Source organism: Cavia porcellus, unplaced genomic scaffold (assembly GCF_034190915.1).
Source record: "Cavia porcellus strain 051 isolate PalLab524CR breed Dunkin Hartley unplaced genomic scaffold, mCavPor4.1 scaffold_8, whole genome shotgun sequence".
In the NCBI taxonomy this organism is placed as follows: domain Eukaryota; kingdom Metazoa; phylum Chordata; class Mammalia; order Rodentia; family Caviidae; genus Cavia; species Cavia porcellus.
In genome coordinates, this window is record NW_026947491.1 from 64,432,990 (window position 1) to 64,554,412 (window position 121,423).

The following is a 121,423-nucleotide window of genomic DNA, read 5'->3' on the forward strand; positions in this document are numbered from 1 at the left end:
TGTTTGTGTCCCTACTTCTTCTTTTATGTTCTTAATTCTTAGGTTATAGATCCTCTTATCATCTTCTAGTCTTTTTATTATTGCTGTTTGTTTTCTTGTTATTTTTAAGAAGTTTTTCATTTCATGCTCCCATATTACAAGTCTGCCCTCCAGTTCAGATAATCTATCCTTAGTTTCTTTCAAGCTGTTATACCAGCTTTCGATAGAGTTTTTAGTTTCCTGGTAATCTCTTTGAACCTGCTTCACGTATTCTATGTTTTCTCTATTTTCTCCATCAAACAATTCTCCGTTTTTTTCTGTTCTTCCATTCCATCATCTGGTTTTTCTTGGGCAGTACTTAGCATTTCTCTAACTATTCTCTTATATTTTGCTTTATTTTGTTAAATACTTCATTTTTAAACTCATCTATGAGGCTGTGGAGATAGCGCTTTATGTCTATTGGTGCCGTGTCTGATATTGCATGTTTTCTGTCTTCTTTTGTGTTTCCCTTTCCTGGATCAGTGTTCTCAGGATTGGGGATTGAGGACCCTTTCTTGTTGCTTCCTCCTCTCATACTTTTTGTTCCTTCCATACAAGTGAATGTAGGAGGCCCAATTTTTTTTCTCTTTTTCGGTTACAGTTTGAATTGCACTGGCTAGGTGTTCCCACCCACTGCAGTGTACTAGGGAAACACAGACCTAGGCAGCCTCTGCTGGGCCCACCGCTCCAGGTCAACCTACCTAAGGCTTCACTGCTAGGGTACACCTCCAGGTGTTGGGACCTGGTTTGGGCTATCCTACTGGGTCTTAGTCAGACGCATCATGCAGACCAGGCACTCCCCACCAATCCTGCTTGAGAGGGGAATATGTGACTGAAGTCTCTGCAGCACCCTGTTCTGGCAAGTCTGCCCAGTCCCAGTATGTCCTTTGCTAGAGCCTCCTACTCTATGGAAGGGTCCCCGTTCCACTCACTCACCACAAGTCGATGTAGGGCTCCCTGCTAGTCCTGCTCTCAACTCCATTCGCAGATTCCCACTCTCAGAGCTTTTGCGTGTCTCTCTCCCTGCCCTGCAGATTTGGATGCAGCAGCGGCAGCAGGAAATTCAAATCGTGGCTTCCAGTGGCACAGGTTCTAGCTTCCGTGCTGAGATTTCATCTGTTCCTGTTACAGCACCAGGATTGGATTTCCAGTTGGTTTCTCTTAGCTTAGTTCATTCCTGGGTCAGCAGGGTGTATCTCCCCTTACTTAGGAATCCTCGTACTCCACCATTCCTAGATTTTAAGTGGGGTATCTCAGAAAGCCTCCATCGCTGCTGCTATCTGTCCGCCATGTTCTTCTGACTCAATGCAGTCAGTTTGAACTGAAGTAGCGGAGCTGGATCAAAAGGAAGAAAGGTAGTGGGACTTCTTGGATTTGATAGGATAGGATCACAGTAGTTGGCTGTAAATGCAAGCTATTCTTCAAGGAATGAGTGACTAAGTGTCATCATGGTGGCTATTCTTACCATGGGCCCAGGGAACAAAGGTGTATTCTCCTGAGTTCCAGACTCCTTTGCACAGTACCTGGAAGAGTGCCTGGAAGGGTCCAAGAGACATCACCACTCTTCATCACCTACTCTATTGGGTCTGGAAGGTGGGACCACCATCCCAGTGAGTCTGAAAAGTGGGGTATGAAATAAGAGGATTTTTTTTTTTGTCTTTTTGAAACAGGGTCTCACTATGCAGTTCAGGATGGCCTTGAGCTCATTTTTGTATCCCAGGCTGGTCTCAAACTTGCAATGAACTTCTTGCCTCAGGCTGCCAGGTGCTGGGATTATAAGTGTGCACCAACACTCCCAGTTGTAAAGGATTATTCTTGAGCCCTAAAGTGTACTGACATTTGCCTAGCTGTATCCCTCCACCCTTGATTTTTTTTATGGAAAAATTAAAGCAATATTTCATAACAAAATAATAGAATAAATAATACATGACATATTCTTATCTTTAAAGTAGTTACTTAGAGTACAAGTTATGGCCATAAAAAAACTGATGGATTTGACCTTGTTTGAAATCTTTCATCTCTCTTACTTTCCAGTATCTCCATTTTAATCACACTGTCTTCTGCATCATTTCCCCCATAATTTTTTATGAGGCACTGAGGGAAAAGAGGTCTCTATCTTCTCCTATTTCTGACTGGAAATGGCCGTAGATCCTACCTACAGAAGATTATGTGTTTTCCAGCTATCTTGGGAGTACATGGTTCACTGGTTGAGTTGAAAAGAAAAAGTGTTAGAAGACAATGAGAAAAGAATTAGTGACCACTGAGCTACTATTTGATAGGAGAAAAAAATTGAATGATTAGCCCAAATATGAGGAGCATTTCTGATCAGAATTTCATACCTGTTGTGGAAGAAAACATACGTCAGAGAGGGAAGTTAGGTAAATTATCAAGAACCTAAAAGCCACGGCCTTGGCAAGATCTCACTTAGTTATCTGTAGAGGCACTGGAATCTTGTTTTTTGAAGAGAAATCTCAATTCTTCCAGAGGCTCATAGGATTAGCTTTTCTCTTTTGGGTGACCTTTTTCTTCAGACAGCTCATGTGGGTTTGCCTTTGGCATAGAAAGATGAATCCAGTTATAAGTCTCTGCCACCTTTACTGCAATGGGAGTGGCCAGGTTCACTGAAAAAGGGCCCTTCCATTTTGGTTCTAACTGGTCTGCAGGAGGCCCTTCTTTCCAAGTTTTTATGAACACTTGGCCTCTAGGGAATTACTAGGTGGTCCCCCTGGGTTGGAAACAGACAGGACTCTGTTCCCATACATTTGGGTAGCTTATTGTATTTGGCCTACATTAATAAGATGTAAATCTCATGATCTCTGGGTCTGCTACCATATCAGAAGATAAAAGTGGACTCTCCTATAGTGTCTCAAATGGGCTCAATTTAGCCTGGTTTTGGGTAAGCATAACATTAAAAAAAATTCTATCATTTGAAAAGGCTCCAGTACCAGACTGATACAAACTTGTAAAGAACAGATGATTGTAGTTATTTTTTAAAATATATTATTTAAATTGGGAGACTTACTAATCTATTTTAGGAATCAAGGACAAATTTAAAATTTATTTTATAATGGTAAAAATTATAGTACAATATCAAAAATATAGATAATTCTCTTCCAAATTTTGGCAAATAAACTCCATTAATGCATCAAAGAAAAAGAAAAGCTGGCCATTTGCAGACTGGGGTAGAGAGAACAAGGCCACAACAAGAAGCAAGCCAAGTCTGGGGACCAGTGACATGTGTGGGCCACCACTGGACTAGGAATAGGCAGACTCCAGCCACTTCCAGTGCACGGGATGGCAAACAAGAAGTACAATCCCCTCTCCTCTGGTAAGTGATCGGGCTTACTAACAGGGGGGATCTCCTTCTGAGGGTTACAGCCATTGTTGACTCCCTGTGGTCTTGTTTTAAAGTCCTATATAATTTCCATTGTTTTGTCAGACTGCGTTTTGTTATACTAAGATGCTAAAAATTAAAATAATTGATTAAAAGATAATTAACAAAAATCGTTACTTAAAAATATAGTTATTAGTAATATTGTCATTCTGTACTGAGCTCATTACCCTAGTAACCAAGCACCAACCACATAGTTATAAATTAACTGACCACTTCGTTCTGCTGTTCTGTAATGCGTCATCCCCCTTCCCCTTAGTGACCTGTGTGCTATGTCAACTTTTGTTCCCCTTGTAAGAGACAAATGATGCTGTGTCAACCATTGTTCCCTTTATGAGAGACAAATGTTCCTGAAATTGGCAGACCAAGGGCTATGAATTGACTAACCACCCACTGTGAAATGCCTCTTACCTCAAGCAAAGGGGAACAAGGCCCACCTTATTTCTGTTTCTCATCACTATGAACTTAATGATCAATGAGCTAATCATAAATGAGCTATAAAAATCAGTCAAAACTCTAACTCAGTTGCACAGCTTTGCAAATTCCATCTGCACTGTATCACTGGGCCAGCTAAAATAAAAGCGCTTCTTTTAAAAAGACGTCTTGCCCCATTTGTCATGTTGGGGTCTTGCCCTGTTTTTCATCATGGGGCCCTGTTTTTCTGAGTAGAGTACAACACGTTTTATTCTCTTTGCTTTGTTTGAGTATGTTAAATCTGATGGCAAGAGCAACTCTTTCAAGGATAGCAAGATATACTATCGCAGCAATTTTGGATTGCTATTGGTTTATTTTGAAGTCCTTTATTGCATTCATTGTTCTGGTTTTATTGTTTCTATTCTGTTCTGTTTGATTTTTACTATGTTGGAAGGTATCTGCAGCTATTTTGAAGATGCCACGGCGCATTATGGTAACTATTGTTGATTTTGTAATGTTTTGAAGTCCTGTACCTCTTACACTGGTTTGTTTTGATGTATCCTCTTTAACACACACACACACACACACAAAACTATGTTCAAGAAAGGTTTATTTCAGGAATGCAGTGTTTGAACCTCTGGAAATATACTATCATAAGTCATTCCTATAAAAATTAAAACAGAAATACTCTATGATACAAAAATGATGAAAGTTTATGTGAATAAATTAGTATCCATTCTAAAATTTTATTTATTTTTATTTTTAAAGTTTTTTCCTTTTAAAAAATTTGTTTGCATTAGATTTTATTGGTACATCTAAGTTATTCATAATGATCACAGTCATCATAAAGAATGTGTACCTGTACATAATATAACTAGTTTTTCCCCTCCCTTTTCCCTATCCTCTCTTCAATTCCTCCTCCCCTCCCCATTTACAAACCATTGTTTCCTTATTTTCCTTCTTTTCTCATTTCTAACACTTTAAATAAATCAAAATAGAGCAGGAAAAGTACCTACATATAAAAGGACAAATGTATCTAAAAACAGTAGCAAGTAATATTATAAAAGGCAAGCCAAATAAATTAAAATCAGAAACTAAGTATAGAATCACACTAGCATCATATTTATTTAACATTGTCTTAGAAACTTCAAAAGATACAATTTGACAAGTGAAATAATTGATACAAAAACTTAGAAAAGTTAGATGATCTCTTTCTGCTGATGATGTATACTAATAAAATACTAGTAAAATAGATAAAGCAAATTGTAAGATGATTGTATCATGAAATAAAATACTAAATTAAATAGATTTTTCAATTTTATGACAGCAAGCTGCTATGAATATAAAATGAGAAAAATCTGTTACTCATAATATTGAAAAAACTGTAAAATAAATAGCGATAAATTGATCAAATATATGAAAAGAACTTTGTAAAATTCCTAACACTACATAGCAACAAAAACAACAAAACACACTTTACATTCCCAGAATAAATTTCACTAAATCCACTTAATCATGATGTACCAGTCTTTTTACATATTACTCAGTTTAATTTACCATTTAAAAAACTCATTTTTTCCTAGTGTTTTGAGGTATATCAATGTACAAAGGTTTTAAAAATTTTTATTAGTACATGTTTCCAGTATATAATGATTACATTCATTGAGAATAAATGTATACATACATAACACATCCCAACTCTTTTTCCCCCTTGACCTCTATCTGTTCTGTTTCCTAGCATCAAATTTAGTTATTTTATAAGCCTTTATCAAGTTGATTATCATAAACACAAATTAATGGCCAGACTAACAGTCAAAGGACAAATAAAACACATAAGATAGCTACACTAAATCAGCATATACTTTTAGATACTTTGGACATACTATATTTTAGTAACTCTATTCTCTTTTTTTCCCTATTATCTGTCTTTGATTTTGCACTTTATTTACCTATTGGGTTTCTCATGTAAGAGAAACTATCTGATATTTAAGCTCCTGTGTCTGATTAACCTCACCTAAATTTATGGTTTCAAAGTGCATGCATTTTCCTACAGAACACTAAAGCAAATCCATCTTTATGGAAGTTAATACTGTATTGTGTATAAATACCACATTTCCTTTATGCATTCATCAGTTGATGGATATATAGGCTGCTTCCACTATTTAGCTATTATGAACTATGTGGCTATAAATGTGGGTATGATTTTATCACTGTAATCTGATGTCTTTATCTCTTTTGGGAAGACATCTAGCAGGTGAAATGCTGAGTCAAGTAGAATTTTATTTTTCATTTTTAGATGAATCTCTATATTGACTTGCACAGTGGATATACCAGTTTACACTCAACCAACACAGAAAAGGGTTACAACTTCAGCTGAAGTCTCTCCAGCATTTGTTATTGTTGATTTCTTGATGGTAGTCAGTCTTTCTGGAGTGACATGAAGTCTTAGTGTGTTTTATTTGCATTTCTTGCATGACCAGAAATGCTGAACATTTCCACATGTAGCATTTATTGGCCAATTGTACTTCTTCATCAAGAAGTGTCATTTCATTTCAGATGCTCAATTATTCGGTCTTTAAATTTTTTGGGGGGGGTCTAACTTTTTTGTTCTTTTTTTTATTTAAGGAGAAAAAGAGAAAAAAAAGCAGAAAAAGGGTACAAGTTACACAGAATATCAGAAAAAAAATAAACAGTAGGAGATCACTAGTTACTGGATTACATATTGTCATCTTAGAAATATTTGTTCAAGTTACAAAATTAAAGCATATAAAGTGGACATTCAAACAATGAGACTGCAAATAGTTCTGTTCAATGATCCAACAAAACTCAGTAATATCATTGTCTATCTTATACACTTAAATATACATGCAGTTATATCATTTAGAGCACTTTCTTTTCCTCTCTTTTGTACAAAAACTATTATACATTTGGGGTTTTATTACTTCCATGGTTCTTATCACTTTTTTGGAAGAGAGTAAAACCAAATGTGACATAACGGAACAGAGTTGGTCAAATCAAAAGGGTGGACATAATAGATAATGTAAAAACATAATACAAGGTGATCAACAATGGTTACCATAATGCCTCCAGCTATCTCAAATAGAATCAGCTATATCATGTTATAATAAAATTGAACAAAACAGTAAAGAACGAAACCAACAAAACCAAAACATGGGAGACATTCCAGGTCTTCAAAAGTAGATAATAGTCAACCAGAATGGGCGTCATAATGAATCCCACTATCTTCACAGCTGTAAACTTTCGAACCTGGTACTATCAAGCAAAACAGAAAAGAGGAATATCAGTCAAAACAAGAGGGTGAGAGCAATACAGGGCTTCAAATCAAGTTAATAGAAAATCAAAGTGGGTTACTATAATGTATCCTGCAATTTTTAAATTTATTTTTCCCTTAATTAGAAGGATAAAAATAAAAAAGTAAATAATAAAATGGAGATTGAGATAAAAGAGGGCAAAACAACAAAATGGCAGATCATAATGTAACCATTTAAGCAAAATAGTGTTTCACCACAAGATATCCTGACATAAAAGTAGTTACCATATTGTCTCTTTCCTTGAAATCTTTGAGTATAACTTCATATACTGTAGCATCAAATATATCAAAACAATGTAAAACCATTCAAGAGAATGACAGTATTACAGGGTACTTAGAATCAACTAACAGAAAATGAACAATGGTTTCTGTATAATCTCCTTGTCTATAAAAGTTTTTGTTTATACTATCACATATAATAAAATCCAATAAGATACAACATGTTAAGACCTATGGAGACAGAAGAACAAAAACTTGATGTGGCTTCTAAGCAAGATGATATTAAATCAGCATTACCCATTATGATGTCTTTTTCTCCAAAATAGCTGTTCCTATCATCCAATCTTCTCTGCCTCATTTCTGTTGAGCTCTTTTTCTGTCATTAGTTGTGAGTTTGTCTTCTTCATTTTGTTTTCTGCTCCCTTCACTATGGCCTCTCTGCCACTATTTCTGGAATCTTTGTATTTTCTTTTTTTAGAATATCCTGCAGTATTGTCTGTAGAGTTGAATTGGTGGTTGCATATTCCCCTAGTTCCTCTTTATCCTGGAAGCACCTTGTTTTTCCATCAATTTCCAGGGATAGTTGTGCAGGATATATCAATCTCGGCTGGAGATTATTATCTTTCAAAGCTTGAATTATTTCCCCCCACGCTCTTCATGATTTGATGGTTTGTGTCGAGAATTCTGCTGTAATTCTGATGTGTGTTCCCTTGTAAGTGATCTGTTTCTTGTCTCTGACGGCTTTTAGTATTCTGTTCTTATATTGGACTTCTGGAATTTTGATTATTATATGCCTGTGTGTAGCTCTGTTTGGGTTGTAGGTGGCTGGGGTCCTGTATGCTTCATACATCTGAGTATCTTTACCTTTTGCTAAATTAGGAAAATTCCCCTGGATTATTTCTGTGAGTAGCTTTTGTAGTTCATTTGTTTGTGTCCCTACTTCTTCTTTTATGTTCTTAATTCTTAAGTTATAGATCCTCTTATCATCTTCTAGTCTTTGTATTATTGCTGCTTGTTTCTTTGTTATTTTTTTTTATTTTTAAATTTTATTTAAGGAGAAAAGAAAAAAAGCAGAGAAAGGGTACAAGTTATACAAATTTGCAGAAAAAAAATGAACAGTAGGAAATCACTAGTTAATGGATTACATACTGTCATCTTAGAAATAATTGTTCAAGTCACAAAATTAAAGCTTGTAAAGTGGACATTCCATCAATGATACTGCAAACAGTTCTGTTCAATGATCCAATAAAACTCTGTGATATCATATTCTATCTTGTACACTTAAATATACATGCAGTTATATAGTTTAGAGTACTTTCTTTTCCTCTCTTTTGTACAATGACTATTACACATTTTGGGTTTCATTGCTCTCACGGTTCTTATTACTTTTTTGGAAGAGAGTAAAACCAAATGTGACATAACAGAACAGAATCGGTCAAGTCAAAAGGGTGGACATAATAGATAATGTGAAAACATAATACAAGGTGATCAACAATGGTTACCATAATGCCTCCCGCTATCTCTGATAGAATTGCCTATACCATTAGTTATAATACAATTGAACAAAACAGTAAAGAACAAAACCGACAAAGCCAAACCGTTGGAGACATTGTAGGTCTTCAAAAGTAAAAGTCAACGAGAATGGGCGTTATAATGAATCTCATTATCTTCACAGCTGATGCCTAAATTTTCGAACCTGATACTATCCAGCAAAACAGAATAGGGGAACATCAGTTAAAAACCAGATGGTGAGAGTAATACAGGGCTTTAAATCGAGGTAATGGAAAGTCAAAGTGGGTTACTATAATATATCCTGCTATTTTTTTTCCTTTAATTAAAAGGATAAAAATTTTAAAAAAGTATTAAAAAAGTAAATAATGGAATGGAGATTGAGATAAAAGAGGGCATAACAACAAAACAGCACAGATCAAAACATAACCATTTAAGCAGAATAGCGTTTCACCACCAGATAATCCTGACCTAAAAGTAGTTACCATATTGTCTCTTTCCTTGAAACCCTTGAGTACAACTTCATATACTGTAGCATTAAGTATATCAAAACAATGTAAAACCATTTAAGAGAATGACAGCATTACAGAGTATTTAGAATCGACTAACAGAAAATGAATAATGGTTTCTGGATAATCTCCTTGTCTTTAAAAGGTTTTTGCTTATACTATCATACATAATAAAATCCAGTAAGATACAACCTATTTAGACCATTGGAGACAGAAGGACAAAAGCTAGATGAGACTTCAAAATAAGATGATACTAAATCAGTATTACCTATTAAGATGTCATTTTCTCCAAAATAGCTGTTCCTATCATCCAATCTTCTCTGCTTCATTTCTGTTGAGCTCTTATTCTGTCAGTAGCTGTCAGTTTGTCTTCTTTACTTTGTTCTCTGCTCCATTAGTTGTGGCCTCCACTATTTCTGGATTCTTTGTATTTTTCTTTTTTTAGAATATCCTGCAATACTCTCTGTAGAGTTGAATTGGTGGTTGCATATTCCCCCAGTTCCTCTTTATCCTGGAAGTACCTTGTTTTTCCATCAATTTCCAGGGACAGTTGTGCAGGATATCTCAATCTTGGCTGGAGATTATTATCTTTCAAAGCTTGAATTATTTCCCCCCACGCTCTTCGTGATTTGATGGTTTGTGCAGAGAAATCTGCTGTAATTCTGATGGGTGCTCCCTTGTAAGTGGTCTGTTTCTTGTCTCTGACAGCTTTTAATATTCTGTTCTTGTATTGAATTTCTGGAATTTTTATTATTATATGCCTGGGTGTTTCTCTGTTTGGGTTGTAGGTAGCTGGGGTCCTGTATGCCTCATATATCTGAGTATCTTTACCTTTTGCTAAATTAGGAAAATTCCCCTGGATTATTTCTGTGAGTAGCTTTTGTAGTTCATTTGTTTGTGTCCCTACTTCTTCTTTTATGTTCTTAATCCTTAAGTTATGGATCCTCTTATCATCTTCTTGTCTTTGTATTATTGCTGTTTGTTTCTTTGTTATTTTTAAGAAGTTTTTTATTTCATTCTCCCATATTACAATTCTGCCCTCCAGTTCAGATAGTCTGTCCTTAGTTTCTTTCAAGCTGTTATGCCAGTCTTCGATAGACTTCTTAGTTTCTTGGTAGTCCCTTTGAACCTGCTTCACGTCTTCTATGCTTTCCCTGTTTTCTCCATCAAACAATTCTCCCCTCTTTTTCTGTTCTTCCATTCCACCATCTGTTTTTTCTTGGGTGGGGCTTAGCATTTCTCTAACTATTTTGCATACTTCTAGCTTCAGGTCGTTGATAACTTCATTCCTGAATTGGTCTATGAGGCTCTCTATATGGTGCTTTATGTGTATTGGTGCGGTGTCCGCTATTGCCTGTTTCTCAGAATTGGGGGCTGAGGAGCCTTCCTTGTTGCTGCCTCTTCCCATATTCTCTTTTCCTTTTATATGCAAGCTTATATGAGAGGCCCAGCTTCTCTCCCTGTCAGCCACAGCCTGATCGAATTGCGCCGGTTAGGTGTTCCCACTCACCGCTGCGCACCAGGCAGCCTACTCGGGGGCCCGCCCCTCCCGGCCTCCGTCAGGCTCTGGGATCTGGGTTGGGCCAGCCTACGGGGTCCGCCGGCAGCGTCACGCAGGCCAGTCACTTTTCACCAATCCTGCCAGAGAGGGGAATGTGTGGCTGGAGTCGCCACCGCGCCCTGCTCCCGCAGGACTGCTCGGGCCCAGAAAGTCTGCTGGAGTCAAACTGTGGTGGAGTGTCAGTTTCTCTCACTCACCTCGCCACAAGTCAGAACATGCCTCCCTGCCCGTCCTGTTTTCGACTCCGTTCGCAGACTCCCGTTCTCAGAGTTTCCGCGCGTCTCTCTCCTTGCCGAGCCGATGTAGAGGCAGCCAGCCGCCGCGCGGCGGGAAACCCAAATCGCGGCTTCCAATGGCGCAGGGTCCAGCCTCAGCAGCGAGACTTTTCTGTTCCTGTTTTAGCACCAAGACTACATTCCAAGTTGGTTTCTCTCAGCCGAGTTCGTTCCTGAGTCAGCAGAGCATAACTCCACCTGCTTATGTCTCTTTAGTCCGCACCATACCTGGCTTCTCAGCCTAGTTTTTCAGAGAGCCTCCGGTAGTTGCTGTTATCTGTCCGCCATGTTCTCCTGGAAGTTTTCTTTGTTATTTTTAAGAAGTTTTTCATTTTATGCTCCCATATTACAAATCTGCCCTCCAGTTCAGATAATCTATCCTTAGTTTCTTTCAAGCTGTTATGCCAGTTTTCGATAGAGTTTTTAGTTTTCTGGTAATCTCTTTGAACCTGCTTCACGTATTCTATGTTTTCTCTATTTTCTCCATCAAACAAGTCTCCCCCTTTTGTCTGTTCTTTGATTGATTCCACCATCTGTTTTTTCTTGGGTGGTGCTTAGCATTTCACTAACTATTCTGCTTATGTCTAGCTTCAGGTCATTAATAACTTCATTCCTGAACTCATCTATGAGGCTCTGGAGATAGCGCTTTATATCTATTGGTGCCGTGTCTGCTATTGCCTGTTTCTCAGGATTGGGAGCCAAGGATCCTTTCTTGTTGCTCCCTCTTCCCATATTTTCTGTTCCTTATATGCAAGTGTATATAGGAGCCCCAGCTTCCTTCCCTGTCGGCCACAGTCTGATTGAATTGCACTGGCTAGGTGTTCCCGCCCACTGCAGCACACCAGGGAGTTACGGACCTGGCAGCCTATGCGGGACCCGCCCCTCCAGGTCAACCTACCTAAGGCTTCACCACTAGGGTGCACCTTCAGGGACTGGGACCTGGGTTGTGCTAGCCTACTGAGTTTCGTAGCAGCAGCAGCGTCACGTAGGCTAGGCACTGCTCACCAATCCCACTTGAGAGGGGGATATGTGACTGAAGTCACTACAGTGCCTTTTTCCAGCAAGTCTGCCTGGTCCCAGAATGTCCTATGTTGGAGCCTCCTAGACAGTGGAAGAGTCCCAGTTTCCCTCACTCACCGCAGGTCGATGCACAGCTCCCCGCCCATCCAACTCTCAACTCCGTTCACCAATTCCCGTTCTCAGAGCTTTCACGCATCTCTCTCCCTGCCAAGCTGATTCAGACACTGCAGCAGCGGCAGGAAACCCAAATCACGGCTTCCAATGGCCCAGGCTCCAGCTTCCACACTCAGGCTTTATCTGTTTCTGTTTTAGCACCAGGATTGCATTCCCAATTGGTTTCTCTCAGCCCAGTTCGTTCTTGGGTCAGCAGGGTATATCTTCTCTTTCTTAGGATTCCTCACTCCGCACCATTCCTGGATTCTAAGCTGGGTCTCTCAGAGACCCTCCATAGCTGCTGCTATCTGTCCACCATGTTTTCCCAGAAGTCCACTTTTTTGTTCTTTATATATATTAAAAATTAGCCCTTTCTCTCAGCAGTGGCTGACAAAAATATTTTCCCATTCTGTGGATCTTCTTTTTACTCTGTTGATGGTTTCCTTTGCTGTGGAGATTTTTAAGTTCATATAATCCTTCTTGTTGATTCTTGCTATTATTTCTTGTGTAACTGAGGTTCTGTTTTGAAAGTCCTTGCCTACACTCATGTCTTTAAAAGAGTTTATCTATGTTGTTTTCCATCAAATTGAGTATTTTTGTTTTAATACCTAGATCTTTGATCTATTTTGGTTTTAGTTTAGTGCATCATGAGAGATACTGTATAGGTTCGAGCTTGTGGATATGGATCTACCACCACTGGATCTTGTGGATATTTATCACCACCATTTTTTTTAAAGAACAAAACAAAGGAAACAGAATAAAGTCAATCAAAACAAAAAAAGGCAATACAGGTCTTCCAGACAAGATCATAAGAAATCAACAGCAAGATGATCTCAGAAAATGGAAAGATATCCCTTGCTCATGGATAGGAAGAACAAACATTGTGAAGATGGCCATTCTACCAAAACTGTTATACAGATTCAATGCAATCCCAATAGAAATACCATCAACATACCTTATAGATCTAGAGAAATCACTCCTAAATTTCATCTGGAACCAGAAGAGACCTAGAATCGCAAAGGCAATTCTAAGCAGCAAAGACAAAGCAGGAGGCATCACAATCCCTGACTTGAAGTTATACTACAAAGCAACAGTAGTAAAATCAACATGGTATTGGAATCAAAACAGAGCCGAAGATCAGTGGAATAGATTAGAAGATACAACCACAACTACAAACACACTCAACCACCTTATCTTTGATAAAGGAGCCAAGCAGGTTCACTGGAAGAACGACAGTCTCTTTAATAAATGGTGCTGGAAAAACTGGCTCTCCATTTGCCGAAAACTAAAGCTAGACCCATGTCTATCACCATGTACTAAATTAAAATCTAAATGGGTCAAAGATCTGAATATTAAAACAGAAACACTAAATCTATTGGAAGACAAATTAGGTAGAAACCTTGGAGACATAGGAGTAGGTAAAGAATTCATGAACAGGACTCAAACCGCACGGGAAATTCTTCCCAGAATCAATAACTGGGACCACTTCTTATTAAAAAGTTTCTGCATGTCAAAAGAAATCTCCAGCATAGTGAAAAGAAAACCCACAAACTGGGAAAAGATTTTAGTGAACTCTCTCTCAGACAAGGGCCTCTTGTCTAAAACATATAAAGAATTAAAGAAACTCAGACCTCCAAAATTCAAAGATCCAATCCAAAAATGGGCATCTGAGATGAATACGCAATTCTCAGATGAAGAAATGCAAATGGCAAATAAATACATGAAAACATGCTCATCATCATTGGTCATTAGAGAAATGCAAATTAAAACCACACTGAGATACCATCTCACTCCTGAAAGAATGGCCAGGATCAAGAAAACCGACAACAAATGCTGGAGAGGCTGTGGGGAAAAAAGAACTCTCCTGCACTGCTGGTGGGAGTGTAGACTGGTACAGCCTTTGTGGAGATCTGTCTGGAGATTTCTCAAAAAGTTGGGACTGGAAATCCCATTTATTCCAGCTATTCCACTTCTAGGCATATTCCCAGAAGAACTGAAAGCATCATACCACAGTGATATATGTGCACCTATGTTTATAGCAGCACAATTTGTAATCGCCAGATCTTGGAAACAACCCAAGTGTCCATCAACTGAGGAATGGATAAAAAAGTTGTGGTATTTCTATACAATGGAGTATTATTCAGCTATAAAGAAGGATCACATTGAGATATTTATCAATAAATGGGCGCAGCTTGAGACCATACTCATAAGTGAAATAAATCAATCTCACATGTGTGAATACCGAATAGTTTCCCTAATGTAAGTAATGATTCAAATATATAAAAATAAGTGGTAATCATGATTCCCCATTAGGTGGCCTTGAAGCCTTATAAAGTTTTCACTCATTAATTAGAAAGGCTTTATTCTGGGCTTCTTGATATGAAAATATTTGAAGCTAGAGTATATGAAGTTTTATCCAAACATTTCAAGGAAAAAGACAGACACTATGGTAACTACTATTAAGTCGGGTTATATGGTGGTGAAGTACTAGGTTGCTGAAACAGTCATGCTGTGACCTCTATTGTTATATTGCTTTGTCCTGTTTTATCTTAATCTCCCCCTTATTGTTTTAAAAAAAATTTAGTCATATCTTATGTTTGTCTTAATTAAAGAAAAAATTTAAAAAATTAGGATATATAAATAGTAACTCTTTTTGATTTCCTATTAACTTGTTTTGAAGTCCTGTAGTACTCCCACGATCTTGTTTTGACCGATTAGACTCTGTTCCATTCTATATGATAGTATCAAGTTTGAAGACATAGGCAACTACTTTGAAGGCAATAAGATTCACTAAGATGCCCATTCTGGTTTGACTATTGTCTTCTTTGGAAGTCCTGTAATGTTTACAATGCCTAAGTTTTATTGGTCTTGTTCTCTACTGTTTTGTCCAACTTTATAATATCAAATGAGATAGACAATTCTTTTTAAGGAAACAAGGGACAACATTGATAACCATTGTTGATAACCTTGTACTCTGTTCTACATCATGTGCTATGTCTATCCTTGGTTTTGACTGACAACTTTGTTTTGCCATATTTGACTTTATTCTCTCCCCCCCAAAAAAGTAATAAGAACTAAGGAGTAATAAAATCCAAAATGCGTAAATTTTGTTGTAAAAAAGAGAGGGGGAAAAAAAGAGCTCTAATGGATATAACAGCAAGTATGTTTAGGGGTGTTAAATAGCTGACTATATTAATGTTTTTGGATCATTGAACACAGCTGTTTGCAGTCTCCCTGTTTGAATGTCCACCTTGTATTCTTTGATACTGTGATTTGAGCAACTATTTTCAAGATGATAATATGTAATCTACTAACAGGTGATTTCTTACTGTTATTTTGTTTTGTTTTGTTTTGTTTTGTAGTTCTGTATTACGTGTACCCTTACACTGCTTTGTTTTGTTTTGTGTTTTTCTCTTTTTCCTCTTAAATAAAAAAAAATTAAAAAAAAGAAATCAACAGCAGTTACTATTCTATAGCTTGTTATCTTCAAAATAACTGCCCATTTCATCAGATATAATCAAATCAAATCAAATCAAACATAAGACCAAACAAAACAAAACAATGAAAATGATATGTTTTCAAAACAAGATAGAAAATTAACAACTGCTACTATGATGTCTCTTGTTACCTTCAAAATAGCTGTCCAGACTATCAGACATAGGCATACAAAATTTTTTTTTAACTTTTTATTGGTACTGGGGATTGAACTCATGACCACCTGCTTGCAAGGCAGGTGCTTATGCCGCTGAGCTAAATTCCCAGCCCATAGGCATGCAAAATTTACCAAATAGCATAAGAACTAAGTTGCTTCTTTGCTTCAGTTGTTATCTTTCAGAAATTTCAGGTGTGATCTCTAATTTCTTCTATGTCTGTGTCTCCTGAACTTGTTCTGTGTGTGCTGGAGATCTGAGATTGTATTTTGCTCCTTCATCTTGATGTTTTCCTGTGTTCTTGGAATCAGCCCATTATTGCATCCTGGGTGCTTCCTGAATTGGTTGCCTCCTCAGTGTAGTGGATTGGTCTAGGCACCTGGGTTCCTCTGTTCCAAGGTTCCTAGAGTTTCACCACCATTTATTAAAGAGGCCATCTTTCTTCTAGCAAAAGTATGTGGCCTCTTTGTCAAAAATAAGGGAGCTTAGCATGTCTCCAGTTGGTTTTGCACATTCCATTCTTTTCCATTGACCCACAAGTCAGAATTTGTGCCACTTCCATGCTGTTTTTAAACACTTTAGTTTTGCAGTATAACTTGAAGTCCAGGACAGTGATGTCCCCTGCCTCTGAGGATCAGTGTTGCTTTTGCTACAGTAGATCTTTTCCAGTTCCATTGGAATTTGAGGACTGATGCCCCTAGTTCTGTGAGGAATGCTACTGGATTTTAATTTGTATTGACATAAATGTTTACAACCATTTCAGAAGTGATTATTTTGACTACAATTGCTTCTGCATATCCAAGAACACAATATATCTTTATCTTTCTGTTTTCTGAGTCATTTTGATGCTCCTTTTCAGAGTTTTGTAGTTTTCACTGTAGAAGTCTCTCAATTTCTCACTTAGATTAATTCCTAAATATTTCATTTTTGATGATATTGTGAAGTCATTTCCCTAGTTCTCCCTCAGTCAGTTTATTGTTGGTGTGCATCAATGTGATTGGCTTTAGAGTGTTGTCTTTATATTGTGCTATATAGTTCTGAATTGGATTAATTCTAGGATTCTTGTGAGTATCTTTTTGGAGTCTTCTACATAGATCATGTCCTCGTCAAATAATAATAATTAAACTTTTTCTTTTCATATCCTTTTTATTTTTTTCTTGTGTCTAATTGCTCTGGCTAATGTTTCCAGAAATATATTGAACAGAAGTGGTGATAAAGTACATCCTTGTCTTGTTCCTGATTTTAGAGGGAAAGCTTTTAACTTCTCTCCATTTAGTACAATGTTGTTCATTGGTTTTTCATAGTTGGCTTCCTTTACATTGAAATAAAGACTTTCTGTTTTCTTTAGGGCTTTAATCATGAATGGATTCCAAGTCTTGTCAAATGTTTCCTTTGCAGCTATTAGTTTATGTGGAAAATTACATTTTTTGATTTGTATATGTTGAACCACACTACATCCCTAGAATGAATTCTGTTTGGTCATGATGTATGCTCTTTTCTATGATTTGCTTCATTCTATTTGCCGGTATCTTGTGGAAGACTTTTGCATCTATATTTATTAAGGAGTTTAGCCTATAGTTCTCTTTTTCATTTGGGCCCTTTTCTGGTTTTTGAATCAGGTTAATGTTTCCTTCCAGGAATGACTTTGGGAGTGCTGCTTTCCTGCCAATTTTATTAAAGTGTTTGAGGAGTATTGGCATTAGATTTTCTGTAAAGGTTTTGTAGAATTCACAATGAATCCAGGAAGATCGTGGTTTTCCTTAGTTGGTAGATTTTTTAAATTAGTCTTTCAATTCCATTGGCTGATATTGGATTATTTAGTTTTTTATTCTTTTGGTTCAGCTTTGGTAGTTTTGTATATATCTAGGAATGTATCCGTTTCCTTACATTTTCTCTTTTGTTAGAGTATGGATTCTCAAAGTAGATATCAATGATTTTCTGGAGTTTTGCAGAGTCTGTTGTGATTTTTCCCTTTTCCTTTCTAATTGCATGGATTTGGATCTTTTTCCCCTTGTTTTGGTAAGACTAGTGAAGAATTTGTCTATTTTGTTTATACTTTTAAAAGAAGCAACTTATCAATTCATTGATTCTCTGTATTGTTTTGCATTGCCCACTTCAATGATTTCTGTTCTAATCTTTACTTTCCTTCTCTGTACATACTAGCTTTCAATTTGGACTCTTTTTGTTTTTTAGGGCCTTGTGGTTCATAATTAGATTATTTATTTGAGTGCTCTCTCTTTTTCCATGCAGAAATTCACTGCTTTCATCTTAAAATTGCTTTCATTGTGTCTGTCCCATAGATTCAGGAATGTTATAGTGGCATTGTTGCTTGAATGTCCCACCTGTCAATTTCTTCCTTAATTTGACCCATGACTCATTGCTTTTTCAAAAGTGTATTGTTTAATTTCCATGATTTGCACAGTACTTGCGCTTTCTTTTCCATTACTTTCTACTTTCATTACACTAAATTTGGTAATATGGATCAGACAGATTCAGTTATTTTGAATTCATTTAAACATGCTAGTATTTTGTCTGTTTTGGACATAGTCCCATGGGATGCTCAGAAGAAAGTGTGTTCAAACCAACACCAACACTATTATAATGGAGTATCGCAATACCTCAGTGTTACAAATGGACAGGCATCTAGATAATAATTCAACAAAGAAATATCAGAGTTGAGAGATTCATTTATTTGAAGAGTTGAGGGTTTTTTTAAAAACTTATTGGCATTACTGGCCTCATTGGTGTTACTGGCCTCCACAATATTCTTGGGAATTTTTGATAATGCTGGTGTGGTGATTATGAATTTCTTGAGGTGCTCCTGGATATGGAATTATATTATTTCTTCATAAATTTTGCAGAATACATAAGGCAGGGTTGGAGATTGTTATTATGTTTTAGAACTTGAAATTAATCTCTTGTGTCTCTTATTGAAATCTTTTCATAGACTCCATCTCTCCTGATCTTTAAGGTTTGTGTCAAGAAGTCTGCTGTAATTCCAGTGGATTTACCTTTATATGTAATTTGTTGTCTTTCTCTAACAGCTTTGAAGAGTTTGTCCCTGGGGTGGAATTCTGGTACTTTGAGTATAATGCAGCACACAGATGTCTTCATTTGGTCATGGCTATTTGGAGTTCTATGTACATAACTTACCTATGTGTTACTTCCTTTGTATTTGGAGATTTTTCTCCCTTCATTTTTGTGAATAGATTTTTATGCCATTTATATTGTGTTCTGATTTTTCACTTATTCCAGTTAATCTTGGATTAACCTTAAATTTTCTCACAACTGTGGTATGAATTTTTCATATTCTCTTATTGGTTTCAAGGTGTCTTTGAGTAGTTGAGCTTTAGAAGCATATTATCTTCTAGTTCTGATACTATATCACCTTATTGATCACTTCTACTCTTCACAATTTCAATATAATTATTAATTTCTTGTGTCTCTTATTGAACTCTTTTCATAGACTCCAATTCTTTGCTAAACTGATTCATATTTTGTACCATTCTGTTTAGTTCATCAAAAGCTTTCGGCATTTTAATTCATGTCTTCTAAAATCTTGTGAATCGTTTTGGTTATTACTTCTATTATCTGCTTAGTTATGTCTTCTGTGATCCTACTGTGTATCTCTTTGATCTGTTTTCTAACTTCTGTAATCTTTTTGAATAATTTGGGTGTGTGGTTTATGCTATTCTGCTCATTGATATTCCCTCCATTGGCTTTGAAGGAATTGAGAGTTTTAGGAGGATTTTTTTCACCTTATCTTCTTATGTTTCTATTGGGATTTTTTGCTTGTATGTTTGAGTTTTTTCTTTTTCTTTCTTTTTTTTTTTTTTTTTTTGTTTGTTGTTACTGAGGTTTATGGGCATATTGTGGAATAATTTTGTTGATAAAATAGCAATCCCTTCATGCACTCTTCAGTGATCCACTTTGAATATGGTTAACTACAATTCTTTGCCTCAGCCCCAAACCAGGCCACTTTGGTTCATTTGGGTGTGGAAGATGCAGCATAATTAGCCCAACAACGAGTTCTGTAGTATTGTTAATGTCACAAAACTTGGCTTCCAGAGAAATAGAAACAATTATATGACCCTGGTAACATAAAAAAGTTAGGTATAGTAGTATTGTCTGAGACAAATTAGATATTAATATGACATAAGAACCAATTATGGGCCCATCACCTCACTGCCGTAAGTTGAATTTTGATAAGACATTCAGGGTTGGGGGAACCCACCCATCACTTCTCTGCCATGGAGGAATCTTGGTAAGCCATGTGGGAGGAGAGAAACTCTGCCTATCACCTTTCCCCACCCTGGGAATCATGGGTTGGAGGAACCCATGTGCCTGGACCATTTTTCTACACTATGAGATGGGTGGCCAGCACAAGAAGCACCAGGAATTTGCAACCAGCTCATCTGGACAAACCCAGGATTAATCTACTCTAACAAGGAGAAACATTTTTCATACAAACCCCTAATTTATGATTACTTTTGTTCTGACTATAGACTTTTCTCATGTTCTAAAGTACAAAAGCAACACTTACCACAATTTGTCAATTTCAAAATCATGTTTGATGCTGTCACTATTGTTCATTGTACTACTGTACGTAGGATGTTATATCTATTGTAATAAGTTGTTCTTGCTTGTGTAACAATATTGGGAAGCTCTGGGATAATAACCTCACCATAGCCCTACACCAAAACAGTGTGAACTGAACCAAATAGAAAACAATATTCCACTCTCAATTAATTGGGAAAGTAGCATTTTGAGATAGACGTGAATGAAAAATGTCCTACTCAAAGAAGATATTCATGAAGAACAGACTTCCTAGAGAGGTTTTGATATTAGTGATATTGCTACCTACCTCCAAGCTCACAAGGATCACCACAGGAAAAAAAAAAGAAAAAATTTTGAAATACAAAATGTCAGTCTCAGATCTCCAGACCACCCAGAACAAGTCGAGGAGACACTGTCATAGAAAACAGTGGAAGTCACACACCTGAAATTTCTGAAGTGATAGCAACTGAAGTAAAGAAACAACTCCATGAGGCTATAGATTAAAAAAAAAGAAAAGAAACAAAAAAATGACAACTACAATGAAATATTTGCTAAGCATACCTAAAGAAGACACAGATAAAAATAGTGGAAAATGATGAAAACCTTCAATGAACAATATAGGAAAGGTTTAGAATACAAGAAACAGATTCAGAGATATTTATAAGAAATTAAAAATTCCATTGAAAGCTGATAAAATTACTTGAATGAAACTAAAGATGGACTTTCAGATCTTGTAGACAGGATTGCAGATAGCAATTATGAAAGGAAAGATTTCTTAAAAATAACAACAGATAAGGAAATAACAGTTCAACAGCTGCAAGATGATGCAAAGAAAAACAATATAAGACTGACACGTCAACAAAAAAGCAGGATTCAACACAAATGGCATAAAAAAGACTATTTGCCAAAGTAATAGTAGAAAATTGCTCAAGCATGGGAAAGAAACTGAAATACAGATAAGTGAGGCATATAGAATGCCAAATAGTCATAACCAAAGTAAATCTACAATCAGACATATAATAATCAAGATTCCATAAATTCAGCAACAGAACAGAATATTAAAAGCTGTTGGAGAAAACAAACAGATCACCTATAAAGAAAAGACCATTATAATCATGGCAAACTTCTCAACAAAAACTATCAAGTTAATACAAGTTTACAAGTTTGAAGTAAAGCATTTCAAATCTTGAAAGGAAACAATTTCCAACCCACAATGATGTATCCTATAAAACTGTATTTCAAAATTAATGGAGAAATAAGATACTTTTATGACAAAGAACAATTGAAGAAATTTATGACCACCAAAGCAACCCTAAAAAGAGTACCAAAAGATAGTCTAGAAAAAGATAAAAATGACCACAGTTCCAAGAACAACAAAAGAAAGAAACCATACACCAAGGCAAGTAATTAAACAGGAGAAAATTTAAAAACCAACAGCAAGAAGATAACATGATAAAGATAAGCCAATACATAGCAGGTATAACCATTAATGTAAATGGCTATAATTAATCAATCAAAAGAAACAGACTGGCATAATGGATCAAGAAATGAAATTCAACTGTCTGCTATTTTCAAGAAACTCATATAACTCAAAAGCAAATTTGTAGAATGAAAGTCAAAGAATGGAAAACAATATTCCATGCAACAGGAACCCAGAAAAAATCAGGGGTATCTATTCTATTTGCAGACAATTTGAACTTCAAATGAAGAATGATCAAAAAAGATAAAGAAGCTCACTGTAGACTAGTTAGGGTAAAACTTCAAGAGAAGGAGATAATAATCATAAGTATATATGTACCAAATACAATTTACCAAAACCTGTGTGATACAGTGGAAGCAGTCCTCAGAGAGAAATCTATGGTAGTAAATTCTCATAATCAGGAAAATAGAATAAGCACAAATAAACAACCTAACACTATACCTCAAAATTCTAGAAATAGAAGAACAAGTCAAGCTCAAAGAAGAAAACAAAATCAGAGCAGAAATTAATGCAACTGAGACTAAGAAAAGAATACAAAGAATTAATAAATTAAGGAGTGGGTTCTTTGAAAGAATAACTAAAATTGATAAATCCCTAGCCAACCTTACCCAAAAAAGGAAAGAAAAAACTCAGATCCATGCACTAAGGCCTGCAAAGAGTAAAATTGCTACAGATCCTGTGGAAATTCAGAAGATGAAGAATACCTACTTCTAAAATACTTTCATATGATGGAAAACACAGAACAAATAGATTCCTCGAAACATGGGAATTACAAAAGCTGAATCAAGAAGATATAAAAATTCTGAATAACATTAATATCAGTTAATGAGAAAAAAATTAAAGAAATAAACATCAGAAAAGAAGAAGTGAAATTATCAGTATTCACAGATGACATTCTACTCTACACAGAAAACCCCACTGAAAGAGTTGTAGATTTAATAACCAAATTAAATAGCATAGCTGAATAAAAAGTCATCACTCAAAAATCAATAGCATTCCTATACACAGACAATAAACTTACAGAGAGAAAAATTAGGGAAGCAAAACACTTCACAGTAACATCCAGAAAAATGAAATACTTAGGAATCAATCTAACAAAAGAAGAAAAAGATCTATACATGAAATAAGACAGAACTCTGAAAAAAAAGAAATCAAAGCAAATCTTAAAAAATGAAAAGGCATTTTTTAAGAATAGGAAAACCAATATTGTAAAAATGGCCATACTCTCAAAACTACTATACAGATTTAAAGCAATCCCAATCAAAATGTCATTAGCATACCTCACAGATCTAGAGAAAACATTCATTAAGTCCATCTGGCAACAGAAGGGATCTAGAATAGCCAAGGTAATCCTAGGCAGCAAAGGCAACACAGGGGGCATCATAATCCAGACTTGAAATTACACTGCAAAGCTACTGTGATAAAATCAGCATGGTAATGGCAGCAAAACAGATCTGAAGTTCTGTAGAACATGTAGACACAGTTACAAAGACACTCAGCCATTTTATATTTGACAAAAGCACCAACATGTTCACTGGAAAAAAGACAGTCTCTCAAATAAATGGTTCTGGAAAAACTGGCTTTCCACATGTCCAGGACTACAACTAGACCTATGCCTATCACCATGCACTAAACCAAAGTCAAAATGCATCAAAAATCTAAATATTAAAACAGAAACACTAAATCTACTGGGAGAGAAAGTAGATAGAAATCTTGAAGATATAGAAGTATCACGCACAAATACCAAACTGCAAATGAAATACTTCAAAGAATCAACAACTGAGATTTCATCATAGTAAAAAGTTTTTGCACATCAAAAAACCACCAACAGAGTGAAAAGAAAATGGACAGAATGGAAAAAATTTATCCAACTGTCCCTTAGACAAAAGAACTCTATTTATAACATTTAAAAGAGTTTTGGAAGTCAGGCCCCCAAAATTCAAATACCAAAGACAAAAATGGGCATCTGAGATGAATATGTACTTCCCAGGTGAAGAAATACAAATACACTAAAAAATATTCAGAATCACTGGTCATTCAATAAATGCAAAGTAAAGCAACAATGAGATTTCATCTCACCCCAGAAAGAATGCCTATCATCAAAAAAAATCATCCAATAACAAATGTTGGCAGGGATGTGCAGGGAAAAGGAACACTTCTCCACTGTTGGTGAGAGTGTAGACTGGTACCCCTACCATGAAACCAGTGTAAAGATTCATCAAAAACCAGAATTGATGCCTCATTTGACCAAGCTATCCCTATTCTGGATATTTTCCCAGAAGAATTAAAAGCATCATACCACAGTAACATATATGCACCCATGTTATAGCACCACAATTTGTAATAGCTAAATATTGGAAGTAACCCAAAACCCCATTAATCAAGGAATGGATAAAAATGATGTGGTTTTAAAAAGTAAAATAAAATGGAGTATTAGCTGTAAAGAAAGACAAACTCAAGTCTTTCATAGGTAGATAGATAAAACTGGAGACTATATTCATAAGTGAAATAGACCAGACTTGCATGTGTAAACATTATATTGTCTCCCTGGTGTAAAAAACTGAAAGAATAAACAAAATCCAAAAAGTACAATAGATATTGTGAAATATCTTATGTATACCTATATACACAAGATAGCTAGGATACTTGTACTATTCATTTTATTGTTCATTGAAAAGAATAGTACTTATATTGTTTGATCAAATTTGTATGCCTATACCTAATAATATTAGTAACTATTGTGTTTTTGTTTTTGTTTTGCTTTGTTTGGTATGGGGCATTAAACCCATGACCTTGCCTTTTGTCAGGCAGGTGCTTACACTGCTGAGCTAAATCCCTGACCTTTAGTAACTATTTTGAAGGCAACAATATCAGTATAGGTGGCAGACTGCAGCCCTTCCAGAGGGAGAACCACCAGTGGCTCCTGAGATCCACGCCATGTTGGAACTTAGGACTCTGGGAAACTAAGCAACCAGCCTGCCTCCCTGCTAAGCAATAGTGAACCTACTGGTGCACAGCCTAGAGTCAAACATCCCACTTCCCTTACCCTCCTTCTCCTGTTCCCCATTAACAAATGGGAACCAGAAATCTGAGCATCTCTTGGGAGACTGACCATAGCAAAAAGGGGGATTTTCTTCTACCATCTCTTTGAAGGCAAATACTTTTATTACTGTTTTGCTCTATTCTGATTAATGGTACAGCTATAGTCAATATTCTGTTTTGATAAGTTCTATAATGTTCTGTATTTCATTTTATTTTTATATATGTGATTGAAATAACAACTATTGTAAAGATAATGAAATATACTCTGATTCCTATTACAGTTATCCTGGTAACCTGCTGTGAAGTTCTGTACCAGTTTCACTACACAGCCTCAGTTAGCTTTATTCTGTCTTGTTCTGTTGTATCTTACTACTTTCAAAATAAAATTTTAAAAAACAATATGCATTATAATAACTTGTTATTCTATTATCTTATTTGAAATTCTGTACCATTTTGCTGTTTTTTAAAAATTCTCTTTAAAATGCAAAAGAGCCAATTATGTACCACCTAGAGAAGAAATTCATAATCATAGTGTAGACATTATGACAATCTTGGTATTGATTTACAGTTATTATGTACTAAATGTGACAGCTATCACCCTGATAATGGTAGAAAACAATTCTATAGTAATTCTATAGAGTTAACTGTCAAAAAATTAATAAATTTTATGGTTATATTGTTAAAGATAGAGGATTTCTTAATGGAGGAATGCATGAGGGAAATTTTTCAACCTTAAACTGTATGATATGAGGAGAAAGGAGTAGTACAAATGATCTCACTGGAGATACAAGGATATTTAGAGAATAAGCCAAGTTAAAAGATTAAATTGGAGAGAAACAGGTAAATGAAAAAAGAAAAGAAATTTATATAGGAAGTAAAATTATCTCATGCATATTATCTGACTATAGTGCACTGAAATTGGAAATTAATGGCAAAAGAAATTGCAAAATTGCATAAACACATGGAAATTAAACAACAACCTCCTGAACAATCCATGGGTTACAGGTGAAAGAAACCAAGCAATACCTACAATTCCATGAAAATGCAGATACAGCATACTGAAGCCTGTGGGAGGCAATGAAAGCAGTCCTAAGAGCGGAATCTATAGCAATAGATTGTCATAGCAGGAAAACAGAATGAACACAAATAAACAACCTAATGCTACACCTCAAGCTTCTACAAAAAGAAGGACAAGTAAAACCCACAGCTCATTGAAGAGAGGAAATTATAAAGATCAGAGCAGAAATTAATGTAATTGAGACTAAAAAATACAAAGATTTAATGAATTAAAGGGCTGGTTTTTTGAGAGAATAAACAAAGTTGATAAACCTCTAGCCAACCTTATCAAAAAAAAAAAAAGAGAGAGGGCCAGCAATTTAGCTCAGCAGAAAAAGTGCCTGCCTAGCAAGCCTGAGGTTGTAAGTTCGATCCTCATTACCCCCTTCCCCCAAAAAGCAAATTCATGCAATAAAGACTGAAAAGAGAGAAATTACTACAGATCCCATTGAAATTCAAATGATCATGAATACCTACTTTGAAAATCTTTACTCACATAGGGTGGAAAACATAGAGGAAATGGACAGATTTCTAGAAATATATGAACTACCAAAGATCAATCAAGAAGGTATAACAATTTTGAATAACCCAATATCAACTGAAATTGACAATGTGATTACGAACTTACCAGCAAAGAAAAGCCAAGGCCCTGATGGATTCATGGCTGAATTCTATAAGAAATTTAGAGAAGATTTAATGCCAATACTCCTCAAACTATTCAATAAAATTGAAAGGAAAGCAATCCTCCCTGACCCATTCCTGGAGGCAAATATTACTCTCATATCAAAACCAGAGAAAGACTCAACTAAAAAGGAGAACTATAGGTCAGTCTCACTAATGAACATTGATGCAAAGATTCTCAATAAAATACTGGCAAATAGAGTATATCAAGTCATCAAGAAGATTATACATCATGTCCAAGTGGGGATTTATCCCAGAAATGCAGGGATCGTTTAACATAGGCAAATCAATAAATATAATATACCACATCAACAGAGCCAAAATCAAAAATCACATATTCATCTCAATAGACACGAAAAAGTTTTTGATAAAGTCCAGCACTTGTTCACGATAAAAACCCTACAGAAACTTAGAATAGATGGTATCTACCTCAATCTAGTAAAGGTCATCTATGAAAAACCATCAGCCAACATTATACTAAATGGACAACAACTGAGAAGTTTCACTGTAAAATCAGGAACAAAATAAGGATGTCCTCTATCACCACTCCTATTCAATATAGTTCTGGAAACAATAGCCAGAGCAATCAGACATGGGAGTGAAATAAAAGGAATAAGGATAAGAAAGGAAGACGTTAAATTATCATTATTTGCAGATGACATGATACTCTACATAGATGACCTCAAAAACTCCATCAAAAGACTACTAGAGTTAATAAACAGATTCAGCAATATAGCTGAATACAAAGTCAACAGGAAAAAGTCAATAACATTCTTGTACACAAACAACCTCACTAAGAGAGAAATTATGGAAATAATGCCTTTCATAATAGCGTCCAAAAAAATGAAATACTTAAGAATCAACCTAGCCAAGAATGGAAAAGATCTATTTGCTTAAAAATTATACTACATTTAAAAAGGAGATTGAAGAGGTTATTACAAAATGGAAAGATAGCCATTGCTCTTGGTTAAGAAGAACCAACACTGTGAAAATGGTAGCCATACTACCAAAACTGTTATACAGATTTAAAATACTATTGACACACCTTACAGATATAGAGAGGACATTCCTAAAATTTATTTGGAAACAGAAGAAACCTAGGCAATTCTGGGCAATGGAGGCAAAGCAAGAAGCATATCAATTCCTGACTTGAAATTATACTACCAAGCCACATGTTACTGGCAACAAAACAGACCTGAGGATCAATGAAACAGATTACAAGATGCAAACATAACTACAACTACTTTAACTATTACAACTACTCAGCCACCTTATATTTAACAAAGGAGCTAAACATGTTCACTGGAAAAAGGATGGCATCTTTAATAAATGGTGTTGGAAAAATTGGCTTTCCACATGCCAAAGGCTGAAACTAGACCCATGTGTATCACCATGCACTAAAATAAAGTCAAAATGGGTCAAAGGTCTAAATATTAAAACAGAAACATGAAATCTACTGGAAGACAAGGTAGGTAGAAATCTTGGAGACATAGGAGTAGGCAAAGAGTTCATGAACAAAATGCAAACCGAACAGGAATTACTTCAAAGAATCAACAACTGAGATCTCATCTTGTTAAAAAGTTTTTGCATTTGAAGAGCAATCCCCAACAAAATGAAAAGAAAACCCACAAAATGGGAAATAATTTTGGTCAACAGCCCCTCAGACAAAGGACTTATATCAGAACATACAAAGAATTGAAAAAACATCAAACCCCCAAATTCTAACACCCATTCAAAAAATGGGTATCTGAAATATGAATACGCACTTCTCAGATGAAGGTATACAAATGGCAGATAAATACTTAAAGAAATGTTCACCATCACTGGTCATTTGAGAAATGCAAATTAAAACAACATTGAGATTTCATCTCACTCTCGAAAGAATGGCTGCCATGAATAAATCAAGTGATAATAAATGTTGGTGGGACTGTGGGGGAAAAGGAACACTGCACCACTGTTGGTGGGAGGGTAGATTAGAGCAGCCATTGTGGAAATCAGTGTGGAGATTCCTCAAAAAACTAGGATTGGAAGTTCCATTCAATCCAGCTATTCCCCTCCTGGCTATTTTACCAGAAAAATTGAAAATGCCATGCAATATGTGTGCACCCATGTTTACATCAACACAATTTGTAATAGCTAAATCTTGGAAACAACCCAAATGCCCATCAACTGCAGAATGGATGAAGAAGATGTGGTATTTTTATACAATTGAATATTACTCAGCTATAAAATGGATGATCTTGAGGCTTTTAGAAGTAAATGGAGGCAACTTGAGACTATCCTCATAAGTGAAATAAATCAGACTCACATTTGCAAATACTGTATTTTCTCTCTAGTGTAAAAAATAAGCAATAATAATAACTGAAAGAGTAATAACATCCAAAATGTATAATAAATATTATAATAATGAAAGGGAAAAAAGTGCTTGAGAGGAAAAAACAACTTGTAGATATACAAATATAACTGTATGTTTAAGTGTGCAAGACAGATAACCATACTACTAAGTTTTTGTTAGTTCATCAAACAGAAAAGTTTGTGCTGTCCTTGTTTGACTGTGCATTTTTTATGCTTAGATTTTGCAACTTCTACAATTACTTCTAAGATAATAACATGTAATATATCAACTAGAGATGGCTTCTTGTTTTTTTTTTGAAATTCTGTATCATTTCTACCTTTTTTATGTTTTGCTTTTTTTAGAAAAAGACATAAATTGAAATTAAAGAATACTAAGGCTGCTGCAATTTGTGGGATAGTAAATAGAGTAGTTTTTTTTTTTTTTTTTTTTTTTTGTCTTTTTATTGGTACCAGGGATCGAACTCACAACTGCCTGCTTGAAGGCGGGCGCTTATGCCACTGAGCTAAATCCCCAGCCACTTAGAGTAGTTTTTTAAAACTGCAGAAATTTGCAAAGGGGTTCCTCTTCCCTTAACTGTGAGAATAAAAGCCAGTGTGTATATGTGAAGTGTTAAACACCATAAGCCTAAGCAAAGAACAAAGCTTCTGAGGAAAGAACATTTACAGATCTGCTATAATACAGAACATTCCTCATGCTCACAAACTCCTGCGAACCATCCTAATGCCTATCAGATGGACTGGGAAAACCTCTTAAATACATAGATTGCTCAATAGAAACTTCAGTCTCTTTAATAGTGAAGCTAGGCTACTTCTACAGTAAAGGCTACTTGAAATACTTACAAATCATACCTCAAAAAGATGTTGATCCAGAAGTTGCTTTCCAGAACAAAGTTGAACACTCTTAAACGAATAGTATTTTTTACAAAAAGCTTTTAAGGAAATATTGTAGAGCTGTTTGTAGCTCATGCTAGAGTGCTTGCCAGCATGCATGAAGCAATGGCTTTGATCCATGGAACTGCAAACTAAGTGAAGTAATAAATAAAACAACAGAATATTACAGAAAATTTATGGAGGCAGAAATCAGAGTTCAAGGAGATCGAGGCTGTTAGAAATGGTGACAGAACTGGAGAGCAGCAGTGCACAGAGAGGGAGACTTCTGGAGATCCATAGAGGGCTCTTCAGCATTTGACTCTACTGATTTGCACCGCAGTGAGTGGAATCTTGAACATAGATCGGAGGAAAGAGTAAGTAGACAGTTACTGGCATTCACAGAGAGAACAGTTTGCATTCCCATCAGTCAGAATGCCGCAGCTTTGTTCAACAAGGACATTTTGTTCATATCTCAAAACAGACAGAGACAAATGGCTCCAAGTAAAGTGTTCTCTAACCCTGCTATAACAAGCCTCAAATAGATCAAGCTGATTCTCACAAATGTCAAACTGAGTAGCAGGATAAAATTCAACAATCTTTTAAAAAGATACAACATAATTCAATACTCTGCAATGTAAAATTCATAATGTCCAGCATCTAGTAACTATTATTATCTATTTAAAAATGCCAAAAATTTGATCCATGATTAGGAAAAAAATCAATTAATATAAACAGGACCAGAGCCAGACACGGTGGCATATGCCTGTATTCCCAAACATTTGGGAGGGTGAAGCAGGAGGGTTGCCACAAGTTCGAGGCCACCTTCGGTTATATAGTGAATTCAAGGTCAACCTGGACTACATAGTGAGATCTTGTCTCAAGAGAGAGAGAGAGAGAGAGAGAGAGAGAAGGAAAAAGGAATCGAAAAATGGAATGGAACTGGCAGGCAAAGCCATTAACACAGCTATTATAAATTTCAAAACATATGCTTATGGAGTTAAAGGAAAACGAGAATGTAAGAAAGAGAAAAATAGAAGACACAAAAAGACATTAACGGATTTTTTTTTACCTTTAAAATACATTATTGCACACACTGCTATGTTCTGTGTGCTCTTGACCTTACATATTTTATTGAAGTGACAATATAAATAGAAAGCATAACCAAGAAATTACATGCTACACTGCCAATGAATACAAACAACTCTCTGAATTTGTACTCATACACAGAACATAGTCCCAGCGGCTGAGAAGGAAGATTGTGGTATGGAGGGAACATTTTGGATCCAAGTGTCTCGTGACTCCTCTGGTGATGATAGTATGTGGATGACTGGCAGACGCTTCCACAGGGAAGGGTACCTTTACAGGGCTTCTGTCCTCTATGAATTCTCTCATGAGCCCGCAGGTTTGTTTTGTGTGTAAAGAACTTTCCACATCTTCTCCATGCAAAAGACTTCTCCTTTTTGTGAATCATCCGATGCACATGTAGATCTGATATCTGGAAGAACCCTTTGTTACACTTAGCACAAACCAATGGCCTCTCATTCCTGTGTCTTCTTTTGTGGGTGAATAAATGGGTGAGCTACCTAAAAGTCTTGGGCCATTTGTATGATCCTGGGTATCCATGGAATCTTTTTTTGGGGTCCCTCACAGGTGCAGTTTCATTCATTGGTGTGATAGGTAGGGTCAGCTCAGGGGAGGACTGTGTGACCTAGAGAACAATCCTGGTCCCACATCCATAGGACATCTTGGTTAGAAGGTCCCTTCTGGGACTCTTCCTGCAATCTTTAGGTGTCTAGCCTTGCTCTTCTGCAGTTGGGTGGGCTCTCCCAAGAAACACCCTTCTTTTCAGGCCTAGGACAGTTCTCTTCCAGGATGATGAGAAGGAGAGCTATCTCTTTTCCTGGATTAGTAATATTGCCATTTACTTGAGTAATTTCTCAGAAATTGCTGCAGCCATCTACTTTATATTCACTTCCTTGTCTTGTTTCCAAAGGAGCATTTTGGGAAACCTGGCAAGATGTTCACATATTCTCTCCTCTTAAGGTTTCTGCTGACAGCTGTTTTTAAAAATTAACAATGACTTCTTTTCAGGACGTATCCTCAGAAAAGAGAGCTTCCTGTCCTTGCAAGCAGACATAGACTAATACAGGTGGCTTCATACAACCATCTGTCAGGTCTTCCACAAATTTCTCTAGGTTTTTATAACTCGATTTCTGTTTCTTTTTCAACATAGTCTTGTCCCTGGCGAGGTCACTAAGCATAAACTGCTCCATGGTTAACTGAGACGTAATCGCATCCTTGCTATGCTTTTCTCGTTGCAGTCATGAGGGAAAAAATTTGTAGACTTTGTACTTCCTCCTCGCCCATGACTTATCAGTGTACTGAAATGTGTTGAGCTCAGTGCTTGAGAATTCAGAGATCACTCTCCTTGGGACAGCAGATCCTTGAGTTGATTTAAACTCTAAGTTTTCTGATTCAAGTTTGTTTGGGAATGGCTCATGGAAAAATGAATTTCCGAGATCTAAGGCCATTCTTTGCAAATTTTCTCAGGCTCAATTTTGATGGTTCACTCTCTGCTGATGTGTATGTCTGGGGAGTCTACTTCAACAATTGCTGATTGATTGAAGGCTGTAAGCTCTGTCTAGGTAGAAATCAAATAGTGTAATCATGGTCTCTATATCAAGCCAGGGAATGGCTGGCTTCCTGTTGGGTTAACCTCTGTTAATGGATTTTATGGAGATAAAAGTTCAATAATTAAAAATAGGTTGGAAGGATTAATAACCTACCTGCTGTAGGAGAACACCATAGGAAAAAAATAATCAGTGTACTTAAAGGTACAGCAATAAAAACTAGCCACAATAAAGCATACAGAAGGAAAGAAGCACCAAATGTCAATGAACTGAGCCATGGGAAGATACCAAGTGGTATAATGTATATTTAAATGAAACCTCAGAAAGATGTAGAGAAGAGAATGTGTTCAAAAGCTGACTGAGCATTTTCTAAAGATTAAAAAATAATCCACTGACCAAGGAAATCAAATCCAAAGTGGCATACAGAATACTGCTTAAAAGGATGTCAGATTCATATTGTTGAAAATAAATGTAAAAGAAAAAGCAGGTACATGGACAAAGATTAAAAGCAAGGGATTTGGGGACACCTTTCTCCTTAGAGTCTCTGCAGATCAGAAAACAGTGGAACATCTTTAGAGTGAAAATAATTCAACCCATGTAAAATTCTCTACCATGGGAAAATGTCTTTAAAAAATGAAGTCATAATAAATCTTTAAAATTAACAAAAGCTGAATAATTCATCACAACTTTTTCAAGCATGTCTTTGCTAGAAGGAAGGACTCAGATACACAAAAAATTATTATGAAAATGTGGACATTTACAAAGCGTGAAGAATACCAGGAATAAAAATTATATGAGTTAATGTTAAATCCCTTTTCATATTTTAACCTTTTTCAAAAGATAATTATTTAAAGCATAACAGAGAAACTTAACTAGTGTTGTGCTCCTGAGAGATAGTCCAAGCCCTTTCTAAAAATTTTGTTTTGAGCCATAAAATCACACAAGCTGGCCCTGAACTTGTGATCTTTTCTCAGCCTCCCTGACTCAAAAAGGAAATCTGAATGGTCCTATAGAAAAGTCTTCAAATGAATTTGTAACCTTTCAGCAAAACAAATTTAAAGCCCAAATTGCTGCACTGATGGATGCTATCAAAACTTTCAAAACTTTAATTTGTTGTTATTGTTTTAACTCGTTATGTTTCCCAGGCTGGCCTAGAACTCACAGCAATCTTCCTGCCTCAGCCTTAGCAGTGATAGGCATATGTTACCACAACAACATATGGAATATTTAAAGGAAGAAATAACACTAATCCTATACAGCATCTCAGAAAATTAAACAAGTGGGAACTTCTTTCAATTCATTTTATTTTCTATAACGTAGCAAAGTTTTATGTTTACTAAAGCTAGGAAGAGAAATACGCTCAGCAGAGTGACTGTGGGCCAATAAACAGGAAAAGCAGCACATTCCACAGTGGGAGCCGGGAGCCCTGCGAAAGAGAGCAGGACTGAGACACATTCTGTGATCCAAGCACCATCCTGACGCCAAAACTAGGCCAACATTATACGAAAAAGCAAGCACACAAAACCACACAAAGAGGCTTCAAGGCTCCTTCTGAGAAAATCGCAGCACGCTAGGCAGCAATTCAGCCTTGCTGAGATTCAGAATCCAGACACCAGAAAAGTAACAAGTTGGGGAAGGAAAAAACCAGAGAAGTAGCTCCCAGGGCAACAGCAAGGATCTGACAGGAAAATTAAAACCTACAGAGAATCCGGAGAGAGAACACGACCTGGAGAACAGGAGAACAATCCCATCTTCCCCACCAGCTCCTGGGAAAGGGACACCAAATCCACAGAAGGCGGGACACTCCCGAGGGCTTCAGGGTGACACGCAGCCCAGAGCAAAGCAGCAGGTGCCGCGAGCTGCAGGGAGAGCAGGATCCGCTCCGTGAGGCCTTCCAGGCAGCGGAGGGTGAGCGACCCGGTGGGGACAGCGCCTGGCCGGTGCCACCAACGATGCTCCCACAGTGACTGAGTCAGAGACAGCCGCAGGACTCAGCGTGCTCAGGAAGCTGTGTCAGGTTGAGAAGAAAGCCCTGGAGAGGTTTAAGCTGAAGGCTCTGGCCCTGCCCCATGGCCAGAGGCCAGCTTCAACCTGAGTGGTTCTGGATTTGAAAGACAAGGCACACTGTCTTTTAACTCTACTGCCTGCTGGTTTCTGCGTGGATCTGGGGCTGACTGCTTTTTTATCTTCCAGCAGGAGCAGTGCTATGTCTTGACTTGGATACTGTCCCAAAATTATAGAACCCAGGAGGAAAAAACATTCAGAATCAAGAAGAAATTTACTTTTTGTTTGTTTCTTAAATTTTGGGTTTTTGTTTGTTTGTTTGTTTGTTTGTTTTGAGCATGTGCATCATTTGTGGGAGGAGTTTTCTTTTTCTTCTTTGCTATCCTCCTTTCTTCTTTCTTTGTTGAGATTTCAAGAATTTTTCTGTCCTTCTTTGCTTCTTCTCTCTCTCCCTCTCTCTCTGTCTCTCTCTCAGAAAAGGTCTTACATTGTAGTGACTGCTGGCTTTAAACTTGCTTGTATATCCTAGACAGGCCTTAATCTTCCTGCTTCAGCCTCCCAAGTCCTGAGATTACAAGTGTGCGCCAGGCGCTCTCCCCAAGTACGCGAGCCAGACTGGCGTACATCCAGACTGCTTCTCATCTCTTCTTAACTCTTTTTTTTTTTCTCTTTTCCTTTTTAACTTTTCTCTCTTTGACTTTTTCTAACCCTAATAGAAACCCAGTAAAAAGAAAAAGTAGCTATCTTAATTTCAGACATAGTGAATTTCCAAGCAAAAAGTGATCAGATGAGATAAAGAAGGTCATTACATATTGGTAAGGGAACAATTCAACAGGAAGAGAAAACAGTTATAATCATATATGCATCATATACTGATGCACTCAACATCTTAAAACAAACAAAATGGACATGAAAAATCAAATAGATACCAATGCATTTGTAAAAGGAGATCTCAGTACCTCATTGTCCCAAATGGACAGTTCATAGCCAGGTGTGGTGCTGCACACTTATAATCTGAGCACTTAGGAGACTGAAGCAAGAGGACTGCCATAGGTTCAAGGCCAGCCTCGGGTATATAGTGAGTTCAAGGCCACTGGACTACAGAGTCAGACCCTGTCCCAAGAAAAATTTAAAAATCCCAAAGATAAAATATAATAATGGACAGATCAACTAGACATACATTCAATGAAAGAGTTGAACCAAACCTTCTAATAAATGGACTTAATAGATATCTATAGAATATTTCATCCAATAACAGCATATCCATTCTTCTAGGCAGCACATGAGACTGTCTCCAACAGACTAAATACAACCCTATAAAGTGTGCTTAAGGAAGTGTAAAATAATCAAAACTACCCCACCCGTGTTGTTAGATCATAACAGTGCAATAAAACCAGAAATCAATAGCAAAAGAAGCCACAAACACTGTGCAAACACAGAGAAATTAAATAGTACCCTCTTGTGTAATCAATAGGTCACAGATAAAATTAAGGCAAAAATTAGACAATCCCTAAAAATCAAACAATAATGTCAGTATGACAACTGGCACCCAATGAAAGCGTCCTAAGAAGGAAGTTTATAGCAATGAGTTCAACAAGTTCAAACAAATAACCTAATGATGTATCTCAAGTTCCTAGAAAAAAAGAATCCAAATCCAAAGCTAGCACAAGGAATGAAATTAAAGATCAGAGCAAAAATTAATGAAATTGAGACTAAAAGAAAAAAAATCAATGAATCAAACAGTTAGTTCTTTGAAAGAATAAACAAAATAACAAACCTTTAGCCAATTTTACCAAAACAGACCCAAACCTATGTAGTTAAAAATTAAAGAAAAAATAAAAATGCTTCTGCCAAAATCCAGAAAATCATTGGTAACTGCTTTCAAAACTGAGACACTAATAAAAGAGAAAATTCAACCTCTGGGAAGATGGCGGAGCAGTAAGCAACAGAGAACACAGCATCTCTGAGAGTCACCGTTCACACACTGAAATACAGCATGTGAGGAAGACAAGCAGAAAGGAAGTGGGCCCGCTGGGCCCAGGAAGAGTCTGAGGTGTGAACTGAAGCCCACAGAGAGAGTGAAAAGAAAAAATTCAACTGAGAAGAAGGCAGTAGCTGACAGCACCTTTACCTGGAGCCAGACTGACTGCATGGAGGAGCTGCTGGAACCTGGGGACTCATGGACATGGTGGTGGCTGGCGAACACCAGAGGTGTCCAAGAGAGAAGAGAAGAGGAGCAGCAGATGTGGAGGACTGCGCGGGCTGGCAGGGAGTGCAGAGGATGCAGTCCTCCCACTGGGAGAGAGCGATTAGCTGGGAGCCATGCTGGAGCTGGCCGGATAAGCCCAGAACCAGGACTTCTGCCAGCTTCCTCCAGCACCTCCTAGCTGGGCACAGGCCTGTGGAAATTGTTTTTCCTGCAGCGAATCCAGAAAGAACGTCACTACATCCTTGTAAAGGGAACAATTCAAGAGGAAGCGATAACAATCATAAATATATATGGAACAAATACCAGTGCACCTAGTTATATAAAACAATTACTAATGGACATGAAAAATCAAATAAGCCCTAATACAATTGTATTGGGTGGCCTCAATACCCCACTTGTGGCAAAAAGACAGATCAACTAGACAAAAAATCAATAATGAAACATTAGAACTAAATCAATAATGAAATGTTAGAACTAAATAAAATTTTTGCACAAATGGATGTCCATAGAGTGTTCTACCCCGCAACAGCAGAATATACATTCTTCTCAGCTGCATTTGAGACATTCTCCAAAACAGACAATATACTGGCTCATAGAACATGCTTAAGTAAATGTAAAGGAATTGAAATTACCCCATGCATACTATCAAAGCACAGTGCAATGAAATTGGAAATCCATGTCAAAGGAAACCCCAAGAACTTCATTGACACATGGAAATTAAATAGCACCCTACTGAACAGCCAGTTGATCAAGATGAAATTAAAGAAGACATTAGGCAGTTTTTACTGTTGAATAATATTGGCAACACACAATATCGGACCACCACATTGTGGTAGTGCGCATATCAGGAAAGCAGGACAAACACATATAAACAACCTAATGCTGAACCTCAAACATCTAGAAAAAGAAGAGCAAGATAAACCAAAAGCTCATATGAGGGAGGAAATTATAAAAATAAGAGCAGAAATCAACACAATGGAGACTAAAAAGCAATGCAAAGAATCAATGAATTGAAGAGTTTGGTTCTTTGAAAGACTAAGTAAAATTGACAAACCTTGTCAAAAAAGAAAGGGAAAAGAATGAAAAAGGCAAAATCAAAATAGGCCCTGCAGAAATCGGGAAAATCATCTATACCTACTCCCATTAACTAACAAGACAGAAAATACAGAAGAAATGGGTAGACTCCTAGACACATATGAATTACCAAATCTCAATCAAGAAGATATAAAAATCCTAAATAACCCAATATCAATAAATGAAATTGAAGATGCAATTGAAAACCTATCAACAGAGAAAAGCCCAGGCCCTGATAGATTCACTGCTGAATTCTACAAGAAATTTATTGGAGACCTAACATCACAACTTTTCAAACTCTTTAATGAAATTGAAAGAGAAGCAATACTCCCAAATTCATTCCTGGAAGCAAGCATTACTCTGATTCCAAAGCCAGAGAATGACCTAACTAAGAAAGAGAATTACAGGCCAATCTCCCTAATAAACATCGCTGCAAAAATCCTCAGTAAGACACTGGCAAATAGAATGCAGCAGATCATCAAAAATATCATACATCATAACCAGTTAGAATCCATTCTAGGGATGTAGGGTTGTTTCAACAATCACAAATCAATAAACATAATATACTACATACACAAAGGAAAGATAAAAGTCACATGATCACCTTAATAGATGCAAAAAAGCATTTTACAAAATCCAACTCCCATTAACTATCAAAATCCTGAAGAAAACAGCACTATTTCAATGCAATAAAAGCCAGCTATGAAAAACCAATGGCCAACATCATACTAAATGGAGAGAAGTTTTTTTGTTTTTTTGTTTGTTTGTTTTTTATCGTTACCGGGGATCAAACTCACGACCGCCTGCTTGCAAGGCAGGTGCTTATGCTGCTGAGCTAAATCCCCAGCCCCTCTTCAAAGCTTTCCCTGTAAAATCAAGAACATGACAACAATGTCCTTTATCACACTTATGTTGAATATAGTTCTGGAAACATTAGCCAGAGCAATTATACAACAGAAAAAAATAAAAGGTAAAAGGGTTATGGACAGGAAAAGAAGAAGTTTAATTATCATTGTTTGCAGATGACATAATACTCTACAATAGAAAACTGCAAAAAATACACAAAATACTCCTAGAATTAGGAATCAATTTTACAACAGAAGCAGGATACAAAGACCACACTCTAAAATCAATCGCATCCATGTACACCATAATAAACTCACTGAAGGAGAATTAGGGAAATAACTACACGGTAGCATTAAAAATTAAATCCCTAGGAATTAACCTAAGCACCGAAGTGAGAGATCTCTGCAATGAAAACTACAAAACTCTGAAAATGAGAATCAAAAAGGACTCAAAAGATGGAAATGTATTGGTTTTCCTGGATATGCAAAAACAATTATAGTCAAAATAACCACCCTTGCAAAACAGTTGTACAGATTTACCTCGACCCAAATCAAATTCCTCACAGAACTAAAGGCATCAACCCTTAAATTCCAATGGAACCAGAAGAGACTGAAAGTAACAAAGGCAGCTCTGGTTCTCTTGTATGCCAGGGCGCGTCACAGTTCTGGGTCAAGTTATGCTACAAAACTAAAGTGATTAAAACAGCATGGTATTGGCACTAAAACAAACTTATAGGTCAATGGAAAAGCATAGAGCATGTATAATTAACTTCAGGCACACTCAGCTCCTTTATTTTTGACAAAAGGGCCACATTCTTTTGCTGGAGGAAAGATGGCCTCTTTAACAAATGGTAGGAAAACTGGCTATCCCCACCCACAGAACTGAACCTAGACCATATCTCTAATGGTGCACTAAAGAAGAAAAAATAAAATATGTATAACAGAGTCATAAGCAAGTTGATAGTTAGAAAATGTGGTTGTTTGTACTTACCATGTTCCAGTCATATTGTGAACATAGGATATAATGATGAACAAGACAGGTCTCTCAGTACAGAGCTCACGGTGTTAGTACTGATGAATAATTATGATACTCAATGACACAGACTACAAAGTGCTTAGGAAGTAGTATAGACAAGTGGTAAGACTTTAAGTGAGACCTTTGTGGAGTGTAAATGTCCAACAGAAGAAAATACTCAAGTAAGTGACATTGAACACACAGTATTCTCAGGACTTTGCTGTACTTACAAATTTTACATTAGATCGCAGTTACGCAAAAGATCTCTGAAGTCAACATCACAAATCTCCCATAGAAACACTCAAATTATTTCACAGAGGTAAGTCAATTCTGCAAGAAGTTTTTATATTTTCTACCCTGATTTATGTCTTAACAAAATGAAATCATAGCTATCCAGGCCTATTTTAAGTGGCTAAATCTCCTTAGAATTTCCAGTTTCATATAACTGCTGAAAATGAACTTACAACAGATACAGACTGACTCAGTGAGACTGTGGAATTCTGAATTTATCCCTTTCCACAATTAGAAATTGCTGCTATAAAACTCTGTCGTCGATCACTGCAAACAAATATTTCCATTTGATATAACCAGGCTTTGTGCTCTGGTTATTTTAAAATATGATTTACAAGTTCACACTGATAATCAAATAACACTTTTTGCACCTATTTTCTTCTCTTTATAACTCTTGAGATACACATTTTAAATGGGAACTGGTAACATATGAGAATATGTATATTTTACTTAAATTCCTTCTTTGAGAAAAACGTAATGTTTTGAAATATTAGTTATATCTGTCATTTTAGTAATAAATGGCTTGTGAATTGCACCTTCCTCTTTCCACCTTCGTATCTCTTTAAATTTCCAAAACTCAGGAGGAAATCTTAGGATAGTTTTCGTTTTACTGTTGAAGGTTATCTAAATTACGCAGTCTTGAATGTACTCTGCCCTGCCTATTAAATTTCCTTGATCTGTTGGTGCCCCCTTGTGGTCATCACTTACAACTACATCTTAGGTTTTGCCTGTGAGAAGCATTAGAGCTCAGTGAATAAACTGGCTTTTTTGAAAGCCGTCAACGACCTCAGGGAAAAGAAATTCAAAGGAACTGAAAACTGTGAGCACCTGTGCTGCTACAAATAGGGACTGGCTTCTGATGAAAGGAGGCTTTGGATATTGTGTTGGCATCAACACCATCACTATTGTTTGCCCCCTTGTGGCCTCCACAGGAGGCCGTGAGCTCCATAAAGGCAGAACCCTTGTGCCTGGTACCCAGGGAAGGATGTTAAATGCCTAAGCCAACAAAGGAAATTAAGTCATAAAAAGCTCACACTAGTTCATTGCTATTATTCTTTCTGTTGTTACTCTTATTAGATGCTTCAAATGCAAAATGTTTCAAAAGCATTTCATAAAGCTCCTGTCCAATATACAGCATTTTAGAGTCTTCATGCATTCATTTGCTTCAATTAATGATATTAATATTATAATTATATTTATTTTATTTATATATTTATAAATATAAATTTATTATATATTTATTTACAAATATAATTATAATTAATAGATTTATGTTCTAAAATTTGCAGATACAAATATGTGACAGACCCAGTTCCAGCCCCAGTGGAGAGCATATCAGAATCCTGAAAATCCCGACCTTTCGGCATAGTTCTGAATTTTAGCTCCGTCAGCTCTGTCAGCTGCAGGAAACTTGGGTGTTGGTTTCCTTAAGTCATTCTCTCTTATGGCATTTCTATTGTTCTTATTTCTTCCCCCTCTTTATCCCGTAGGATCCAATCTTTTCTTTTCCAAATGATTACATATTGTACAAAACTTCTTGTATTTGTAGAAAAGTTATATAGAAACAGTGAATTGGTAAGTATTAGAATTTCTTTGATTATAGAAGTGGGTTTTTCTTATCCTCCCCACTGCCTTTTTTTTTTTTTTAGCGTCTTGCTATGCAGTTTAGGTTAAATTTGAACTCACTGCATATCCCAGGTTGGCTTCAAACTCAATGATCCTCCTGCCTCAGCCTCCCAAGTGCTGGGATTATAGGAATGTGCCACCACATCTAGCCATTGATTTCACCTTTTTTCCCTTCAGGGAAACTTAATTAGAATAAGCATATATTCACTGTAACAATTGTTAAAAGGAAGATTGTTCAATGAAAGATTAAAAATGTTTTGTGGATGCAAGATGATCCTACATGAGAAATGGCATGGAGAAAAATACTTAAGTATTATCTAGCTGTGCATAGATAATAATAGCAAAGTTGGAAATAGTTTCTTAAATTTCTCATTCTCTGAACTACTTGCTTAGTCCTCCTATTTGTCTTTATAGTATAATACATCCGGGAGATTTGTAACTTTGATGAGCTGCAAAAATGTGCATAATTATGCTAAAGCAGGGCTTCTTAACCTTGATATCATTGACATTTGGGGCTTAATAATTTTCTGCTGTATAGGAGTGTGTGTGTGTGTGTGTGTGTGTGTGTGTGTGTGCTGTGTGTTATTATACACTTGTTAGCTCCATCCCTAGTCTCTTCTCACTAAATGTCAGTAGTAGCCAAAGTATCACCAAACATTGCGAAGTCCCCTTGGGAATTCTCTGGTTGAGAACCACTGGACTAAATCAACCATCTTTCGGTAGTGCCTGAGCACTACAAGTTCATTTCGACTCCCACCACCCTATTAAAACTCTCTCTCTGTCCCTCCCTCCCTCCCCACCTCTCTCCCTCTCTGTTAAAACTCTCTCATGCTATTCAAAAGCTACCCAGAATGTCCAGTTACTATGTATCTTGTAGCTAAGCCTGTGGACACCTACCAGTCATGTAACGTGCTTCTTGCTACCCCATAAAAGTGAGCTGACTGTGGTGCTGTCAGGTTGAGCCAGTTCAGCAGAGGCGAACTACTCCCTCCCCCTTGAACCTGGGAATTTGCCTCTGTGTCTGTGTATATCTCAGCAGCCCCCTTAAGTTACCTGAGGGTCTGACCAGCCTTGGCACAGTCCTCTCAGACCCTCTATCCTAGGCCCCTCTGAGCCTTGCACATATGCAGCCGCCCTGACTGAGCTCATCTATTCCGGTGCTGGCTACATGACTGCTACAACTACGCGGCTTAGAATCCCAGTGTTTCTTATTTTATTTCTGCAGTATAGAACGGTGAGACAGAAGAAGATGGAACGTTTGAGCATGTACACATCTGCCACAGGGGCTGGGGCCTCGGTCAGTGGTAGAGTGCTTACCTAGAATGCGCAAGGCCATGCTTCCATCCCAGCACTGCAGAAAAAGGGAATCATAAGGAAGAAAAGTATCTGCCACAGGAACATTCACCGATGTTAATGCATACTTTTCCATAATTCTCATTGACTAATATTGGTTGCTTTTGTAGTCTGGTTGCTTTTGTAGTCTATCATATCAATGTTTTGTGGGGTTTACCCAAAGCTTTAAATACAGGCATCTTTGCCTTCTGAAAATCAGAATCCAAAACCTAGCACCTGGTTCTACAGTGCTCTACCATCACAGTCTCCCTTGATGCATAAGGAATTCCATGACTCACAAAAGTATTAGGTGGAAAGTCAGGCATGGTAGTGGAAACCTGTAACTCCAGAGGCTGAGGCAACTGGGCTACATAATAAGTTCAAAGCCACCCTGAATTGCTCAGCAAGACCCTGTTATAACCCTCTCCACCCCCCCCCCAAAAGAAGTATTGGGGGGAAAGAAATGGCCATAGGTTAAACTATCAAAAGTATGATCCTACCTTAATTCTTACAATGAAATATCGGAGTGACATGAGGTATAATCAACATATATGGTAAGTGCATGCATTTAAAAAATGTATTACGGTAAAAGACACATTGCCACTAGTTCTCTTCAGGATACCTCATTTTGTTTCGTTTTGTTTTGTGTTTTTGAGACAGGGTTTCACTGTGCAGTTCAGGCTGGCCTTGAACTCACTTTGTAGCTCAAGCTGGCTTTGAATTCACAGTGATCCTCCTGCCTCAGCCTCCTGAGTGCTGGGGATTGTAGGCCTGTGCCCAGCTCCTCACTTTGAACACATTGTATCATTCTTGCCACTTTCCAAAGCAGCTCTGCAAGTCCGCTTTTGTGACTAAGTTTAGTAGCACTGTGGTGGTCACTTGGTTGTCCTGAATGCATTCAAAATGTTTTGACTTTGGCGAAGCGTCAGAAGTCACACCATGCCAACCCGGTGAATACACTGAATGAGAATCATCCTCAGAGCCTTCCAAGCTCACCTGTCCACTGGATGGCACTTGGCAGCAGCATCTGTTCTATACTTTTCAAACTTTATCAAGACATTAAAACTTGCAGAACTGCTTCAGAAAATGGCAAAAACAACAGGATAAGTGCATTCATAGTAAAGGTGAATGCTCCGAGAGGAATTAATGGCAATGTGTAATAGTTTTTTTAAAGAAAGATTTAAACATTCACCATATATTTCAATCAGACCTCTTATACTAGGCATAAAACTAGGTCCTGGAGATTCAACTGTTTACCAATGTCAAAATACTTAACACATTAGGAACGTGATAAAACCTGTGAGGAAAGCAAGATCTCTTTAGAAAGTATTCTCAGAGCAGCCTTTGTGAGCAAGTGATGCTCAGGGTGATATCTGAGGAACTCAGAGACTGAGACAGCCATGGCAGGTAGAACACTCCGGGTGAAGGGGCCACACTCAAGATCACAAAGGAGGGAGAGGAGGACACAGGAGAGCAGCCTGGGGTGTGGGGGGCAGCCGGGATGGAAGGGAGGGAGGTGCGGAGGAGAGGAGGGCGAGATGAGGAGGACATCCTCGATCGTGTGGGGACTTTACAGGGCGTGGTAAGAAACGGGAGGCTTGGCTTTGTTTCAGTGTCTCTGGTTGTTGTTTGAAGAATATGTTTCAGTAGGCAGTGGGACAAAAATAGCGGGCATTTTAGTAGCTTTAGGAACTTCTTACCATGGTTTAGATAAGAGAGGTGGGGGAAATGGAGAGCTGGTGAATTCAAAATCTGTTTCAGAAGTCGAACTGAGTGAATATGGTAGTGGATTGGAAGTACATGGAAATAAGAGAAAATTTAAAAATGTGCTTGCTAAGAAAGCCTCAGGGGTAGAGTGTTTGCAACAAAGTGGAGGAGATTTTAAGTAGATCATGTTTGAGGTGTCTGTGTAACACCTAACTAAAGATATATATATATATATATATATATATATATATATATATATATCTGATGCTCAGAAGAGAGAGCGGGAGTTAAGAGTTAAGTTTAGGAGTTAACATACAGAAGATGTTTTAAAACATGGGATTAAAATGTGATTGTTCAGGGCAAGAGTTTTACTAGAGAGATCTGAGACCTGAGTCTCAACATGTAGAGGGTGAGAATGGGTGAAAGAGCCAGAATGCATATGCAGAAGGAGCAACCAAAGAAGTAGAAAAGTTAAGGATTTCCATAACTTGCAAGAATAGGAGAATATTTGCCAGGAAAGAGAGAGTGGTCAGCGGAGTCAAATCTGCTGAAATCATAAGAAAAATATTAAAACAAAAACACTAAATTTGCCAAAAGAGCAAGTACATAGAAATCTTGAAGATACAGATGTAGCCAGAGAGTTAATGAACAAAATCCAGACTGCCCAGGAAATGCTTCAAAGAATCAACAATTTGGATCTCATGAAAAAGCTTTTACACAGCAAAAGAAATCACCAACAGAATAAAAAGGCAACTCACAGAGTTAGAAAAACTTTTAGCCAACTGTCTTTCAGAAAAATAACCTCTACCTAGAATATATACAGAATTTTTAAAAGTCAGGCCCCCCAAATTTAAAGACCCAACCCAAAAATGGGCATCTGAGATGAATATACACCTCTCAGATGAAGAAACACACATGGCAAAAAATACGTGAAAAAATGTTCAACACCCTTGATCATTCGAGAGATGCAAGTTAAAACAACGCTAAAATTCCATCTCACTCCAGAAAGCATGGCTATCATCAAGAAATAAGTCAATAACAAATATTAGAGAGGCTGTGGGGAAAAAGGAACACCTCTCCACTGTTGCTAGAATGCAGACTGGTGCAACCACTGTGGAAATCAGTAGGGAGATTCCTCAAAAAACTGGGATTAGAGGTCCCACTTGAACCACCTAGTCCCCTTCTGGTTGACGTGCTGTAAGAGTTAAAAATATCATACCACAACAATAGATGTGTACTCATGCTTATAGCAACACAGAGTGTATAGCATGCTTATCGCAACATAGATTGTAACAGCTAAATCTTGGAAATAATCCAAATGCTCATTAACCAAGGAATGGTAAAAAATATGTGGTCTTTTTATACAATGGAATACTACTGAGCCATAAAGAAGGATAAATTTGAGACTCTTATAAGTAAGTGAATGTAACTTGCGACAATACTCATAAATGAAATAAATCAGATTCATGTGTATAAACACTGTATTATCTCCCTGATGTGAGAAACTGAAAGAGTAAATAAAGTCTAAAATATACAATAGATATTGTGAAGTGTGAAGAAATTGTTTAAAACAAAAGAGGAACTATGGCGAGGGAGAGAAGAAAGGAAGGAAGAGAAAAGAAAAGAAATGCAAGTTAGTTATGCTACTAATGTCTCTTAGTTCATTGAAAAGAAAGGTTTGTGCTAGTGTCATCTGGAGAATTTTTTATGCCTATATCTTGTACTCTAAGTCACTATTTTACAGATAAAAATATGCAATCTATTAATATCTATTATTTTGTTATGAAATTTTGTTTTACTTTTTTCCATAAAATAAAAAAAAGAAGTTTGAGGGTATAGAAGAACATTGAATTGATCTGACTTACGTTCTTGAATGAAGGTTGGTTGCTATCGCTACATGGCCTCATAGTCCCACAGAGGAGTACATGTATTACGGAATTATTCACTATACAGTGCTTTGTTGGAACTGTTTTCATCATGTGTGGCTATGTAATGACACCAGGAACACCAAAACAAGACCCAGGATTTGGAGGCAGATTTACTTATACCAGTGAGCATTGACTGAGATCATTCTCAAAATATCAGGCCACCGAAGGGTGGTCCAGGGCTTGCATAGAATAAACAAGCAGAAAGTACAGAGGCAGAATGGTTTGTCAATTGGGATTGGTTCTTACAAAATGCGTCATAGTGACCAGCCATGTGTCTCAGTTAATAGTTGCCTCCAAGAGACAAAAGCAACAGGAACTGTAACCGAAACTGTCACCTGGGCAACCAGCAAACGGGTTGGGGGGCATTTTCTGCTACAGCTCCCATTAGATTGTAGGCAGATGTATTTGTAGCACAGAGACTGGCATATAGTCAAACCTGAATAAATATTATTTCAGTATTGAAAAAATGAAGACCAAAGAACATGGTGGATAGATAGCAACAGCTATGGAGGCTCTCTGAGATACCCCGCTTAGAATCCAGGAATGTTGTGGTACAAGGAGTCCTAAGCAAGGGGAGATACACCCTGCTGACCCAGGAATGAACTAAGCTAAGAGAAACCAACTGGAAATCCAATTCTGCTGCTACAACAGGAACAGATAAAGTCTCAGCGCAACCCCCGCCACTGGAAGCCGTGATCTGAATTTCCTGCTGCTGCTGCGTCCAAATCTGCAGGGCAGGGAGAGAGACGCGCGAAAGCTCTGAGAGCAGGAATCTGCAAACAGAGTTGGAGCAGGACTAGCAGGGAGCCCTACATCGACTTGCAGTGAGTGAGGGGAACGGGCACCCTTTCATAGAATAGGAGGCTCCAGCAAAGGACATACTGGGACCGGGCAGACTTGCCAGAACGAGGCACTGCAGTGACTTCAGTCACATATTCTCCTCTCAAGCGGTTTTGGTGTGGAGCGCCTGGCCTGCGTGACGCCAGGGACTTACACCCAGTAGGCGAGCCCAACACAGGCCCCAGTGCCTGGAGGTGCACCCTCGTGGTGAAGCCTTCAGTAGGTTGACCTGGAGGGGCGGGCCCAGCAGAGGCTGCTCAGGTCTGTGTCTCCCTAGTACGCTGCAGTGGGTGGGAACACCTAGCTGGCACAATTCAAACAAACTGTAACCAACAAAGAAAAATATTGAGCCTCCAACATTCGCTTGTAAGGAAGGAACAAAAAGTATGGAAAGAGGAAGCAACAAGAAAGGGTCCTCAATCCCCAATCCAGGGAACACTGATCCAGGAAAGGGAAATGCAAAGGAAGACAGAAAACATGCAATATCAGACATGGCACCAATAGACATAAAGTGGTATCTCCGGAGCCTCATAGACGAGTTTAAAAATGAAGTATTTAATGAAATAAAGCAAGAGATAAGTAGAATAGTTAGAGAAATGCTAAGCACTGCCCAAGAAAAAACAGATGGTGGAATGGAAGAACATGAAGCAGGTTCACAGAGATTACCAGGAAACTAAAAACTCTATCAAGGGAGAGGCAAGAACATGGTGGACAGATAGCAGCAGCTATGGAGGCTCTCTGAGAGACCCAGCTTAGAATCCAGAAATGGTGCGGAGTGAGGAATCATAAGCAAGAGGAGATATACCCTGCTGATCCAAGAACGAACTGGGCTGAGAGAAACCAACTGGGAATGCAATCCTGGTGCTATAACAGGAACAAATAAAGCCTCAGCGTAGAAGCTGGAGCCCGTGCCATTGGAAGCCGAGATTTGGGTTTCCTGCTGCGTCTGAATCGGCTCAGCAGGGAGAGAGATGTGTGAAAGCTCTGAGAACGGGAATCAGTGAACCAAGTTGAGAGCTGGATGGGCGGAGAGCTGTGCATCGACCTCCAGTGAGTGAGGGAAACTGGAAATCTTCCATGGTCTAAGAGGCTCCAACACAGGACATTCTGGGACCAGGCAGACTTGCTGGAACAGGGTGCTGCAGTGACTTCAGTCACATATCCCTCTCAAGCGGGATTGGTGAGCAGTGCCCAGCCTACGTGACGCTGCTGGCTGAGACCCAGTAGGCTAGTACAACCCAGGTCCCAGCGTCTGGAGGTGCACCCTAGCGGTGAAGCCTTCAGTAGGTTGACCTGGAGGGGCGGGCCCCGCATAGGCTGCCTGGTCCGTAACTCCCTGGTGTGCTACGATGGGCAGGAACACTTGGCCGGCGCAATTCAATCACACTGTGGCCTACAGGGAAGGAAACTGGGCCTCATATATGCTTGCATATATAAGGAACAGAGAATATGGGAAGAGGGAGCAACAAGAAAGGCTCCTCGGCCCCCAATCCTGAGAAACAGGTAATAGCAGACATGGCACCAATAGACATAAAGCGCTATCTCCAGAGCCTCGTAGATGAGTTCAGGAATGAAGTTATTAATGACCTGAAGCAAGACATAAGCAGAATAGTTAGAGAAATGCTAAGCACCACCCAAGAAAAAGAGATGGTGGAATGGAAGAACAGAAAAAGAGGGGAGAATTGTTTGATGGAGAAAATATAGAATACGTGAAGCAGGTTCAAAGAAATTACCAGGAAACTAAAAACTCTATCGAAAACTGGCATAACAGCTTGAAAGAAACTAAGGATAGATTATCTGAACTGGAGGGCAGATTTGTAATATGGGAGCATGAAATGAAAAACTTCTTAAAAATAACAAGAAAACAAATAGCAATAATACAAAGTGTAGAAGATGATAAGAGGATCTACAACCTAAGAATTGAGAACATAAAAGAAGAAGTAGGGACACAAACAAATGGACTACAAAAGCTATGCACAGAAATAATCCAAGAGAATTTCCCTAATTTAGCAAATGGTAAAGATACTCAGATGTATGAGGCATACAGGACACCAGCTACCTACAACCCAAACAGAGCTACACCCAGGCATATAATAATCAAAATTCCAGAAATCCAATATAAGAACAGAATATTAAAAGCTGTCAGAGACAAGAAACAGATCACTTACAAGGGAACACCCATCAGAATTACAGCAGACTTCTCGGCTCAAACCATCAAATCACGAAGAGCGTTGGGGGAAGTAATTCAGGCTTTGAAAGATAACAACCTCCAGCCAAGATTGATATATCCTGCACAACTGTCCCTAGAAATTGATGGAAAAACAAGGTTCTTCCAGGATAAAGAGGAACTAGGGAATTTGCAACCACCAATTCAACTCTACAGAGAATACTGCAGGATATCCTAAAAAAGGAAAATACCAAGACTTCAGAAACAGTGGCAGAGAGGCCACAATGAATGGAGCAGAAAGCAAAATGAAGAAGACAAACTGACAACAAACAACAGAAAAAAAGCTCAACAAAAATGAGGCAGAGAAGATCAGATGGTAGGAACAGCTATTTTGGAGAAAACAAGACATCATAATAGCTAGTGCTGATTTAGTATTATCTTGCTTTGAAGTCCCATCAACCTTTTATTCTTCTGTCCCCATTGGTCTTAACAGGTTGTATCTTATTGGATTTTATTATATGTGATATTATAAGCAAAAACTTTTATAGACAAGGAGATTATACAGAAAACATTGTTCATTTTCTGACAGTTGGTTCTAAATACGCTGTAATACTGTCATTCTCTTCAATGGTTTTACATTGTCTTGATATGTTTGGTGCTACAGTACACAAAGTTATACTCAAAGATTTCAAGGAAAGAGACATTATGGTAACTACTTTTATGTCGGGATGTCTTGTGCTGAAACACTATTTTGCTTAAATGGTTATGCTTTGACCTGTGCTGTTTTGTTGTTATGCCCTCTTTTATCTCAGTCTCCTTTTTTTAATTATTTACTTTTTAATTTTTTCTTTTTAATTAAAGGAAAAATTTAAAAAGCAGGATATATTATTACAGTAACCCACTTTGATTTCCTATTAACTTGATTTGAAACCCTGTGTAGCCCTCACCATCTTGCTTTGATTGATTTTCCTCTATTCTGCTTTGCTTGATAGTACCAAGTTTGAAAGTATAGGCAACAACTGTAAAGACAGTAAGATTCATTATGATGCCCATTCTGGTTGACTATTATCTTCTTTTAAAGTCCTGTCATGTCTCCAATGTTTTGGTTTTATTCTTTACTGTTTTGTTCAATTTTATTATAATTGATGATATAGGCAATTCTTTTTAAGATAGCAAGAAGCAGTATGGTAACCATTGTTGATCACTTTGTAGTATGTTTTTACATTATCTATTATGTCCACCCTTTTGATTTGACCGACTCTGTTCTGTTATGTCACATTTGGTTTTACTCTCTTCAAAAAAAAAAGTAATAAGAACTGTGGGAGTAATAAAACCCAAAATGTGTAATTGTTATTGTACAAAAGAAAGGAAAAGAAAGTGCTCTAAAGAATATAACTGCATATATATTTAAGTGTATAAGATAGATAACCATATTACTGAGTTTTGTTGGATCATTGAACAAAATTGTTTTGAGTCTCACTGTTTGAAAGTCCACTTTATATGCTTTAATTTTGTAACTTGAACAACTATTTCTAAGATAACAATATATAATCTATTAACTAGTGATTTCCTATTGTTTATTTTTTCTGAAATTCTGTATAACTTGTACCCTATTTGTTTTTTTCTTTTTCTCCTTAATAAAAGAAAAGAAAAGAAAAGAAAAAATGAAGAACAAATGAGTAAAAAATGTACAAAGGCCATTAATAATTGTCCTTCCCAGGTGAAAAATAATAATTTATCTGACTCCTCAACTCTAGGCATTTTATAAGTGTTCAACAATTCACATATCTGGACAATCTTACTGGAGACCATGAAGTTGGTCTTAATATGCAAAAATAGTAGAACAAGGAGAGGAAAAAAAGGGACACTCAGAAAGTAGGACTCACATACATAAAAAGTGGTCCATAAACTCTACTTCATAACTGTATCTGTTTCCCATGCTGCTGGAATACATTATTCTGTTACAGAAACTATTACAATACATTACCTTTTTATAGCACTTTTTCCCACTTGATACTATGTTAACATGTTCACTGTTAGCTCCATTTCACCTGTACAATTCTGTGTGTGTGTGTGTGTGTGTGTGTTTGTAGAAACTTATTTTGGCACAAAGGAATTATATGAATTTGTGCTGTATCATGCCTCAATCCTCTCCAGCCAGGAACCTACTGAGTTATGTACTGAGTGAGGAATCTTCATAGGATTTTGCAGCTCTTCTTGGCTAAGGAAGAACCAGAATTCTAGTCCTTTGTGCCATTCTCTATAAAGTTCATGCAGGCCATTGTTAACTCCAAGACTGACCTTATAATGCTTCTTAAAAGCACAGACTCTATCCCAGAATTGACCTGAATTTCTTTCAATCCTTGTACTAACATAATTGTTTTCTTCAAATACGCTTCTGTATTTGTTTCCCATGGCTGCTGTAACACATTAGCAAACTTTGTAGTTTAAAACACATTTATTCTGGAAATCAGAAGTTAGAAATCAGTACGTTCACTGTGCTACGCTCCTGATAGAGGCTGTAGAGGTTCCTGTTTTCCAGGTTGACTTGTGGCTGAGCCACTCCAGCCTCTCACTCCACAGTTGTGCTGTCTTCTCTTTGGGGTGTGTAGCATCTTTTTGTCTCTTTCCTAAGGGCATTTATAATTGCCTTAAAACCCACTCTGAAAAAGCCAGATAATCTCCCTGTCTCAAGATGATTAACTTAGTTGTATCTAAAATGATCCTATTCTCACACAAACTAACATTTACAGGCTCTGGAGAGGAGCATCTGGTAGCTTTGGTGGCCAGTAACAGCCTACCACACCTTACATTTATGCTTACCCACCTTGTGTTCAGTGTATGACAACCTATTTATCGAAATTCATGAAAATTTGTATACACCACTGAAACTCCAAAGTGAGCTCAATTGGAGCAACTATTTGACTCAAAATTATTTTATAATGCAAACATGAAAATTGTTTCAATCCAGTGATAAATACAAAGTGCTATATATAGGTTCTAAAATGACCATGCTATTAAATTACCTGGGATCCATATCATTTGAACAGTAGTTGAAAGGATTGAAGAGAGAAGAGAAAGCCTAAAGGAATATCATACAGCTTTCTTCATATGTATGAAAATGTTTTACAGACAATGAGGAGTAGATGTGTGTTGTTTAAAGCAGGAAAAGTTAACTGCAGGGGCAAAGAGGGAAATTTCAATCCTTTTTAAGAAATACCCCAGAATGACACAGAAAACGTCTCCCCAGAATGAAGTCCCTTACTTCTTCTGGAAATAGAAACATGTGCAAAGCCCTAAGGGAAGAATGCAGAGGGGAAATGTAGAGAAAATGTCCTCAAATATAATGATGATGGTATTACATAAAAACAATCACTTTAATGATTCATTTTAGATAAATCTAATATTCTTCTATTTTTGTAATTATAGCCAGAGTGGTCTTTCAAAAGGTAAGCTTAATTAGGACAGGTTATTAATTAAAACCCTTATTTGATTAAAGCCCTTTGGGTAATGACCCCGGATTTTCTTGTCATCCTCATCTGTATTTTTCCTGTCTGCACTCTTATCACACTTTCAATTGTTCAACTGCAGACGTTGTTTTCTGTCTTGTCGCTCCCTTTTGCTTGGGATACTGCTACCCAAAGATAACTGTTTCCAGGAATGCTTTTGTAGAGTGCTACACCACTCTTCCCATGCATGCTTGTAAAATACCCTGAACTATTCAAGATAAGAAGCTTTCATTGTATAATTGACACCAGTCTTGCTAAAACAAGCGCTCTTAAAGACAGAGATGCTGTAACTTGTTCAGCATTGTGCTTGGCCTATGGTGGACATATTCAAATATTTGTTGAATGAGGGAACGCTCTGTTGTTGTTTTAGTGGGTTGAAGTGTAAAAGTCCGATGAGAGAGAATATTTGTGTAACTGACATCAGCTTTCTAGGTGCACATTTTCAGGAAAAATGAGCAGGTTTTCTTGTAAGACTATATTTCACGATCGATGCTCAAGGGCACCTTGGCCAGATTTGGCTTAAATGTCCATGGGAGAGGTACTTAGCCTTTTGAACATTCGCTGGGCAAAAAACGATAATGTCCTGCAGGTCTTTGCATCGGAGCTGGGCTTGCCACACGGTGCTGGCTACTCTTTTCTCCACGGCTCCCACCGAGCGCAGAGTGGAGAAGACGAGCAGACGCCCCAGCCGCGTCCCACGCCGCCGCCAGGCGCCCGGCCCCGTAGCACCGCCCCCGAGGGACCCGAGGCCCCGCCCCGCCCCGCCCCGCCCGCGGGGTCACGTGACCTCCGTGTGACGTCGGAGGAAGGAGACGCCATTAGAGGGAGGCGGAGAGGCCGCGCCGTTCGCCTGTCCACGGGTGCCTGACGTGGTTCTGGGCCCTTCATTCTCGGACTTTCTCTGGGCCCTTCCAGGCCGCGCCCGAGGAGGGCGTGCAGCGGGCGCCCCAGTCGGCGGGCCGCGGCGGAGCGGGTGCGCCGACCGCGGCTGGGAAGGCGCCGCGGCGGTTCCGGGGCTCGCACTGCCGGGGAGCGGCGGGATGGCTGCGGCCGGCGGCGGCGGCGGCGGGGGGGCAGCGGGGCGAGCCTACTCGTTCAAGGTGGTGCTGCTCGGGGAAGGCTGTGTGGGGAAGACGTCGCTGGTGCTGCGCTACTGCGAGAACAAGTTCAACGACAAGCACATCACCACTCTGCAGGTGCGATCGCCTTTCCGGACTCGCCCGGGTTGGGGCAGCCCGTGGACGGAGGGCAGCTGCCGGGAAGGGAGTGGAAGGGCCCAGAAAAGTCCCCAGTGTCCCCCGAGGTGGCTCCGCGCGTCCGGGAGTCCCCGTCCGTGGACTGGTTTTTTCCCCTTTGATGCGCTTCCGCCTGGGCCCAAGGTGTTTGCACCCCACAGTCTCCAAGGGGCAGCCTCTGTTGTTTCTTTTCTTCCGAATTAGGAACTTAGTTGCTGATTTGATTTTGTGAATGGAGTGATTTGTAACTTTAGCGCTTGCTGATGACACAGTGTTTATGCAAGTTACATTCTGTTCTGTCTCGAGTGACAGGAATAGAAAAACAGCCTCCTCTGGAGCGGTTTTGAAATGACCGGTTGGCCGTGCAGGTTGCGCAGTTTCTTTGCAGTCTGTGTGGTGGGTCCGACTTGGGGGTCACTGATTGTGCCAGATCGGCCAATCCACGTTGAAATCTCACGTGAATACTGGCTAGCAGCTGGTCCCCAAACTAAAATCTTTGGCCACTGGTGCTGTTCATTTTATCTACCTGTCATAAAATCCCGGCTTTCCTTTCAGTTACATAGAAGATGTGTTAAAAATTAATCATTGAGAGTGAAGCCAGCTTTGAGGGGGAGTTGTGGTCCTCCTTCTCTCCTAAAGAAACCAGTTTGCCAAAGGCAGTAAGGTCTGGTGAACTTTTTTGATTACCTAGATTCATATCCTATCTTGGTTAAATTGCTCAATCTGTTCCCGAGTTTAAAATATCTCCTGTTAAAATATGCACAGTAATAGTATCTAACTCTTAGGGTTGCCAAGATAAGTGTGTGTAAAACCACATAGGACAGGATCCAGTGTGAGCACTGTGCCTGTATTATTACTGCCCCAAATTGCACAATAGATCTTAATTAGTAATTGTGTAGTGTGCGAGAACATGGGTGCTGTTTAATGGCATGCATAATCTCTGAATTGTTTTGACATTTGATGATATTATTAAACTACTGGGTCTAGAATTTACAAAGATGCACTGGTTCTGATTCCATGTTCTATTTTTACTCCTCTGTTTTTAATCCTATGTAAAACATAGTGTCTCAAGAAGTGAGTGTCACTTCACCGCGCCACAGGTTAATGGTGTGGTGCTGCCTAAGCTCAACTTGGAGCTCAGATCAGACTTCACATTTCGTAGTTAGGTCACACTGCCTTGTATATTTTGACCAGGCCATTTAGCATTTTCCTTTGTGTTAGGATCTAAGATAAGAGAGAAAATCGTCATGATTGAGATCTTGATTTTTTTTTAATGTAGCCCTCCAACCTAAACAATTTAACGTGTATTGTACATTTCTAAAACATCCTCAAAACTAAAAGCAGATACAGATTTTTAAACTGATGAGAAAAACTATGATGAACCACACGGAAGAGGATGAAATTATTATGGTTGATATGCAGTATCAAAAATGTAGCAGTCTTGATTTTCATTTATATAACTCGTCATAAACAGTATCTTGATTATGTTAGAAAGTTTAAGATTTTGTTATATCCTGCATATGGAAACAGCACTCTAATCCTTTCTTTTCAGTATCAGTTCACTTAGCAGATTTTTTAAGAAAAGTTTGATATGTATGATCTATAAGACATAACCTTGTATACTTTTAATTTCTAAACATGGGGAGTTTATATATCTGAGGATGAGAGAGGAAGAGTTCATCTCTTTTGTTTTTGTTTTTGTACCAGGAATCGAACTTAGGACCTTGTGCTTGCCAGGCAGACAGTGCCATTGAGCTATATTTCCTGCCCGTCTGCCCCTTCCCCCCATTTTTATTTTTTTTGAGACAGGGTCTCAATGTGTAGTCCAAGCTGGTCTTGAGCTCACTATGTGACCCAGACTGGCCCCAAATTCACAGCAGTCCTCCTGCCTCAGCCTCCCAGTGCTGACTTTACAGGCATGCACCACCACGCCTGGCTCGTATTTTCTTTTTAACAAGTTACCTATCTTTGTAAAATGCTGTGCTTTGTAAAGTATTCTCATGCATTCATATTTTAAAGAACTGTAAGGCTAGCAGGAACCTAAGAATTTATATTTCACTGTTTCAGACTTTGGTGACATTTCAGCACATGATCATCCACTGTCTTACCTTGTCTTCTCTAGTACCATGGAGGTGAAATAAACTGATATATAAAGTAGAAAACTTAGTATGCCTTTGGGCAGCCCATTTCACTGTTAGACAGATCTTTATGTCTAACAGATTTTTCTGTGCAGAAAGCCAAAATCTGTTTCCCTGTGGTTTTTCAGTCCTAGTTTTGTGCTTTGAATGTTGGTCTCATATGCCATCCCTTATAGTTGAAGATAGCTATCACGTCTCTTTATGTCTAGTCTTCTCATGAGTAAACGACTCTAGCTCCTTTAAGTTGGATATCCAATGACATTATTTTAAATCTTTTCACTGTTTTGACATCTTGTCTAGATATTGTTTAATCATTGTTTTATTGTTTATTGGAACACAGGACCTTTGCATTGAGCTACATCTTCTGTGTGTCTGTCTGTCTCACCCTTCCCCGTTGATCCTCTTCCTCCTTATTCCTCCTTTTCCTCCTCCTCTTCTTCCTTCTTCATTTCTCTCTCTCTCTGTCTCTCTCTCTCTCTGTCTGTCTCTCTGTCTCATTCATTTTTTTTGAGATGGAATCCATGTAGTTCAGGCAGGCCTTGAATTTACTGTGTTGCCCAGGCTGGCTTCAAATTCAAAATGAGCTTCCTGCCTCAGTCTCCCCAGTGCTGGAATTACAGGCATGCGCCACCAAATTTTTTATTCTGTTACAGGGGCTCGCTAAGTTACCCAGCATGGTTTTGAACTTGGCAATCTTCCTGCCTTAGCTTAGTGAGCCTTTGGGTGTCCTTTTTTCTTGTAAAGTAGGATGCCTTGAGCTATAGAAATGAGTCCAGAAATGATTTTAGTTGAATAGAGAAGTGTAGGCTGTCACTTCGCCTAATGAGAATCATTTAGTACTGAAGTAGAAAAGAGCCTGAGCTTTTTAGGCACCTGTCATATTGATTAATATTGGATTTTCTGCCAACTAAAAGATCTATCTTAATCCCCATTGCTTCAAAAATTCTTTGATCTCTCAATTTCTCTTTTCTTTGATTTTGTAGTTTTTGTACTTGATCTGTTAATGTTGACTTTGGTTTATTTACTCCTGTGGTTAAGACCTCTTAATATCCTTTTACATCTTGATTCTGTAGTTTGTGAAACACTGATTGGGCTTCTGTTGGTTAAGAAGCAGGTGGGTCCTCGACATCAAAAAAGAGTAAAACTTGTAAGCTGCTGCATGGATTACTTCACAGCCTTTAAGATTTGGTATTGTTGTATATGTTAATGTCTTGGAAGCAGAACACAGTTTTAAGACCAACTTGTATGGGCCCACATACATTCTTTACTGAAATTCAGTATATGCACTTTTATAGCAGCAAAACTTATAATAGCTAAGTCTTGAAAGTGGCCTATATGTCCATCAGGAGGTGAATATATAGAGAAAATGTAAACACAGTGAGTACTAGTCTGCTACAGAGGATAAATTTGAGTCATTTGTAGGAAAATGGATGAATCTTGACACCATAACATGAGACTTGACACCATTTTATGAGAGACCTAATGAATAAAAAAACCCTAAAGAACAAAATAAAAAAATAATAGGAAACAGAGTGAACTCTTGCAAAAGAGAAGGGAGAACTAAAGGATGCAGGGAGAGAAAGGAGATACAAAAAGAATTAAGCTGTTACATACATGTACCAGCTCCCCACATTGAATGTAACCAGTGCTACTACAATAGTATGCTAATAATCAGGTTATTCCAGCTTCACAGATCTTTTTGTTCCAGTCATATCATTCTTGCCTACAAGGATTATCATGAGCTGCTCTGTCAAATGTTCTCAGAAGAATAGATAATGCTGTGCTTCTGTATATCTGGATTTGTCAGGAGACCTGTGATATGGTGAAAACAAAAAGGTCTTTGAAGTTAGAGTTGAATGTGAATTCTCACTCCCTTGTCATAGCCATCATGATCTTGGCAGGTTATTCAGTTGTAAGCTCTCTCAAATATAAAATGCAAGTGCTTCACTCATTTGTCCTCTAGGTGGATTACATTGACAGTCATGATACGTAGAGCTCCTAGCACAGTACCTGGCACATACTTGTTCATTTGGTTAGCTTACTACGTATGTCTGAGCACACACACATACTCTGAACATCAAACCCAGGGCCCTACACATGCTAGGCAAACACTATCCCTAGCCTCCTGACTATGCCTAATAAATGTTTGCTGTTAAAGAAATAGATGGTTGTTAATTTAAGTGTTTGTTTCTTTCGAGGTAGCTCAGAAAAGGTAATGGAATTAGTTTGATTTTAAGTATTTTGAGAACCCATGCTGTCTCTGAAGGATCACTAAGTTACTGATAGTTATATTCCTGTAGATAAATTTTCTGGCCCAGGATGTCAGCTTGTATAGAGCCCCTAACTTGTTTTGGGTGAAATGATTTCCTCACTGATCTGAGACTTTAATAACATGATGGGAAGACTGTTGAAATGAGTTTACTGCTGGTTCTTTTTTTCCTTTTGGTATTACGATTAAACCCAGGAACTTCACAGTGAGCTACGTTACGAGCCCCCGACCCCTTTTTTTGCAATAAGATCTCATAGAGTCACTGAGTTACCCTGGTTGAACTTGAATTTGCAGTTCTCCTGTCTCAGCCTCCCAATGCCTGGTTAGTTGTTGCTTTTTCTATGAAATTTATTTAGGCAACGCTGTTAACTCGAAGCCGTTACATTCAAGAAATGTTTATTTTATACCTGTTACGTGTCAAAACATTGTGCTGGGTAGGGAATATAAAGATGAGTAAAGTACTTTAATTGTTAGTTAAGTTTCTTGACTTTAAAGAGTTGTACATTTCAGTTGTAATCACTTCCTGTCTTTAATGTCTTTCATCTGCACGCCTGGCTATTCATTTCCTTTTCTTTAGTTGTACCTTTTCTTTTTAAGATAGGAAAATCCAGCAACATAAGACAGAACAAAGCCAGTAAAGAAAATGCAGCAAAATTGATATAGAACTTAAAAGCAGGATACTAGGAAAACAACAATAGTTACTATAGTATATCTTGTTATCTTCACAATAGTTGTCTGTTCCATCAGGTATAGCAAAATCAAGCCAAAAACAAAACACAGTAAGACCAATCAAAACAGAATGTTGAATAAAGCAAAACATTCAGAACAAAGCAAAACAGTGAATAATATTTGACTTCAAAGACAATATAGAAAGAAATCCCCCATATTTGCTATATTGCACACTGTCATCCTCCTAAGAGATGCTTACACTGCTGGCCCCAGGCCTGTATAATCAGTCAAGCAATACAAACATTTAGTTGCTTTATGTAATTTAGTTGCTATTAACTCAGCATGTCCTCTGAAGCTTATGCCTGCTTGGTGGGGGGGGGGCACACGGAGGATGTGCTGGTAGGCTCACAGGACACTTTTGAATTTCTTTGGAACCCACGTGGCTTGTGCAGCTTACCAGAAAGGCTGACTAGTTGATTTCTTGGTTGGTCCCCCAAGTCCCAGCATGGCCAATTCTCAGGTGACATTGAGTTTCCTAGTTGTACTTTTTTTTCTTATTTATTGAATATACTTACTGAAAATTATACATTGTGATGCCTGTCACTTTTGACTAATCTTGGTAAAAGATAACAGTGTAACCAGAACCATTTACATTTTAGAGTTCTATACTATGGAATCTTATGTACCTCTTGAAGTCAAGAGTAGGTGTGTAGCAATTGATTAGCAAAATAGTGGTATAAAGTTGGCTGGACAAGTAATATTGTATCTGACAGTTTGACAAGAGGAAAATTTAAGACTTAGATTAGATTTTCAGAGTCCTACAAGTAGAAATGTGTATATTTTTCTTAAACCAAGTCTCCTTTTTTGTTTTGAAATGCATCTTAGCTTAACTTGCTGAGCAAGAGTTGGCATTCAGGTGGTAGCCATTGGTTTTATGGTTTGCATCAGAGTCTTTAGTCTAGGAATCTTAGTTTTCTTGTATGTAAAATTAATAATTTGAATGTCGCCAGGCATGGTGGTGCACTCCTGTAATCCCAGCACTTGGGAGGCTGAGGCAGGAGGATCGTTGCAAGTTCAAGACCAGTTTGGGCTACAAAATAAGCCCAAGGCCAGCCTGAACTACACAGTAAGGCCCTGTCACAAAAAGACAACAACAACAGCAACAATAATAATAGTAATTTGAGTGTCTAAAATACAATATTTTGAACATCTGAAGTATGTTAGTTCCTCTGGAAGCCACATCATTGTTGACTTAGCCAGTTCATTACAGCATCCTCATACAGTGCACTAGTTGAAGTATTTTTAAGATCTTTCTATCTTTTCTGTACTCTGCTGTATACATGTAGAACTGTGCAGCTATAGAAGGTTGGATAATTGTTTTAAAAAAGAAGTTCTGCTGAATTGTAACCACAAATGCCTAATATATATGTTTGCATATCTGACTGCCATTTCCACTTTGTGTTTTAAGTTATCTCAAGAACTAGAGACTTTTAAACTTTCTTTTTGAAAGTCTTTATTTGGCACAAAACTGATTAGAATTCCTTTATTTGGAAACCACGGACAGAAAGTGTACAAATATTTAAGCACCCAGTTTAGTTTTCTGATAGCTAATTTTTATTGCCTTGTTGCAAAGAGCTAATTTTATAATGTCTGAATTCTGCCATATCATATCTAGAAGTTGTAATAGATACATAAATACTTAAGTTTGCAATAGTGTTAGTGACTACCAAAAAATATTGTGGCTAGATATGTGCATGGCTTGCATACTAAATGCAGAATATTTGTTCTCATTTCAGTTACTATGTTGTTTTAATCAACTTACTTATGCTTACAAAGTAATGTTATAGCTATTTTGCTTTGTCAGTAGTTGGTAAGCCCACCTAGCAAATGATTGTCTAACAACCAAAAAATTGATTGGACATGTTATAAAAAGCTTTCATCTGATGTATGTAATTTGTTTCTAACATTTGTTTCCCATAAACCTATTCTATTTTTTATTTGTTTTTTGGGTGTTTTTTTTTTTTTTTTTTTTTTTTGTTGTTGTTGTTGTTTTTTGAGACATTGTCTTACTGTGTAGTGCAAGCTGGCCTTGAGCTTGCTTATGTATCCCAGGCTGTACTTGAACTAAGGACAGTCCTCCTACCTGAGTGCTGAAACTACACGGATGTGCCACCATACCAGGCTACTTTTTTAAAAATGGATTTGAGGGTAGGGACCATCCACTATGATTTAAAATAAAATATTGTGTAAAAAAAAACCCACCAAGTTAATAACATTGTTAATGTTTGAAAATATCTTCAAGTTTGCAAGATAAAATCATTGGAATTAGAAGTAGTGATGTTTTTACTCACCCTTTGGAAGAAAATGGTAGAATTTACCATGACTTTGATCCTTGTTACTTTGTTCCTACCCTGAGAATATTTCCAGTTGGTACAGGAATACTTAACTGTCCCAGTGAGGACCTGCCACATTAAGAATGTGTGTTTTCTAGAACAGGGAAAAAAATTGTAGTCAGATTGGCTTTTGCCTACTGTATTACCCAGTAAGTTACCTGACCTTGAGTGAGTCACCATATTTTAAATCTCAGGTTTACAATGGTAAAATACAGCCAGTTATAAGCTTTATAAGCTTGTTGCAAACATTATGTAGAAAGCCCAAGCTTGGAACCTTGAACAATCTATGTTTTACTTTGTTTCCTTCCTATAGTCTTAGAACCTTTCAAAATGTTCTTACTCTCTTTGCCATCCTGGGGAGAGGGAATTTTCCTGAAATGTTGCCAGGTATTTATAAATCCCTTGGAAGTGTGGAAATTGTTTTTTGTAATACATATGAACAGTTTTCATGGGAGTGTGTTCATGGTTTTCTTCAGATTAACTCTTTACTCACTTTCCCCTTTCGTCCTCACTACAGTGTAACAGAGTTAAGAACCTTTGCCCCAGAGTATTATAACCACAAAAGACACTCGAATACAGATAGTCTGGTCAAATTGAGTATGTGCTTTATAGAACTGATAAGAAATTTCTACCTTTTGATCATTTCCTTTTAATCATTTTTGATTATTTTGATAACATATTAAATATTTGAGCTTTATCACCAAATATACTTATACATTTAAGAACAGTGTTTTCTCTTGAAGAAAATATAAAATACTAAAAATTTAAAATGTATATAAATTATATAAAATTTAAAATGTATAAAATAAGATCATTTGTATTATAGAAGGACTCTTTCCACTAAGTGCCTTAGTTTTCCATTATATGGTAATATTTTTAGGAATCCTTTGATAATATGTCATACTACTGCATGGCATATTCAGGTTGAAATAATGTAGTTTATAAGGAAATGTTTTGAAGCATATCTTTTACATAAATTGTGTTATACTTGCATTGATTTACCTGGGCACGTCTGTACACGTTTTTATCTGCAGTAGCAGTATTTGAAAGTGTGTTATGGGAAGGGCAGTATGATTCCTCCCCAACCCTTCACTAAAGAAGCGTTAGAGTCTGGGAGGAACCATATGGAGTCATGTCCAGAGCCAGACTACCTAGATTTCAGATCCTATACTGTCACTTACTGTGACCTTGGGTAAGCTGTCTTCCATGTGTTTCAGTTTCCATGTCTGTAGTAGTTTGATAATAATTGTATCTTGACTCACAGGGTATTAGGAGAATTAAATGAGTTAATATTTGAAAAGCTGTTAGAACACACTCCATTTCATTTTAAGTATCTTGAAACTGTTGACAATATGTAGTCTAAAGACAAGAGTGCTTATGCCCATGAAAAGATAAGACTATATATGCTGTATACTATAAAATCAGGTAAATTTTCAAGGCAGAGGAACTAAGTGCGAATGGTGTGAATAATGTAAGAAACTTAAAAATCTAAGGAAGAGTGAACTGAGTTTGGATAGCTGGAATTCAGAGAAAGAATAGGCCTGATACGAAGAGAATTTGGTGACCAAACAGAATACAAATAAATAAATCATAGAGTAAGTAAAAATATACTAGAAGCTATTTTAGGAAGATAGATATGGACAAGTTTTAGCAGTCTTTTGACACAAAGTTTTGAAACTTGTAGATGTGACCTCTCTAATATTTATAATAGAGTTTATGAATGATTTTATAAAAATTGTAAAATACAGTACATAGAAGAAAGTAAACATTCAATAAATGTTAGCTAGTATTAGCAGTAGCTAAAGTGACTGCAATATTTCACTGTATGAATGGGTGCTATGTTTGTGTATTAATTAACTAGCTACTAGGTTTTTTACTTTTCACCATTTTCCCCTTATAGTTAATGCTGATGAGTACCTTTTCCATAAAATTGGTCATGTCTGACCATAGCTCTGAAGGAAAGATTTGCTGCCATTCTTTAAACTTGCAGTTAGGGGATGATCATAAGTTACAGGGGAGATGATGGAAAGGAAATGACTGTGAGCTCCAGGGTACTCCCCTCTGCTATGAAATACCAACAACAGTGATTAACAGCCAGCAGGAATGTTGTTAAATGTACTTACTAAAAACTTTGAGTTGTAAGATTAAAAAACAAAAGAAGAAAAATTAGGGAGATTTGGGAAAGATCATTTGGCATGCAAAGTAAGATAATGAGATGAGACCAGAGGTATTTACGTTATGACATATGTCACTACTGGTTATAGAACCCCAAAGGAAATTCGAAGACAAAACATGGAAGATTTGGCAGGGATATGGACTGACAAGGGAAGAAGAATGTATTTCTAAGTTTCTAAACATTACTGATAGCTGGGCAGACTGATGCACATCAGTATTCACAGGTGCTTGGGAGGCTGAGACAGGGAAATCATTTGTTCCCTGGAATTCAGGGGTAGCGTAGACAGTGTACTGACTCTGTTTCAAACCAACCAAACAGCGAAAAACAAATGCACATTGGTGACTTGAAAATTGTAATAAAGAAACTAGAGTTGGAATGGAAAGTCAGTTTTGGAGGGAAGATCAGTTCAGTTTGAAGATGTCTGAAAAAAAGTTAACCTATTCATTTATATTTGAATAAGATTCAGATTTTAAGTTCTTCTGTATGGCTTTAATTTTAAAATCATAGTGAAAATGAGTAAATTCAAATAATTATATAGCTGATAGTAAGTGATCAAGTAGAGTTCCTTTCCAGAGGATCCAGAGTTCCTGTTTTTAGCTCTTATGCTACAATGAGTGGGTGATGTCTCTTTTATTTACCTTTATGGTGGCATGTCAGTTCACGTGCACCTTCTGTTACCGAACAGTTTTGTTCAAAAATAAAAGCATTGTGGCAAAATTTTGTTTTTGTTTGCAGATTACATCAGGTGACAGACATAACCACAGCCATCTTTCCTGCACATACACAAACGTGCCATTCCAGCATCATGGAATGAATTGAATTATGTCATCATTGTATTGTCATAACTTATTTAGTCATTTTACTTTCCAAGTTCTTTGACTGTTTTGCTATTTATTGATTTGTTTATTTTACCCTTTTCTGTGTAATCTTTGTGCAGTGAACAATCTAGAATAATATTGGACCTTAAAAGCAGGCATTCCTGGATGTATTGCAGCTTTGCTATGTATATTTTAGCTGTGGACTCGCTCAGTTAATCACTAAACTGAGTGGCCTTTTGTTAGTTCTCCATTTCCTTGGTAGGCCCACAGCAAAAAAGTTCTTCCTGAAGTCTACATTTCCTCAAATAATTAATTATTCTAGCTTCTTGCTATACTTTTCTTCTGTGCATTTTCTTCTGTATTAGTATACTTTTGACATTTCTGCATAACGCTGAAATTACCTTTCTGTTCTTCTTTAAAAATATGTCAACCAACTCTGGATTCTAAGTGTATTTCCTCTTCAATTCTAGTCTCTCTTTTCTGTTTTCCTGTTCATATTTCAAACCTTTTCAGTTTTTCTGTTCAACTTTGTAGGTCTAATCCTGTCCTTGTGAATCCAGCTTCCTTCCTCTTCCTATCTCCCTGTGTCATTCTCTGAAAATATAGATGTACTTTTTCCCATTGCTTACAAAACTTTGATGATCCTCTGTCATCAGTAGTACTATTTCTTAAGTATTTCTTAGGGTAAATTAGGCATTTCTCCAGGGAAATGAAGTTCTGTGTTACATGGAAGAAACATAGGGGAAAAGAATGTCATAGGAGTTTGGGAAATACTTGAATAAACACAGCCAGCCTGCTTTTTGGTTGAATGTGCTGGCATACATTGTGAATATAGAGAGAGCAGAATGTAACATTTCCCACATATATCTAACATGACATACTTTTTTGAAAAGTGTGTGTATGTGCACGCACACCTAATGTTTTGGAACAAGTTTTACTAAGACCTACACAAGATAAAGTCCATAGTCTTATTAGAGAATCATAGAATCCTTTGAATTCAAACTTTCTTTGTATAGTCTCCCCACGGTATTGACTGTACTGAGTTGAAGTTCCCCAAACACACTTAGGGTCATGTATTTCAAGGCTTCAGTGGCTTCCGCCATCTGTTATGAGAAACCCTAGGATCACTGAAGCTGCCTTTGGCTGATTTGTGTAATTGTTATGCTTCCTGAGCATTTGTCTTACAGTGTACTTGGCAAGACCCTCCATTCTAGCATTTATCACATTGAATTGTACTTCTCTTTGTTTCAAATTCTCTACTATACTCTCTATGACATTAGACTTGTGATAATTATTAGATATACAGCAAACAGTTGAATCATATAAATACAGAGGCATTTGGAGTGATACTGTTATTCAGACAATTAATAAATTGCCAGAAGGCATTTATTGTATAAGACTCTTACATTCTTTCTTCTTAAACGTAAATAATGAAGATGACAACAAATCAGATACTCCAAGAAAAATTTGTTCCAGATCTAGAAAAGAAAAACTAAGACTTAACATTTTCATTTCAGTGCTGGAGATCAGGGGTTTTTACATATGCCAGGCAAGTATTATACCAGTGAGCTACATCCCCAGATTTTCTTTATAATTTTAATAATTTGTATGCATAAAATAGGATATCTTTTTCTTAGATAAAATGTAAATGTTTTAAATTAAAAATTGAATTTTATCTTTCTCATAACTTAAATTTCACATTAAAATGGTTCATTCATCTATTGTTAGAATGAGAAATATTGTGAAACATTGTTTAATATATTTCTGTTTTCTTAGGCATCTTTCTTAACAAAGAAATTAAATATCGGTGGAAAAAGAGTAAACCTTGCCATATGGGTAAGTTAACCTTTTCAACTATATGAGTAAAGGTATTTGCCTGTTCTTGGTATTCTATTAGCAAAGTGCCTTAAGGAATAGGAATTTGAATTTCTCAAATGTTTAAAGTTAACTGAAAGCCAAAATTTTTTAATTAAAAATACTTCTAAATTCTGGTTAAGAGTTATATTCAGAATACAATTTTATATTTGATTGTTGATGTCATAATTTTTCAGCTACAAAAGGTTGATTCAAGGATTTCCTTGGACATCAGTTTGGATGGGGAGACCCCACCATCAGTGTCTCCATGTGTCAGTCTCTAAGGGAGTGGCCAGTGGAAAGTAGAGCTAGAGTGATGCTCTAAGGTACCTTTAAGCAGGTGGTCCTGAGGCATGCCCTCATTCTGTCTTTTTTCTGCCTGGGGTGGGGTGTCTTTTGGAGAGGGTCTCCCTGTGCAGTTCAAGCCAGGCTTGAGCTCACTTTGTAGTCCAGGCTGATCTCAAACTCACAACAATCCTCCTGCCTTAGCCTCCCAAGTGCTAGATCTACAGGCGTGCACCACCATGCCTGACTTCTTCCCATCTTTTGTCCCGGTGTGGGGAGTCTAAATTTAGAGCAGAGCATACTCGTGGCTTATCATACAGTATTGATCATTTTCATCATCTGGCAACAGAACTGGTGTTTAGTGGGGACAGGAAAACTGCTGAGGAAAAGAAGAGTTGAGGAAAGTAACATTCGTATAATAGTAACGTTACATAGGGCTTATAACTTGACTGTAAAATAATTTTATTTTTATAAACTTTTAAAAATATGACTTTATACCCTAGTTTCCAGTTAATTAAAAGTTAAAATAGATGTATCTTTTTGTTCTTATCTAATAAATATTTGTTGCTTTATTTAGGATACAGCAGGTCAAGAAAGATTCCATGCATTGGGTCCAATTTACTACAGAGATTCCAATGGAGCTATTTTAGTTTATGATATAACAGATGAAGATTCTTTTCAGAAGGTATTCAGTTTACTTTATGCAGTTACTTAATCAAAAGAGCAAAACTAGTTTTTCATGTTTCTTAATATGCTTTTGTTCATTAGTATGATTAGTTTTAAAAGTATATGATTTGTATATAAATGAAGCATGGTGACCACTCAATTTTTTTTTTTATTTTAAAAAGAAAAAATCAAGGAAAATAAAATGTAATAAGATCAGTCAAAATAAACCAGAATAATTGATACAGGACTTGCAAATCTTTTGAAATCAACAATAGCACAATGCCTTTATTGTCTTTAAAGTAGCTGCAGACAGTACCTTCAGACTTAGTAAAAATTGAACAGAACAGGATAGAATAGAAACAATAAAAACAAAATAATGAATGCAATAAAGAACCTCAAAACAAGCAAGTATTAATACATAATGGCTTCCTTAACATGGCTTGCTATCTTTCAAATAGCTGCTCATGCCATCAGAGTTAAACAAAACGAAAGAGAATAAATCCCAACCCAAAAGAAAAACCAATGAAAATGATATGGTTTCTGAGGCTGAGGGAATCTTCTCCCGTGGGGTCTGGTTCTCTCCCTCTGCAGTCTGCCATTGGTGCTGACTCAAGGAGAGAGGCTTGGGTCTGGCTCTCCCCAAGCTGGCAGCAGCCTGCGCATGGCCTGGGACCCTCAATTTTTTTTTATTGGAGTATTTAATTCGCACTAGATTACTTGTTGGTTTACTACATGGCTTTCTTAAATATGAATGAAGAGAAATAAAAGTTAAGCTTCAGAAAAATAAGGAAGTTTGTTTTTTCTTTTAAAAAAATCACATACATTTCTTTGATTCCAAACAAATGGGGCATATGAAAACAGTGTGATCATGTAGGCGCTCTCATGAAGAAAAAAAAGGTAAAGCAAAATCAAGTTTAAGCTCTTTGTCCTCACCGAACATCCTATAAGATATAATAAAAATTTTTAAAAGACAATCTAGGTAGTACTTATTTAAAGTTTCATTTTTTAAAACAACTCTTTAAAAAATACCAACAAATGTGGGTTTTTAAAGTTGTTTGGGACCAAAAATGAGTCAATACTGCAATTACCTTTGAATTCTCATCACATCAGGGTGAGTTACTTTTTTGACCTTTTCTCTTAAAGCCTTTTTTGGAATAAATTTTTGAGCAGTGTGTAATGAAAGGGGATACTTTACAAGGCAGAAGCTTTTCTTGTCTTGAATTGCAGGTTCTTATTGAAATTACATATCTTTTCAGTTTAGTTTTTATTTGTTTTCTGTTCATTTTGCCCCAATTAAATGTAATGCAGCAGATATACAAGTTAGCTCTTGGATTCTTAATACATAGCCAAAGTAGTCTAGAGAATAAGAAAATGAAATGATAAATAGCTTGCTAATTTAACAGTTGTTTTTGGATCCTACTATTTGATACTATTTTCTTGTCCCTTCCTGACTTTCCACATAGAAAGAAATGATTTTAGTATTTTATTGATTAAAAGAACCTGGTAGGTAAAAAAGTAACAAGTTATTTATGGCTACCTTACAAAATTCCCAAAACTTAATGGCTTAAAATGACAATTTATTACTCTTCATGATTCTGGAGATTGACCGGGCAGGTCCCCTGCTGTATAGGTTAGCACTAAAATCATTCATTGAACAGGAATGTGACTGGGCGTGGAATGTCCAAAAAGACCTGGTTTTCCTCCACATAGCCTGCTATTCTTTGTGTGGTCCTCTCTCCACATACCCTCTCATCATTCTATGTTCTATATTAAGCATTTTATATGATAACAGGATTCCAAGAATACGAAAAGTTAAAAGTTGCCAGACCTTCTTAGGGCTTAAGCCTGTAACTGTCACATACTCTTGATTAAAGCAAGCAACAAGGTCAGCCATCACTCAAAGGTTGAGAAATCTGACTGTGATTTGGTAGGAGGATGAGCAGAGCATCTGGGCCTAACTTTAATTTATCACAAACTGTATAGGAATTAGGATTAGGACACCTGTGGAAGAGGATCTAATGGGAAAATGAGTAAGCAAGTATTTTATTTGGTGGGGGTGAGAGAACCTAGAGCCTTGCTCCAGTAATAGTCTCTTTAAAAAATTGGTTAGTTTAGCAAATTGTGATACCATGTGATCAAGGAGTAGAATAATATGCTGATTGGATTTTGGTGTGTTTCTTTTGAGGCAGTGAGGATGTATACTTTATACTCATACTATCGTTTTTTTCTTATATGAAACTAAATTAAGTGCTTTGAAAACTTTGCACATGTATGTAAATGAAACAAAAAGAGGCTGTAGCAAGAAAACTGGTTCATTGTGTTATAAAAATAAGGTGCTGATAATACTTACCTTGGCTTTTGTAAGGATATTTGGGTTTACTAAAGATAATTCCCTGCATTCTTGCAGAGAATAGGAATGTGGAACTGTTAAATTTGTACCATAGGATCAGGTGACAATAAGTGCTTACCGTGTATCTAATGTAATCTTTGTAATTTGTAGATGTGTGTGGAGTTTTTTAAGGAATGTATATAAATTCTCTCTGGTTTGATTACCTACAGATTGATTACAAGAAATGAAAGCATAATTTGTATTGTTATCTTGCTAGTTCATTATAATATTTAAAAGTGTAAATTAAACAGGTTAATTTGCTTATTTCCAGTGTACTCCTAGCAGTGTACAGCTGTGCTTCATGGATAGTAGAACTCTGTTCTATAGTTGTTGTATACCAATGGCTGTTTACCATGAAATGAAAGCAGATCTTTCCACTGGGTGTTTTTATATGGTATGCAATATAATGTGGTAATAATTGATCCTTAAGCCAGTCATTCATATTAATACCAAATATATGAACTGTTATGCAAAAGTCAGAGATATTTCTGCAATGTAGACTTCTTAGGTGTTGTAATAGTAATTCTAACAGGATTTGTTTTAATATTTGCTGTTTTATATGTACAGGTAAAAAACTGGGTCAAAGAATTACGGAAAATGTTGGGAAATGAAATCTGTCTCTGTATAGTTGGTAAGCATCATTAGTTCATTAATTGTTCTTTATTAGCATCATTAAATGTTCTTGTTATTAAAGACATAGTAAATAATCATTCTTGTTTTAAATGATATGAGAAAAGAATTATGATATCTTAATGTTTAGTACTTTAGAATGAGATTTGGAGGTGATTTTTTTCAGGAAGCTCAAATGCTACTTCAGGAATTCCTTGGATTAACAAATAGAAGCTAAACCTGCAAGGCTTCTGCCTCTCCAGTGTTCAGTTCAACCATATGAGCTGACACCATACTTCCTGTAACCTTTACTTACTGCTTTCTATTGTGAGGGGGTGTGTGGGTACATACACATGTGGTGCTAGGGGTTCAACCCAAGGCCTCACTTGTCCCGGACAAGTGCTTAAATATGGACCTGCATCCTCAGCCTTTTTTTTTTGTTTTTAAGACAGAATCTCACTATGCGTTCGAGGCTGGCCTCGAATTCACTGTGTAGCCCCTGCTGGCTTCGGCCTCTCACTGTTCTTCCTGCCTCAGCTTCCCAAGTGCTACTATTGCACAACTATGGGCATCGTGGTTGCTAGGAGCCTGCATCACCATGCCCATCCCATTTATTGAACTTTTTATTGAAAAACGACATGTGTGCAGAAAAGCATACAAATTTCAGTAACAACATAATTTTCACCCAGTGAAAATTTCAGTGTCAGTAGTGCCCGTGGGCCCCACCTAGGCCCCCTTTGTGCATCTTTCTTTTCTCAATACTGTCAGTTACTTTCCCTTCATATCCCACTCTCCAGGTACTGTCCTGACTTTTTACTGCATGATTTAGTTTTGCTTTAAATTTTATATTAATGGAATCATTTACTATGAACTCTTTTCATGGCATAACTTCTTTGGCTTTACATTATATTACCAAGATTCCTTTAGTTGTAGGTTATTTTATTCTCTTTGCTGTTCAGTACTTTATTCCATTAATATTCCATATTACCATTTTCTAACTATTTTGTTCTGTTTCCTGTAGTGATCAGTGTTTCTCTTCTCTTTTATTACTAATTTTGAAATAGTACTACTAACATACAGGATTGTAGTGAAGATTATATAATGATGTGGGAAACATTTGGAGAGACATCAGCATTTGACAAGCACTTACTCCTTTCCCTGTCTGTAAGACAACTCTGCAAACATTTGAAGTACACCTGAATGGTTCCTATGAAGTCTTACGTTTTTTAGATCTTCATCTGTTTTTCATTTAGCTTACCTTTCAGAGATTCTCCTCATCATGACTGTTTTCTTCATAGGTAAATTCTAATGTTTTATGTCTCCTATATTTGAAATAAACAGAATCTAAATGTTCAGCCAATGTATACTTATGTGTACATTCTCCCCCACTGCCCTCAGTTGACAAGCTTTCACTGTGTTCAAGTTGCTCAGGCTTGGGCTCCTAGGAACTCCTAGGAACAAGTGATCCTAGTATCTTGGCCTCCCAAGTATGTAGCTGAGACTGTAGGTGCACACCACCACACTGGGCTTCTCTCTCTCTCTCTTTGATTGTTCACACTATCAAGATTGGTAAAGATTACATAAACTTTTTATCAGCCACAATCAACTATTTCTTGAGTTAATAAAAAAATCTGAAGTCTTTTCATATAATTATTTAAATGTAATTATTTCATGTATTATTTAAATCTATGGGAATTTCAAGCATCATTGAATAAAATGTTTGATTTACAGTTTGCTTGTTTATGTGTAAATTGCATGCTTAACCTTTTACAGTCTCCTAGGCTACTGATAATATCACCATGTGTTAATCAGTTACAGAGAAATCTATACTTTACTAGCAAACTTTTACCTCGCAGTTGTCCTTAACACACTGATTAACACTCTTAGCTATGGTGTTTCTACCCCCTACTATTCTGCACCTACTCTTCCTTTAACACTTGCATGTTTATTAAACAGTGTGTATTTATCACTAATCATAGTTACCATTTATATTCCAGGCACTGTTCTGTGAACCACGTATTACTTCACTTAGATGTCCTGGAAGTGCTATATAGGAAGACCATTTCTACTTTACAGATGCTAGTTCTTACTCATTATTAGGCTATCCACTCTTAGCATATTTATTCCATTTCTGGGAAAAGGGGCTGGGAATCAAACTCAGGACTTTGATCATCCTAAGCAGGTTGTCTACCACTGAACAACCCTTCAATATAGTCAATCCCCTTCAATATATTTATTCTAATATATATTTTTAAAGATGGAAAAGTGGTGTTTTTTTAATGCTTTTTTTTTGAGATAAGATCACTAGGTGACCCAGGTTACCCTAGAAACTTAAGATCTTCCTGACTCACCCTCCTGAAAGATGGGATTATAGACCTGAGCCACCATGTCTGGTTTTTTTCTTTATTCTGCTATTAAGTGACTTCTCCCCTTCCTCAGACAGTGTGTGTGAGTGTGTGTGCCTAACCTTCATAGTACTATAACTTGAAGTAGGTGCTTACAGGGGTTAGTTCCCCTCGCTTTTAGGTCTTTTAAGCCTATCATAAAATTCCCTGATTCCTGAGTAGTTGCAGAGTAGTATCGCAACAGGTATCCTCGGAAACTTAGTACTGTAGCTTTTTTGCTTTCTAAAGAAGATAGAAACTGCAAAAGATGTTTGGGAGGAAGAGTACCAGAAGTCAACTCAGGACCGTGTACTTGGCCAGGCAGGCACTGTGCTGCCAAGCTATGTCCCAAACCCTTACAAAAGACTGTAGGCTTTACAAGAATGTCAGTTACTCACAAGTCATTTTTCTGTAATATAATCTGTACTGATTGTTCCAAGTAGCAGTAGTTAGTTCATAGATTTTTCAGTGTCTTAATTTAAACCAGTATTTAGGTTATTAAAATGGTTATAGTAATTATTTTATTAAAATTAGTCATTTATAATATTAAATCACAAGCCAGTATCATAATTTCCCCTTAATATTCATTTTATGCTATAAAATGACTACCTGCTTTTCTTATCCTTAATGTTTTTGTATGTGGGGATGCTTGTGGTAAAATTTGGAAAATGTGGAATTAAAGATTAGAAAAAAATTCATAGTGATTGGTTAAGGGAAACAAAGATCTCCTAAGAGTCTCTAAGAGACACTTACTTGTTTTACTTTTTAGAGGCAGAATCTTGTGCCTGTTTGCTAGAGCTGCCTGCCACCAGATGGTGCTTTTTGCATTCTTTATAGAATAAAACAACTTGTTTTCTCACTGGTTCCTGTGAGATATATTGGCTATAATATTTTGTAAATTAAACTTTTGGTTGACAAATAAAGCAGGACATCAGAATAATATGGAGCCTCTTGCTGAGACAGGCAGCTGTTGATAGAAGACAAAACTTATTACCAGCTTTATGGTTACCTACTGAGCTTCATAGTATTCTTTAGTTCTCTCCTTCTCATCCTTAGACTGGGGTAGTAAATAGTTTCTTGCAACTGGCAGCAGTTAGGAGGCAATATAAGGTCTTCAGATATACAAAACCTCTGGACTTACACTTCGGTACTAAACATGGCACCTTTCATTAGATGCTTACTTCAGTGCTTTATTTAAAATGTATCTAAAGTTGCCTTAACACTATAAAGTCCCGAAGGGGGAAAAATACCTTTATTGTAAGATTGTTCCCCAAGTATGATAGAAGAAAGGAAAACATTTAATGTGTACTTTCTTTGGGTATTTTTTCCTTTTTCTCTATTTTATTACCTTGGGACTGTGTCCAGCCAAATCACATTCTGTGCTCAATAAGGACTCTGCATTTTACAGTATCTTCATTGTCATTTTGATGGCTTTTAAGCATAGTCTCAGATTGGTTCCATTGTTTTGAGGAGAGCTAAACTTACTTTCAGCAATTTAAAAGCTTCATGCATAGGTAAAGTTCTAATAAAAAGTCAACTAAAGTTATTTTCAAACAGTTAATACAGACATGTTGCAATTCCTATGGAGGAGGAGTACTTAAAAAATCCGTATATTTTAATTCTTTCTTTAACCAGTTTATATTACCCTGGAAAAAAGAATACTCTTAGGGTTCCAGAGGCTATTGTGATTTATTTTAGTAAACTATGAGAGAACTTAATTATTGAATGATTTTAAGTTAGTTGAGGAACAGAGAAAAGTTTTGCTCTTTTAACCACTTAGACTTAAAAATTGTTAAAAATTGTTCATTTAGTCATAGGTTACCTAGGCAATCCTTGTCCCTTGTGTATCCTAAATTGAAGAATAGGGCCCTTCTCTTAGGAAAAGTTGGATTTTTTCCGACAGACTGTAGATGCAGCAGGAATAAGCATTTGTCCATTTAAAGGAGGTTGAGGCATTCACCTGGGCAGTCGTGAACAGTATTCATATCATATGGATTAACTTTGTAGTTTTAAGGCAGGTTTGATGGGAGTTTGTGTAATCTTTTCAGGTAACTAAAATGGCAGTGGTTTAGAATTGGCCAAGTTTTACTTAAAAAAAAGAACAAATATTAAGAGTATTATTTACTTTTCTCAAATCAGGTAATAAAATAGACTTGGAAAAGGAGAGACATGTTTCCATTCAAGAAGCAGAATCGTAAGTATTGTCCGTCTGCTACACTCATGTACACTCACTCCCGTTCCTTCCCAAGAGAAAGTCTTCCTGTTTGTACAGTGTGCTTTAGGTATTTCTCACACCTCTTAAGATGCATTGAGCTGAAAGAAGCATGTTTATGTTGGCAATTTCTAGACTTCTAGCAATATTCAAAGATATTTCACTTTCTCTTTTAGATTCAGTGAAAAATGCAAGAAAGGTATAAAAGCTATCATGATCAGGTAGTTAGGCAGTTAAAATATTTGAGTTCTAAATTAATGGATAAAAATGTCAAGTCTTATTATGTTTATGTTACTTAAAATTTGGTTTAATGTCTGCAGAAGTTGAATAGCTATATAATCCTAATTTGACTAAACTTGGGCAAAGTACTGGGATTTGCTAAGTGAAACTGTTAAGTCACAGATACTGCTACTACAAAAAATTTCAAATGTTTTATCAATCACTGATGTTCCTTTTTTTTCTTTAGGTATGCAGAATCTGTGGGAGCAAAGCATTATCATACCTCAGCCAAACAGAATAAAGGAATTGAGGAGCTTTTTCTTGACCTTTGTAAAAGTATGTATATAGTTAGTATACTTAAAAATGGCTCGTTTTAAAGTACTATAGACATGTTTTTTATCAGTAATTAATAACTATGAAATCAAAGGTTTAGCATATATTCATAACAAATAATTGAAAAGGAAAAATAATACATAACTTAAAAATAGAAGAAAAATTTACAGATTAAAACACATTTAACAATCTAGGCCGTCTTTGAATCTTGATTTGACAAACTATTGAAATGAACATTTGTGAAGCAATTAGAAATACATAAACACCTATTGGATATTTGATATGTTTATTAATTTTTTAGTTATGATATTAGTGTTGTTACTTAAAGAGTTCCATTTTAGAGATCTGTATTACAGTAATTCAACTAAAATTGTGTCTAGGACTTGATTCGAAATAATGGTAGAGATGGTTAGGGAGATGGATAAAATTAGGTGATGGATTTTCATTCTTCTGGTTTTTTCTATAAAAATAGAAATATGTTTGAAAATTTCTATATTATTTTTTTTTAAAGAGAAAGGAAAATAAGTTTGTTTTTATACAACCTGAAAGTCATTTTTCATGTTAGTAATAGGGTGTGTATCATATTTAGGAAAGTCTAATCTATGAAACAATGGATTGAAATACCTTTTGGAGAATGTGATGAAACTTACGTTTTTTTCTCTCTTAAAAAAAATGCCTTCTTAAACACAAACATAAATTTTGGTTTATATTTCAATTTTAGAGAACTTTAAAGTCATTTATAATTCTAGAGTACTGATTGTATAAATCAGGTCCCTGAATCAGTATGTAATAAACTGCCCATGTGAATCTGTTGTACACCAGGTGTGAAAAACAACCTGGGCTTGGTGGTACACACATGTTATCCTAGCATGTGGGAAACTGAGACAAAAGGATTACTATGAGTTTGAGGCCGCTTGGCTACATAGTGAGAAACTGTCCCCCCCAAAAAAAAAATTGCTATAATATAATCATGTGAGAATCTTGTTAAAATGAGTATTATTGTGTGGAGGATTGCTTGTGACTTGATGTTCCTTTTTCTGCAAGTACTCAACTGGTGGTGGTATCAATCTTCAGACCGTACTTTGAGTAGACAGTTCTAGATCAGTGACTTACCAGTGTGATAAATCTTATTCTTTTAAAAACCTTTGAGTGTTCCCCATGTTTATTTAAAAGTCATGTTACAGATGCAAGCACTAATATAGTTTGTACATTTTTAAACATACCTAAACACAGAAAGTTTGAAAGATTGAGAACAAATAAGTTATGTTTTCTTTCATCTCATTGGATTGTCCCACACATCTTAATTTGGAAACCATTCTTCATAAGCATGAATTCTTCATAATTTGGGTCTGTACTCAAATTTACAAATATTTATTGTTGGGTCTGTACTCAAATTTACAAATATTTGTTGTTTTAAGAATTTACTCTTTCTTTTCTCATTTTCCTAGATACATACTTTGTAAATATTTTCTTCCAGTCTGTACTAAATTTGTATTTTTTTAATCATGTCCTTCAAAGAGCAGAAGATTTAAATTATAATGAAGTCCAATTAATATTCCTATTTATGATTTGTATTTTTTGTCTTACATGAGAAATCTTTATGCCAAAGTCACAAAAATTTTCCCCTACAGAGATTTTTATCCTGTTACTTTCTTCTGGAAATTTTATTTTCTGTTTTGTGTTCTGGTGTATGATTTCTCCCCCTCTCATCAGTTGTTCATTGTACAACTAGATATATATGCTTGCTATTTGCTGCTAGTTATTTAAAATTGGTGAGTAAAGCTCTATTGAGCTGACAGTGAGTTCTTGATTGAAAGTTGAAAATCACTGTCATAGTCAAATATTGAAGTCACAGAAGAAGAAATCTCAAAAGATTACATTTCTAATAATTTTTCCATTTTTCCTCTCTTAGGGATGATAGAAACGGCACAAGTAGATGAGAGGGCGAAAGGCAATGGCTCCAGTCAGCCAGGAGCTGCAAGGCGAGGTGTACAGATTATCGACGATGAACCTCAAGCTCAGAGTGGTGGTGGAGGATGTTGTTCTTCTGGATAACTGTTCACACTTAAGAAATGGAAACAGCAAAACTGTGGATCATTGCCCTCAACATGAAGACTGCCATATTTCAAGTCACATTATTTTACCAATGGAGTTATAGAATTAACAGTATTTTAAATTACATTTATAACACTGCAGAGACCTTAAGTGCTAAACTTAGTGGAGTTTGTGAACAGAGAATTGGCATTTTCTACAAATGTTAACAAAGCAATTACCAATGGCCTTTTTACATATTTTTTTTCTTTAATGAGAAATAATATGCATGTAGAAAAGACCTACTTAAAGGCTTCATTTATATTCTTTTAAATCAGATCTTTATTTAATAACTTATATATGTTGTTGGAATGGTATGCAATTTTGCAGCCCTTTGTATTTTGTGGTAGTTTGAATTGTATTACTCCTAAACAGCAAACAGTTTGTTTTTAGTTAGCAGATACCTGAAGTACTATTTTTGCAGGGTTTGCACAGGCCCCTAACTGTCTACTACTTTGATATAATCTATATACATCCTGTATGCTGAGCTGGTAAAATACATTGTAAATAACATTAAATATTTTATCTGCTTTTACAAGCGCAAGGTGCAAAAATATATATACAATAGCCTCATTGATGACTGTAAAGTGAATTAACATTTGTTGATAATGCCTAAGCTTTTTGACTCTAATATAAAGATCATCATACCCCCTTCACTTTTGTCTTAACTTGAAAGTGGTGTGTTTAAATTTTCACACATACTTTACTTGAAATATTGCTGTTGTCACATTTTTTTTTGCCTCAATAAGTCCATCCGATGATTGAACAGCAGCATTTGCCTTTTGGTTTGGGTTTTCTGTTTTTGTTTTTATTTTAATAAAATAAGATGACTTTTGATTTTGCTTTAGAATGGTTATCTTAGAAGAATTTGAGAGGAGCATGCCGAGTTTCACTTCTGTAACAGCTTTAGTTTTCTCTTAGGCTTTATATGTAATGGATTCCCTGGCATAAGAAGAGAGGACAAGATTCCAGATACAGCGACTCACCAAGACTTATTTCTGTAGCGTGTTAGTGGTAATTTACGCCCCTGAAGTAGCACTTTCATGTCCCTGTGAGCAAGTTCTATTTGTTTATTGCTTGTCAGAGATGAACACAGAGTTCTGTTCATTTTGTAAGAGCTGTCCTTCTGAGTTTCAGTGGAAGGAGGCATTTCATATAACACAGATTTAGCAAACACTGGAAAGATTTATTGTAAAATTATATTCTTGTATACTTTGTAAATTAGTCTTTCATTAGATTTTTTTTCTTCAGCATAGAACTAAATTTAAATTTGTTAATTTTGATAGAATCAGGCACTGGTCACAAAAGGAACACAGATTGTGGAAATTAACGTAAATTGTTCTTGTTCTAATATATATATTTTTCCATTTCTGTCATGCTTGGAAAACTAGTAAATGTTATGTCTAAGATATAACGGTATGGTCCCTCGATTTACTTCTCATAAGCAGTAGTATGTAATAAAGATGTTAGCATGTGCAGTTAAGTAGGTATACGGGGTTGAGTTATTGAAGAAGTACTACCGTATTATTCATTTAATAACTGAAAGCTGCCCAAATGGGTTAGAAGTTGAACGACTTGACCCCTGGGTGTCATGATGTTTGAATTTTAGTTTAGTATTAAGTGTTCTGTGCCCCACACTTTACCTACTTTAACTGTTGCCCTTGCCACACTGCCCTCTGCTGTGTGTGTGTGAGGATGGTGGGAGAGGGAGTCAGGGAGACAGGTGGAAATGGTCTTTTATAGGGCGAAGGGACTCAGTGTAGCCTATTGGTGGTTTCCTGTGAAGTTCTTGTTTATGTGGAGGTGGAAGACAGTGGGAACCTTGAGTTTCACAGAAAAATTGGCTTTTGCCCTTCCATCTCTTTTAGAGGAAGTAAAAAAAGACTTTGCCGTTCTTTGCATTATAGATGGGAAAATAAGTTCTTATTACTGGAGTGAAATACAGTTTTTAAACTGGAGAAGAAATTGAGCTTTATTCCAAGAGTTGTAAAACTTGATAATTGGAGAGTTGTGCTTGGTTTTTATTCTCTTTCTTAATGGTATATATCCTCAATAGGAGCCTTTGCTCTAGAGTTCATAGATAATGATTGGTAGAACATAACTGTTCTCCATATTTTTTCCATTGTTTTCTCAAGGGTTTCTATGTATTTTTCATAACCTGAAGACTTTATGGTCCCTGATAGGTTTAAAAGGGTATAGCAATGAAAGGGTATGGTGTATATGTTTTTGCTTAAAGCCCACAAGGTCTTTAAGAAAGAACTAGGTGAAAGGGTAATTAAAGAGTACCAGCCAACTGCTGTGTATGTACAAAAGAAAGAGATGATAAACTAAGGCTGGGGTAATTTTCCTGATACTTTCTTCATCTCTCTAATACATCTTTTTATTCCTGTCCCAGTAATTGTGCTATAGGAAGATGACACAAATATGGTGGTGTGTAGTAAAAATAATAAGTAGAGTTAATATTTTTTCAACTAGTATATATACACTTTACATACGTGGTTGAAAATTGGTCTAAAATAGTCATTAAAAATACCTGAGTATTATTAGGTTAAAAGTATAGAATAATTGTTTCTGTAATGATACTGGGTATTCTGCTTCTTGTTTTAGTTTGTGATTATAGGGGAAGAATAGTATTTTTAAAATACATACTAAAACAGTTTGAGGGCAAGCAGTAACCTGAAAAGAAGCATCATGTTGAATGAAATATGAATGTTTGTTTTGTCTTAGGATATCTCCTGAGAATACCCTAAGGCCCTTTGGCTGTTACTTAATATAAAAAAAAAATTTTATAATAACCATGTATACTGGAGTTTTTTCTTTACCATTAAACTAAAAAAAAGAAAAAGAATTTTAGGTTTTTAGTAATAGAAGACAAAATTGACAAAATAGAAAAAAGATAAAAGAATGGAAGTCAAGTAGATATAAAACTACAACTTGATAGTTTTTCTTTTTTTAACCTGACAGTTTTTTAAATTACTTTGAAAACTGAATTGCTTTTATTATATAGTTTCTAAATAAGGCAGAATATGCATTGTGCCAAATACATAGAGCATTTTTTAAAAGGAGATTGTGATACTTTTAATATGTAATATGCAATTTTCTGTGTTATAAAGTGATGACAAGAGTAGATCATTGGTCTTATATATTATCCTCAGATAGTATAGTATAATTTACCCTTATAATAACCACTTATATGTAGAAGTACTTTGACCTGTACCATTAACTTTCAAAATTTACCTTTTGGCTTTATGTTTGCTATTGTAAAGCTTCAGTTTTCTTTGTAGATACAGTGTGAGAAAGAAGGAATACAAGGGATTCATGTGTGACCAAATTTAGGATGTTCAGATCTTCTAGAAAAGAATGTAAGTAGTAGTGATCAAGAGGCAAACACATTTAAAGAAACTGAATAGATCCCCAAGGACTGTTCTAAAGTACAAACTTTACTACCCAGATTTTAATAATTAAAAACTATAATTCATGGAGCTACATTTGTTTGATTTTTATCATAGGCATCAATCCTATGTGGTTAATTTTTAATCACTTACGACAGTAGTATAGTTGGTGTTGTAGACCAAAATTCATGCTATGCATATGTTTTGACTTTGATCGTCTTTTCTCAAGAAAGCAATTACAATTTTTAGCAAAATTTTTCTAATTGTATTTTAGTGTATGTAGTAAAAATACTTTTTAAGAGTTTCCAATTCAAAGAAATGCCTGTCTTCTAAACAAATACCACTTTAATTTGATAGATCTTTTAGTGTTGCTTGTGCTATTTGAGATGTATATATAATCTTTTGTGAAAAACTCTGCTATTGTTAGCTTATCTACTGCAGCATTTTCTTTTCAGTAAACATGGCAAGTTACTACACTATACACTCAGTTAGGCTTTTGTTCTTTATCTTGTTCACTTTAGAAACCTTGTACATACTTCCAAATATATAACCTTGAAGTTACAAATTGAGATGTGGTTGCCTACTGGGTGGCCTTAATTCCCACTATTCTGTTTCTCATCATTATTTTCATACTTCTTAGCAGTTGTATCATCTCTTTATTATCAGGTTCTTAATTAAAAACTAGTAATTCCCTTCAATGTGAACATGGGTAGAGCAAAAGGAAAGGAATTGCAAATATGAAAGTATAATAATATTGGGGAAGAAAGACAATTATGTTTGCCAAACTTTTTAATAGAAAGCTATTTTAAGAAAATGTATGCAGTGCTTACTAGAAACAAACGTTTTCTTGTTTTTATTTTAATTCTATAAGGTTGCATTCTAGGAAAAATAATATAAAAGTGCCCTTGCTTGCTCTCCAAAGTGATAACTATTGTTCTGTGGTTAACTCAATTGCTTTTTTGCTATGCATTTATATACATGTATTTACATGTAGAAATAGCATAGTCTTTTGGTTCTTGAATTTTTATGTAAGTTTTGTCTCCCTATGCATATGTTTTGGAACTTGCTTTTTCTCTTACCAGCCTGTCCAGGAAGGAGTTCAGTAAATACCTGCCTTTTTCATTTTTTCTCCTACGTCTTTTTCATGTGCCTCCCCTCCCCCTTCCCTCCCCTCCCTTTCCTTTCTCTCTCTTTCTTTCTTTTTCTTTTCTTTTCTTTCTTTCTTTCTTTTTTTTTTTTTTTTGGAGAGGGGTACTGGGGATTGAACTCAAAACCTTGTGCTTGCCAGGCAGGCACTTATGCCGCTGAGCTAAATCCCCAACCCTTTCTTTCTTTCTTTCTTTCTTTCTTTCTTTCTTTCTTTCTTTCTTTCTTTCCTTTCTTTCTCTTTCTTTCTTTCTTTCCTTTCTTTCTCTTTTTGAATTTCTGACTCTCCATGAAATCCTCCCAAAAGGAATCTGTTTAATTATGTGTGTCTCATTACTATCATGGAATTTAAACACAATTTAGTACTTAGAATTAGTGTCTCCTTTAGTCATGTAAGTCTGGAAACTGGAAAAGTATCAGCTTAAAATTCATTTGGAGTTTATACTGTGGCTTCCTAGTATACAAAATTTGGACTTGAACTTGAGCAAATTCTTTTCTTAGAATATGATTTTATTTGAGGGAAGATGAAGAAAAGCATTTGTTGAGGAAAGAGTACAGGGTAAACTAAAACAAGTCTTTATAAACTCTGAGTAGCTTTGTATAACAGGACTTCATGCTACCAGACTTTCAACCTTGTTTGAGCTATGCTTTTAAAGTAAAAAAACGGGGTGGGGGGGGAGTAAAAAACAGAAGTCCTTTTGGATTTCTTTTTACTCACCATCCCACATCCCTCTTTAGAGATAACCATTGTTGACAATTTTGTCTTTCATGTATCAATTTTTAAATTTATATTTTGTTTTTATAAATTTTCAGTTCTGTCTTAGGTACAGTAACTACGCCCATGTCAAGTTACATCCTCAATTGGGCAACCTGGCAAAAATAAATCAGAATCAAACTTACTTGAATCATAACTTTTTTAAAAAAGTTAAATCAAGTGGCAACAACTCTAGAAGTTTTCATACTTGACTCTGAGATGTTTTCTATTTGTCACAAATTAAGCTTAAAGAGTAGCATTCTGGAAAGGTCAAATCAAACTCATGGTTTCTGTTGCCAGTGGAAATAGGGAAAGCAGAGTGCCAGTGCAAGCTCTTAATACCTGTGTTAACTTAGGGAGATATAAAATCTCCCTATTTGGAGAGCGTTGCAGTATGCAGTAATTACGTGAGACTATGTCTCTGTTCATGAGTGTCAGGACAAAAGATTAAAACACGTGTGCTCTAGAATAAACATATTCTTTCATATTTGGCTTGTAATGTGAATTCTTTTTTGGTTTGGGTTTTAGCTTTTTGAACAGGGTCTTGCTATGTAGTGACCAGCCTTGAACTCATTATGTAGCCCAGTCTGTCCTCAAACTCCTGGCAGTCCTCCCAGATGCTGAGGTTACAAGCATGTGCCACCACGCCCGGATAGGTTAAACCCAAGTTTTTGTGGTTAAAAATTGTTTCTATGTGCTCTTTTAAACAATGTAGAACTTTGAGTGTATTGTGACTGATTCATTGGTTGAAGGTCTGCTATATGCCCCATGTACATGTAACACAACAGAGGAGCCCCATAACCACAGGTTTGTACTTAAAGAGTTTACTTTGGGGAACTGATGACCATTGCCTCTAATTCAAGAGGTGATTTCTGTGAATATGAGATCAACCAGAAAAGATGTTCACATTCTATATGTATTCAAACATGTCAGTAAAATTTTTGAGGTAAAGTAATGAGAATATTCATTGTTGGGATTGTGGATTTGAGGTAAAAGTGGACAGAGTGTTTTTAAATCTTGTAAATAATACCTTTTCAAGCCAGGTTGCAACAGAATAATTTATTTTCTGGCTTCCAGGGAATAATGAAGTAATCTTTTAGCCTAAACTGCTTTTCCAGATTTTGTGGTACCAGTGAAGAAACAGATGCCTTTTTGTTTATCTGAACAGCTGCTGTGTGTGTGTGTGTGTGTGTGTGTGTGTGTGTGTGTGTGTGTGTACCTAGGAGAAAGACAATTTTAAGAGCAGTCATACCATTTTCTTTGCCTTTGACTTATATTGTCTTGGCACCATGTGATAAACCCAGTACATAATTCTTTCCCGAGTCATATTAGGGCTTTTTTGAATTGCAACACAGGCCAGCTTGTATGTTTCTAAATTCCTTCTTGTAATTGGAATGTGAATTCCCTTTTTATTGTCTGAAGTTGAAGATAAAAGTAAAAATAGTTTAATGAATATCTGAATTTTGTGATCATCTCTCCAGTTTCTTTTAAGGATATTTTTGATATTACAACATAGTAAAGTTAAATTGTTGGGGACCCTATTGGATACTTTTGAAAAGTAAAATAATGTTTCTTTAAAATAGTCCACTAGCCAGCTGTTGAGAACTTTTCCGTCTGCATTATTTATTCACCAAAGGGAAGTAATTTTAATGATTTGTGTCAGTTCTTTAAAATTTAATTGCCCTGGAAAGGAAAACCAAGCAAGAACAAAGTCCTTTGAAGACTTTTGGCGGTGTCCTGGGTGACAAAATTATTCATCTTTTCCGGGAGCTTTACAGCACCTCCCAAAATGGAATCTCATATTAATCTTTTAGGTTTGGCTGTACTCTTTAATTGAAGATGATGTATAATTCGTCATTAAAAGAGTTGTATATAGTGGCACAGAAATTTATGAAGGAGATAATTCCAAGTGAACTTTAGAGAAGATGATCAGATGGCATTGTTAAGGAAGATAGATGACACATTGTGAGTTCTGCATTCTACACTTAACAATTCACTGAAGGTTTCTCCATACTGTGTTCCCATAAGGCTATTTCATAGTATTCAACATTGAGCTTGCTGCTCTGCTGAGAATAAAAATCTAGTGATGCCTCTTCCATTCAAAAATTTGTAAAAATACAATCTAGAATTATTTGCAAAGTTATCATATGTAAGGAGTTCTCAGTTGGCAGACTGTAGTGGGACTAAGCTTAAATATTAGAGGAATTTCTTAAATGCAGAACTATAAACTTAACTGTGCAGTGATAGAGGTTGATAGCGATTGATAGTCAATCTGGTGAGTGACTTACCATCCTTTTCTGTTCATGAGTTCTAGAGCAGATTACTTAAGAGAAATCAAAGTGGATAAGACGTGTTTTGGAGCATTAAAATTAGCTAAGGATCTAGAAGTAGCCATTAAGATAAATATAGTGAAAAGATTACAGTATTAATGTTTTTTTAAAATGCCAGTCTAACCCATACACTGCTTTGAAAGGAAAAAACTACTCAATGAAAGTGGCGAATTTTGTATAATTCCTAATAGAATGACAAATCAGCTTTAACTTTATGATCATTAGGGAAGACAAGAACTGTTTCTATAACCTTTTAGTCACTTGAGGTTTAGCTAATACCTCTTTATCTGTGATCAGTAAATTAAAACCTGGCTATGTGGCCTTTATATAAAGGACACTTAATTTTTCTTGCATCACAGTTTTGCTTGACTTCTCTTACACTATACAGTTCCTGAAATCTGGTTAGAGTGATGCCTATTAAACCATTTCAAAGCAATAAATAACTGAAGCTGTTCGCTGTTCTACCACACTTTTGGAAACATTGTGTCCAAGATTCAGTTTTTTGATACCAAAAACTGTGTGTAAAATTTTTAGCTTCAGTCTTTAAAGATAGTGTATTTTTTTGTTTTTATTTTCTGATTTCGTTGCACCTTGAAATTTTGTATACCTTCACCTGTAAATAAGTCAACACATTTAATGGGATATTAAAGGCAAATTATCATATTTGCATGTAAATGCAAATGAAGTTTTAATTTGACATTTAAATGTGCACACCAAGAAATGCTAAAAGGAACCTGCAAATGCCTCATGGGAATCTAGCTGAGAATGAAGCAAGGAATAGAGGCAACACATAAAATAATGAGGCATAATCTCATCACTGATACTCATTAGCTATGTGGGTACTACTTCATTTATCCAAGTGAATAATTAAAACTAGCTCTCCTTTATATCACTACTGTGGTCAGGATTTACATCTTGGTGATGATACAAGCTCATTGGGTAGATGTCTGAATTCTCAGTTGATGGATTAATGGTAGTGTCAGTATTTACACATTGGGGATATAGTTCATGTTTTGAGAGTTGGGATTGTGAAGTGTAATGCACACAGCCATTTAAAAAGTCCAAGGAAGAAGTAATGATGGAAGTAGTACAAGAGCATCCTTAGGAAGGTTGAGAAGAGGTTTAGAGTTGCTCTGGGGAGTGTCTTAAAGCTCTGTAGGAGAATCTATCAATATTTATCCACTTTGCAGGCAATTTCAAGAGCTACTTTTCTGACTGAACTTCCCTGAATTTTAATTTCTAGCTTTTGCTTCATCTTGAGATGTTAATTAAGAGATTAGGATTCTTAAGACATTTGAAAATGGACTAGAGAATAAATACATGCTTTTGAAAATAGAGCTTCTAAGCCGGGCATGGTGGCTCATGCGTGTAATCCCAGCACTCGGGAGGCTGAGGCAGGAGGATCATTGTGAGTTCGAGACCAGCCTGAGCTACAAAGTGAGCTCAAGGCCAGCCTGAACTGCATTAGAGAGACCCTGTCTCAAAAAGAAAAAAAAAAAAAAAATGAAGCTTCTAATTTTATATTCTTTGATGAACAATCTGTATTCTCCTATCTAGATTAGTGGCAGAATTTTGAAATATTTTAACTATAAAGTAACTAGTTTTTTTTTGGCATGGTTTATAGCATTCAGACTTTTATTTCAATGTTTGGTTTAGATGTTTTGTTTTTAAGCTTTACTGATCATTTTCCACATAATATTCATATATTTGTTCCAGGAATTAAACTCGGGACCTTGCACTTGCCAGGCAGACACTGTACTACTGAGCTATGCCCCCAATCCCTTTTATTGTTTTACCAGTACATATTTGTGGCACATGATTACATCTATTATGGGAAGTTTGCACATGAACATAACACATCTTAGTTCTCTTTTACTTTTCCTTCCCATTCCCTTCTATCTCCCTCCTAATGTGTATAATTTTAAAAAGTGAAACCGTAAGTCCAGGAAAAAAACTAAAAGTTAAAGGCTTATTTTGTTGAAAAATACATGAGATTTTATTGTGAGGAAAAAAATTGTGAGAAGAAAACAGTTACATGCTGTGGAGAGAATTGATTTATCTCTTTAGAATAAAATTTTAGTGTCATTTTTGTCTAGAATTGATTAAATGGTAGAAGTAAATGAATCAGGACTGACTCAGAATTAGCACTTTATAATAGGACTAGCCATAAACTTCAATGCAGAGCATTTTACTGGTATCTGAAAAGCATACACGGTACTGCTATAATTTATGCTTTCAAGAGACTTTAAAACTTAGAATTATTTAGTATGTGGAAGGATTTAGAGGTATTAGAAATGGAAGAAAAGGTAAAATTAGTATTCATAGATAATTTATAAAGCTTAAGAGTTCAGCTGAAAGTTAAATAGTCATTGAGTAGAAAACATTACAGGTATCCAAAGTTTTTGGTTACATAAATCATAGCCATTATAAGATATTACAAATAGCCCCACTGAATATCAGAAGAGGAGCAAATACCTACCAATAAGCAAGATACAGTACTACAAATATGAAACTTGTATTTAAAAAAAAATTCAGTGGAAAAAGTCAAATACGTGGCTGTTCATACTCTTGGATACACAGCCCAGTTTTACAAGTCTTTTTTTTTTTTTTTAAACAAGTTTAATGCAATCTCAGTAAAAAGTACTGGGTAGCTGATTCTAAAGTATGTACAAAAAAAGAAGCAAGGCTTGCCAGGAAAGTTGAGTTTGGTACTAGCATATAACTAGGTAGATCATAACAAGAACACCAATAAAAAAGTTAAAAATAGACTCAGCTATGGGAGGATTTAGTAGAGGACAAATATGACTTCAACTCGGAAGACTATGGCTTACTCATTAAAATATGGTACGATACATGGATAGCTATAAATGAAGTTGAATATCTATTTCATATTCCACCAAAACAAATTCCAGCTTTAAATGTAAAAACTGACATACTCAAAGTACTCCTGAGAAGTGAAAGGAGAAGGCCAAAGATTTTAATGTAATAAAATTTGGGTATACGTAGTAAATTTTTCCATGTATAACTGATTTATCACTACAAAATAAAATCATGACCAAAACAACTGCTGAGGATTGAATGCACTGCATGGCACCTGTTAACCGTGAGATCTACCATTGGGTTGCACCCCCAGCTCTACGAAATTTTTATAGAATGTTCATGGCAAAACCAAAATAGTTTGAGGAATAATGGAAAATTCAGAAAAAGGTTTGCATTACTCAATATAAAGTGGCACCTAGAATTCAGTAAAACCAAGAGCCCTAAAGGATAAGGCAGCTTTGTAAAGTTATCACTGAAAAAAATACAAATAATTCAAAATGGGGAAAGAAAAAACTACTACAAAGTGCAAAAAGAATACTAACAACAGGTTTTTAAACTTACATAGGTTAAGAAATGTTTAGTTTTATAATAATTATTCCCCAGATATTTGTAAGTGTGGACAAATAAGTACTTTTGCAGAAAGATGTTAATTGCACTAAGGACAACATGGTGTGAATTCTTGATCCACCCAGTGGCCATCTGACTCCTTGTTAGATCAAAAGCTATATCCTGTGTTTCCCACTTTCTTTTCCCAGGTAGGATTGTGAATGGTGACTAGATTGCCTATATGTGCTCTCCCATGATTTGAAAGGCAGAAGTAGGGCAGAGTCCATCGTTAGGTTCTTGAATCTTGCCAGGTAGTGGGAAACAGGCTTCCGCTCTCCAGTGATCAAGTATCCGCCCTGCAGTTTGGATATAGAGAAGCGAAGGTGATTGCAGCGGCTGTATCTCATGTTTAAATCTCTGGATTGTGGTATAAGATCCTCCACCTTCCCAGGAGGAAAAAGATATCTGGTGGCCTCTGACCTTTGGCATGGGTCCTTGATAACTCCGGACGCAGCTCTCTCAAGTGTTCTCTTTACCTGTGGGATTTATTCTGGTAGGCTCAACTTAGATTCCTAAACTCTCCTCTTTCTGTTCTCCTAAAGACTTCATAAGCACCAAATTCTCCTGAAGTGCCTACCTTTATAAAATATCTACAATTCTTTTTTGTTTTCTGTGTTGAACACTGACTAGAGAGCAATTTGGCACTATCAATCAAAATTATAGAGGTATTTCCTTTTCACATAGCAAGGCTGGGAGTGTAGCTCAGAGCAAGAGTTGAATCTGACTTCATTCTAAATGATTCTAAGATTCATCTATGTTGTGTGTATGAATAATTTTGTTCATTTTTATTGGCAAATAACATATCTTTGTATGAAGTAACCGCTTTTTGTTTGTTCATTCACTCCTTAATAGACATTTGGGTTGTTTCCCATTAAGAGCTATTACAAATAGAGCTGCTGTAAGTTTTTGTTTTTAAATCTTAGGAAAAATGTACGCATTTCTCTCCTAAATAACTTAGAGTAGAATTACTGGATTATTAGGTAGGTTTAGTGTTTCAGGGAACTGCCCAGATGTCCAAAATGTAGCCACACATTTTATATTCTAGCATTATATGAGAGTTTCAGTTCCTCCACGTTCTAACCAAGTGGATAAACCTTTTTAATTGTATCTAATTGTATCCATTATGCCCATAAGTGTTTTATATCACTGTAATTTGAACTTGTATTTCTGTAATGACAAGTGATAATGAACATTTGTTCATGTGCTTGTTTGTGGGGTTTTGTTTATTTTGTTTTTGTTTTTGGTCTTTCTGAGACAGAGTTGCACTATGTGAGTTAAGCTGCCCTTTTTGGAGGAGGTGGTGTCAGAACTCAAACTCAGAACTTCACACTTGCCAGTTAGGTGCTGCATTAACTGGGCTAAATCCATGGCCCAGTTCAGGCTGACCTTAAACTCACTTTGTAGCCCAGGCTGGCCTCAAACATGCAGTGGTCCTCCTGCCTCAGCGCCCTGAGTACTGACATTATAGGCTTCTTCACCTTGCCAGGTCTTGATTTGTAAGAGACAAGTAGCATCCTATTTGGGGTTGCATTGTATCCATAGGTGAGTTTGGGAAGAGCTGACATCTAATGATACCAAGTCATTAGGTTCATAAAGAAAATACATCTCTCCATTATGTAGAGTTTGATTTCTTCAATGCCTTGTAGGATTTCTGTGTTTGTTTGTTTTTTGGTATAGAGTTTTAACACATCTTTTGATAGGATTTCAAGCTTATTGTCAATTTTATGCTATTTTTATTTCAGCTTTAAATTCTTTATTAACAATCAATTTTTATATATTGATCATGCATCATATTCACTACATTTGATAACTCTGTATATTATATAGAATTTTCTACATAAATTGTGTCATCAATGAACAATAACAAGATTATTTCTCTTTTTTTTGTAAATTGGATGTGTCTTTGTTTTTCTTACTTTGCCAAGTGGTTATAGATTATAGTGCAGTATTCAGTAGAAGTGGTAAAAATTGATACCCTTGTCCTATTCTTTGTTTTTTGGGGGGAGGGGGTGTTTTTGTTTGTTTGGTTTTGGGTTTTTTTGTCTTTTTCAGACAGGGTTTCTCTATGCAGTTCAAACTGTCCTTGAACTCACTTAAGTAGCCCAAGCTGACATCAAACTGTCAGTGATCTCTTCCCTCAGCCTCCTGACTGGTGGAGTTACAGGCATGTGCTACCATGCCCAGCCTTCTCTGTCTCATTGTTGTTAAAAATGGGGAAAACCCCTGTATATACATATTTCCTTTTATTGACTAGAATAGCTCTAGAAATGTACATATGAAACTGATGATATTGATTCCCTCTGATGACAGGAACCAGTTGTGATAGGGAAAGGGATGGAAACAAATTTCTCACTGTATCCATTTTTGAATTTTTAAAAGCAGATGCCATGCAAAATATTGCTTAGTCCACAAAAACAAATAAAAGGTAAGTAAAATTTAAGAAGAAAAGCTTAGGTACAAACCATATATATTATTAAAATGGAAATTTTTTGCCAAACAAGAATAGGACATAAAATCACAAAGCTAAAAAATTAAAGTTCTTTTATCACTTAAGAGTATTCATGATTTGAAGCAGACTTTGAAAAAGGGGGGACATTAAATTGAGGCTGGAGCAGGTTTTTGATTTATTGCTTTTTGTGGTTTTGAGACAGAGTCTCACTATGTGGTTCAGACTGGCCTTGAACTCACTATGTAGCCTAGGCCGGTCTTGATCTTAAGGCTATCCCCTTGACTCAGCCTCCTGACTGGCCTTGAACTTATGGCTGTGCCCCTGATTCAGCTTCCCACGTATGCCTAGAGCGGGTATTTTAACAGGAAAATGTGTGCAAAGAAAAAAGGAAGTAGCAAGCAAATTAATTTATCTGGGACATTAGGTCCGGTAAGAAAAATAAAAAGTTGAAACAGATGAGCGCTTTTCAGAAGAATTAATATCAGCCTAAATGTCATTTTTATGTGGTCCAACTCAGTGCCTGGATCCAGTATGTGCCTTTAGTTTTCTCAGTTCATCCCATGGATATTCAATGAGCACCCTCTACTGCAGTGCTAGGTACAGCATGTGTTCAGAGAGGTAAACCAAATGGACACAAACCCTGTCCCCACAGACCTTTCGGTCTACTGGGCAACTTCAGACCTCAACAAAATGAGCAACCTCCCTGGGCTTTTTTGTTTCACCATTCTTGTGTTTCTATGTATTGTTTCTCACTTCTTCAAAAATCCTTAACCCTTGATCTATCCTTGGGTGTATTTGTCCACATAAAACTCAAGCCACAAACTCCTGGAAGTCCTTTTCTCTTATCAGTGCAGGACATATATTGAAACTGAGGACTCTAATATCAAACGCGTGAGTTTTCAATTTTACTCTGTGTTTTCCTGCATGACTTGGGCAATTAATTTTGTGTGCTTCAGCTTCCTGATTTGTGAAACAGGGATAATAATACCTCAAAAGGTTGCTGAGACTATTAAATCAGGTTACAAATGAAGTGCTTAGAATGCCCTCACTCATGGAAACTTTTCAATAAATACTACAAGGATTATTAGCAGAAGATCTTGGTTGTGTCTTTTTTGGGGGATCAAACTCACAACCTCACGCTTGCCAGGCAGGCACTTATGCCACTGAGCTAAATCCCTGGCCTTTGGTTGTGTCTTTTCCCAAGGTAACATTCTCTGCTACATGAACCTACCACCACCTGCTTTGTGGTATTTTTATAAATGATAGTTACTCTCATAGCACGGTAAACAATACTCTCTCTACTGACCCTTTTCATATAATTATAAACATCATCAAGTTCCTTCCATTTAGAATCCATCCCCAGTGCTAACTGTACTCTGAGTGATCCCATCCCTCCACCTAATTACTTCACTGTCAACTGCAACTTTTTAAAGACTTCTCTCCTGTGCCCTCTCTGACTTCCTGTCAAATCTTAAAATTATAACTTCTTCATAGCTTCTTATTTCTTTCTAACAATGTTAGTATATGAAATTAGGGATGATAGGAGGGGTTTTTTTCCTTCTTTGTTTCCTATGACAGGCAAAGCATCTATAATAATGCCCAGCACAGAAAAGACACTTCACTTTTTCAATTAATGAGCTTTGAATTGTGATTTTTTTTTCTGCATTAGCAGTAACTACTTCGAACACTGGAACTGTTTTTATCTCTGTTGGTCTTGAGGGCCCAGAGTCTGCACATAGGTTAAGGGGAATAAAATGAATACATGGAGAGTATATTACCAGTTTGTAAATCTCTGGATGGTACTTCAAAAAGAGCAGCTCTTAAATTCTGTGAAGCCCTAGAACTCCAAGGAGTCCAGTATTAGGATTTTTCAAATTAGTTCCCTAATGACATCCTCTTGAATTCTACTGTTTGATAAGATTTCTTCAAGACAGCTCTACTACTAAAGTAAGTTCAAAATGATAGTTTAAAACAAAAACAAGGGGAGGAAAGATACACAGAGATAGAGTGGGAATAGTTCTCAACCCTGAGAGCACTTTAGAATAATTTGAGGACTTTCTGTTCTTCCAGATGAAGGATAGAAACTAGCAAATTCTTTAGATGATCCTTATATGCGGCCAGAGTTGATAACCACTGGAACAGGTAATATTTGAGAAATGGAACAAAAATAAATCTGGTGAGAGAAGAATGTTTCCAATTGCTTAAGGTCCTTAGCAATACTGGGACTTAGTCACTATTGTTTTTTTGCAACCATTACTAGTAATTGGATCCAGACACTTGAGGAGACATGAGAGCAGAACCACATACTTGATGGGACACTAATAACAACTAAATAATTAAAAAAAAACCTCTTTCCCTGAAGCTTTCTAAAAGGTTAATTATCAACCAGTTCTTTGAACCCTTAAATTACTTTCTGTGAGTAAATTAGAAAGAAGGCATGAATTCTGTTAGGAGATTGTGGTACCACTATAGATTAATTCTTCTTATTAAAAGGTACCTGCTTGTTCATTTTTCAGCATAAAGAAGCTAACTTAATCCTTGTTCTGAGCTTGAATATTGAGCAATTCTAGATAATTGCATGTAGGATGATAACCTTTATAATATGCACAATCCAATACAGAAGAAAAAAGTCATCCTTGGAATGTAATTTCAAGCCATAAAGTGTCGTGAAAGAGATTATGTGAGTTTCATGGTCTAGTGTTATTATTCCTAAGGGAAAATTGCAATATTCTATGATTCAATAAAGACTCAGGGTAAACATAATACTGGCACTAGCTGATGCATGCCAATAAATTTAACCATATTTGACCAATTTAAAATTCAATATAGTTAATCAAAAATTATATAATTGTTAATAATTGTTTTATTAATGTTCCCTTTTAAAGAATGCATTTCAATTATAGAAACTTTCCATCCAAAGAAGGAAATGTTATAATCCAATCCTTTGGAAAGAAGAATGCTATCTCCGTAGGATATATTGAGAGTAATTTCTTTCTCTTCAAATAAACTGGTTCTTGTAAGAAAATTTAATGAAATGGTTAACTAGAAGAATTGCTTTTTAAATTAAAAAAGGATTAAATAAAGCATTAAATTTCCATTTAACAGAAATGGATAGTGCATTATTTCTTTCACAAGTGCTTGTACTTTTTAATTTTGTAATGATTTGTGTTCCCTGCTATACTTTATCTCATGCTTGACTGATTACAAGTGTGAAAGGGGTTAAATGTGTTTGCTATTGGCAATTTAGCATTAATTCTAATATGCTGCAATCCAGATTACAATCTGTCATTTCCAGTCAAATTGTGAAGCACTGTAATTGTATTTTAGAATTCGTCTGCCACTGATATAGCTACCTCATTTGTGTTTTAATATACCATGATGGATTTGTAGTGGAAATACAATCTTGTAACAAGCCAAGAAACAAGTATTGTTTTTCTATTATAACAGCAAGAAAACTATTTCTTAATAAATGAAAAGGTAAGGAGATGGTAAGACACTAAAGAAATTCTCTTAAGTATGAAAAAGACATAAAAACTTCCATTTTTTTAGCAAACATAAAGGAAATCATAGATTTTTAAAACATGAGAAAATATTTTTTAAATTAACATTGTTTTTGAAATATAGCATATTTATACATATTGCCCTAGTTTATTCATTTGAAGTGTATCAGTATTCCATAAGCTTCCATTCTTTCCATGGTGGCCATCCAGGTTGTTTATTATTTTTACTATTACTAATTATGTTGCAGTGAATGTTCTTGCACATGACTGTTCATAGATGTAGAAGATTCACTATGGAACATACTTAGAAATGAAATTTCTAGGTTGTATAGCACATATGTTGTCTACATGATATTGTCAATTTGTTCTTCAAAATGGTGATACAATTAGAGATACAATTCAGTTTATATCCTAGTTTCAGTAAAATTTAAAAATTTTGCCTATTTGATGAATTTTAAGAAGTGGTGTGTGGTTTGGGTTTAATTTTTCTTTGCCTAGTTAATGAGTCTGAACATACTTTCATACATTCACTTACCGTTTGGGCCTCCTGTGAATTTTGTTTATATTCTTGTCCCATTTTCCTGTTGAATTGTTTGTCTGCTTTTTAAATAGTGAGAGCCCTTTAAAAATATTCCTTTGGTGCCAGAGATACAGCTCGCTGGCACAGCACCTGCCTGGCAAGTGCAAAGTCCTAAGTTTGATTCCCAGTACCAAAACATAAAAATAAAAATATCCCTTTGCTAAATATATTTCAATTATAATTCCTTTTTTTCAACCATTTATTGCACTTTTATTAACTTCCATTCATTGACTTAGGTATTTTGGATATAGCAACACAAAACAAGCGATGAAATACCTCCTTGTATGCATTCTTCAGCTGAATTGGAGTGAAAGATGATAGACAAATAGAAATCCAATATGTGAGATAAATGGTATGAAATAAAACCAAATTAAACAATTCTAAGTGTCACACAGGAAAGTTGCCTTTGAGGAGGTAACATTTGTGTAGAAATCCTAATAAAGGTAATAAGAGAGAAGAGTTTCCTAGGTAGAAGAAACAGCAAGTTTCAGGACAAGAGTTGGAACCATATTTGACATATCTGAACAATAGCAAGGTTAGTATGGTTCTCAGGTGGTGAATAAGACTGTGATAGATAAATTTGTAGAACAAGATTATGTAAGGTCAAGTTTTTAAGGACTTGAAAGTTAAGTGTGATGTGAATTCCCTGGATATTTTTAAGCAAAGTGAGATTTTCATATATTCTAGAAGGACCATTCTGTCCATGAGCATAGATGTTAGGGAAGCAAGCCTAGAAACAAGGCATGAACAGTAGTAGCACAGTTGAGATACCAGAGTGTCTCGGATTAGTATCAGGTTCTGACCTAGATCCCCAATCTCCCAAATGAGTGTACTGTGAAGGCGTACATAAGTGAGACAAGTGGTATGATTTCAAGGCTCCAGGAGGATCAAAACCCTTCTCCAAGTTCAAGACTCTGAGGGTTAGGACAAAAAGCTTCTATGAACTGTCCACATTTATTAGGTTCAAACAAAGAGTGGGGAAACTGAGGAAAACATGGAAAATGAGCAAGACATTGGAAGTCACTTCAAAGACTTCTCCAAGTAGTAAATAATGCCAATTTAGGAGAACCATCTTATCTCTGTGATGACATTTATGGTAGGAGTGAGACTGCAGGAATGAGATGCCTGCAGCTGCAGTCTCTATTTACTTAATTGGAACCAATTACTATTTGGAACCAACACTATTTACTAAGTGTTGCAATCAAGGTGTCTTCAGCTGTGGCCTTATCTTGCCTTTTGAGGTATCTTTCGCATCACAGGCCACTAAAACCTCAGCCAGAACCAGCGATCATAGAGGTTCACTTACTATAGATCAGCTCTTATTGCCAAGCAAGAGGCCTAGGCCTAAGACAGACTCACAGATAAACATAGAAAGACCATTAGTTGATTTTAAATACTGATCAGAGCTGCTTTGTAGTGGTGTTCAACTAATTAGGATAGTGGTTGCAGTGAGTAGCGGTGATTCATGATATATTTTATGGTTAAGATTTTTTTTCCAAATCCATTTTATTTCAAGGATAAAAATGAAGAAAAGAAAAAAGCTACAACAAAATTTCAAAACACATCAATCGGGGGTAACAGTGATACATACACTGCACATCGTTATCCCCAAAATATAGTTAAGTTTTTTTGTATTAGGGAACTGAGACAAGAGAAAGAAATGAAGGATGACTACAAGGTTCCTGGTCTAAGAACTGAGAGAATATTGGATGTCTGCAGATGTCTCTTATTTCATCAGTTCAAAGATATACCCATCACTGCAAAAACAAGATAAACATACGTTCTCTAAAATTAGGAAGCAATTTAGAAATGATAGTGATTAACAATAACTACTGATCAGATAGCAGTTCATTGACCTTGAACATAAATTTGGCCAGAGATATTGTCATTTTCTCAACTGAATTTTTGTACATTATTAGTATTATACATATTGATTTTTCTTTTTCATACATGTTGATTTTATTGCTCTTTAAATGTACACTATGACTTAATGTTGGGACTAAATTCATTGGCTATCTAGAAAAGCCCCCCCAAATCAAACACATATTGGATATTATTGAAATAAATGTTTACTTTTGGAAGGATACTTGTGATTCCATAATTTCTCCCAAAGCAACATTTAAGGACTTTAAAGGATTCTCAGAGATAAAAATAGTCACAAGTTGGTGACTTTCTCCCCCTAAAATATGTGTACAACAATTGCCTATCACATGTTATGTTGTATACTCAAGACAGTAGAAATTGACAAGTTCCTTGGAATCTATAAAGAAACGAAAGTAACAAGAACTTGGTAAGACTACACATCATATAGAATTATTAAGACATTGACTTATGTAATTGATAGAATTTTTCTGAAGGCTAATGTGAAATAATAGACAACAATTGATAAGTTCTTAGATTCAGTATGACATTTAGGAAGTTTTCAGAGTGTATAAATAGTAGACGAAGTTACTGGAGTGGTGAGATTTCCAAAAGAGGGAATGCAATTTGAGAAGAGGTTTTGAGGTTGAAAACTGGGAAACATGAGCATTGAAGCCTGGGAAAAGGAGTGGATCCAGCAGAGACACTAAAGGAAAGGAAAATGTGATAGGAGGAAAAGCAGAAGAGCGTTGTTCCCTGGGAAGCCAAGTCAGAGTTTCAAGAACAAAGGAGAACCTGATGATACCAAATTGTACCAATAAATTCAGTTCCCGTGAGGATTGCAAATTGGCCAGCTATTCTGCTATATGGAAGTTATTGATGAATTTGACAAGAGTGATAAAAGGCTGTGGTATGGGAGACAGCATGGTAAAGTTAAGGTTTAATATCTGAGAAGTTAAGTTTCTTAGACCTCTGATTGTTTTAGATTTTATTAATCAGTATTTCTCAAAGTCTGAAAGATCACTACCATTGGTTTTCTGTCTGAATTACTGACTGGGGTTTTTGATTTTCTCTATATCCAATCACTTGTGTCAGATGTGGTGGTGCATACCTGTAATACCAGCATTTGGGAGACTGAAGTAGAATAGCTGTGAATTTGAAGCCAAACTGGGCTACATAGTAAGTTCAAGTCCATCCTAAATTATATAGTAAGATCCTGCCTCAAACAAACACACAAACAAGCAAAGAAACAAACACAATAAGTCTAACTACTTATATGGGTTTTTTTCTAGGTCCACTGATGTTCATATTCTGCTAGACTCACTTTTCAGTAGAGCATTTGTAAACACAGTGCTTATACTATTAACTTATACAATCTAAAAACTTTGAAAATACTATACCAGAAGTTCCCTGTTCATCTTTTTATTCAAAGTACATAAAATGTAGTGATGAAAATAACTCATGATTCTGTGTAAAACTGAAGGTCTTTCAAAAGATAATTCCTTAAAAGTCCAAATGAAAGTAAATATGTTTTAATATGTTGGGGCTTTATAGTTACATTATCTCAGTGATTGTCTCAGTGAGTGTCCTTCATAAAGATACTTTTATCAAGCTGCATCATGGTGCTAAAATAAGTTTAGAATCCAGGGGCATTGTTACCAGGGTACAGAAGTAAATAATTCTTCAGTGGCATACTAGTTGAATGACAGTGATTCCTTTTGGTAAATGAACATTATATAAAAATGATAGCAAGCTAAGATCCCTACCCTTTAATTCCATATGTGAAGCTTCAATTCCCTTATTCATCATTGTGACTTGCATTCTGAAAACATTCAACTCTTGCTTCAGTTAAGTTTTTAATCACTCTCTGAAATGTCAATATGACTACATAAACTAGAAAGGAAATAACTGAAGATTAATAGATTATGCATTTTACAGCATTATTATTTAACCTAAGTATTATTAAGCTTAACATATAAATAAGGAAATTTATCTTCTGTAGGATATTAATAAGTAAATAATAATAATGTTACCATTAGGCATTAAGAATCCATTTAAAATGATAAATTTAGAAAGCTTCATTTACCAGAGTTTGAGTTGTGTTTATAGAACAGATTATTGTAAAGATTAGGGTTATTTCATAAAAAGGAAATCATGAACTGGTCACCCTGCCTTATGTCTATAATCTTGCCTGGCCAGGATGCTGAGGCAGGAGGATAGCAAGTTAAGGGCTGGTCTAGGCAATTCAGTGAGACTCTGTATCTCAATAAATAAATTAATAAATAGGCTGGAGAAGTACCTCAGTATTCTCTGAGCTCAATCCCCAGCACTGTCAAAAAGGAAATCTTATTTTAATGCTAACTGTTGATTTATCCCATTTACATATAGCAAAAGACATTCTCAGGTGTTAAATTATGAAGGAAAAAGAAAGGAAAGAAGCCATCCCAGCTGGCCTGCTTCTGCCGTCACCATCTTATGCTTAAACATTCACTGCCACCCATAATCATTCTCCAAACTATTGGCAAAGAGTACAGTGGTTTTTTTTCAAGGTGCTCTGATCACGCTTAGAAGAAAAAGCTTTGCAGTTTTTGAGGAAAAACTATTAAACAATGGAAAAGACAAGTAGCATCCTATGCCTTGATTTGCCCATATTCCATCTTTATATCACCCTGACTTTTAGAGCTCAGACAGTGGGGTGATATAATTGCCTGCAAGAGTAAGGAAGAAACACTGATAGAAGGAAAACCACTGAATTTATTTCTCGGCAACCCTTCATATCAGGCAAAGCTAGTAGGGTGCTATTAACCCAACAAGGCTGTTAAATGAGGACTCGAACGTTTGTAGTGCACACTGGTGTGTGAGGAACACATAAATTGCCAGAGAGTTGCTAGGGTTTACATTAGTGTCATCTCCTGGGGATCTGACGGATGTAAACCTACAGTTTGCTGCAATCATTTCTGTTCTATAAAAATTGGCACTTCAGTTTAAATGACATTCTATAAAATGAGATTTTTTTCTATGAATTTTATTGGAAAAGCTTAGTGACACTAAGCATTCCATGTAGCAAAACCTAGAGCACCTGGCAAGTGAATGACTGTCATTTATTTCTGTGCATTAAGGAACACTAAAGGAAGAACTCCACAGCAGAGGGGGATGAGGAGATTAAAATGGTAAAATAAATAGAGCCTCTCTGAGCCTGGAATCAAGACAGTTGGAAAACAACAGCGTGTTGAAGAATGAAAGAAGTCAATCCCAAGAATTTGGAGGGAGCTGACAGGGAAACTAGAAACTACAGAGCAGCTGAAGAAAGTGAGCATAACATGAAGGAAAGCGATGAGAAGGTCTGGGAAGTTTCCCCTGACTCCTGGGGAGAGGGGCCTGTCTCCATGGTGTCACTGACACAAGCAAACCTGAAGTGGGCCAGCAGCTGCAGGGAGAAAGCGCACCCCGGCTCACAATGCTCCCCTCTCCCGGAGCCCATGGTCACTGAAAACTGCCCAAACACTGTGGGTTTTATACTGAAAATGACTCCTTCTGCATGGCAGGGTAGAGCTGGAGAAGTCCAGGGCAGCACCCGTAAGATCTGAGAGGTTTTAACCAGGAGCCATTTTGGGAAGAAGCTAATTTTTTGTTTTTGTTAATTGTTAAAGACTGGGCTACAGAACAATTTCACTATTTCTGGGGTCACACTACCACAGTAACTGCCTGGGAAATGGCCATGAGAGACAGTCTCAGAAAGGCCACGCGCTAGACATAGGCACCCTGCAAGTGTAAGCTGAGGCCAGCTGAGGGTCATGAGGTGTGGATAAAAGCCAGGCGGGTTCTGTGACATTTTCAGAGGTGGCTGGGTCTGAAAGCACTGGTGTTAAATCCAGCGAATGAACTGCTTAACCCACCTACGTCCCTCCACCCCTGCATCACGGCCTACATCCAGCACAGAACTCCATAGTCTTATGTGCTCCATCTACCAGTGTGATCAGGATATGCCTTGGCTTGGTTGCACAGCTACACAGACAGGGAGCCTCTGGAGTAGAGGAAAGGGGAGGCCCCTTACAACCCCACAGGCCGTAAAGCTAAGTGGAGAAAGCAGTGATGGGGAGAATACCGGTGTCCAGGAGACTGGGAACAGCTCCAGTGAATGTGGCCCAAGGGTGGATACCAGTGATGCTCACACACAGCAGAAAAGGCAGGGTAGCATTCAACACAACACACAAAATCAAGAGTGTGGCAACACGGGCTGGGGATTTAGCTCAGTGGCATAAGCACCTGCCTTGCAAGCAGGCAGTCATGAGTTCGATCCCTGGTACCAATAAAAACGAAAAAGACAAAAAAAAAAAGAGTTAAGAGTGTGGCAACAAACTAGGACTTGGTAGTGACTAAGGACTAAGCCTTCTCTAAGTCTGGTGGATTCCAATATTGTAGGAGTTGGGGGGAAACCACTCATTCAAAAATATGGAGGGATTTTTTGGAGTTATTTCTTTTTCTTGTTTTTTTTTTTCTGTTTTGTTTTTCCTGTTTGTTCATTTCTCTTACTTTTATCTAATTCTTTTGTTTTACTCTTTAATAGAATCCTTTATCTCACTTTTCCCCTTTGTCTCTTTCTTTTCCAAATTTTACTTCTTTTATTTTCTCCTTCTATATAACATCTATGTTTACTAATAGTACTGTCGTTTCATTTTTTTCTACCAAGCTTTATTAGTCTTTAGATATTTAGCTGATTTGATGCTATTATTGTTGCAGTCTTCTATTGTTAATGGTGGTGTAGTTGTGGCAGTTAGTGAGTCTTTATGTCAATATTTGGTTTGTCATTGTGTATATCATTATTGCACACCTCTTTTCTTAAGTGCCTTTTAGTGGTAGCTTTTATTGGTTCTCATGGTATGTCAATATATAGTTTGTCTTTGACTATTACTGTTGCTGATGTCGATATTGCTGAGGTAGCACAGCTGTTGATGTTAATTGGTTTTTACTGTATGCTAATATCTGTTTTGCATTTGTGACATGGGCAATACTGTAGTTCATTTCCAAAGAACTGGGTGCTGGGCTAATTAAATAACACCCTCTACTCCCCAAAGTAACAAAGGCGATTTGGTCTCAGGACAAAAGTAAAGGCCTACAGTTAGCCAAAATGCGTTACTAGAATGCAGACACTAAAAAAATCTCCATACCAGCAAAAAAATTTCTACCATAATCTGTAACTGTTCCCTTGAAATAAGAAGAAATAAAATAATAACAACATGGAAAACAAGGCAATAAAATGGCTCCCCAAAATTCCCAAATTCCCCAAAACTGATCCATGGGGCCCTGATGAGAAGGAAATAAATCCAAACGGCTGATTTGTAGAAAGGGATAAAAGTGGAAACAAACAAGAAGATCAATAACATGCTCAGTGAGCTCAAAGACGGTATAACTAAATAATAATGGCCTTAATAAGCCAAATTATCAGTGAGCATAAAGAAGATACTAATAAAAAGCTAACTGAGCAAAACAGAGGAATATAAAAGCACAAATGACCACTTTAGCAAAGAATGAGGGTCCATGACAAGGTACAACACAGAAACTGAGGAGATAAAAATTGCATGAAGGGACCAATATGAACAATGTAAAAGGAGGCTAATACGGTGGTCATGTATGCAGAAATGCCTCTAAAAAAACAAGAGATCATAGAAAATGAGTCCCCAACAGCTGCTACATGATGCAAAGGAGATGAATCTCAGATTAACTGGAATTAGTGAAAAATTAAAAAAAAAACCTCTTCGACTAAAAATCAAAGAATTAAAAATGATATTCCATGCAACAGGAACCTGAAATCAACCAGGAGTGGCTATCATATTTTCAGTCAAAGTGGACATTAAGCCAAAAATGATCAGAAGAGGCAAAGGAACAATTAAATGGGAATAAATAACAATTACAAATATATGTGCACTGGACAGTGGCACACACAACTTTGTAAAACAAACACTGCTGGACATAAAAGATCATATAAATATCAGCACAATTGTAATGGAGACCTCATTATTCCACTGTCACAAATGAATCAACTAGACAAAAAAATCAAGCAAGAAATATGAGTTGAACCAGTGTCAAACAAAATGACTTAATCGATATGTACAGAGTATTCCATCCAACAATAATAATTACACATTCTTTTCAGTAACACAGGGAACCTTCTCCAAAATAGACCACATTATGTCCAATAATGCATGTTTAATTAAATGCAAAATAATGAAAATCATCCCATGTGTATTATCAGATCAGAGCACAATGAAAATACAAATCAATGCAATAGATATCACAGAAATACCCTCAAAGAATCAATGGGTCACAGAAGAAATCAAGGAAGAAATTAGTTCCAGAACTTATGGGACACATGAAAGCAATCCTAAGAAGAAAGTTTATAGTTATGAATACCCATACCAGGAAAACAAAGCGAGCCCAAGTAACCTAATGATGTACTTCAAGACCTTAAAAAAAACAAGACAGCCAGGGATTTTAGCTCAGCGGCCCGCTGTCTGCCTGACAAGCGCAAGGTTGTGAGTTCTATTCCCAATACCAAAAAAACCAAATGAACAAACAAAAAATGAACAACAACAACAAAAAAAACAAGAACAATCCAAATCCAAAGCTAGTACAAGGAAGGAAATTAAAGATCTGAACAGCAGATAACAAAATTGAAACAAAAAAATCAATATAAACAATCAAGGGAGGCTGGGTGTGCTGGTGTATGCCTGTAATCCCTGCACTTTGGAGCCTGAGACAGGGAGATAGCTGTAACTTCAAGGCCAGCCTGGGCTACATAGTAAATTCAAGGCCAGCTTGAATCACATAGCAAGACCATGCTCAAAACAAACAAAATCAAGGAATTGAAGAGCTGGTTCTTTGAAAGAATAAAGAGATAAACCCTTGGCCAATCTCATCAAAAAGGAAAGAAAAAATCCCTATCAATACAATTAGAAATTAAAATGGTGAACTCACAATAGACACTGCCAAAAATCTAGAAAAATATTTGAGTAACCACCTCAAATGCCCTGTGACTCAATAAATTAGAGAATTAAGCAGAAATGGTCAGATTCCTGGATACATATGAATTATCAAAGCTGAAACAAGAAGATGATAAAAACTCTGAATGATGCAATAACATTGAGGTAGTATTAATAATCCTACCAAATAAGAAAAACCCAGGACCTGATAGATTCACACTGAATTCTGCAAGAACCTTGAGGACGACCTCATTCCAGTACTCCTCAAACTCTTTGATAAAACTGAAAAGGAAGGACTATTGCCAGTCATTCCTGACAGTTAGCATTCTCTTGATTCCAAAAACAGACAAAGACTCAATGAAAAAAGAAAATAATACTAATAAGCCTACGTACAAAGATCCTCAATAAGATACTGTAAAGCAGAAAATAATTAAAAGGATCATACAAGCAGGCTTTGTTAGAGATTTTGTCATGATAAAAGAGAAAATATAAAGTAAAAAGTAGTCTTTATTCCAAGGACATGGAGAGGAGTCCATAGATGGTCTAGCTTCCTGTGATTGGTACATGGGATATGGGATATACATATAACCTCCAACTGGGGGTGGTGTTTAGGGTGAGCATTGATGACGCATGAGGAGCTGATTGGAACTTTCTTCACATGCACTGGGAAAGGAAGAAGGAGGTTGTAATAGGGGAAGGAGGAAGCGACCTCAAGGTAAACATTCCTTGATTCTGCCTCCCCTGATTCCGCTTCCCACCAACCTAATGTCCTATAACTTATTTTAGGGCAAAACTCTTTCAGGCTTTATTCTAAGGATGCAAGGATGATTCAGTATTATATACAAATGAATGAATGTAATAAATCAATGATCATCTCAACAGATGCAGAAAGAAACTTTTGAGAAAACCTACACCTGTTCATTTTAAAATTAATGAAAATAGGTATGGGAGGACTTTGTCTTTTTATCTTGTTACAGGTAGCTGAGCTAGATAGAAATATTATTGGCAGTCAGACAGGGGTAGGCCCTCGAAGAAACCAGCACAGAGGACCAGATGTCTGATGACCTTGGAGGAGACACACACCTCTTGCTGTGGGCCAGATCTCCGGACAGAGGGCAAAACAAATGCAATGCAACTATACCCTTAAGTATAATCCTTAGTGATTAAGTCTGGGTAACCTTGAGAAGCCAAGAGTCACCATCCCAACCCCCAATAGGAAGAGTCACTGACATGACTTGCTTCCCTATTTGTCCCTGATTTGGTCAGTTTTATCTGGACAATTAAACTTGTTGGTTGACTATAGCTCTGTCCCACCTCATGCCCATCTGCCCTGCGAGTTCCCAGTTTTCCCCAACTTTAGGCCCTCCTCACCTCATAACTTTACTCTATAAAAGTCCTGGGAAAATACAGAATCTTTGGCCACATGCTTGGGACCCCTTGTTTCTCTCTCAGACAGATGCTTTCTTTCTCTTAATAAATATTTCTGTTCTTAACCTCTGTTGCTCCTAAAATTCATTCTTTGTGATTTTAGAGAACACAAACTCATTCCAGGCATATAGTAGGTTTCATTCCCCTATATCAGTCTGATAAAAAGCTATTTATGACACTTTCTGCAAATATTTTAAATGGGGGGAAACTTGAAAGATTTCCCTCTATGGTCGGGAGAAGATAAGGATATCTACTATCACCATTTTTCTTCAATATAATACTCAAAACTTTAGTCAGAACAATTAAGAAAGAGAAATAAATAGAAGGGATACATACAGGAAAGGAAGAAGTCAAAATATCTTTCTTTGAATACATGATCTTTTACATAAGAAGACCCAAAATTCTACAAAAAATTCCTAGAACTCAAAAACAAATTTAGCAAGATAGCATGATACGAAAATTAATGCTCAAAATTCAATAGTGTTCCTGTACACCAATATGAACCCCCTGAGAAAGAATTTAGGAAGATAATATCATTCACAATAGCTTCCAGAAAATTAAATACTTAGGAATTAGCCCAACAAAGGAAGTGAAAGACCTCTATAATAAAAAGAAAATAACAGAAAATGTAGATATATCTCCGATCATGGATAGTCAAAAAGAATATTGTCAAAATGCCATATTTCAAAAACTGATACATAGATTTAATGCAATCCCAATGAAAATACCAATGGCATTCCTCACAGAACTAGAGAACACAATCCTAAAATTCATATGTAATCAGAAGAGACTCAAAGTAGCAAAAGAAATTCTGAGTAATAAGAGCAAAGCAAAAGGCATCATAATTTCAGATTTCAAGTTATATTACAAAGCTATGGTAACACAAACAGCATATTACTGGCATAAAAGCAGATATGTAGATAAAAGGAACAGAATAGAGGTTACAGAAATAGACAGGCATATTTAGCCATGATGCAGAAATAAATCTTTTGATTCAGCCATTTGCTCTTTGATAAAGGGGTCAGAAAAAATTCAGTAGGAAAGATCCTCTCCTGAACAAACAATGCAGGGAAAATTAGCTATTTGTGGGCCAGGGATTTAGCTTAGCAGGCACAAGAGCCTGCCTGGCAAGTGCAAGGTCATGAGTTTGATGCCTGGTACCAAAAAAAAAAAATCAAAATAGATCAAAGATCTAAAGATTAAAAAAGAAACAATCCAATAGAAGATAAAATAGATAAAACTCTTGGAGACATAAACCTTCATAAGGAGTTCCTGAACAGAATCCCACTTATACAAGAAAATCAAGAATCAATGAGCAGAATTTTATAAAATTAAAAAGACTGCATGGCAAAGGGAACAACCAACAGGGTGAAGAGACAGCCTACAAAATGGGGAAAAATTGCCAGCTAATCCTCACACAGATTGCATAGAAATAGCAACTCAAATGAATAGAGATGTCTTGGAAGGAATAAAAATGGCCAATGGATACATGAAAAAATATTCAACATCACTAGCCCTTCAGGGTAAGCAAATTAAAGCAAAATTGAGACACCATCTCACTCCAAAATGAATGTCTATCATCAAGAAATTAAAAAATAACGTTTGTTGGTGAGGTTGCAGGAAAAAAGGAATTCTACATTGTTGGGCAGAATGTAAACTAGTAAACCACTATGGAGATCAGTATGAAGATTCCTCAAAAAACTAAAAGAAATTCCATTTGACCCAGCTATTCCCCATCTAGATATCTTCCTGAAAGAGCTAAAGACATCATATTACAGTGATAGACACATTCCCATGTTATAGCTGAACAACTCATAATAGCTAGATTTTGAAAGGAGCTTATTATATGTCCATCAACATTTGAATGGATAATGAAAATGTATACACAATGGAGTACTATTCTGCCACAAAGAAGGAAAATGTGAGTCATTTGTAGGAAAATGGAATGACATTGAGACCACAATGTTAAGTGAAATAAGTCAGAATACAGTCTTAAATATTGCATGATTTATTTTATATGCAAAACTAAAAAAACATCCATAAATAAGGAATGGTAAAGTGGATAGGTAAATCTCTTTCAAGAGGGAAAGGAAACATTACATGGTAGGAAGGGGGAAGGACAGGAGGGGAATGGGACAAAATATTCAGATGCATTATGTACATATAACTGACTCCCAGTGAGGAATGTAATCATTATTTACTGCTAAAATGCAGCAATGCCAAAATGAAAATTAAAAAAATAAGTCTTTTGTAGGAAAATAGATGCACCCTGAAACCATAATGCTAAGTGAAATCAATCAGATGCATAAATTGGAATATTGCATGATCTGTTTTATAGGAAAAATCCAAAATATAAATAAATTGAAGAGGAAAATAAAATATAGGTAATAGAAAACAGGGGAGACAGATCTTTTGCAAATGGAAAGGAGACCAAGAGATCAAAAAAGAGAAGAGGAGAGAGCATGTTAAAAGAACTAGGCTATGTTACATAACATAGCTATGTTACATAACTGTACCTGTTACATGTCTGAAATTATTATGTTCTGCAAACATGTGCTGATTAAAAATAAAAATTTAAATGAAAAAATATGAGAAAAGAAATATATGAATGACTTCTGGGAGAACATGGCGGACAAATAACAGCAGCCACGGAGGCTCTCTGAGATTACCAGCTTAGAATCCAGGAGTGGTGCTGTGTGAGGAGTCCTACGCGAGGGGAGATGTACCCTGCTGAACCAGGAATGAACTAAGCTGAGAAACCAACTGGAAATGCAATCCTGATGCTATAACAGGAACAGATAAAATCTCAGCGCAGAAGCTGGAACCTGCACCTCTGGAAGCCATGATTTGAATTTCCTGCTGCTGTTGCTGCGTCCCAATCGGCACGGCAGGGAGAGAGACGCGCGAAAGCTCTGAGAGTGGGAATTGGCAAACCAAATGACATTGAGAGTGGGACTGGCAGAGAGCAATGCATAGAGCTGTGGTGAGTGAGAGAAATGGGGACCCTTTCATAGACTAAGAGGCTCTATCAGAGAACATTCTGGGACCAGGCAGACTAGTTGCAACAGGCCCCTGCAGTGACTTTAGTCACATATTCCCCTCTCAAGTGGGATTGGTGGGGAGGGCGTGGCCTGGTGATGCTGCAGACTAAGATCCAGTAGGCTAGCCCAAACCAGGTCCCTGCACCTGGCGGTGCACCCTAGCATTGAGCCTTCACTAGATTGACCTGGAGGGACGGGCCCAGCAGAGGCTGCCCAGGTTTGTGTCTCCCTAGTACACTGCAGTGGGCCGGAACACCTACCCGGCGGATTCAAACAAACTGTAACAGACAAAGAGAAAAAACAACTGGGCCTCCTACATACGCTTGTATGGAAGGAACAAAAAGTATGGGAAGAGGGAGCAACAAGAAAGGGTCCTCAGTCCCCAATCCTGAGAACACTGATCCAGGAAAGGTAAATGCAAAGGAGAATGAGGACAGAAAACATGCAATATCAGACATGGCACCAATAGACATAAAGCGGTATCTCCAGAGCTTCATAGATGAGTTCAAAAATGAAGTATTTAATGAAATAAAGCAAGAAATAAGTAGAATAGTTAGAGAAATGCTAAGCACCATCCAAGAAAAAACAGATGGTGGAATGGAAGAACAGAAAAAAAGGGGAGAATTGTTTGATGGAGAAAATAGAGAAAACATAGAATACGTGAAGCAGGTTCACAGAGATTACCAGGAAACTAAAAACGCTATTGAAAGCTGGCATAACAGCTTGAAAGAAACTAAGGATAGATTATCATAACTGGAGGACAGATTTGTAAGGTGGGAGCGTGAAATGAAAAACTTCTTAAAAATAACAAGAAAACAAACAGCAATAATACAAAGGCTAGAAGATGATAAGAGGATCTATAACTTAAGAATTAAGAACATAAAAGAAGAAGTAGGGACACAAACAAATGAACTACAAAAGCTATTCACAGAAATAATCCAGGAGAATTTCCCTAATTTAGCAAAAGGTAAAGATACTCAGATGTATGAGGCATACAGGACCCCAGCCACCTACAACCCAAACAGAGCTACACCCAGGCATATAATAATCAAAACTCCAGAAATCCAATATAAGAACAGAATATTAAAAGCTGTCAGAGACAAGAAACAGATCACTTACAAGGGAACACCCATCAGAATTACAGCAGACTTCTCGGTTCAAACCATCAAATCATGAAGAGCGTGGGGGGAAATAATTCAAGCTTTGAAAGATAATAACCTCCAGCCAAGATTGATATATCCTGCACAACTGCCCCTGGAAATTGATGGAAAAACAAGGTGCTTCCAGGATAAAGAGGAACTAGGGGAATTTGCAACCACCAATTCAACTCTACAGAGATTACTGCGGGATATTCTAAAAATGAAAAATACCAAGATTCCAGAAACAGTGGCAGAGAGGCCACAATGAATGGAGCAGAAAGAGAAATGAAGAAGACAACCTGTCAACTCATGACAGAAAAAGAGCTCAAAAGAAATGAGGCAGAGAAGGCTGGACGGTAGGAACAGCCATTTTGGAGAAAACAAGACATTATAATAGGTAGTGCTGATTTAATATCCTCTTGTTTTGAAGTCCCATCAAGCTTTTGTTCTTCTGTCTCCATTGGTTTTAACCTGTTGTATCTTATTGGATTTTATTATATGTGATAATATAAACAAAAACTTTTATAGACAAGATTATACAGAAACCATTGTTCATTTTCTGTTAGTTGATTCTAAATACCCTGTAATACTGTCATTCTCTTGAACGGTTTTACATTATCTTGATATGTTTGATACTATAGGATACGAAGTTATACCCAAAGATTTTAAGGGAAGAGACACTATGGTAACTACTTTTATGTCGAGATCATCTTGTGGTGAAACACTATTTTGCTTAAATGGCTATGTTTTGACCTGCGCTGTTTTGTTGTTATGCCCTCTTTTTTTTTTTTTATCTCAGTCTCCTTTTTATTATCTACTTTTTCACTTTTATCCTTTTAATTAAGGGAAAATAAATAAAAAATAGCAGGATATATTATAGTAACCCACATTGATTTCACAACTTGATTTGAAACCCTCTATTGCTCTCACCATCTTGTTTTGACTGATTTTCCTCTATTCTGTTATGCTTGATAGTACCAAGTTCGAAAGTATAGTCAACAACTGTGAAGGCAATAAGATTCAGTATGATGCCCATTCTGATTGACTATTATCTTCTTTTGAAGTCCTGTAATGTCTCCAATGTTTTGGTTTTATTGGTCTTATTCTTTACCTTTTTGTTCAATTTTATTATAACTGACGATATAGGCAATTCTTTTTAAGATAGCAAGAGGCAGTATGGTTACCATTGTTGATCACTGTATATTTTGATTTAACATTATGTATTATGTCCATCCTTTTGATTTGACTGACGCTGTCCTGTTATGTCACATTTGGTTTTACTTTCTTCAAAAAAAAAGTAATAAGAACTGTGGGAGTAGTAAAACCCAAAATGTGTAATTGTCATTGTACAAAAGAAAGGAAAAGAAAGTGCTCTAAAGAATATAACTGCATGTATATTTAAGTATATAAGATAGATAACCATATTACTGAGTTTTGTTGGATCACTGAACAAAACTGTTTGCAGTCTCACTGTTTGAAAGTCCCCTCTATATGCTTTAATTTTGTAACTTGAACAACTATTTCTAAGATGACTATGTAATCTATTAACTAGTGATTTCCTACTGTTTATTTTTTCTTAAATTCTGTATAACTTATACCCTTTTTCTGTTTTTTTTCTTTTTTCTCCTTAAATAAAATTAAAAAAAGAAAAAAGAATTATATGAAGGTAATCACTGTGCAATGCAGTTCAGTGTTGCCATTTTACAAAATGAAAAAGAACTAGAGCAATGAAGCTTTTTGGTCAAAGTTTCCTATATTCATTTCAACTCTTTTTTTGGAATGAATCATAAAATTTGTGCATGTCACTATCATAGTTTATGTCTGTGTCCCCCAGGCCTCATGAGTTTGAATTGTGCATTTGTTATTCGGTCATTGTCTAGGGCTTGGATTGATGGGGTCAGTGTTAGTGCTCCACCCACAAAGGGGTGGAGCCAGGATGTGATGTAATGCAGGAAGAAGGTGTGTCTTGCTCTTTGCTGGTTCTGGCTTGCTTTGGGCCGCTGCCATGAACTGTGGCCCAGTCATGCCCACCTGCGTTGGAGCCAACTGAGTGTGGACTGAAACCTCCAAAAACTGCAAGAAATAAACCTTTCCTTTCCCAAGTTGGGCTTCAGGTATTTTGTCTCAGCAACGAGTAAAAAGCAACTAAGACAGTCACCCTTGCAGGTGATGGCAGAACTGGAACTAGGACTTACATCTTCCCAGAGTCACTTTATCCAGTGTCACAGAGAACCACATTCTGGGCATTAAAAATGTGCATGCCTGCAGGTAAAGAACTACATGTCCATAATAAAATCTCCTACGGACTCTCCTGTTGTATTATACTATATTGAACAGAGAAATTCAGTGGTCAAAAAACTATATGGCTGAATCATATAGGATGCAAGTTATTTGTTACTGTCCTGCTACATTACTTGAGGATTCTTTGATTCCAACTGAAGAAAAAAATCTCAGCCTCAATCATGTGGACACAAAAAGATAATTTATGTCTTATATAACTAAACAGTCCAAGCAGTAACCCCAGGATATTGCTCTATTTGGTCCCTTCCTGCTTCTCAGTTCTGTCCACTGACTTTCAGTTTGCTCTTGGACTGAGCAGTATGGCAGCAGCCAGCAGTTCCAACTAAGTGTTGCAATGAATTCAAATTCAGCAGACATGGTGCTGGGTCTTCAAGTTGCTCTTATTCCAAGTCCCAATTTTGTGTCCAACAGGACAAAATTCATTAGAACATGATGTTCCTTTGTGCAAAATCTCCCAAAAAGGCCTTTTCATTTCCATTCTAGTCTTAGTCTTTCCTTGAAGCTCTTGCCTGCAAGCCCCAAAACTCCATGTGTTTTCAAGTGGATTCTTGCATTTCAGAGAGGGAGCCACGGGGTTTTCTGCAATATATCCATGGAAGACTGTGTTCATGAACCATTTCAGACTTGGGTATTAAACAGTTCAAGCGCTTCTAAACTTCTCACCACTTTGCCAGGGATACTGGATCACAGCGGGTTCCCTTATGGGAAGGTTGACGTAGCAGAAGCACGATTCTGTCACCCCTCACAGCAGTTAATCAGCTGTGTGCTGGGAGCATAGTTTCTAGAGCATCCTAGAGCATACTTTCTAGGTGGAGCATACTTTTCTGCAAATGCAGGGAAAAATCAACCACTGCAGTTTCCAGGAGCAGAAAAAATGGAAGGCTGGCCAAGCATTCAACTAAAGAGCACACTTCACCTGGAATGTTTTAAGCACTGTAAACTCACAATTTGTAGGATCCACTTCCAGACTGAACTATCCCCATTCATACTTCTACTCAACCACACATCGGTATTCACCTCAGATCTTGCATCCAAATCTTCTTATTTTTGTTTATAATGTAAGTGCCATTCTCATCCTCCTCCCCTTGAGACAGGGTCTTGGTATGTGATTCAGGCTGGGTTTGAAATCATTATGTAGCCCAGGCTGGTTTCAAACTTGTGGCAACCCTCCTGCCTCAGCCTCCCAAGTGCTGGGATTATAAGCATGCCATTACACCTGGCTCCTCCTTTTTCTTAATTTATTATAGATCTTGTAGATGCATTAAAATCAAGGCTGTCTTACTGTCAAGTTCCTCAAATTTTACAAAGATGAACTAAGAAAAGTCAAGTTTCTTACCTATTGTTGAAGGGAGTTTACCATCTGGATAGAGTGGTGGTATAGGGGTAGGAGAGGGAGATCGAAGGTGGATATTATTAATTTTGGGATTAAACAGAGAATCTTGGATGGGCTTGGGAAAAAAACTCATAATAGTTTACTATTGGTGGTACAGCAAGGCAGGAATTTTAAGTGATTCTTGACAGGTGAAGAGTGGTTCGATAAGTGAGTGGTTTGCCCTTTTGAGCAATCTATTGCTCGAAGAAGGGTCTTTTGTAGCAATCCGTTTCTCCATTGTAGTTCTTAGTCCCATTAAACTAGAGGTCACAGCCAAACTGTTTTCAGTCCCAATCTTAGAAACCTCAAGTGTAGATTCTCCCTTTTCTAACAGCAGGGAGCACTCAGTCTTCACATCTTTCTTCCTTGGAGAAAAGATGTGCTTGCATTTTGGTGGCTATTTATGTAGTGGTGTAGAGCTGTTAGACAAAATCCTACCTCTGTCTCTGTCTTTTTCTCTTTTGGTACCAGGGATTGAACTCACGAACCTCGTGCTTGCCAGGCAGGTGCTTATGCTGCTGAGCTAAATCTCTGGCCCACAAAGGGCAAAATTCTTTCTTCAAAAATAGTTTTAAAAAGAGGGTAGGGAGAAGGAATATATTCCTATATTCCTTCTGTTAAAAACAGAAGACTGGTGAAGTCTATCTGTCACTACATAGGACTGATATATAATGTAGTGATCATAATCTCCATACTGTTTATTTTGGTGATTTCTACTTTCTTTGTGTCCTTTCCTTTTTTGTCTATTTGTTTGTTTGTTTGTTTGTTTCAGTCAGGGTCTCACTACGCAGTTCAGGCTGGCCTAGAATTCACTTTGTATTCCTGGCTGGCCTTAAGCTTGCAGGAATCCTCCTTTGCGTTAAGGGTTACAGGCATGCACCACTATGCCTAGCTCTTTGCATCCTTTTGTACATTTTTCAAACTTTCTAAAATCACTATGTATTCCTTTAGGTATGGAAAAAATTAACCAAAGAGAATTCCTATTTCTTTCATAGCTGATTGGTTCACAAAATTTTACAATGATTGATTTTGTTTCCTGTGGTAATTACATGTTCTGAATGGTTATACATTTTAACTCTGAAGACATGTAGATAATACAGAAGAAATTAACTTTCAAAACTGAAGCTAATATATCTCCTTTTCTTGTCTTTCCCATATTCTCTCTGTGAAATATACATGTAAAGAAATGTTTAAAGAGTGGGTACAAGGTATATTTAAAAAATACATCAAAATAAATAAAATCACATTTATTATGACTTTGCTTTTGGACCACCAGAGGTTTTAGTGGAAGAATGATGACAAATATGGGAAACAATACTTTCTTTGACTCTCTTGTTGAATCTTTCAAAATATTTGGTTTTTACTTTTGTCTTACTAGAGGAAACAAATCTTGATGAGTGTTTACAGTTTTTATAGAATATTGTGACCACATGGTTAAAATGAAGCATCTTCATGATGTTTCTTCCGTCTTACAGTGAGCAGAGCAGCCAGCCGGGTCCTGAGAGGTTGCAATGGGAGATTAAAAACAAACAAATAAAATCCTAGACACATACTGAAAGCAATGCTGGGCCTGGGTGGGATGTGACCTGTCTGCTGGAGAGTCAGCAACAACCCGGCACAGTCTGAGTATTCATACACAGTAAAAAAGGCGCGGGGATGGCGGGGGAGAGCAACTGGGCAGAAAGCAGAAGCTCTCAGTGTTTTGCTAACATTGAAAGTGAAACATTCTCGGAGCTGTCTGCTGTGGTTATCAGGGTGGAACATCAAGGTCCCACACCTGCTGGACTGGCTTTGCTCTAATCCAAACCACTTGTTCCATGGCTCGCCTCTGGCGCTCCATGTTCTTGGGGCTGGCCTTGTTCTACCCCCAAATGCGGGGCACTCTCCACATCTTCTTTGTCATGTCTTAAACCATCGGCTTGCAAGCTACAGGATGAAGAGAAAAACTGAATGAGAAATGAAGTGTAGCTCTTTGGAGGTCTCTTAATTGAAAAAAAAATAGCTGAAAAAAAGAAACAGTAATCTCAACAGAGGGAGGATCAGGCAGAAGAACTGCAAATTCAAGTGCAGCCTGCGCGGGGAGATCCTGTCTCAAAATAAAAAATGAAAAAGGCGGGAGATGAAGCTCAGGGGAGAGTGCCCCTAGATTCAGCCTCCAGCACTGTGAGAAAAGGAGGAGAGGGAAGAGAGCGCAAGAGGAGGAGGAAGACAGGGACTGGGGAGAGAGGAAGAAGGGGAAAGGGAAAAGAGAAGAGAAGGGAAGGGAAGAAAAGAGAGTGAAGCCAAAACAAAGTTGTCTCTAGCTGATATGAAAGCAAGAATCATGATTCTGAGGTCGATTCTACCGCTGTGCCCCTCCAGGCTATTAGGAGAGAGAGAGAACAGTGTCATTGAAACTTTGAGACCAGACGATGTTCTAGAGCAAGAAAGGCTTTATAGTACTGACCTGAAAGAGGAACAGCATACACAGCACTATGAACAACAGCACAATGTAGGTGGAAAATGGGAATTTTGTTCAGTTCAATTAAGCTGATAGAGACCAGATAAACTTCAGAAGCCCCTATCGGTATCACCACAAGCATAAAGATTCTGGCTTGTACACAGCAGCTCCATAATTATCTCTGGCCAGCTGGTACACTGCCTGGGACACTTTGCTGAGAAACTCTTTGAGGTGCAATAATAGCTATACTTCTTACACCATGACACTTTGTGGCATGCTCCTACCGCACCCCCCAAACATGAAAAAAGGGTGAAGAAATGGAGAAGTTGGTATGATCTAAAGCAGATTCAGAAATCAAATGCTAATGGATGGGTCCATCACTTATTGCATTGCTGTGTGTGGCTGTCAATTGGCATCTCAGATGGACATAAGACTCAAGGCAGAGATGGCTATGCATGACAGAAAAGTAATGGCTCTCTGGAAGAAAAGAATGAACAGGATAATCTCTCTTCTTCTAGCCTCTTCTGATTTTTGCAGCTTATTTTGGGCCTTTGCCCATGGTAGCAGTGACATTATCAGTACCAACGATTTTCTGGTTGCTTTGCATCTGATTTACAGCAAGGAAGTTGTTTCTTTAAAAATGGCAACACCAACTAGCTGTGGTGACACATCTCTGCCATAGCAGCACTCCAAGGGCTGAGGCAGGATAACCACAAATTCAAGTCAAGCAACTTAATCCATCCCTTCTCAAAACAACACACACACACACACACACACACACACACACACACACACACGCACCAAAAAAGGACCTGGATGTAGCCCAGTGTGAAGGCTCTGGGTTCAAACCTCAGCCCTCTTACCTTCCAACCAAAATGATGACTACTATGGCTTCTCTATGGTGAAGTTGACATCTATATTGATACATGGATTTAAGGAAGGAAGGAGAGTCATCCAGATCATGGAGGAAGGAAATGACACCGATCTCCCCACTATGGCTTCAATAACGAACTAGCATCTTCCCTCACAGAGGTAATTGTATCAAGTACTGGCCTTCCCATCAGTATAACCCACAGCACTCATTCTCTGTGAAGTGCTGAATATTCACATATACTGCTTAAATAGTATTTGCAGGGAAACACAACTCATCAAACTTTTGATGAAGTAATTATGCTGTAACAGCTGCTATTTTTAAAGCTTCAATTTGTGCAAATATTTGAGTTTTCTAGTTTCGCCTGCCGTTAATATCATTAGAGAACAAAATGCTGTAGATTCATGCCAATATAGTTTTAAATGATTACACTGGAAATTCCACTTTCTCCTCAAATAGTTTATAAATTTCCCTTTTTCCTTTCTTTGTAGTGTAAAAAATTGAAAAGGAAAACATTTAACATAAAACTTTATAACACTAATAGAGAGAAAAATGTGAGTGGGTAAGCAATGAAGCTAAAGGGCAAAAGTTGATGCTGGGGAATATGTGCTTGACAGAAGAAAATACAAGTACTTCCTCAGGCTTCAACAATAAATCAATTTCTCAGCACTTATTCCGAGATAAATGGAAACATTTCATGAATAATCAGCAGCCTGGGAAGCTAGTTGTTATTATTTGCCTAATATATCTTTCATTTTCAAACATCATAGCATCAGAGGAAAAAAAATGTAACATGTAGAGACCACCACTGAGATACAAACACTTTTCATTCAAAAATTCCCCGTAGATATCCATGCCTTAAGTTTGAACTTCTAAACAAAATTTCAATAGCTCTTTATTTCTTCTTCAGCTAAATACTACAATTCTAGCAGGAGAAACTCTTTTGTCTATCATACTCACAAGAATCTTGTAGGGTGGATTTTCTTTTTTCTTATGGGGAAAGGAGTGGAAATGATGTAGAGATTTTTTCTTGAAATCCACTTTCCCAGTTTGTACACTATACTCCATCTTCTCTTTTCATTTTCCTAATAACTTTGAGTACCAATTGTATAGTTTGTGTCAGAATAAGGCATTTCTCCCCTTAAGGTGAGCAGAGATACAGAGACAGATTTTTTAGGTTAGTAGAAAATACCAGGACATAATTGGGGATGTACACATTTATGTTTATAAATTTAATTTTTAAATTATCTGTACTTTTTTTTTACATATCAGCATTTAATAAGTTAGTTGTTAAGGAACAGTGATTTTTGTCTCTCAAAGGTATGGAATGTTGAGAAACTATGTAGTACTGGGGAGTACAAATTTTGATTTGCTAGTAAGGCATAAAAATTATCATACATTCAATTTATCACTGGACCCCTGATAGGAAATAGACCCTGAGCATGTGCTAGCTCTTAGGAGAAGCACTCAACACTGTCTGGGAGCTGTGAGCCAAGAGAAAGATTCAGGGTCTAGGCTGACTTTTAAAGATGTACAACTATTTGCTAGTTCAAAAGGGTGGGTTAAGAATGGAAAACAAGGACATTCCAGGCTGAAGGGAGTCATAAACACAGGAAGACAGAGCATGGAGTTCAAAGAGCCATAAGCGTTTGAGATCATGTGAAATTTTGTAGAAAGGGCAGAAAAGTTAGACCAAGGAAGCAGCCTGGACTGAATCCCATTTGTCTTGATAAAGAGGCAGTGATTAAATATTGGCCCCTTAAGAGCCAAAACCATAGTCAGATTTGTGATTCCCCCCCCCCCCAGTACCAAGTATTGAACCCAGGGCTTTCACACTGAGCTACATCCTCAGTGCCTTTTCTATTTTTTATTTTGAGACAGGTTGCATTTAGTTGCCCAGGCTAATTTGAATTTGTGATGCTCCTGCCTAGAGTGTTGGGATTACAGGCATCACCACCACTCCTGGCCTAGATTTGTGGTTTAGGGGGAAACCACCCCCCAAAAACATAAAGGACAAAAAGATCTCTGTGCTGTGTTGTGTTGAAAACAATGGAAGGGAATAATAGTTTATGTAAGAGTACAAATAAGCCGCTATGGTCATTCATGGGAGAGATGATAGTGGCTGTAGATAAAATAGATTACTGTGGAGCTACTATTTCTCAGTTGCATTAAGGGTTAGGCATACTTTTAAATCCCAGTTGACATATAGATTGTTTACTCCATAACCACCGCCCTGAAGCTTTCCCTTATTACTAAGATAGCAGTTTCTTTACAAGAGACTGAACACTGTCTTCAGTCACAGTTCAGGTGAAGCAATCAGAGTATTTCTATTCTTGAGATCTACTAAATTTAGACATGAAAATAAAATGTGATTCCGGTCAATAAGAAAACAACCAGATTAAGAAATATGCTGGGTGTGATGGTGCACACAGGAAGCCGAGGCAGTAAGATTGTCACAAGTTTGAGGCTGGCCTGGGCAACATAGGTAGATCCTGCCCCAAAGAAAAAGAAAATACAAAGACAAAAGCCAAGGAGAAGACTGCATATTTCTCAAAAGAAGACATAGAAATTGTAAAGATACATATAAAAAATGTTTGATAGCATACACTGGGCCATAAATTCAATCTCCAGTACTATACACTTACAAAGAATTCTGGACATCACTAAAAGGAGACTTGATATCACTACCCAGAGGTTGAGGAAAGAAAATTGCAAGTTCCAGGCCAGCCTTGGGAATTCAGTGAGATACCATCTCAAATAAAAAGTAAGAAGAGGCTGGAGATGTAGCTTAGGTTTAATATTCAGCATTACAAAGAAAGAAAAGACAAAAAAAAAAAATAAGCAAGTATGTGCAAAAGAGAACCCTTGTACAGCATTGGTGGGAATATATATCAGTATTGTAGGGCCCATGGAACACTGCATGGAAGTTCTTCAAGAGATGAGAAGTGGAATTATGGGACTCAGCAGTCTTACTTCTTTATATTTACATCCTTTCATTCCAAGAATAAATCTCCTTTTGGCATAATATACAATCATTTTATTATGCTGCTGAATTTAGTTTGCTGGTATTTTGTGGAAGATTTTTGCATCCATATTTATAGATAATACTGGTGTAGAGGCTGGGGATTTAGCTCAGTGGTTCAAGGGCTTGCCTGATAAGCATGAGGTCATGAGTTCAATCCCTGGTACCAATAAATAAATAAACTGGTATATAATTTCCTTGTGTCTTTGGCTTTGGTTGAGGGTAATGCTGGTTATACAGAATGAGTTGAGAGATGTTCCATTCATTTCCATTTTATTGAAGAATTTGATAGTTTTCCCTTAAACGTTTGGTAGCATCTACCAGAGTAGCCATTTGGTGAACTTAGACTTTATCGGGAGGTTTTTAATTGCTGGTTCAATCTTTTTATTAGTTAAATGTTTATTGAAATTTCTTATTTCTTCAAGATGTAGTGTTGGTAGGTTGTGTTGTTTTAAGAATTTGCCTAATTTACCTAGGATATGTATTTATTTAGTTTTTGAGAGAGTCTCACTGTGTAGTCCAGACTGGCCTTGAATTAACCTATGTAGCCCAGGCTGGCTTCGAATTCCTGGTGATCTTCCTGCCTCGGCCCCTTGATTGTGGTATTTCAGGCATGTGCCACCATGCCTACTCATGTAGGTTATGCAACATGTTGGCATACAGTTGTCCATAGTACTCTCTTATAACCCTTGTAATTTCTGTAAAAATCAGCAAGAATGTCCCCACTTTTATACATAATTTTAGTAATTTGTGTTTTTTTCTTTGATCTAGCTAAAGTCTTGTTGATTTTGTTGATACGTTTTGAAAAACCAACTTTTGGGTTCATTGATTTTTTTCTATGTTAGTTTTCTCTTCTCTATTGATCACTGCTCTAACCTTTATTTTATTCTTTCCGGTAGTTTTGAGTTTAGTTTGACTTTCTTTTTCTGGTTGCTGAATCAGCACAGTTCTTTTTCATCACTTTCACCCTGCCGTACTTCTTTTTAAACTGAATTTTGAACTTTACTAGTGTATGTGTGTGTGTTTCATAGATTCTAAAACATACATTTTCATATATTATAATCTGTAAAGTCAAGAGGTGTTTTAGAATTACAATGAAAGAAAATGTGTTTTGAGTTTTATTAGGAGAATTTTGTTTGTTTGTTTCTTTTTTTTTTTTAGTACCACGGATCAAACTCATGACCTCACACATACCAGGCAGGGGCTTACCTTGCTGAGCTAAATCTCCAGCCCAAGCATTTTCTTTCTTAGTGTCACATAAGATAATGTAACTTTCAATTTATGACATCTTATACTTGATAAGTATACTACTTAGACAAAGCTTATAATGAATAAGTTTACCATCACCAGCCCTATTCCAGTTTTTATTTCTGCTCCTCAAAGG

At 36.7% G+C, this 121,423-nt stretch overlaps 1 protein-coding gene and 1 long non-coding RNA gene across 2 annotated transcripts; one reads left to right on the forward strand and one right to left on the reverse strand.

The window, feature by feature from the left end:
- Positions 1 to 6,056: 6,056 nt before the first annotated feature.
- LOC134477361 (uncharacterized) lies at positions 6,057 to 37,055 on the reverse strand. The gene is made up of 2 exons (XR_010049378.1): positions 36,857 to 37,055; positions 6,057 to 7,096 (listed from the first exon to the last, which is right to left on the reverse strand). It is a non-coding gene; the product is annotated as an uncharacterized LOC134477361 (long non-coding RNA).
- A 17,014-nt stretch (positions 37,056 to 54,069) lies between these two features.
- Rab21 (RAB21, member RAS oncogene family) lies at positions 54,070 to 84,753 on the forward strand. Its single transcript, XM_063255149.1, has 7 exons — positions 54,070 to 54,464; positions 66,743 to 66,802; positions 67,683 to 67,790; positions 70,728 to 70,791; positions 75,293 to 75,347; positions 75,832 to 75,920; positions 77,830 to 84,753. The coding sequence occupies exons 1-7, from the start codon at positions 54,309 to 54,311 to the stop codon at positions 77,970 to 77,972; spliced, it is 675 nt and encodes a 224-aa protein (XP_063111219.1). The 5' UTR covers positions 54,070 to 54,308; the 3' UTR covers positions 77,973 to 84,753.
- Positions 84,754 to 121,423: the final 36,670 nt, after the last annotated feature.

Coding starts and splice junctions, on each gene's coding strand:
- Rab21 (XM_063255149.1), top strand. CDS start 54,309: ATGGCTGCGGCCGGCGGCGGCGGCGGCGGGGGGGCAGCGGGGCGAGCC. Junction 54,465..66,742: donor AGCACATCACCACTCTGCAG/GTGCGATCGCCT, acceptor CTGTTTTCTTAG/GCATCTTTCTTAACAAAGAA. Junction 66,803..67,682: donor GAGTAAACCTTGCCATATGG/GTAAGTTAACCT, acceptor TGCTTTATTTAG/GATACAGCAGGTCAAGAAAG.